General features: G+C 43.6%; 6 protein-coding genes and 1 long non-coding RNA gene across 26 annotated transcripts; 3 read left to right on the top strand and 4 right to left on the bottom strand.

Annotated features, from left to right (window-relative positions):
- The first annotated feature begins 23262 nt into the window (after positions 1-23262).
- Positions 23263-40718, top strand: ETV4 (ETS variant transcription factor 4). Of its 5 annotated transcripts, none has more exons than XM_068919327.1 (13): positions 23263-23430; positions 23733-23831; positions 23913-24009; positions 24146-24193; positions 28762-28815; positions 31900-32023; positions 32612-32770; positions 33176-33420; positions 35620-35694; positions 35800-35868; positions 36848-37017; positions 38082-38183; positions 38824-40718. In XM_068919327.1, the coding sequence occupies exons 2-13, from the start codon at positions 23787-23789 to the stop codon at positions 39043-39045; spliced, it is 1410 nt and encodes a 469-aa protein (XP_068775428.1). In that variant the 5' UTR covers positions 23263-23430; positions 23733-23786; the 3' UTR covers positions 39046-40718. The 5 variants fall into 5 exon arrangements, with proteins under 5 accessions (XP_068775428.1, XP_068775431.1, XP_068775432.1 ...); XM_068919330.1 differs by having other exon boundaries at positions 23270-23430; positions 32696-32770; positions 38824-40717; XM_068919331.1 differs by having other exon boundaries at positions 23278-23430; positions 23916-24009; positions 32696-32770; positions 38824-40717.
- A 6213-nt stretch (positions 40719-46931) lies between these two features.
- On the bottom strand, positions 46932-62304 carry DHX8 (DEAH-box helicase 8). 3 transcript variants are annotated; one of them, XM_009670458.2, is made up of 23 exons: positions 62160-62304; positions 61747-61832; positions 61049-61121; positions 60544-60629; positions 59800-59909; positions 59380-59691; positions 58946-59090; positions 58164-58367; positions 57548-57635; positions 57104-57201; positions 56412-56559; positions 55815-55996; positions 55209-55403; positions 54893-55078; positions 54134-54344; positions 53623-53804; positions 52564-52704; positions 52134-52289; positions 51170-51307; positions 50597-50725; positions 49344-49540; positions 49017-49196; positions 46932-48485 (listed from the first exon to the last, which is right to left on the bottom strand). In XM_009670458.2, exons 1-23 carry the CDS (start codon positions 62269-62271, stop codon positions 48266-48268), a joined length of 3579 nt encoding a protein of 1192 aa, XP_009668753.2. In that variant the 5' UTR covers positions 62272-62304; the 3' UTR covers positions 46932-48265. The 3 variants fall into 3 exon arrangements, with proteins under 3 accessions (XP_009668753.2, XP_009668752.1, XP_068775230.1); XM_009670457.2 differs by lacking the exons at positions 61747-61832; positions 62160-62304 and adding an exon at positions 61446-61536; XM_068919129.1 differs by lacking the exons at positions 61049-61121; positions 61747-61832; positions 62160-62304 and having other exon boundaries at positions 59800-59970; positions 60544-60617.
- Positions 62305-62891: 587 nt separating this feature from the next.
- Positions 62892-70960, top strand: LOC104141233 (uncharacterized). Its single transcript, XR_693489.2, has 3 exons — positions 62892-63028; positions 63160-63267; positions 70402-70960. It is a non-coding gene; the product is annotated as an uncharacterized lncRNA (long non-coding RNA).
- Positions 70961-71986: 1026 nt separating this feature from the next.
- Positions 71987-73889, bottom strand: ARL4D (ARF like GTPase 4D). Its single transcript, XM_068918836.1, has one exon. It carries the CDS (start codon positions 73789-73791, stop codon positions 73189-73191), a length of 603 nt encoding a protein of 200 aa, XP_068774937.1. The 5' UTR covers positions 73792-73889; the 3' UTR covers positions 71987-73188.
- A 1973-nt stretch (positions 73890-75862) lies between these two features.
- On the bottom strand, positions 75863-84023 carry TMEM106A (transmembrane protein 106A). Of its 2 annotated transcripts, none has more exons than XM_068918835.1 (8): positions 83912-84023; positions 81947-82182; positions 81445-81508; positions 80835-80994; positions 80285-80425; positions 79650-79693; positions 78950-79003; positions 75863-77529 (listed from the first exon to the last, which is right to left on the bottom strand). In XM_068918835.1, exons 2-8 carry the CDS (start codon positions 82164-82166, stop codon positions 77409-77411), a joined length of 804 nt encoding a protein of 267 aa, XP_068774936.1. In that variant the 5' UTR covers positions 82167-82182; positions 83912-84023; the 3' UTR covers positions 75863-77408. The 2 variants fall into 2 exon arrangements, 1 of the variants encoding a protein (XP_068774936.1); XR_011136261.1 differs by having other exon boundaries at positions 75865-77529; positions 78817-79003; positions 83912-83997.
- Positions 84024-84210: 187 nt separating this feature from the next.
- NBR1 (NBR1 autophagy cargo receptor) lies at positions 84211-105619 on the bottom strand. Of its 9 annotated transcripts, none has more exons than XM_068918828.1 (22): positions 105277-105526; positions 105049-105159; positions 102864-102926; positions 101506-101524; positions 101082-101104; positions 100039-100257; positions 99429-99503; positions 97964-98181; positions 96707-96871; positions 95971-96177; positions 94253-94412; positions 93493-93780; positions 92894-93046; positions 92300-92375; positions 91745-91855; positions 91070-91255; positions 90827-90961; positions 89855-90212; positions 89469-89563; positions 88801-88879; positions 87962-88067; positions 84211-86543 (listed from the first exon to the last, which is right to left on the bottom strand). In XM_068918828.1, the coding sequence occupies exons 2-22, from the start codon at positions 105148-105150 to the stop codon at positions 86367-86369; spliced, it is 3015 nt and encodes a 1004-aa protein (XP_068774929.1). In that variant the 5' UTR covers positions 105151-105159; positions 105277-105526; the 3' UTR covers positions 84211-86366. The 9 variants fall into 9 exon arrangements, with proteins under 9 accessions (XP_068774929.1, XP_068774930.1, XP_068774931.1 ...); XM_068918829.1 differs by having other exon boundaries at positions 105281-105373; XM_068918830.1 differs by lacking the exon at positions 101506-101524 and having other exon boundaries at positions 105277-105619.
- Positions 105620-105690: 71 nt separating this feature from the next.
- BRCA1 (BRCA1 DNA repair associated) lies at positions 105691-135014 on the top strand. Of its 5 annotated transcripts, none has more exons than XM_068918994.1 (23): positions 105691-105748; positions 106025-106124; positions 108267-108320; positions 108646-108726; positions 109240-109328; positions 110327-110472; positions 111923-112028; positions 112995-113040; positions 113544-113686; positions 114204-117587; positions 118250-118335; positions 119564-119672; positions 123132-123261; positions 123433-123587; positions 124062-124387; positions 126714-126801; positions 128340-128417; positions 128893-128933; positions 129994-130077; positions 130482-130536; positions 131919-131992; positions 132516-132576; positions 133803-135014. In XM_068918994.1, the coding sequence occupies exons 2-23, from the start codon at positions 106045-106047 to the stop codon at positions 133904-133906; spliced, it is 5520 nt and encodes a 1839-aa protein (XP_068775095.1). In that variant the 5' UTR covers positions 105691-105748; positions 106025-106044; the 3' UTR covers positions 133907-135014. The 5 variants fall into 5 exon arrangements, with proteins under 5 accessions (XP_068775095.1, XP_068775093.1, XP_068775094.1 ...); XM_068918992.1 differs by having other exon boundaries at positions 119564-119738; XM_068918993.1 differs by having other exon boundaries at positions 113541-113686.
- The last annotated feature ends 5738 nt before the right edge of the window (positions 135015-140752 follow it).

Below are 140752 nucleotides of genomic sequence, written 5' to 3'. Positions count from 1 at the left end.
CTCCTCCATGTTGTTACGCTCTGTGCTGGCAGCTGCTCTCTGCACCCCTCACTGCTGCGCTGAGGTGGGCTCCTCTAAAGATGAGCTTGGGGCAGGAGACGCTCCAGATGAGGTCTGACAAGGAAATCTGATTTTAGTGACTGGTGGGACAGAGGAGTCCACACAGGATATAGCTGTCATCTGTCAAACTTTCAGTGTACATGTCAGCCAAGATACAATCTAAATCTTTAGCTGCTGATAGTTATTGCCTCAGCTGTTGCATATTTGGCTTCTGCATATCCTTTCTCATTAGACTGGGTGCTGTGGCTGACTGGGTATCTCTTCTAGATACCTAGCAACCCAGGTTAGAAAAGCAGGGGTCTTACACTAATCAACCAGTGATGCAAATGAAACAATTCTGACAGTAAATTCTCTAGCTCTACTGAGAGCAACCCTGCCATTTCATTCTGAATTACCCCATCCCACCTCCTGAGGCCAAGCATGATCAGATCTTGAGCTCAGTTTTTCTCTTTGTGGATTTGGTAGTCGTGACTTCAATTACAAATATTTAAGTCCATTACTTCCTGGGTCCAGGGAAGTCGCATCAAAACATTAATCTATGATGAGGCACTGCTCTGCTGCAGAAATAACAATCTCTATTGATGTAATTAAAAAAAAGCCTGCCATTATTCTCTTTTCACTGGATACACCTTATCATATGACTAGCAAAGCCTAATGTTTGGTTAAGGAGTGCAAAGGTTAACACACACCAGATGGCAGAGAACCACATTTTTGCAGGGGTTGAAGAACTGTTTGGCTGAAAATACCTCAGGCTAGAAGTCTGGGGCAGAAGCATCAGAGGTTTCTCAGCACTTTACACAGAAAGGCTATCAACTTGCCTACAATCTAGAGCCACCCTGCCTCATGCAGCATCACACACATTATTTCACACAACGCTGGTCTGCGGATCAGATGACTTGAGTCATCTGCACCTAGGGGACGCACTGCGGAGAGCAGTACCGCGCAAAGGTCCCCTGGGGGATCACTGGCATTGCGCTAGCTGCTGCGGTCAAGGGCAGTCATCGCAGCCCCACAAACGGCAGGGTGGCAGCAATGCTCACCCATCAGCAGTTACTGGGTTTACAGAGAGCACTACTCTTACCAACACGAAAGCAACAGGCTTGGGGGAGGCACACAGGTGGTGTGTGGGGTGCCTGGTTGCAGCTGGAAGCACGCATTCCTCCTCCAGCTCTCCACCAGCCTCCCAGCCTGCTATGAGCCCCCTGGGGAGTCCCCACACAGGCACAGCATGGCTAACGCCCGCTCTAGCCCTTCAGCTCATGCTGCCCATAAAGCAGAACCACCTTTTTAGGATTCGCTTTATAGCTAGACATAATGATTAGGTCACGCTCTACAGGAGTAAAGGCTAGAAGTCCCGCTTCCAACAGAGCATCCTGCTCAGAGCCAGGCACACGCAGCAGATCCAGGCAGCTCCAACCCAGCTCCTCTACTGCATGCAGCAGGCACAGAGCTTCCGGCTACCCTGCTTTCTTCCCCCCTCTAGCATGTTCATCTCAAGTTCCACCAGCCACTATCCCATATTTTGGATAATTCTCATTCCCTGGGGAAAGCATACAGCTCCTCCAAGACACACGATATGTCTGCGTTAAGTGACTGCACTCTGAATACTGGATCGTGGCAGCACTGCTAACCGGATAGGCAGGAAATCCATTTTCTCCTAGCAATTTCAGGAAAAGGGCTTCTGTCTGACTGCAGCTTGCCTGTGCTGGCTGTAAAACAATCTCAGCATCAGGCTATCGCCTTTCAGGCTGTATTTGTGACTTATGATGGGGCAGTATCCACCACCATCCTGGGTACAGGCAGGTGTTACACAGCTTCCTTTCCCCACCCTCCCCTCACATAGGCCCACATTGTTTTAATTTGCACATGAAGAAAAGGTTTCATCCCAGATCAAGTTTTTCAACCACCTTTCCCTCTCTCTACACTCTTTTAAAAAAAAATTTTTTTCTCCTTTTACATAGGGAATAAGCAGCTGGTTGTCTGGAAGGCCCTTCGGGAGGAGATTGCAAAGACATAATGGAAGTGAGCAACAAAGAAAAATGACTTCATGCCATGAAGACTGGATTCATGTTTCTCTTTGGTTTTTAAAGGGGAAAAGATTTTTCAAGCTTTCCTTGATCCTGCTGTGGGTTCCTGGCTATGAAGCAAGAAATAGATGACACCTACATCGACACTTAGGCTTTTGCAATGACTCCGGTGCTCCTCGCTGATACCTGCTACTCACCTATGACGAGAATCCCACATGCAGAGAATTTCCTACACTCAGGCATTTATTGCCTGGTGAGCGTTGGCCCAGCAACACTAGCTAAACAAGATGATAGGAGAAAAAGAAAGAAAAAGTATCTTTTCCTGCTTTCAATACTCACCACACAAACATCCCTGCAAATATATTCTTTGGTCTAGTTTCCCTTCATTCGATATTTTTCTCTTTAAAGACAATCCAAAGAGTGATGTAATCAATAAGAATCTGCATACAGATTCTAGTTCTCAGCAGAGGAAAATCCATTGGATCTTCCTTGCTCCATCCATGTTCCCTGGCTGCAGGAAGGAGAAGAACAGGTCTCTGGTCCAAGTGTCAGACTCCAGACTGTTTCTGCCTGAAAAGGACATTTAGTTCAAGAAGCTGAATTTAATTAGAATGCTTTGGGATTTTCTGCTCAGGCTAGGCTCTGCTTGCTCCCAAGGTCAGCATTACTCCCCTTCAGAGCCACTGTATTAGTTTCAGTATAAGTTTAGATATCACTAGCTAACTTCTGCTTAAGAAACTTAATGTCATGTTCTCAGATTTGCAATCTCCAACCTTACTCAACCCTAAAAGAGGGAATAATAGGGCATTTTCATGAAATTTATGGCCAAGAAACTCCTGATCTTCACACAAACCTGGAAGTAGGCCTCCATAAAGCTGAAATATTTTATCTTCCAGAGCAAGTACGAACATTACAAATTCTAGTGAAGACAAAAGCAGCTAAAAATAAAGATCACTACACATCCTGTAAGAAAATCTCAGACTTATGGTCCTTGGTTACCCTTGTGTGGAGCCCAAAAGAGAACCCAAACAAAAATCAGAATCATCTAATACTACTCCTGCTCTCAGCCAAGAAAGTTTACATGCTACCCTCTACAAGGGGACCTGAAGCTAGAAGGTCTCACATCTTCTCTAATAGGCAAGCGACAGCTGCAGGTGTGTTGCAGAAGGGCCGGCAGGGCCGACCACAGAGTGTCCCGACACTCTGGTCCCCACAGTGCTCCACACCACAGGGGAAGGCTTGGGGCGGCAGTATAGGTGTCCCTGTCACTGATGGACACGCTCAGGCATAACAGCCCAAAACAAATAACTAGGTTTAAGATGTACTACCACTCGTAGTAACAATTAAGAGCTACTGACAACAACAACGTATAATTAATCAGTAACTGCACATTCAACTCCATACACACAATGTAGAACAAAACCAATTATAAGGTTTCTAAGTAAATATATACACACACACATATAAGCTCAAACCGGTAAGGTAAAGGTGCCTGGGGGTTATGCCGGAAGGCGCGGGGGGGGGGGGGGGAAGGAGGAGGAAGAGGGAAGGGACAAGCAGGCCACGCCCGGGGGAGGCGGAGGTTGCCGCTTCAGGCCCAGGGGCTCCTCAGCAGGCCACAGCGGGCGCAGCGTGCCGCCGCCAGACGCGCTCCGAAGGCGAGCGGGCCACCACCGAGCCAGCGCGCCACTCCGGTTACCGCTCCCGCGCGGGCGGGACTCACCTGTCCGCCGCTGTTAGTAGCGGTTGGGGGCTGCCTGACCCAGCACCCCAGATCGGGGGGCGCGGCGGCGCTGCCTGTCCCGCAGCCTGCCGGGGCAGAGATCGTCTCTCGGTTGGGGGGGGAGAAAGGAGAGAGCCTTCAAAAAAGCTACCTGGCGTCTTCGAGCCTTGGGCAAGGCCACGGCTTCCCCAGCCGCTTCAGTGACTTCATTCCCTCCTGCCTCTTCCGCCATCGCCGGAAAAGCCATACGTCCCCCCATGTGAGGTTTTATAGCTATCCCGCTTTGGTCCGCAGGCAGGTGATTGGTCGAATTTGTCTAGCCCCCGCTCCTATTGGTCCGCTTCGATCCCTAATTATCATAAGGACCTGCCTACAGACCACTGTGTAGGCCCGCCTTCTTTCTGGAACATTCCGTGTGATTGACAGGTAACAGGCTTTAGGGCACGTGTTAGCCCTCCACCAATGATTTTAAATTGTGGCCGCGGGAGCTTTCTGCGGGCTAATCGGGGTCACAGAGGGGACAGGGTGATTGACACCTTATACCCGTTGTTCAATAAAACCCATTTTCTTAGCTTTTTCCCCTAAACCAAACCTTCTGTGACAAGGTGTCACTGCAAGCGCTCGAAGCCCTGCGCTGTGGCCGGCTGCTGGCCGGACCTGCTCGGCCGCGCGGGTCCTTGCGCACCGGGTCGCGGCCGGTGGGTGCCGAGAGGTTTGCTGATAGCTGCGGCCATCAGGACCGTGCACAGCGTGGACTAGACGCATCTGAGAAGGAAAATAGCAAGACAAACAGAGGAGCCTGATTAGGCCTAGCAGGGCCCTCGGTCACGTTGGTTGGGAGAAAGAGGGAAAGTTTTACCTGGTGATAAGAAAAGCTTTCAAAAGGCCACCTGAACCCTTATAGAACGTATAGGGCAGCACAAACATAGCTCCACTCCTGTTCTTCTGCAACAAGCTGCTCCTTTCTGTTTTTTTTTTTTATTTTGGTTTTTTGTTTTGTTCTTTTTACACTGCATGTTAGATTTTAAATGTGGTAGAGTCTCTCATATACAAGCAGCAGACAGGGATGGGGTGTGTGTGTGTCTCTCTCGCTCACGTGGTGCAGGCTTGGCTGCTCTAGGAAACTGCCTGGGGATGTAAAAGGGAGCAAAGTGATGTAAGACTACACAGAGTCTTTCCCCCAGCTCTTCTGCGTTAAGGGTTTTGCAAATAGAAAGTAGAGAAAGAATTCCAAGGTAAAATATACTCTCAGTCATTGGCCTGTTTTAGTCTAAGCATATGCCAACATGTACATATATGTACTCAGCGCTCTTTTCTATGGGTTCCACCAAGAAAATGCCACAAATTAAAATATGAAATTTCTTGTTTTAAAGGATGTACAGCAGTATGTACTTGTATTCAGGCTACTCCCTGCCTGCAAGCAGCCTTGCTTTGCTGCATTGAGTTACAACCAAGTGTTCTTAAAAGTATCACCTTAAAAAAAAAAAAAATATATATATATATATATATATATATAAAGGGAATGAATGAATGAGATGAGAAATTGTCTGTCTCACAGGGAAACATTTTAGACGTATCTCTCCCTTGTTTATTTGCAGAAGGGAACACAGACACAACTGGGGTATGTTTTACATTACGCGAAGTAAGGGTTTGTGGCATTCCTGTCTGCACTGAAGACATGTTTACACTGTTGGGTTCCATTACGAATCTGTTTAATATCCTGTGAATGCTCAGAGTCCTTTGCATGCTCCAGGCAGGAAGTCTTTAATGCACATACTGAGAAGACATTTCCAACCATTCAAACGTTAGATAAATAAGCATGAAAAAAGACATTCTACTGCAAGAATTAAATTCTTCCTCCTCTTGTGTTGTTGCAAGATTTCTTAGAGAAAAAAAACCTCTTAATTCTATAGCAGAGTTGTTCGTCGTATCAGAGAAAGCTATAATGGAAATAAACTCGGTGGAAAACATCCCAAGTCATTTACCCTTTGTATTTTGTAGCAACATGAGATGTTAGCAAAGATCAGAGCCGTCCTTGTCTCAAAGGCATTTTGCCATTTAAAATAGATATGTACCAAGAAGAAAGCAAAAATAATCTCCATGTGCCCTGCTTCTCTAACTGTGAAGCGGGGGTAGATAGACTTGTCCAGTGCTAGAAGAGCACTAGTGAGAGAAGTAAGACCTCTCGGTAGCCCCTGCCTGGTAGCTCAATGACAACACTGTTCTTACCCTGACGTTACTGTAAGGAGCGACTCCACTCGTCACTCAGGGATCAGCGCCTAACCCGCAGCATCTCACCACTGCTTGCACATAACCATTGCTTTTGGATTTTGAGGAGTCCTCCGCCAGCAACAAGCTGAGGGAGCAGCTGGAGAGGAAGCTGTGCCTGAAACTTTCTAGAGCAGAGAATGAAGCCACAATTTTGGGTCAAATATTCTGTGGCCAGTCAAAAAACTTGCCCTTTGAAGACCAGCACCTGGGTGATGAGAAGAAGTTGCTGCTGCTTCGCCATCTTTTACAAATGTTAAGAATATAACTCAGCAGTTGGAAAACAATGTAAGGGTAGTACTAGTGGATTTGGAATCTGCATATAAATTCAAATATGAAACTTGGATTGAATTTTCATTTTCCTCTGCAATTTCTAGGGCCAACTTGAGAAGCATTATTTTTAGGAGAAAAATGAGCTTTCTTTTATTACCGTCTTCTTTCTGCTGAAATTTCACTGTATTTCTGCCAGAATCAAGACGAGATGATGCCAAGAAAAGGATGAGCTCATGGCATTTAAGGGTATGAGATTTCACAAATAAAAACTACATTACTCTGTTCAGAAGTAGACAATGGTATACAACAGGGTCAAATGACAGGGAATTTTTGTCTACTAAATAGCCTACCCCACTATAGGCCAGACTGGTACAGCACTCACTAATGGCATATTTATCCTTCCTACAGCTATTTAAGGGGGAGTGATGTTCAAACATGCTGAATATTGACAGCTCTGCCTTGCTTTCATGACCTTTGTTCCTATTTTGTGTATTTTTAAATCAGGCCCTTACTGGTAGCCATAATTAGCCTCATAGTAACAGCGAAGATACCATTATAAGGGCATGTGGGAAGACAATGCACACGTTCAAAATGCACTTTTATGCAAAGATTAAGCCTTGGAATGTAAAGTCTGGTCTTGGGTATGGAGGCAGCCTGGGTGCCTGTCCTGAGCATTTGCCAGGTGCTTGTGTCAGTGTGTGCAAGTGTGTGCTGCTGCTCTGTTCTCTGAAAATATCCCAGCTGTGGTCACTTATGTCTTATGTTACACATGTTAAACGCTCTTTTTAGTTTTCTTCTGTGTAGGAGTGCAAGCAAATGCAAGTGTGTTTGCAGTCAGAATAAGCTGTATGTTCAAACTGCTATCTTTCCACTCCCTGTGCAGTAGGTGAGGACATCGTTGCATACAGCACTCCTGCTGTCTGCCAGGAATTATGTCAGAAAACACAGTTATCTATTCACATTCAGCCTAAGATTTTTATAATTTTAGGACCTACAATCTATATGTAAAAAAAAAGTATTAATTCAAAATACAAACTCTATATTTTTGCCCTGGTTACAGTTTGTAAAAGATCATTCTGCAGAAGCTTCCTTTTTTGCCATGCTTTATAATGTCTAGGCCATAACCAGGGGGTCAAGCAATATGTTAATAAATTAATTTGGTGATCTGCTCAAGTCTCAGATATAAGCTGCCTGTGAGCTAGGGACGTGTTGAACCTCAGAGAGTCCTAGGCTGTCTTGAGTGACATTTCCTTAGCTAGATCTTTTCTCAAAAGGACTCGTGCAGTTGTGGTTTGATTCTGCATCTCTTTTCATCTGATCACCTGGGCCTTTCAAAGGAGAGGGGCTCAAGGGCACCTGAGGAATTCCTCTTGCCAGTAGTGCTTAGAGAACGGGTCTGATTCCCCTTCCACAGGGATTAAGTTTGAGATCGTTCACCAACATTGCATTATTATTGCACTTTTATGACTTAATATTTAATCAACTAGATAAAGGTCATTGATGAAACAACATAGTAAAAACAATAGATTACAAGAGTCATTTGGATTTTCCTGTTCAAACTGAGATATAAATCTCAGCCTCTGGAGCAAGGAATTCAGCGCTCGTTTCCATGGCTTGTTTTCTAGGTTGTAACGATCTCACAAGAGTCTGTTGTTCCACAGAGCCATGCATCTTTCTCATTGGTGTTGTACTAGTTAGAAGGACTTTCTAGAGCCTGTGAGATCTACCAACCTTCATCTATCCAGCAGTGCATCTTCTCATACTGCTAGATGCACGATCTTTTACACAAGCCCCATGCAATCCTTGCAGCATGCTGCATATAAATGTAGGAGTCTGATACAGAAAGACAGTTCAGATGTCTCCAGTGCGCATCCAAGCTCCGGATTTGTCTGACTAGCTGGCTGGAGTTTTGCACCAGGGTTTGGACAGCTACAGCCAGGACATTTCATGCAAACCAGGTAGCCTTAGGAGTCAAACATTGCCTCGTTCTCCATGTGGCCAAAATGTAGATAAAAACCTAATAAGGTGTAGTGTTCTTGCATTCTTTGCTAAATCCTTTAAATATGCTGGTGAGCATCCCATGGCTCCCGTTTATGCAGCAACAGAAGGCTACAACCCATTCCATCTCCTCTACCTTCCTGCAACATAACGGAATCACTGAGCCGCCCATGCCTGTCCCAGTGCTGTCTGCTCCAATGTCTCATTGACACAGAATGACCTAATTTGTTATGGCTGCTAAGAACTGAGAAATGAAATCCAGGATCTGTAGTTAATTGGGGTCAGGTTGAGATGATTTATGATCTGAGGAATGTATTCATTCTTGACACTATCATATGAACAACAGTATCAATTGGGCTGAGCAACTTTTGGAATCAAATGACTATCTGGATTTCCAGAAAATGAGATATAGTGCAGGCCAGACCTGAGGGAGAAGGCAAAAGGGTGGGCAGATGAGGCTGGATTTGATCTACAGAGTTGGGCACCTTATTTTCCCAGACTGTCAATCAGTTAAACCTCAAGTCCTGATTTATCATGATTCAGGAGAGAGAGATGTTGCCAGGAATGGGCCAATGCCAAGAAAGTTTCATCTGTCTGGAATCTAACAGGAAAAAAGAGGTTTGGAAATTTCAGAGGAAGCTGGGATTTGTGCTAGTTACAGTGCCTCTGTTTGTGTTCTCTCAGCTGGCTCGTGTTAGCGAGTTAGACTCTCTGAGAAAAAGCGTCAAACGTTTTTTCCATCACTCAGAATCCTTGAGCTTGATCCCAAGGCAGCAGGCTGCGCAATGTGACCCATGACCCCAAGCAGCAGGAGCCTTCAGCAGGTTTCCCTGTGCCTTTTGCTGTATATCTTAAATCAACATCTTTTGTTTTCTCTATGGGCTTTAAAAAAAAGATTACAGAAAAATTACTCTATTTTCTAATCCAAGGCACTTTAACACACTTCAGAAGTTAAGTACAACATGAAAATAAGTTAATTCAATTTCATTCTAATTTCCCTTTAAAATATTTTCACTGGTGTTTGTCCTTCTAGTTATGCTGCCCCTTCTCCATTCCTGCTAACGCTGTGTCCTGTGCTTCGCTACACAAGATGCAGCTGCCTACAAGCCCAGCACGACCAGTGGCTGCACACACACTCTGGAGGCTGGCGTTCCCCGTTGCCCTGCAATGCCAAGAGGCTTGGCCCAGTAGTAGTAGTTATAAGAACTCTCCATGGGATCCTAACTCTTTATCTGCCTGCGCCCAAGTAGGCTCTTTGCACACTATTCCACAGGGATATGAACTCAAAATGCAGAAAGCTTTTTGGGAGAACAAGTTATTTCTACAGAGGGGTACAAAATGCTGTGTAAGGGCAGAATTTGCTTATTGGTGATAGGAGTCTATGATTGATGATTATAGACTTCATCTAAAAGCACATGCTGAAGGCGCAGAAGAACATGAGACTGTGGGTCATCCCCTGGTCCCCAAAGGGAGCCCCAAGCAATTCCAGCTCCAGCACAAGGAAAGCTGGGAATGTAACCTTGTCCTTATAAATCTTCCTTCCTTGCTCTCATCTGTGAGATTGTTGGTGGATGCAGCGTGTGGCAATAAATACATTTGGCAGTGCTCTTTGCTACCTGTAGTTTAACTCCCAACCAGGCAGACCAAAATAGTGTGGGGTATTTATTCAGCTGTGCCTCTCTTTGGATCCTGGGGAAGAGAGATATGTTCCAGCCTCGATTAATCACTTCATTCATCACTGGAGTAAATAGTAGGAGCCACAGGGGGTTGTCTTTGCTCAGGAGGTTCTGCAAAGCATGGGATTTGCTGAAAAGAACACTCCCAGTAAAAGAGCATGAAGATCCTTCACTGGAAGGAGGGGACGATGAGCTGGGATGACTAGTGTCTATACAGATGGTCAAGGAAACGCAAAAAAGGATTAAGCAATGGTCCAAACACCTCCTCTCTGTCCCTGCTAACATACTGGGTAGCACCCTGACTACTACACCGTGTGCTGCACCCAAGATGTGTGCTGGGAAGTGTTTCCTACCACATAGACATTGGAAAGACTGTGGCTCAGCTACCCCCTGCTCCTGGGCTGCAGAAGCATCTCAGTTGCAGGAGCCTGGGCAGGGAGTTTTGTATTCCCTACTCTAAAATTTATACACTTCCCCATGGAGCACAAAGCATCATCTCTTTTCACAAGGGCCTCTGACACCCTGAGACAAAGACTGTGTGGAACCTTCTTTTTCAGGGCCCAGGCACGCAGCAAGTTCACATTTCAGACCATCGCAGATGCTGCTAGGTGGGGAAGAAGCCTGATGTCTTTATCCCTTGGCAGCCGCGTTGAATGGCTGAACTGTGGCAGTGCTGCCGTGGCCAGGTTCACTGCAGCCCCCTGAGAGATGACTGGGACAGGCTGGCTCCGTATCTAACCATCCTACCCCATTCTGGGTAGGAGCCTCCTAAAGCCAAGCAAGTGTTTTGATTTTGTCCAAGTCTGCACAAGGATTAAATGCCAGGAGAGAAACAAAGCTTTGGGCCATGGGGAAAGGGGTATGGAGTGAGAGCTCAGATCACCCCCTACCCCACCCCACTCCAGCAGAGCTGCCCCTTCCTCTGGTGCAGGGAGGCCATGTGGTAGCTAGGCTAGTGGTAGCTCCGAGTTTCTTTTACCATTACACACAGTGGGGTTAGGAAGGGGGATTTTCCTGGCTTCCCTGTACAAATACATCTGCAGTCAGAAAATGAGACCGCTATTTATCTCTACCGCTGACATCCCTTCAAGATCAAGAACAGGCTGCTCCATTGGGCAGGTTTAGGCTGACTTAAAACTGCTTTTGAGTAATCAATTCAAAATGTATTTCATGTGGAATATATGCATTATATTGAATATAATAATAATTCAATTTTCAGTAAGCCAGACAGCAGTTTGCTTAGAAAAGAGCATGAACCCCACCCCATCAGGGGCTTCATTCAGAAAACATGTAGCACTGTAAATGCATGACTCACTTCTTCCCTTCACTCAGCACTAAGTTCTCCTCTGGCAAGTAGGAACTTGGCTAAACACCAGGACTAAAGAGTTTATAAAGAAAACAAGGTAAAAGCTGGTAAAGTAGGATCCCCTTTTCAAACTTTCAGAATATGGAGTTTTAATGTAACTTTTACTGCAGGCAGAAAAAAATCTTATCTCCTTCTATAGCTCTGTGACCTGCCAGGCCCAAGGCAGTCTCTTTAGAAAACACATTTTCCTCACATTTTATTTCTATAGATTTTTCTTAAGGCTTTGAAAAAGAATATGTAGAGATTACATGCGTTTTTCACTCAGTATCTTGATGCTTACAAGTTTTGTCTGTTCTGCTTATTTATAATAAAAAAAAAAAAAAAGGGGGGGGAGAGGCAGCAAGTAAAGAGGCATCCAGGTGTCCAGGGCATGGGGAAGGGGGAGGGCAAATTTGCTTCATTACTTCCAATACTAATTTTATCTGAAAGTCTGGAAACAGATTTGACTGCTACTTTTGCTTCCAGGTGGATGTTTTAGCTTCTTTAGTGCTATTCATATGCAAGAATAAACTCTGTAATAACTGATCGGGATCTAGATTTGAATAACTATTTTCCTAGATGCCTAGTTTATTTTGCATCAGCAAATTTCTTTTCATTTATTTTTGTGTAGTGAGTTTGGGGTCGGGGGAGATGATCTAGCACTTTCTCAAAATATTTTTACAAGTTAATTGAGTCAAAGAAACTTACTGCATTTTCCTTTCTGTCCTCAGCCCTTCATGAGGAACACCTTAGCTGAAATTGAATGCATAAAAAGTCTAATCATTCAGATTATGCTAGGAGGTCTTTGTTAATAACATCTTTCAAAATGCTTTTCCCAGTTTTACTTGATTTAATTATGTTCCCATGTCTGCTGGATCCCTGTTTAGTTTCTGACATAACAGAGCAATTTCCTGAGAAGAGGCAGTAGCGAGAGAGGCAGAGCCTCTGCTTTTTGTCTTCTCCCAGTCTTAACAGTCAATCAGGACTGTCTAGAGCTGGCCACGAGAGCTGCTTTGGGACTGAAGGACGACTCCTATGAGAAGTGAAAGGACTTGCAGATTTTTTACTTCATTTGTTGGGTAAGGATCTGAGGGGGGAGTATTTTCAGGTTGTGTGCCAAAAAAACCCTTTCCTTCATAGCGCACTGTGGGTTCACCGGCCTCATCTTCCGTTACTGTCCCAGACTGAACATGTCCTGCTAATCACTAGCCTGCTGGCTGACTTATCCGGTAAAAAGAGTCCAGGCAAGGACTCCAGATCCCCTGTGGGCCTACTGTTTGGTAATGGGAGAAGCAAGTTCAAACACCAGCAAGGTGAGCCCGATGGTGGGCCAGTGATCACTGCTAATGCGTCATACACTCTGTCATGGGCTTTTCAGCTGGGCCCCTGATCTTCCCGATATTTCCAATGCGTTCCTTTTCGTCTGACAGGCATCTCCCTGCAAACGATCAAGCCATCACAGCAGGAGTCCGTATTGCCTGTATTGCCCTCTGCCGGACTGCAGCAGGACAGGTGGCTCTGCCCATGTCAGGATTTGGAGGGTTAAAAGTCCGCTGCAAGTTTTGTGGCTTCTTTCCAAAAGGTTTCAGTTAACACCAAAGGTCTCCCGATAGCTCACTCACTTTAATAGATTTTTCCCATTGACTTCTCACTTTATAGACTATCATTTCCTTTTCTGCAGGGGAGCTATTTTCTGGGTCACTGATCCAACCAACTTAAAAGGGATTTCATTGATTAAGTTTTATTGGTGGTTACTTCAGCCGTAATGGGATAAGTTGCTAGTACCTGCTAAGAGCTACACTTCTTGCTTTAGTAGCCTCGCCTGCTACGTACACCTACAAGTGAGGTCTGGGCTCCTCTCCTGCCTTGACTGGGTGCTTTGTAACTACTGCCTACCTTCTTTACCCCCCCCCATAAGCTCAGTTACTTTTATCATTCCCCCCCCACTTCAGTACAGCAAGTCAGCCGCATGACTGAGTGCTGCTGGCAAACTCTCCCGCTCATCCCACAAAGCACCTTATTCCAGCAGTGTCACTGTGCTTATCTCTGGTCATCCCTGCAGCTACTCGAATATCCCCTAACTGAAGGGCTTGGTCACTGCAGCCCTGCCAGCATCCCCCAACACATGAAGCCAGAAGATCACTGCTTCCAAGACAGAACTGAGAGTTTTTTTCCCTATGGCAGACAGTTTTCAAGAAACAGTGGAAAAACAAGGAGTAGAGCACAGAAAGGGAGAGAGAGCAGAATTTGCAGCCACAGCTCAATAGATATGCTCTCCCCTCATACTCTTATCTCTTAATACTTCATATTACTGTTTTTTAACCCAAGTGAGGCAAAGCTTGGGATCTTAAGGTCAGGACCATTAGAAGCACAAACTGGTAATTAAGGCAGGCATTTCTTCAAATGCCTTACAGAAAGGGTGTAACTCCCCGTTTGGCTTCTGCACAATGCAGGCTCCATGCAGAAGTCTTCCGATGCAACATTTGGGGAGCGGCTGCTATGATTTTTGCAATAAGAGCGATGGAGGAGCTAAACTGTATTATAAAGAAAAAGGATTATGCTTATAACCCTCATTGCAACAGCATTTAACTCAATCACTTCCCTTTTCTGCAGACTTTCAGTACTTTGCAAATGCTAATTAGTGATGCATAGCCAGCCTCCATGAAGTATGCTGTTGTCCCCACTCTACGGCTGGGAAACTGAGCCACAGAAGGAGCATGTGCTCTCCTGGAGCAAATGGCGGTGGGGTTGCAAGCAGGACTCCCCTTTGGCAGTCCCCTGCCTCAACACTCCTCCCAGCCCCAGGGATGGGCCAGCCCAGGAACTGGCAAGTTGCTCCTGCGTGCACATGCTCCTCCTGATCTGCCCTGGCCGATGCTATCTATGATCTCATACTGGTTTAGGTTTTTTTGGTTTCATTTCTGAGATTCATGAAGGTGCAGGGAGGGATCCAAGTGGTCACAGCCAAGGTAAGAGCCATGCTAAATAGGAAGCAGAAGAGTTGGTATTGCCCATGCACAGCGTTAAATCTGTGAATGCTAGCCATCACAGAGCTATCTACAAAGATTTAAGGAAGTAGATGCTTCAAAGCAACAGTACAGGCTACTTCCAAATTGCTAGTTCTAGCTTAACTTCCTTACCTCTAGTACAGCTGCTTTCCTGGGTAGAAATTGTTTTTTTTTTCCTCTCTGTGCTAAGCAGAGTGCTGTGGGCATAGGCAAAAGGCTACAGCCCTCCCCAGAGGTTTTGTGACAGAAGCTGGACTGCCAGCCCACAAGAGTCTACCCGTTCATGAGCCATGCCAGGAGGGGACAGGGGCTCCTGGGGACAGGCTGCTGGCTCCATTGCCAGCACTGGTGGGGCAGCCTCTGGGCTCTTGCCATTTTTGGGCTCCAATTCTGAAACACTTCAACTTCCCACATCAAGATGACAAAATAAAACCTTGCAGTATTGGGCCTTGGAAGCTGAAGAGAAAGACAGGGAAGTCCTCCATACTTCATCTCTCCTCACGGGACACAAGTGGAATTGAGGGTAGCAGACTCCTGCCCTCCCCCCTTTCTGCAGGGGGATATTTCCCTTTCTCTGAACACCATCTCCATTCGTCCTGATCAGTCCTCTCCAGTTGCTGCCACAACTGCCCTGGTACGTTCTAACAAGATGACAATCAATTAACTGCTCACTCTATCGCAATAAAGAAGCCACCCAACCTTATATAACTCTTTTTAATTGTTTTCTTACATTATAACATTTTGTTAAACTTATCCTGCCATAAGTTATATAATTTAATTTCTCAAAGTGCTAGTAATTTAATTGCTTCCTTCCTGCAGACAAAGTGCCTGGACCGTCTTTTCTCATTCAGAACATTATAAGAAGTAGCTGGCATGAATACCTAAAAGGGACATTTTGTTCACAAGATCTTATAGAAAACTGCTTTCACCAGAGTCACTGGGTTAAGTCTAAGACAGTCACAACGGTGCAAAAACCTGCCCAGATGCTTCCTTATGAACTAGGACCGCATTCTCTCTAGAAAGTCACCTCAAGATGAAAGGCACAGTAAGTCTCATAAGCAAAGCTCTACACCCCAGTGGAAATTTCCTGTCATACTACCCCTGTACAACATCTTGAAATTAGAAGGTGAAATTCAAGTGATGAATATTCATGCTACCACAGAGCTTCTTGCAGATTGCAGAGAAATCTCAGACTAAACAAAAATCAGCTTTGTGGTTTACATATTCATACCTGAAAAGAGAGAACTTACTAGCAATAAAATACATCACGCATTTCAGACTTTGATCAATAACCTATGTCTGCGATTCAGATTTTCCAAGTCTTCTGCCAGTTATATCTACCCTATTTCTAAGAACACAGACTGCTGATGCCAGATCTGCCCTGGGCACAGCCTTTCCTTGTTTCACTTTTTGCCTCAGTATGAGTTATGATGGGGACACTGCCAGGCAGCCTTCTAGGAAATTGGATGAGATTTTTTTTTCTTACTCATTCTAGCTAATCTTAATGTTGCAGTTTGCAAAATAAGAGGACCAAAGCAGTGTGTGATTGAGATACCTGACGACGCTTCTGATCTTTGGTGATGATCACATACAGTTATCTGATTGCATTGTTAAAATGAAATTGTGTGGATGGAAGGAGACTGTAACCTTAATAGTCACAGAGCCTTACCACTTTATTATCATAACCTCGAACTGCCGTTTTTGTCAGATTATAAACAGCCATTTATATCACTGAAGGAGATCATCAAGAGCAGCTATGACACCTGACAATGTTAAGTGATATATGCATTAGGACTGGAGGGGATTACAGAGCAGTCAATAAGTTGCAGTGTGGGAACTCGCACATGTTGTCCCATGGAGAGCAACACACTCTGTACAAAGTACTCTGTCCCTTCCTGAATACGTTGATTAGGAAAATCCTCACTGTGATCCCTGCCCGAGTCAGTCTTTACCAGACCGAGCAGACAGCCGCACATCCCTGAGAGCAAACCTCATCGGCTGCTTGGGCTAACAAGCTGCCACAGCCCGAGCAGAGTGCTGCAAAGGGATGGCAGCAGCAGCAAGAGAAGGCAGCAGAGCTGCGACAGGCTGCAAGCACTTGATCTGCAGGTCTTTCTTGGCAAACCAAAAAAAAAAAAACAACCACACATTATCACCTGTGCTGCAGGGAAAACATAAGCTAGCCAGAGACACAGATGAGGTGTTTTCCACTAGTGAAACAACTAGCAAGAGTGTGTGCACCTGTAATGCCTGCAAGCTGCTGGACCGTTCATTGCAACATAAGCAGAGGCTCCAAGACATTCCCTCTAGGAACTTGCTTTAAATGATGCTTCCTCCAGGAAATTAGCTGTCCCTTGCATTTTGCTTCTCTACAGTGGAAGAAGCCATCCTGACAACTCCTGCCACATGCCCCAGAGCAAAGACAGGGCAACAGCAGCTGGCAGAGGAGGATTAACACAAGGGAGGGAATGTGCTCCTTTTCCTAGTCTCATTCTTGAGCGCTGTAATTTGTGCAGTGGAGTTGGAGCAGCCCACAACTATTTGGAAAGTGTTTCCAGTGTGAGAATTTCTGTGTTGTCTCAGGTATCACATCACCTTACGAGGCAAAGATGGCTAATATCAATTGGCAATGAGTAGACTTAACACCTTATTCAGGATATGCCTGTCCAGGGAACAACAGGGTATTAAAGAGCATCTGGACTGATTTCACTCCAGATGTTAAGAAACCTGAGCTCTTCACCCAGCTGTTTATTATTATTTTTATAAAACTACAGGTCTGTTCATGCTCCATCCTATAGTTCAGAGAGTCTTTTCAACTTTTGGTTTGCCCCATTCCAAGACATTTGTCATCTATTTCCATCTGTGCCAGGGTCCACAACTGGGAGCTTGACACTACACTAACCACAGTTGATGCAGACTGCAGGGGATGCACCTGAAACCCAGGGCCAGGTTTCCTCAAACCAGTACAATAGATGGAAATAGTTAAGTCATGGGAGTGGATGCAGGAGGAGATGAGAGATTAGACACAGCACTTCATTGCTACCCAAGGGAAAAAAAAAGAAAGAAAGAAAGAAAGAAAAAAAAAAGCTATGAGCCTGGGGAAGGAGTGTCTCAGGCAGCATGGGCTGGACTGTTGGAATGAACCCAGGGCTAATCCCTAGGGAACAAAAGCCAACACACCTCTAGTTTGTATATCACTTCAGAACCCTTCATACACACTACAAGAAAGTAACTATTCACCCTAAATTTTAATTTCTGGGGCTGTAAATAGGGACTCTAGAGTCATACTCCCACATTTGATTAGTTAGTCTTTGAAAACAAACTTGGCTTACCTGTAAAACAAGTGCAAGAGGAGTGGAGACAGCACTGTCAAGCAAGTCAGCTACATAACTCAGTACCTGTAACTTCTGCTAACCCTTTGCAGATCCTGAGTATTTCTTAATATGAAGTCAGCAGCTTTCCCAGGAACTTCACTGCCTCTTCACTGTTCTCTCATGCCCTATTTAATGCAGAAGCCATGTAGCTTATATTAACCAACAGCTGTTTTTAATATTTCACTTCCATGAAAACTGAAGGAAAGCTACACATGGATCACTGGGGAGGGCATAGGGAGAGAGAGAGACAGGTAGGTGGACAGGTGAGCTCATTTATCGTAGGATTCATCCCCAAAGGCATTGTTGCTATGATCTGCAGCCTCAGTTTCACCCAGAGACACTGAACGCATCAACGTGGCCAGCTGGGCCGTGACAAGGACAGCACCTTTCTATCCCTGTATCTTTTGTGTTGTTGCTTAAAGGGTTTCTTTGCTCTTAAAGTGATGAGCTTTTTTTTTGTTTGGTTGGTTCCAGCCTAGGAGCTCATAATATAAGTTAAATCTGTCAAATTACTAGACTAACCTGGCTAGACCAGTGGAGGAAAAATATCTTTTTCAGTTTTGTAATTTTTATGCTTCTGCTCTCTTTCACACTAATTGCTGCCTGTATCACATACTGGAGCCCAGAAGCAGCCTATTGAATTCTGCCCAATGGAGCCAGAACATTTCCCAAAGACAGAAGGAACACAAGAAACCTGCTCATACGACTGTCAGACTCAGCTGCTCAAAAGTGAAGCAAAGTCCCCAAATTTCCTGAAATTCACTCAAAATCATGAAGTTTTTTTTTGAAGGGTAAATTTAGCAATTTAGTTCCACATGTCCATATATTTTTCCAACCTTGTTAGCACTGGGATCCAGGCTTTCCAGGTTTTTACTGCTAGAAAATTACTTTGACAAACAAAAAAGATGATGAAACCTGAAACTGCTCTAGGAGCAGATTTTAGTGGGAGAAAGAGCTACAATAACATAAGATTTATAATAACATGATTTGATCTAGAAGCACTGAGTTCCCAGTGATTTTCCCTTGAGTTTCCAGTGTGTCAAGCCCTAATTAATGTCATCTTTCTAATTAGGCAGTATGGCATTTTGTACAGGCTCAAAAACAATTAAAGAAACTGCAGGCTTTGGCTAAGATCCTACATTTGTGTAGCCCTTGAAAAAAACTTTCATGCAGTTCTTTTTCTGGAGAGATTTTTATGGGCCTCAGGAAAATTTCATGTTTGTTACCTGGGTATGTGCAGTCCTAAACAAACATGCCTATGTCAACATGCATACCCAGTTACATTGCAGAGGGGTCCCAGTACAAATGGGCGTGTATGGATCCTAAATCAATTCAAATAAATAGTAAAAGTCAGTGGTTGTACTGGCAACACATCGCCATCACAGCAGAAAACAGCATTGCCTGGTGAGTACAACAGATGTCATTATTATTTCGAATGCACGCGGTTCGTCACTGTGGCTCATGTCTGTCCTGGGCCCAACTGCTCTTTCGTGTTCACACATGCGCACTCATGGCCGCACCTGCATTCATTCATGCTGTGTATTCATTCATTCACCGCAGCAGCTGCTTTGACTAGTAAGAAGGATCTGTGTAAATTATAGCTATGTACTGCAAAATTCATCCAGAAAGTGATACACCTAGAGCCAAGACAGCCTCAGCTGATGCAGCCATCCTGAGCAAGGCTTGGGAAGACAAGTGCCCGGCTCTGTGCCGTGGACGGAGTCACCTGGAGCAGAGTGGGGCAGTGACCAGCAGCGGGAGTGCTCAGTGCTGTCACAGAAAGCTCCTCACTACCTGCTGGGTTTCACAGACCACTGCGTACAACAGCATTGAGTGTGTGCTGCCACGCAGAGAAGTGCGGGAGGGGAGATGAGAGTCAACCTGTGTGAAATGCTCCTGCCTGGCTCCCTCTCTGTGCAGTTTGGATTCAAAGCCCGGAGGCGCATTTGGCTCCAGCGGTCCCTCTCCTTCGCGCTTCCTGAAAGAAGTAGGGAAAGCCAGGCCTGCTAGAGCCAACAGCCCCATCATGACAGTCCCTAGGCCTTACTGAACACTGCAGGACAGCCTGAGTGAAGGGCTGAGGCATCCTTGCACACCGGGCCCTGCAGGGTTCAGCACCCACCCCGTGCTGGGGTACTACCTGTGCACCGGGGAGCTGAGTCTTGCTGGTGCCTTTGGCTGACATGTCTCCAAATCAAATACCAGCAAAGCAGGAAAGGATTAGAATATGTGGCAAATTATAGTTGGGGAAAAGCTCTATAAAAAGGCTAAGGCAGCACATAAGCTGCCCATCCATGTAATACTTTCTGCCTTATTGCAGCTGAAGATACACTCCCTGTGGGGAAGGGGTGAAGCCGGGGCTGAGAAGGCAGTTCTGGATTTAGTCCACCTCTCGTTTCACTGCCCATTTGTCTTTCCACTCCTGGGTGCAGAATTCTTTCCCGCAGTCCTCTGAAAATGTTGTACTCTGGAACTGGATGTGATGTTAACAGAAACTGTTGTAAAATGAGCTAAGTTTTGAGTTAGTCTTCACAGGCAAGGAGTATTCTGTGTTTCAAGGGGTTGTGCATTTCTAGCCAGCATGGGTGGGGGAAGGGAGTGGACAGGACTTTGCAGCATGTAAAGTTGCAGTTTTCTGCCCTTCACTGGTGTGAAAAGTACAGACTGTCAACACCTACTTGCTAATGTGCGTGCAGTTGTGGAGCTCGGCTAAAGAAACCACCTGTCTCCACTCAGCAGGCAAAACTGTAACCCCTTTCTCGCTGCTGCCTAGTGACTGTGAAGAGCATTCACACGTGGAGAAATGTGCTGCTGAATGCTTAGGTCTTGGGTATACTCTGATTTGTACTGTTGGAATATCATGAACAATAAGTTTATGTGTAGGTAAGAACTGCAGAACAGATGGCAGCGAGGGCCTATGTCAGAAACAGGCAGGTAATGTCCAGGTATTTGAGGTAGCAAGGCCTGCACTGACAGAGGAATGAGCAAAAATGAAAAGGTGGAAACATGGTAGAAATACATGCCAGCCTCTAGGACTGCTTCTTAATCTAGCAGTTCAGAAAATCATAGAAGTTACATAAAAACTAAATTAAAATTACAAAATTAAACTCTACATTATTTACCTTATAATACTCCATGCATTTCTCCCACTTTCCTGTTCTCCCCAACACAAACATCTTTATCCTCATGGTCCTTGCAAGACAGCAGCCCCAGCTCAGAAGGCACAGTTAGTGCTTGTATCTCACTGTACTACTGCTAGAATACAACATAGATTATTTTTCCTCAGTAAATTACGCATGCTGCTCCCATAGTGCCAGTAGTTTCAGGTGCTTGAAAGTGAGAGGCCTGAGGCTTAAAATAAATGAGGTAGAACAAGGTGAAGCACCTCCACCCCACTGCACTTTCCAGTGTGTTATCTGAGCAGATAGACATTGCAGGGGTAGGAAGGATTAGCATTGCTGTCTCACATTAGTCATTATTTCTAGCTCAGTCACAGCTAGAAGTCTTAACTTCATAGAGGATCATTGTGCTATATGCAACACTGCAGAAATCCAGGCCGCAAACAGCTTACAATGCAGGAGCAGCTGTAGGTGGAAACAACCTGATATTCTGTTTGACTTGGTAGGAGACATGGGGAGTACTCTACTTTTATTTTGAATTAATGCATGTGCTGCAATGAAGAAAATACCTGCAGGGATTAGCACAACGGTGTGCAAGGAAATGCATGCTGAAGAGAACTGGAAGATTTATGTATTTTGAAGTAGAGGGCTTCATCTGCTTGCTATGTCATTGTTAGTTCCTTAGGTTATCTGATGTCAATGGAGTTACATTCCAGTGTGTGTCTGTGTAGCCTCTCATTCTTGATGCCTCTGAGCGTCTATGCACTTGACAGCAGTAAAGAAAGTTGGAAGGGGTATTTGTGTTTTACAGAGATAGGGAAGTGAAAAAACAGCCTTGCTGAGGCTTAAGGCCCATCCTACATCAGCCGTTCTGGTGCTACCAGCTGCATGGGAGATGAGAACATTCTAAAGTAAACAAATATTACTGTAGAAAATCCCATCCGGTTTAGAGTTCAGAGCACATCCATACGTTGAAATCAGATATGAAATAACAAAGGTTCCATTCTCTCTCACCCAGGAAATGTAGCACTAATAACTAAGAGACAAGCTGATATGTTGCTAAGTATGATTATCTATTGACTGTTAAGCTCTGTAAGACATTTAAGATATAAGCTGCACAACAACAACCTAAGAGGGAGAGGTACTCTCTTCTAGCTCTGCTATAAAATGAGATTAAAACTGATGGTCTGAGTTGGTTGTTACAAAATTTACACAACAGACACAAATTCATTAAAACAGCAAATATCCAGAGTATTTACTCATATACTTCAGTGATTTTCATAAGTCAGGCATGAGTTAATATTCCAGTGCTGCATTAAAACATCTATTTGCAATGTCTGGGAAGGTGGGAGCAGTTGCTGCTTGTAAACTGCCTGAGAGTTAGCACTTTGTTCATTCTGTTCCCATAGACAGGGCAGAACTGTATTTCTGCAAAGTTTCCTGATAGTGTGAGGTCCTGGTAACATTGGAGCCACCGCATGCTTTAGCAGAAGGATTACAATATATAATGGACTGGATTCTTAAACATATTATTCTGCATAACAGATACCCCTTTTTTAATAAACATACCAGTGTGTTGCACTGATGGTGTTAGTTACAGAGAAACTATGTCAAACTGTAGAGCTTCCATTTAGCATTAGGGATTACGTTCCCCTTTCCTTCTTTTTCTCTCAAATATCCATTTATCTTCTAGGAGATCAAATTCCAATAATGATTATCTTATAATAACCAGATTCCTACAGTTACTGATACTTCTGTAGGAAAAATAGGACCAGCAAGCATTAAATATGATCATGGAACTTTAAAGGAAGAAAAAAAAAAAGAGCTGACAGGGCACCATATGTGCACATGAAACAGGAGGCAGCAGCTAGTTTGCACACAAACATGCAGAAACAGTTTTATGGTGTGCAAATTCAGATACTAGATGTTTGTGTTCTTGTCCCTTAATATTTATAACAGTAAAACTAGTTTTATACAGTAAAACTGGTTTTGGTAGCCAGGGCTAGCTTTCATTACTTTATCTCCAGACGCATAAGTGAGATTTTTCAAAATCTTGTTGAAACTTGAAAAACTTCCTGAGCGCAGGAGTGAAGATCTTTTAAAGGCTGTTTTAAAATTACTCCAGTGCGTATGAGAGCTGATAGGCCTAGTGGTGTGTCGTTCTGTGTGGAAGTCTGAGAGTGAGCTGCGCATACTTGGGCCATGCACGCTCGGTGGAGTTCAAGCTCCTTACAGGATTTCATGAATGAACTTCGGGAGTTTTTTTATGAATGGGCGCTCCGTTCTTGAATGAATCCCAGAGTGCTGCTATCTGATTGGCCCTGGAGGCTAAAGCAACTCCCACTTTTCTCTGGGTGAGGGCCAAAAAGAGCTGGGATTGGCGGGCGTGTCCCAGCCCAGGGCTCCATTCACAAAGTCAATGAAACAAAGGAGCGAGAGAGCCGAGCCGTGAGCGAGGCGATGCGCCAATGGGAGGCCGCCCCCGGGCGCACAACGGCCTGAGCCGCCCGGGCGAGGCGGGGCGCGCCGGGGCTCCGCATGGGCCGCGGGCCGCCGCCGGTGAGCCGGGGGGCTGCGCCGCGCCGGGCCGGGCCGGGCGTGCGGGGGGCGCCGTCCCCACGGGACTCTCCATCGCGGCCAGCAGCCGGGCACTGCGTCCTGCCTCGTCGCCCAAGTTTCGGAAGCTGCGGCGCGATCGCCGCCCCCCGCTGCGCGGCGCGGGCCGGCCCGGCGGCGGCGAGGGCGCGTTGTCCCGCCGCGGCCGCTGGCTCCGGCAGGTGGTGGCCGCTGCGCGGGGCCGCCCCGTCGGGCGCTGCCCCCGGCCCGCTTCCGCCGCCAGCCGCCCCGTGTGTCCTCCGCAGGTGTCCGCCGAGAGCCGGCAGCTCCGCGCCGCGAGGTAGCGCACGGTCGGGAGCATGAAGGGCTACCTGGACCAGCAGGTGCCGTTCACTTTGCCGCAGGTGAGTGGCGGCCCCACCGCGGGGGGCCGGGGCCGGGCCCCCTCCCGGCAGGGCCTCCCGGGCTGATCTCTTTCCCCGCAGCAGCCGCCGGGCCATGCGGCTCCCGGCTGCCGAGCTCAGACGGGCGCTCGGAGGAGACCCGCGGCCCCAGGGGTGCCGCCGGCGCAGGAATCGGAAGGTGAGGGCGGCGGCGGCGGGGGCGGAGAGGGCTCTGGGCAGGGACCGGGCCCCCCGCCCCGCCCGGCGCCGCCAGCGGCGGAGCATCCCGCCGCCCGTCCCCGGCGCTCCGCTGAGGAAACTCTCTTCTCCCGCAGACCTCTTCCAGGATCTGAGCCAGTTCCAGGAGACTTGGCTGACAGAAGGTAGGCTCCTTCCCCTTGCTCTGCTGGTTTTTTTGTTTCGTTCTGTTTTTGTTTTTTCTTTCAGTCGTTTGTCTCTTGGTGTTTGTTCTATTCTTCCTTTGCTTTGTTTACCTAGCACCAAACAGTAATTTTTTTTTGTTGTTGTTCATCCTTGCCAACCTCTGGCTTGTGTAAATGAAGGATCATGAATCGCACTATTGTGCTGGGTATTTGCTTATGAATGGAACTTGGCTGTTAGCCCATTTTCCTAGTTAAAATTTTTCTTTCAGCCTCCACTTGCAACTGCTGGGATTTTGTGCTAATTTGCAACTTATCTTTGTTAGTTGCCAAAACACGGAGGATTCCTTAAATGATAAAGTACTCTTTTAATTTGAGGAATAAAATGCTGCTCTTAACAATTTTTTTAAAGCTAATTCTCTGATGGGACCTTTCTGGAGTTTCACCGTCTTTCAACACACCATTCAGTTTTGATGCTTAAATCGTTTTGCCTTTTGACCTCAAGGAAGAGAAAATTTCAAATCCCGAAGAGTCCCATTAATTCAAAGGAAAAATAGTTTTAAGCAATCTGCTGAATTTGCTTTAGCTCCAGCACTGCAAGCAGCCCATCTTCTGAAAGATTCAATATATATTGTCCGGTATAGAATCTTGATAAATATAAAATTACTGTGATATTGACACTTAACAAATGTTTAACAACAATAAGAATATAAGAATATGCATGGTAGTTTGAGCAAAGTTATTTCCCCTAATTTTACCACTAGTAAAGGACAATCCATCAAATCATTCTTTAGAGTATAAAGCCTCCAAAAAAGGTATTTGCAAACTGAATAAGATTATTAAAAAAAAACCCAATCAAACGAATGTCTTATATTCATTTCAAGTTGAGAAGAAATGCTTTTGATTGGGCAGTATTCAGGAGTGTGAGGAGTGTAAGCAGGCAAAAGCAATACCTGGAAGCTGTTTCAGGATTAAAATACTAATCTAGCTTGCATCACAGGGCAAAAACAGGTATTAATTGCTGCTCATCTAATAGAAGTGCTGAGTGTGTTCATTTGGTTTAGACTAGCTTCTCTTAAAACATCAAAAACCTTGAGCTGCCAGTAAGACAAGGTTGCTTCAGAATGGGGTTCTGGTAGATTTTGAGTTTTAGGCTTTCTAATGCTTGATTTAATATTTTTAATTTTCTCACTTATCCAAAGACTTTACATAGAATTGCTTGCCACATGTTTGCTTGTAGCAGAGTGTTTGTAGCATTCATTCATAATTATCATGGGGTGAAAGGAAGCCACATTACGGTCTCACAACGCTGAATGGAAAGAGATAACCTGCTATTACATGATTAATAAATGCAAACTCTAGAAAAAAATGTAGGAACAAAAAAATTTTATTTCCTACCCAATACCTTCCAATTCCACAAAGAATTCCTTAGTGACTACAGTGTTGGATAGAGAAAAAAAAAATCTGTTCTCCTAATAGCTGTCATTTTCATCCTGTGGGACAGGACAAACTTCTCATTCCTCTGAGTTCAGACTTCTTTATTTGCTATTTATAAGTATTAATGCTTTATATTTCTATAGCACCTTTCATTCAAAGATTTTTTAGGAACTTTGCCATTTTCTATGAATTGGTCCTCACAACACATCTAGCAAGCATGCATTGCAATCTTCATTTTCTGTTTGGGGCAGCTGAGTCCCAGAGCATCCCTGTGGGGAAGAGGTGCCAGTATGTCTAGGCTTGTTTGGCCTCAGTGGGAGAAAGGATAAGAAAATGTAGGTTGCTAGAGGATAATTAGATCTTTCCACTTTGGTGGAAGGCTGGGACTTTTAGTAGGCTTTTCATGTGGAAATGGAGGCATATTCATCTGAGCAAGGTGCGAAGGTGGGGAACATGGACAGCTGGACAGTGATGCACAGCTGTGTTAAGGAATGTGGCTGGGGAAGCACAGTAATGCCAGGGGATTGCCTTGAGCTGGAGCCACAATGTAAAGCAGGCTCTGTAACGGAGAAATAGCTGTGTATCAAAACACAGGCTAAATTCTGATTAGTAATGTGGTTCTGATAGCAGGGTAGTGTGCCTTTAGGTTTCTTAACCCTTTTTCCTTTGTGATGGGGCAGAATTTAAGGTACTTATAAATAAATGCAGTTGTTGCCGCTGCCAAGGCGAAAGCTGGACTGGATCTCCGCTTTCTGTCTCCCGTTGTCTAAAGATGGGATTATGAGAAATGGGCTTCAGCCACGCTGTGTCCTGTGGCAGGCTGTCCAAGAGCACCGTTTTGACCTGCTTTTGTAGGTATTGCAAAGGGAAGATGGGGGCAAACCATCCTGTGCAATGGGGTACCCTGGCACAGTTAAAGCTACAGCTGGGAAATCTGAATGAGTTGTTCCGGCTATGAACATCTGAGGGCAACGTTGGTGAAAGCTTCTCTTGGCAAGTAAGGAAAGCAGGGACTGGCAAAGAATATCTGTAGCTGACTCCTCTGTGAAACCAAAAAAACTAGTAACCAAACCCTACGTGTCTGAGATATAAACAGAAGAAGATGTGTCACGTATACTAAAATTCCTGTGTCCAAACTGTCTAGCAGCACTATAGGCTGCATAATCCCAGTCTGCATGTTGGAGTAATGTCTCTGTGACATGTCTGTATATCTTTCTGAGTCAACCCCCTGGTGAAGAGGGCGAGTTATATTCTTTTTCCTCTATTGCATGATTTCACTATATTTTATCATATATTTTGCAATTGCATCTGGACAGCCCGGGTATGGGCTATGAATGAATGTACAATCAGAACAGTCTGAGCTGGAGATGAGAAAAGGCAAGCAGTTAGGTACAGACAGACAAGGAATTAGAGAACAATGCCATAAGGGTCGACACCGCTGCCAGTCTTCCCCAGCCTCCAGCCACTGTTATGTCTTTCATAGGCATCCCAGCAAGAAGAATTCTGATATTTTAAATTTTGATTTAAAATGTTTACTCTAAGAAGTGACAAAACATACTGTGACGTATTTAATGAAAGACTGTCTTCCATGCGTGTAGCGAGTTAGAATCTGTGAAAAAGATTTGTATTTAATGCAGTTAAAATTCCTTTGAGAACCAGTGGCCGAGCTGTGTCCTTGGAAGAGGCTGAAGCTACTGCATGAGTGACCTGTAACCCAGGTCATCACCCAATAGACAGGACACTTCTTTAAAATAACTGGTGAGCTCTACTCTCTGCATGCTATGGATGTCATCAGATAAGTCAGCACGCAACAATGTTTGAGTGCTGGATCTTCTCCAGAGGCACAGGCCTTTGCCATGCGCGCCCATCTGCCACGTTGATGGTAGTGGTAATGCCTTCTGCATGCGGTCACAAGGTGGGACTGCAGCTTGCTACATCTCTAACTTGTCTGACAACCACCAACTCGAGGACCACTGTAGAGGAGAGCAAAGAGCTACCCAAAGAGGTCATTGCCACCATTTGATTTTCTGTAGGTTTAGAAAGCAGAGCAGCCCACTGAGGTAGGATTTCTTATCTCGCCTAGTGTCTCTGTTTTAGATGCTATGGGAATCCCTATGCATGAGGGCTTTACAGCTTTGGCAAAGTCTAGTCTTTCAAGTAAATCAGAATTAATGAATAGAACTCCCTGGTTTGTGAGGAGGCATCAATGTATAAACAGTGTGCTGCTGGCTTTCCATGCCAGCAGATAAATGCAAGTGAGCCTCTCCAGCTTGTCTAAAGGAGGCAGTAAGCCTGAAGCTTGTTAACATTATTGAGATGCTAATGTTAACTCTTTCACTGCTTATCACATCCAGCAACATCTCGTTCCAGTGAGGCAGGCTGTTCAAAGAACTAAAGCAAGGTCTGGGGTGTTTCAGATGTCTTTATTAGACAGTCTGTGAAGCATTCAGACACCTCAGACCTTGCTGCCGCTCTTGGAGTGGTGCTGACAGTGCCGGCCACAAGGCAGGTCCCCAAGAAATGGGTTTTACTGCACTGGTTTGCAGGGGAGTAGCAGTTGTTTGCAGTCAGATTTCTATGAGCGCTTCCTCTTGTATTTCCTGTTTGCAAAACCATACCGACATGCAAGGCACTATTAATCAGCCTTTCCCTCTACCAGGTTTCTTTTGCTGATTTACAAATTGTAGCTCATTCCACTAGCTTAGCCACTATTTCTGGAGCTACCGCAAGGATGGCTTCTATATGAAAGCATAAGTGCTTCCCATTCCTCTCATCATCTTGACATAGCCTTGCCAGGTTTACCAGTTGGTAGCTGCTCTTGCTATGCTAAATGCTTAAAAATTCCTGCATTTTATGTTTCTAAGAAAAAAATGTGAACCTTGAGCAAATAAACTTGCTGTTGTCCTTTTTATTTCCAAGGTGAGAGAGAAAAACTGTAGGCTGATAAGGGGCAAATCTGCAGGCAGAGGAACCAGATTCATTAATCCCAAAAGGAAACTAGCCCTAGTCACTAAAGTGCATCCCAGCAGAAAGCTCAGCTCTTCCCTGCGTAGACCTATTTCTGCCTTACTGTTAATTACTCCGTGCAAAGTGCCCAGTCTAATTTTTCTCCTCTCTCTCTGCTCCCCCGGCAGCTCAGGTTCCAGACAGCGATGAGCAATTTGTGCCTGACTTTCCTTCGGAGAACTGTAAGTAGCAGGGGATGAGTGCGCGCCTCCAGGGAGGAGGGCAGGATACCCTGGCCCCAAACGGGTACCTGAGGGAGACACAGGCACACAGCGAGGCCCAGGTGCTCGTTTTGTTCCTATGTTGTTGGGACTGTGACCAAAAAACAGGCTAACTGTCCATGCCCAGACAGTGCAAATGCTTATGCTGAGGGGTTTCAAAGAATGTGTACTCTAGCTGCCGTGTGTGTGAATAATCAGGCATCCCTGAAAATGCCAGAAAAAAGCATTACTATGACAATCAGAGGTAAAATTTGTGGCATTGCCCCCCCCCAGAGCCGTGAGACCGTGGCCCTGTCTGCTGCACCCCACGGTGTGAGGGCATAGTCCCCCTGAAGAGATGTGCTGGCCAGCCTGACCTTTCTGTTCTTAGCAAAACTATTGCACGTGTTTGCACAAAAATGTGCGAATTATACCATAGCCGTTAGCTATGAGTGCTGGTCAAAGCACTCCGCTCTGCAAAGGAGCCCGTTGTTGCACGGGTGCAGGTATCTGCGCAGGAGCCTTCATGCAACTGCCATGCAGCACCATCTGCCCTTGCCGTGCTGGCCTGTCCTCACTGCACGCCACCGTTTCACATGGAAGCTGATGCAGGGCTGACCCTGACTCCAGGTCTGAAATTCATACGGTTTGGAATAGCCGTACGCTGCAAGCCGCTGCAGGAAGCCAAAGCCTGGATCTCGACAGGCATGTCAAGGCCACAGGAAGGCATCTCACCATTCCCTGGGCATGTTCACATCTGGCAGCTCCTTGAGAGCAGAGATGTGCGTTTAAAGCTGTTGCAGTTAGCTTTGGGGCTCTTTCCACAACAATGCCCCTCTCCGCCTGGCAGGGAGCAGTATTCTTCCTCCTTTGTTGTTTTTCTCCATGAAAACTAAAACGAAGTGCTTTTACTGATGGTTCTTGTGTACCTCCCTCCCCGGACTTGGCTCTGCAGCACAGCTGGGCTTGCTCTGAGTCATACGATTTGTTTCTTCCTCTCTTTGACCTGGAGCTGAGGAGAGGGCTGGTCCCATGTTTCACTCTGAATGAATGAGCCAGTTGTAATGCGATAGCCTGTTCCAGCTATTAGGGGCCGGAAAGAGTTGGCCGCTCCTAGCACATTTAGCTTCTTGAGGCTTGAATGGAGTTCAGTGTACTGGACAGAGCAAATTTTTTTTTTTCCTAGGCTCAGTTGACACATCAGCAGTTTTAGTCTGGTTCTATATATCTGTTTACTCTGTACATTGAAAAGAGCTGCTGCAGACAGAAGGGGAAGGGATGCTCCAGGCACAGAAAGACCCTTTCTCTTGCCACTCCTCCCTGAGCCAGGACTGTTTGCACAGATGCAGAAGTGTCAGGCTTAGGATACCAAATCCATCCCAAGAGGGGGCCAGGCCCACTGAGAGGGTGAACTCACGCCCATCTTGTCTGGATGGTGTCAAGAGCTGTTGGTGAACTCTGCTAGGATTGATAGAAGCCTCAGGCCTGGCTATGGGACACCCGATTGTCCCCGAGCAGAAGCCAGAGCCAGAAACAACAGGATATATTCATATTGATTTCTGTCAGGCTGTTTGGATTCCTTTGGGTCCTTGAATGAGGTAGGGATTGAAGATGGGCTTGAAACCCAAGGCAGGCAAAAGGAATGAGGTTTGGGGTTTTTCTCTCCTATGTTGAGAAGTTAATTTGGGGGGGGGGGTGCGGTAGGCAATAGAAAGTGGCCATAACATCCTGAGCTCAGAGAGGCACCTGCAGTCCTTTCCCCAGCCCTGTGGGTGGCTGCCTGCTGCAGTGCTTCTGAAGGGACAACTAGCCCTGTGCATGCAGAGAGAGGTGGCTTGGGGATGGCTGCTGCATATACATTCAGGTGTGCCTGTGATTCAGGTTAGTGCTGAAGTAAACCCAGAAAAAGTCCGAGCTATTCACAGATCAGGCGATAACTTCCCTCCCTTAAAACAGTAGTCACAGCTCTGAACATCCCACTCTGCAAGCAGCATGGTGTCAGCTTGAAGAGGTGGGATGTTCAGCAAGGCAAGCAAGGACCAGAGTTGGCCTTATTAAGAGCTCACAGTTTTGATGCAGAGGGCAGGTCTCCTGCTTGTTTGGAAAACAAGCTGAGATCTATGAACCTTTCTCAGGTTACCTTCCTTTCTAAGTCCAGTGACCTGACAGCAGTAGCAGAGCTCAGAGGCAAAGGCATAAGATGCTTAATGTGTCCTTCAGCCAGTGTAAGCTTTTCTAAGGAACTAGCAGGGAGCAAAACTTCCTTCACTGATTTAATTAAGTGTAAGAAGTAATAATACCCACATCCTACTTCCTAGTGCTGCAAACTGCAAACCACATTTGTTACTCATGAAATTCTAACCAGCCCAGAAATAGTCCTCCTCATCTGCATCAGGCCATGACCAGAGACTAGTGCACTGAAAATGGGGGCAGAGCCATTTCTCTTTTTCCTGTTCCATCACTTGAGTTTTGGATAGGCAGAGGGGTTAAGAGGTTTCCCCAGTCCTACCTCCAGAGATGCTGGATTGTTAGCATAGAAGAGATTCAATGGTGGGAAACCTATATTTGGAAATGATATTGGCAGCTGCTGAGTGCCAGCTGGCAGCCTCCCATCCAGGAATCAGTCTCCTGTAGAAGTGACTGGCCTTTTTCCTGAGTGCTGAAGTATAAACCTGAAACAAGTCATGAAAAGCTTTGCTTTCGTGTGTTGAAAACTATAATACATGCATGCTGCCCCTTGTGACACGACAGAAAATGTCTGCTCCAGCCTTGAACAGCTTAGGAAATTGCCCACTCCAAATCCTTCTCAGAGTGCTCTAGATTATCACAGAGTATATTAGCACTCTTAGATCTGCTCCTTTAAGGCTGATGTACTGTATGAACCCTATTAAATCAAGGGCAGAGCTCAGGAAACTCCAGTGAATGCCTGTTGGTATTTTGTTTCCTCAGAGCCAGTTGAACAAGGTGCAAGGTGGTGGCATCTGAACCGATTTGTTGTTGGCTATTGTAAACATCTCTCCAAAAACAAGAAAGGTTTTAACTTGATCTTTCATTTCTCTCACACAGTAGCTTTTCACAGTCCTCCTGCTAAGGTTAAGAAGGAGCCCCAGAGTCCCTCAGACCCCACGCTGTCCTGCAGCCATAAGCAGCCTTTCCAGTACCGCAATGGCGAGCAGTGCCTTTACACCAGGTAACACAGCTTGCACAGGGGAGGGAAAGGAGCTGCTATGAAACAAGTAGTACTGCATCATCTAATGATAAAGTGCTATCACAACAACCTGATCTGGCTGCTGGGTGTGCTATGATGCAAATTAACCAGGGGACCAGCTGGTGGCATCCTGCTCAGGCTGCCGTTTATTGGATCGGATAGGTCAGCCCCGCATAAGATAGATCTGCTCCTGCCTCTTGTTTCTCCTGCCTCGTGCTGTTCCCTGATGCTGAGAGCAGGCTTGACACTTGTCACGTGCTTCTCTCTCCCCATTTCTTCCTTTTCTTTCCCAAATCTGTCCTACAAGAATCCCTGACACAACCACCCACAGTTCCAGCTATTTGCCTGAGCTGTTGTATTACCTCTTCAGAACTGACTCCTTCTCCAGTTATTGCTGTTGTGCATGGGAGCAACCAGTGGTCAGAAAGGAAGGAGTTTATGCTTTTTGCTTCTGGTCTAGGTGGTTGGATGGGGGGACAACATATCTGCCTGTGATGCGTTCTCCCCGGGTGCTGCCATAAGTCCTTCTCGGAGAATTGTAATGCTCCAATATCTGTTTGACTGTCCCAGTGCCTATGATCAAACCAGACAAGTTGGAATCAAGTCCCCCAACCCAGGAACCCCGATACAGTCACGGCTCCAACATTTCCCTAGGCAGGACAGGAGCTTCCTGACCCCCGCAGGGCCACCCCACTCCACCTCCAGCTGTGGATACCTCATGGAAAACAGGTGAGTGACTGCTGGGAGGAGACAGCTGCTGGCAAAAAGGACTGCCCTCCTTGGTGGCTTGGGGAGAAGGGGCTGCAGTATCTGGATTAAAGCTCTGTTTCCAGCAACCATAAGTTCTCCCCCCCCCCCCCCACCCAAAGTACCTGGGACCCACAGCTGCTGCCCAGGTTTTAAGAGGAAGTCTATACCCTTAAGCCCGTCAGATCTGGTAAACAATGGGCTGTGTAGTTGCCTTTAGAAACATCTTTGGGTGGGGGTGCCTTCCCTGCCCAGCTGCACTTGTAGCTCCTGCATCCCTAATAAGAGTCTCCCCCCACCAGGCCGAGGTCCCCCCAGCAGTCCTGCGCTGGGGTCCAGACCATGCAGTCAAGAAACAGCCGTCCCATAGCCTCTTTCTTCTTCTAGTTCTGCCTACCAGCCACCTGCGGAGATGTGCCGTTCCTTCCCCTCCTCCCAGGGCATGGCCCGAGAAGCCCCTGTTGCCTACCAGCACCAGGTGTCTGAGCCCTGCCTCCAGTACCCCCAGCAGGGCTTCAAGCAGGAGTACCACGACCCACGGTACGAGCAGGCAAGCCAGGGGGGCAGCAGCCGTCAGTACCCAGCAGCCGTGGTGATCAAGCAGGAGCAGACCGACTATGCATATGACTCAGGTAGGCAGAATTAGCTCCTCTGACTGTGCAAACCAGGCATTGATGGGGGTGAGTGAGCTGCTGGCTGAACAACCACTGGTGGTGGGTTTGGGGCTTTGAGACGGTACTGCTTTGTCTTCAGGAGTGTGAGCAGCCTGGTGAACTGGCTGTGTAGCAGGAAATGCAAACAGTCCTGGCCACTTAGGGCATCCCAGAGGGGAGCATGTTCTTGCTCCGTATCGTGCTCTGGGAAGGAATTTCTGGTAGTGGGAAGCTTCAACAAGACACAGGAGCGAGAAGGTGATGTTAAACAAATTCAGACTAGATTAAAGACACGCATTTTCACAAGGGAATAATTGACTGTTGGGGGGGAGGGGAGGCTTGGAGATGCCTTCAGAGGGACATGTGGCCTGGTGGTAGAGAGGGAGTGAAGTGAGGTCAGCTTTGAAGAAATTGTACTGAAAACCTTCTGTAAACGGCAGCAGAAAGGAGGGAATCAAATGTCTTGGAGCCTGTGCAGAAAAGCCTGTCGTGAGTGCCTGCAGTAGGAGGTTTGCTGACAGGGTGACCTTCACGTGCTGGTAGAGGGGGAGAGCGGCTCTGGGGCAGGGACTGCACCGCCGCACCTCACGGTCTCTCCCTGAATGGAGGCGGAGGAATTTCATTCACAAAATGGAGGCGTCAGAAGCTGCTGCTCTCCCAGACGGGTTGTTGGGTGTCAGCTTTCACCGCTGCCTTCTCCTCGCCAGCAGCTGACATCAGCCAGCGCTGGAGATGCCAGCCAGCGCGCCGCTCCGTGCAGCAAGTCGTGGACAGGGAGAGCCCATGCCCTGGTTTGGAGGTTGCACTGCAAGCTAAACCAGCTTTTTCAGCAAACAGACCTTTCCTCTGGACTTGTGCAGCTAGCAATAAACTGGTCGCTTCCAAGGACAGGCACAACTCACCTGCTACTTCCCAGAGAAACAGGGCACAGAGCAGGTATTAGAGACTTCAGAGGACCACAATGGGGAAAAAGAGTTTATCTATAAATTCCAAAGAGAGCTCTCTAGATACCAGACTGACTGGGTAATTCTCTTATTTTCCACAAGGGATAAATGTTACTTTTCAGCAGACCTACTCAAACTCTTGCTACTCTGATACCACTTGCACAGTATCCTGTTATAGCAGGCATGTTGCTTCTGGTTTCCTAGTGTGTTAATGGTCATTTTGATTTTTTTTTTTCCTTTAGAAGAAATAAATACACAAATAAAAAGCTCCCATGAGGGTACAGAATGCATTTCTGTGGCCATGCTGATATCACGCTTTCACTGGGTCCTTCTATCCAGACAGGGGACAGAAGCGCACACCCCATGGAAGAACACTTTTGTGAGCATAGTTTATGATTGTAATAATGCACAATCCATCAGCTCAGTGGACGGATCTGCCCTTAGCAGCAGCAAAATATCTGCCTAAGGCAAACACAAGAGTACAAGGGAAGCATAAGGTAAATCTTTCCAAAGCTCCCAGTTACAGCTTCCATTTCAGCTATGGGTGGAACACAGGTTTGAGTCAGAAAACACAGGATACAGAGGCTATAAATTGCAGTGCCCAGCAACACTATATCCTGTACAGAGAGCTTAAAAAAGATCCTTTGTTTGTTTTCAAACTGAGATTGTTTTAACCTTTATGCTTTCTCCATTGTTCATGAAAATTCCCTATTTTGATGTGAAGAAGCCAGTGGGACTTAAAATACCTGCAATGACATTTCTGAGACGCACTCTGTAATGAGCAGCAGCAGCTGAATGTTTACTAATGTCGTCAGTGCCCCCCAGAGAAACGCAACGCCTTCTTCACCTGCGACAGCTGTAGCAGAGTTTAGTTATCTTAAACTAAGTTTTAGATGAAGGAGAGGTATCGTATAAGTTTACCCTATTCTCTGAGATTTTTGTTAAGAGTGGAGCGTGGGTGTGGACAGCACGTCTCTGCTACTCTGAACGAAGCCGTGTGGTAGTACCACAGAGATACAGCACTGTAATTTGTGATAGGAAGCAAAATGAAGATGAAGTTGTGGTGGGAGGGCCAAGAGATAGGAAGTTATCTGGTGTGTCTTTAGCCCTTTAGGAATGCCCTAAGTCGGATGTTGGTCTGGCAGCTGCACTTACCTATCCACATCTGGAGAGCAAGATGGTTCTGCCTCTGTGTGTGCTTTGCAGTGAAATCACTTTGTTAATTGTTCTGTAGATGTTCCTGGCTGTCCTTCCATGTATGTGAATGTTGAAGGTTATCCATGCCATTCAAATACAGAAGGTACATTAGGTAAGAAGCTCGGTGCCTGCCACCTTTTCCCCTGCAGCTGCATTGTGCTGCCCTTCAGCACCAGCCTTTCGCGTCTCTGACTGCGAGTGCTGTTTTCTCCTCTAGGCTACAGCTATGACAAGCAGATGAGGTCCTTCACTGATGATGTCTGCGTTGTTCCAGAAAAACTTGAAGGTCAGAGAAAGAATGGCTCCCAGTTTGGGAGTAAGATAGGGCTATCCAGCCTCTTGGCTGTCCACTTGACTGCCGTCCCCACTGCTTATTGCACAGTGCTTGTGCAGGTGTGTTAGCAGCGGTTTGTCCCTACCCTTTGGGCATCCCGTTTGCTGAGGTCTTGGAGCAGCAAATGGGCTAGTTGGCATAAGCAGCTTGATTGTGAGCTGTATCTTGGAAGAGCTGCTGGTGAATTTGTCTCCCAAGCTTATGTGAACTGAAATATTCTGGGTAAACATTTGTGAAATACTTTTTTGCAGCATTTGAATCCAAGAACGTCTGGAAACTGTCCCTTTTTTTCTTGTAACTTGAGCTAATATTCAGTTCCTCAAGTGGTAGCATCTTTAATCTTCAGTCCACATTCTCTGCGTTTCAAACTCCTGACAGATTAACTGCCCTTTCCCAGTGCCAGTGGGGTGGCCTCAGTCGGTTGTCCCTGCAAGTCAGCCTGGCTGGTTCCACCCAAGCATGGTTCTTCCGTGCACCTGTACCCTATGCTATACCTATGAGTCCAGGGTTAATTTAAGCCCAAAATGACAAATGCAGTCTCTATTTATTGTGTATTAATTGAATTCAAATTCATGTAATAACAAAGCATAATTTAAATTCTAGTGACTCATTTTCTCCTCATTTATACAGATAGCTTTCACTTCCACTGTTTTTTCTAGCAAGGCAACTCATGTTCTAGTTCTCTCTGAAATAGTTAGCAAGAATTAGAATCAAAAGTTATGAAGCTAATCTGGTCCTCTGGGCTGCGAATTTGCAGCCAGAGTCTCAGACCTAGGTAAATGTGAGCTGAGAGACTCTGAGATACCCTGTGGCTTCTCCTGGGGCAGCTCGCAGCCTTATTCACCTTTGCAGCTGTCTCTTACAAGGCAGAAGCTCTGCAAAGAAGGTGCAGGGCTGTTATCACTAGAGACACCTTTTTTGTTCTCATCAGGAGACATCAAGCAGGAAGTTGGAGGGTACCGGGAAGGACCACCGTACCAGCGACGGGGATCACTCCAGCTCTGGCAATTCCTTGTGGCTTTACTGGATGATCCAACCAATTCCCACTTCATTGCCTGGACTGGCAGAGGAATGGAGTTCAAGCTCATTGAGCCAGAGGAGGTGACACCATTTCACTTCTCTCCATGCTCTGGGGAGCAGCCACCATTTCCAAGGCTGCAGATGCCCAGATGGTTCTTCCTCTACCCCATGCAGGCTCTGGCCTGCCAGTGAGACCTTCAGCAAGTCACTGTTTTCAGAGGAGGCCAAAACACTTGGGAGACACGAATATCAGGTTTAATGAAGGCTGGTTTTAAGTTTAGGCTCTCTGCAATGCAGCCTGTCATATTCCCACGGCCTCCCCTTCCTGGGACGCTTCGCTCCCCGCAGTGCAGCGGTTTGTGCTGTCCGTCGCGCTCCCCACTTGAGGCCAGCATTGCAACGTGGGGCTTCGCACCCAGTAATCACACAGCTTTCCTGAAAATCTGGAATAAACTGTGTCCTAAACTCAAAATATCTTGATATCAAAACTGATTATTAACTATAAGGTGTTATTTATAGTGCTGTTGTGATCCAAAAAGCCCAATAATATCTGACAAGAGCTGAGAGATGCGTCTGGAATATCTGTTCATGTCTCACCCCTGTTAGAGCTGCATTTGGCACTGTTGCTTCGTATCAGCCTTGCTGGGCACCATCAGTGCAGATGAGTTATTTTGCTGAGCTAATGTATATTTACAACAGATTTTTTCAGTCTCACAGATGAAGCTGAGAACCATTTAGTGGCAAGAAGAGGCACGCTGGTCTTCCAGTGGACCTGCTCTCTCGTATGTGGGCTCCTGCTAAACTTGTCTCATCCTTTCAGATAAAGGGTAGCGTAGGATCAAGCAGTCCTTCAGCATCCTCAAGCTTTCAAAGCACTGGAGAACAAGGAGAGGTGGTGACTGCAAATGAGCTCTGCAGTGGCAAGGAAAATACCTGTCTGTGATACAGGACAGTTTATTGGTTCTACTCATCCTCTTTAAAAGCTGCTCAATAATTATGGTTTGATTCTGTTGTAAAACCATTGTAAATGTCTGCATGTGCTTTGGTGTGGTGGTGTTTCCTCAAAAGAGAATCAGCTGGATCGTGTTCTTCTGCCCTTGGCTGCATTCAGAGACACTCACATGCTTTGGTGCTTTATTCTACAGGTAGCCAGGCTGTGGGGTATCCAAAAGAACCGTCCAGCCATGAACTATGACAAGCTGAGCCGGTCCCTCCGCTACTATTATGAGAAGGGCATCATGCAGAAGGTCAGTTTGCAAAGCAGCTGGAGTTTTTATGCCTTTTGTGATACTTCTCTTGTTTGTGACATGAAGGTACAAAACATGCTGGCGCTGGCCAGGCTTCCTGAGCTTTCCTTCTCCTGGACTTATCTTTGCAATAGGCAGAGAAAAATCCTATGAGGAAGGTGTAAAGGCACTGGATGCAGGCAGCCTATAGGAAAGAATACAAAGGGGAGACAATTTCTTTCTTATTTGTGTATGTCCGCAGTTGAGGGACAGTGGGAGTTTACTCAGCTGCAAGGACATATAAGCTGGCCAGATTTACTGTGGGCAAAAGAGACACTGCCTAGGGGTTGGTCCCATGCAGTAGGGATGCTCTCCAGACCCAGGGCACGGGAGGGGACAACTGCGAGTGTAGCTATGTTATGGCACAGACTGGTCAGGGACTGTTGGTGACACTGAGTCAGCTGGCAGCATACCATTTCCCAGGAGCTCTTCCCAGGGGTGCCAGAGCAGCAGGACAGCATAAGGAGGTTTGCAACCCCAACATGTATCGGGGGGAGGGCTGGAGCAGCCAGATGTTTTTGCAAGCCTTCTCCTTGGCTGAGGAGTGTTGCACTGGTACTGCCCATGTGCCTGCAACATTCAGCTTGTCTCTTCCCTGCAGGTGGCTGGAGAGCGTTACGTGTACAAGTTTGTGTGTGAGCCTGAAGCTCTGTTCTCTCTGGCCTTTCCTGACAATCAGCGGCCAACCCTGAAGGCAGAGTTTGACCGGCAGATCAGCGAGGAGGACACAGTGCCTCTTTCTCACCTGGATGAGAGTGCCTCTTACCTGCCAGACCTTGGGAGCCTACCACCACAGCTTTATGGCAAAAGCTACACGTATTAGCGCTGCTAAGAGCCCCCTGTGCTGCCCTTGAGGGTGTAAATAAGGAGACATTTGGTTAGTACTGGATCAGCATAGGCATGTCCCCAAGACCAACTAGGGGCTGCCCTAGACTGTGAATACCTGCCTTGGCCAGGAAAAGGGTTCAGGTCCACTTGTGGATAACCAGCTGGCAGACATCAGGGCTCCGGTGTGCGTTATGATAAGACCCTCGTGTCTGGCAGAACGCAGACCACTTCCAAGCCGCGGAGCTGCAGCTGCAGCAGCATCTCGTGTAGCTGCTGCCTCTGGCCAGAGCAGAGTCTGTTGTAGTCCCTCTCTTCCTCCAGGGAGGAGATGGGGGTCCTACTGGATTTTTTTTCTCTGATCTGAGGATGCCATGACACTGCTGCTGACTCCCTTCTTCCAGGACCTGCCTGGAAGCCTTGCACAACGAGCCCACAGCAAGGGACAGCTCTGACCCACACAGACTTGCCTCCACGAGGGTAGACTTGCCTTCTTCCCAGGAGGGCTGCAGTGCCTTCCCCAACAACCACCCCACAGGAATGGGAAAAACTTGCCATTTTGTGTGTGCTTGCTCCTGCCTTACTGCCTCCCTGCTCACCATGCTGCATGCCAGGGCTCACTGGTGCTCAGGGCTCTGTCTGAGCAGGGTAGCTTGAGGGACTGGCTAGGATTAGAGGTGCTCATGGCACCACGTGCAGTTCAGGGGAATGGCAGAGCTGCAGTGCTCTGGGGCACAGCTCAAAGCCAGCATCACCTTCAGGCAGGGGGATTGCAGGAAGCAGAAAGAGTGGGACCACCCGTTCTTCATGGTGTTTGGCTCCCAGAGGTCTGTCTCTGGCCATTGGCTATTCCAAACTCAGCAACTTCTTCAACAAACTTCCTCAGGATTTGTGAAGACCTGTTAGGCTCTGAGTGTTGCCCGTTCTGGGCCTGCTGAGGTGTATTAAGGACATACTCTACAAAATAACCTAAAACATACAAAGTTCTTAATATCTGAATTTAGACTTAACCTCTGCAGATGTTTGCATGTTTGAGGGAAGTCCTGGAGCGGTGGTATGGTGGCCATCTCTGCAGCCCAGTACAGCATGCACAGCTTAACTAGACTTCAGCTGGTTTTCCACAACAGGGAAAAAATCTCTTAACAGGTACCACATCCCTATTGACAGGTGCTTCACTCTTAATCAGCAGCTCCAGACATGTGCCCAGTTAGATGCTGTTTGGATACCCCATACTGCTACTCAAACACCTGCTCCCTGCTGCTTCAGTTTGACACACCAGGCACCAAGTGCAGAGCACTGCCAACACTGCCGGTGCGGTTGCCTGGAGAGAGAATTAGTTATGTTCAATGAAAACCTGATTTTCCCCAGTGATTCTCCCCTGCACAGCTATTGCCAGCCCTGTTCCCAGGCATGAGGGCCAAGAAAAGTAGCTCTGCCAGCCTGAGGAGAGGTCGGATCCTCAGCGCAGCCGGCTCTGCTGCCCCAGAGGCTTGGGGTCCCAGCCGCTCCTCGTCCTCCTGCCTTGCCCTGCTCCCAGCAGGCAAGCACGCTTTCTCCAGGGTCTCAGGAGTGAGGGCAGAGGGAACATCCCCATTGGCATAATCAGTCTTTATTATTTATGAGTGTAAAAATACTATAATTAATAAATTGGTCTATATCTTTGGCCAGTGCCCCGGGTAGTCTTTCCTTCTGTTCTGAGGTTGCTCTGCTTATCTCCTTGGCACCAGCTCGCAGCTTTGAGTAGCTCGAGTCCAAGGATGTGTGACTACTTCTGCACATAGTCCAAGAACTGAACACTGCGCTCCCTTGACCTGCTCACAACCAGCCACGTGCAAAGCAATCAGCCACCCTGTGATGACAGTCCCCTAAATCCAGAGGGTGGGCCCACCTACAGAGCCCAGGTGGGTCCTGCTCTCCTTCCACAGGCTGGATCCACACCAGTTTCATACTAAAAGCATGCAATGTTTTGCTTTCACTGTTACTATTTTTTGTACCAAGCTAACAGGCTCCCAGCCTTTGGCATTTGCCTTTCGTGATTCGCTGCTGAATCTTAGCCAGGAGCAGTGCCCGTTACACGCTTCCCCGAGCAGCCGTTGCCAAGGTAAGAGGGGTGTTTCTCCAGGGCGTTGACAACCTTGTGGGTCTGAGAATTTTACCACAAAAGCCCTCATAAATGACAGTTTAGGATCAACAACAGCCCTTAGAAATAGTCTCCCTATGCACAACTTGCCTGCAGGCCAGCGTGAGAGGAGAGGCTGTTGAGCGCTGGCAGCAGGTTTGTTCTTTCTGGACAGGGGCAAGCAATGGCTTCTTTACAGCAATGCTGCAAATGCACTTTTCCCTGCTTTAGAAAAGCAAGAGACAGACCAGGTGAAGTAGAGAAATTCAGTCCAAGGCTGGCTGCTGCTAGATGCAGCATGGATGAAATATTTGATTTGTAAATGCAGAATTAGATTTAAAGGATGATGCTATATTTTGCTGCTTTCCAGACTACGAAGGTTAGAAACCCCGTGAGAGTTTAGCATTCCTCCTGGCACCACCGTAAGCCTGCCGCGCGCAGTAAACAGCTCCCGACAGGTCGCTGGGCCCAGCAAAAGCTCCTCGTTGGCCGGGCCGAGGCCACACCAAGGGCGCCAGCTGCAGCGGCTGAAGCCGCCCTCCGCGCCCGTCCCGCGTGCGCCCCTGCGGCGCGTGCGAGGAGGAGGGCTGCCCGAGCCGGGCTCCGCCGCGCCTGCCCGCCAGCGCCCGCCGCCCCGGCGGTCCTCCCGCTCGCCCCGCAGGGCTTCGACACCCCCCGCCGCGCCGCCGGCACCCGCGCCACCGGTGAAGCTCACCCGAAGGTCCGGACCAGTTCACCAGCTTCGCTCCGCTCTCGGCGGGTAAGAAAGCGGCAGCGTTGGCTCCGGGGAAGCCCCGGGAAGAGGGGGTTCTTCTCACCACAAACCTGCAAATACACCCAGTGTTTTCACCCATTCTGACCGTTGTTTACGGATTATCAAGTTTAATCCTGCTGGCTTATGATGACGCTTTGGGGACGGCTGGAAATAAATCCTCAACAATCACTTATTTCTAATGTCGTTTTTCCTAGCGTTCCTGTTTTCCAGAGCAGTTGCTGTTGCTGCCCTGGCCCTGCTGCTGCTCCTGCTGCAGCAGCAGTGCAAAGCCCAGCAGGAAGCACCATAAATCTCTTCCCCAGCTCATGCTGCAAAGTTCCTTTCTGGTCACACTAAATAATTAGCATGTAACATTACAGCATGTCCCAGAGGTGCCCTTAGAGCTGCTGTCTAGGACAAAGGAATTAACCCCAATGTTAAGGGGTTGCCAAGCAGAACTGAAGTACCTCCAGAGCTGGGCTACAGGACTTTCTGATGCAATGTGCTGAGGATAAACAAGAAAATATTTGTATCAACAAATTTAATGCCCTGAAATAACTATCACTAGAGATAACAAAGAACAACAGCAGCTGCAAAGCTTACTTTATGCTCTTCCTATTCTCTACTCAACCCATAAAGAGTTATGAGAACGGGACTGTCCTTCTTGGGCCACACGCACAGAGACTGCTCATGCCATGTGGCCAGGCAAAGCCTCAATTGCAGATCCAGGGCTTGCAGCGGGGGCAGGAGGGGCAGCACACTGCCTTTTTTGAATGTGCCTGGAGCATCGGGGGGAGCAGCCCCCTCCGGTTGGCAGCGTTGGTGCACCTGGGCTTGGGCTGAGCCCCCAGGCGTGAGGGAAGCCTGCTCCGGCCAGGCCTGGGGTCGGCACTTCACACCGCGGGGCAGCGGGCTGGGCACGTTGCTCAGCCACAGGACAGCGTAGGTGCTCCAAGGGCAGCAGTAGCAGGGCCTTTGACTCCTCGCAGGGTTTCACGGAGCCACCACTGCTCCCAGGAAGGACAGCACTGGTTTTGCTGATGTTCTCAGGAGATTCATTCCGATAAATGAATTGGCCCTAATAACACCCACGTACGTCTCCCCTCACCTCCTCTGCATTTCAAGCGCAGTAATGTTGTCGTCTACCACAACACAGAGACCATTTTGTACAGTTAATATTGATCTCCCCATACCTCAACGGCCAATACATCGATGAGAGGGCAGATGCTGGATGCAGCTGCTGAGACAAGCTGCCCACAGCAGGACCGGGCAGCTCCAGCGCTGAACTGCCCGCTTCCTGACATCCGCAGCACCCCACACCATATCAGCACCATTCCTCCCCCAGGCCACCGGCTCCTGCTTGCCAGCAGCCAGAGCCCAGGAGCTGGTGGGACCTGGGGGTGCCCAGGCCCCCAAGGTCTGTGCTGTGGCAGAATGAGCTCTGCACACACCACAAGGACACAGCCACCCTCCAGGAGGGCACACTCCACCCTCACCATCCCTGAGCCATCAGCCTAACTAAATACAGAAAAGACCCTAAAAAGGAAGAGCAGCAACCCCTAGACAAGATAGACAGAGAACTGCTCCCATCCACTCCTCCACTGAACAGGAAGGCAAGGCCCAGGAACTCCACTTTACAGACTGGCAGCAGCCACCTGCATGGTCCTCAGGGTGATGACCAACATCTGTGTGGTCCTCAGACCTCCCCATGGCTGACACCTGTGTGGTCCTCAGGGTGATGACCAACACCTGCATGGTCCTCAGGGTGATGACCAACACCTGTGTAGTCCTCAGGTTTTCCCCCCCCCCTCATGGCTGACACCTGTGTGGTTCTCAGGGTGATGATCGACCCCTGCGTGGTCCTCTGCCACAGCAGAGCTTCTCAGCAACCCTGGCCTCAGCATGGGTCCCTCTGGTGCAAGCTGCCTGCAGCCCCATGGCTGGCAACAGCCCCAAATCCTGGGTGCCAAAGTAGCCAGGGAATCCCTGGTGACCTTACCTCAGAGCGAGGTCGAGGTCCAGGCGTTCGTATCTGTAGAGAAGGGCTTGAACATGAGTACAGGGGTGGGAGAGAAACGCCTTGTTCAAGTTATTTAACATAAAAACCAAAGCCACTTCATCACTGTGAGTCCACCTCAACTTGCAGTCATCCCGGCTTACGGGTAGGGGGTAGGGCAGAGGAGGAAGCTTCTCCCACACGCGTGTTTAAGTCTTAAATGCCTCTCCAGGCACTAAAGGCATTGGTGAATTCTCCAATTAACCAAGGGCAGAAGAGGCACAAAACTTTCTCAGGCTTCTCCCCGTGTTCCTGATACAATCTTGTTTCCTAGACTTGAAGAAAATCTAACACTGGATTGCCATCAATAGTCTTTTCAAACACTGTCACTGTGGCAGACCTAAATGGTAGAAACGAAGCATCCACATTCTGAAATAAGAGTGGTGTTTTCTCATCTCCTTCCTGGTCTTGCAGTAGCCGAGCTGTGGTGCGAAGCCAGGTATTGCAGTGATCTGCTGTTGACTGACCCAGAGCAACTCGTGGCCACCTCCTTGCCCAGGTTTTCCAGCAAAGGGGAACTAAGCTGAGCACAAGCAGGAGACTTCTACGTTCAGCAAGGCAGCAAGGTTTTCAGTGTGGCTGGCACAGCAGAGGCGTGCTGGGACAGACCCAGTGGCCTACCACCTGCGAGATCATTTTGAATCTGAATAAACCAGCTCAGTGCAGCCCAGCGTCTCCACCTCCGGGGCCTGGCCAGGCCAGCCAGAAGATTTATGTAGGTTACAGAACATACACATATAAAACATATTTACTAGAATTAGATACTCACTCACTGTATTCCCAGCTGGCCTAAAAGAACATTACTTTCATAAATGAGAAATTCCATGAAGCTGCTAATGGCTCAGTATCACAGCCTTCTGCAATTGTTGCAGAAATCTCATGAAAACCAAATTACTGAAAAACAAAACCTCCTTTGTGTAAGTAGCACACTGCTGTCATACTGGCTCTGGTAACAAGGCCATTAATGAGGTTAAGGTAGTTACTCTAACAGATGGAACATGTGTGGGGCTGGCTGTAAAAATCATATTTATCTTTCTTGAATTAAGGGCAAAAGGTTGATTTTGGACGAGTGTGTGAGTGTGTGTATGTACACCTAAGTGAGGGGTTTTTTGCTCTGAACCCTTTGTTCGTGACAATCAGCTAACACGCGGAAAGTGGCCTACAGCACACGCTGCCAGAGTTAGGGACGAGGCGCTGTTTGCTCCATCCGTTGGCCAGATTCACAGTCCCGGGGCCGATGCAGGGCCCAGCTGGGCAAGGGGGAACCAGCTGGGGGCAGGAACTGGCAGCGCTTACTTTGTGCTGCTTGCATTAGATGCTCCGCAAGCCACAGCACTGTTCAGGAGCGGAGAGGTTCACAGCCACCTTAGAAGTCCTCAGAGGAACTATTCAGTATGTCAGACTGCTCCTTGGTCTCCTGGGGGGGGGGGGAGGGAATCAAATAAAGCACCAGTAGCTTGGGGCACTTAGTACTGCCCCAGCCCAGGGTAAGAGTCTCCATCTATCCCTCCAGGACAGCCGATTCAGGCTGCCTGCCTCCTGGGGGAGCAGCACTAGTCCTTTTCCTTCCATTTGTTCTTGTTTAGCTGTTCTCACCCTGTCTGCATCCCTGGTTTTCCCTCTGTTTACCTGTAGCTTGCTCCCTGCCAGCAGGGATGAGGTTAACCCCAGCTTTGGCAGTCAACGTCTTTCCTCCTATTTACAACCTGAGCCTGTTTCAACATCTCAGCCAAATGCTCCAGGAAGCAGAGCCCCTGGAGCCCAGGGGGTCAGCGGCTGCCCTTGCTGGCAGCAGTGTGATTAGGTGCTGGAGCCAGGACAACCCCTCGTGGCACGTTTTCAAAAACTTCCACCCCTGATCAGCAGGATCTGCAGCACAACCAAAGCTGCAAATGGCAAGGCCCAGAGACACACGCAGGTAGCATGCACACATATGTGTCTTATATAATTCAGGAAACTTTTGCAGCTATGGTGATGTAACACCTCCAGAAACATTCCAGACTAGACATATGGCCTCTGCTGGCAGAATGTCTACTGGCAGAACGTCTACCTTTAAATAAGAGATTTGTGGGATCAGTCCTATGCTTTTAACTCAAAATGAACCAAAGATCAGCTCTTTAACCATTTTAGATAATCCAGTTAATTCAGACAGGCACGTTTGCACAAAGTGCTCACACAAGCATCTCTCCCAGCAGAGCACAAGGAGCATTTTCAAGGAGCAAAGGGCCACAATAGCTATTCGGTTAATATAAGTATTGCCAGAACAAAGCGCATGTTTGCCATTTTATCCTAGGACCAGGCGGCTTATTTTCAGGTTTTTAGACTTTTTGGCACAACACAAGATAAACAAACTAACCCCCCCCACACACACACACAGAAACAGCAGACGACATTAGAATGTTACTGCTCTGAGGCATTTGAGCCTAAAAAGTAGATAAAAAGTGCTTAAAACAATGTGTGAGTGCTGCCAGTCTGTAAGCCAGCATTCCTGTTTCTCAGTCTAGTTGTGGATGCTGGGTATTCCCACACAATAGCTGAGATCTAAATAGGAAGGTTTCTGTAAATGCATTAAGGGATATTACTGACAAATTACATCACCAAAAGAAGTAAATCACACAGAAAAAACAGCTGCTGGCTTAAAAAAAAAAATCCCCACCAAAAATCAGAAAGAAGCTAAGCTAGGGAAGCAAATACAAAACAAATTTGCAACAGAAATACCTCAAAGTCTCACTATTGCCCAGTTGGGACTTCCACTATGTACATTTTTTATTTTACATTCTTTCATTGCCTTTTCTATTTTACATCTTTCATTTGCCTTTTGAAAGTCAAGTGTAAATTTTCATGAAAAACAGTAACATGTATAGCTGCAGAGTTTTTGGAAGAAAAACATGCTTTGAAGAGTAGTCAATAGGACAAACTTCTTCGCACAGTGCCCTAATGAAAAAGTTTCTGAACTTACAAAACTTCTAATTTTATTTAACTTTATAAAGATGTAATGCTACCAGAGAGCCCCAGGTATTTATACAGCATAATAAAACAGTATATACAACATTCCTGCCCACCTCTGTGGGCAGAGTTCAAATGCATCCACTTTTCAGCATGAAACATTCTTCAAATCAGTGAAATGCAAAACTAAACCAGTCAACTTCATTCTACTCTTTTCAACAATAACTAGCAAATGTCCCAGCTTCGGGAAAAAAATAAAATAAAAATGGTGCGTCTCCAGCTATGGAGTGAAATAACAAGTTTTAGCTCTGTTTGTAACCAAAAAAAAAAAAAAAAAAAGGAGGGGAGGAAAAAAGGGGGAAAAAAAAGAAAAAAGATAGCTTACAGATAGCTTCAACATGACATAGTGCACCCTGAGTAGTCGATCTGTTTTTAATATAGAAGTGTTCCATCGCGTTTCACTGAAGTTTTAGCTGTAAGAGAATATTTTATGTAAAAGAAAAAAAGAAACAGAACCCTTCAACAGTTGTGATGTCACCAAACATTGCCAGGGGAAATAAAACATATGACACATTGGGTAGAAAGTCAAAACATCTGTAACCACTTAGATTCATAGACAGAGCCGTGCTACACAGTGGATGTGGTTAATTAGCATTTGATATACTAGCCTTCAGCATGCAGGAGATGGTGATGAAGGATAAGACTTGCAGTCTGACCTATGCCACTGTCCAAGTGGAACAGACGCTCTAGTTAGTATCTGTGGCTTTCGGATAAGATAAAAAAGATCCCCTGAAACCTAAATATCTCACCGCAGACGGCTTGCGTTAAAAAAACCAAATAGTTACAATGGATAGGAAAATGCCTAAGTAAAAACAGTCACTGTCCAACAGCACGAGTTGAAATAAATCCCTTTTAGCAGAGTGTAGAAACAAACATGTTCCAGCTTCTATTTGTCTGGTCATTCAGAATATGATTAGGTTAGCGAACAACTATTTTTTAAATCACTGTTTTTTTTGTTGCTGTTGTGCTCAGTGTGCAAGATTTTCTCTCTTAAAAGGGGAATGACTAAAAAATGTTATGAGAATATGTTTTGAGAATAATTTCTGAAATGATGCGATACACTGAGGAGACTCAGGACATTTGTCATGCAGCTGCAGATTCTGAAGGGAGCTGACATGAGCAAGCAACGCCCTCTTGTGCTTTTGCTCTGAAAACACTTATTTTCTAGTCATTTTGGAAATAACCATTCAATTGCAAGTGTCCTACAATAAAGGACATTCAACAATGCAAAAATCGCAGTCCCACAAGTATACAACCAACAATAGCCCATGTTGGAACTAGGCTCATCGGCGTCTGAATGCACGCGAGATCCTCCAGGCATTGGGCTCCTCATAGCGATTGTACAGGGGTTCCAGCCGCTGCTGCTTCTTTTGTTTGCTCAGCTTGGTCGGGTCAGAAACCTTAAAGAAAGCTGGTGCAAACTCCACCAGCCACCGAGGATCAATAGTGGTCACTTCACGCATATATTCCTTGGTAGTCAGCACCAGTTCATGATACACCACCCTGTGAAGAAAAGAGACAGCAACTTGGGAAATGACTACTTCCAAACAAAAGAAGGCAGGGCAAAGGCTGGAATATCTAAGCTCGCCCCTTGATCTCCTTCTCTTCCTTTCCTCAGATTCAGGCTCCTTACAAGCTCCACTGGGGGCTCCAAAAGAATCATCCAGAAGAGCTATCTTCTTTTCCCCCTCCTATTTCACAGCTACTCTTCAGCACAGAACTGCTTTGTTACATGTAAAACAATTCCCATTCTCTCAACGCTCAGTGTTTTGAATTCACTTTCACAATACAGGCACACTGAACTGCAGGCTCCAATCCTGGCCTTGATTGCAAAAGTAAGTTTCTCATCTGCCCAGACAAAATTCAGCAGTAGAAGGAGCCAGGGATAGACTTGAAATTATTCTCATTCTGCTTGTTGCTGACAAAGCAGAAGCCTAGAGCTTGATGTGCATACTACAAATAGTACACGCCACAAGCTTCTCAATTATAAAATCTGAACTGAAATGGAAAATTAAGTGACATCTCCTTCCTTACCATTCTGGCTGCCTGTTGAAAAGAGCACTGGATGGGTGGATATAGACTACTTGTTGATCAATGAGTGTCCGATAACCCTCCTGGGGATCCTTCTTTGCTGCATTTCGGAAGAAGCCGCTACAGATGGCCTTCTGGACTCGAACTGTTGCCTTCCCACAGGACACCACATCCAGCTTGTGTCTACCAGACAAGAGTTGAGGAGAAAAAATTTAGAGAGCTCCCCAGAGGTGGGTGCAGCTGCTAACATCAGATCTGCAGATTTTGTTTAGCTACTACAATGTAATGACACTAAGAGAAGTCAGTACTTGTGCTTCTGGATGTGCTCACCTGTCCATAATGCCCAACATCTGCTTGCGGATGTCCTGTGCCCTGCGTAAGGACCGAGCTTGGATAAAATTTTCATAGCACCAGGGATTTGAAAACTTATTATTCTTCCACGAATTGTACACAGCTAGCAGAGTGAGGTGGTCACCTTCTGTTTGATGGAACTTGGCTTTCTTTTGATCAGCAAGCGCTTGTTTATCCTAATACATAAAATATGTATCCATCAGATATCTACGCCTTAGAGACCATCCTTGCATAACATGAAAAAGGACACTTGTTTCTTGTCACTCATACCATGCCTAGAACTGGAGATAACACAAAATTGTGAATGGTAAATGTCTCCAGTCACTAGGACCAATCACTCAGATCTAGGTCTAGGACTGCTCTCATGAAGGCAAACCTATGGCTGTATGATCTGGAAAGCCCAAAACTGTTCCTGCTGAAGACCTCCTGTAGACTCTCTGAAAGACAGTCTCCCAAAGGAGGCAAGGACCTGATCAGGAAAGATAAAGTACTTTGGGGTCTGAAATTGAATAGAATTTGTCAGTAGAAAACATTTTTGAAAGGATATGGCTCCCTTATATTGTAGGCAGTATATGCATACACTGAACTAGCTAGTTTTTTACTGCTCTGGAAGCAACTTCAATGACTAATCAACAAAGGTGCTGAAGCAGTAACTTCGATTCTGCTGATTTACCCACCTCTCCCCACTTCTCCAGTCTGCAGATAAAATATGAGTCAAACACTGTGGTTACACATATCAAAACTGAAGTTAATGGACCAAATTGCAGCAGGGCATCATAATGAAAAAATAATCGATTCTAGGGGCCTCTGCTGTAGAGGAATCCTACCACACCATGGCCTGCTGCTTGCTGATAGGAAAACAATCAGCACAGGATAGGACTGTGATGAAGTACATTCTGTTTATCTGGAGACAGAGAGGTTTCCCTCTAGCAAAGCCATTCTGATCTCAAAAGCAAGGACTGGCTGGGTTTAGGGTTGTATGTGCTTACTGGGAAAGAAAAAGAGAATGTGAGGCTTCTAACTTTTGTCTTCCCATCCACAAAGAGACAACCAACATCCACAGCTACAGAGTGTTCAACCAAAAGGTATGTCAGATATGTAATGTATGAACCAACAGTTCAACCAAGCTACAGGTTTGTTTTGGCAAATATGCCCACTCCCCAACATCCGAGGCAGTCAACACGAAAAACATCCCAACCTTAACACTGCTGCCTCTTGGTTGTATGCCTTACCTTTGGCCTGTAGAACACATTCTGTACAGACAGCATAGAGACTATTGTCAGCATTTCCTCACTGCATCCCAGATGTACAGACATGATCAACATCTTACACAACATAGGCTCCAAGGGGAATTCTGCCATCTGTAAGACATCTGTTTCAGAATCCCATGCAAAGTCTTGGAAAAAATCTTGAGCTGTCTCAGTGCAAGATACCAATGACCTTTCCTCAGTGTTTCCCGATCAAAGCAATGTGCCCAATAACCCAAAATAACTTTACCGAACGTGAAACAAATTACATTGACTATACACGCAATCACAAAAAACATCCCAAAACTTATAGGAGATTTTTAGACATTGATAAAAGTCACCTTATTTATAAGAAGAAAAAATATCTGCTCCTTAAAGAAGCGGAAGACACGTAATTATGGTAAAGGTAGAACTACCAATAAAACACAAGAGAATAATGGAAGGAGAGAGAGAACAAGAGAAAACACAGGGCCAGCCAAGTCTCTAACAATTACGCCCGTATCATTCTCTAAACATATGCAAACCAACCAGTACTAAGAAATATCCCATACAACCTACCCTGCGCCCAAGTCGAGTGAGCAGCCCCTCATCATCCAGAGCTCCCAATGTGTAGAGCTGCTCCATGGCAGTTATGAGAGTTTCCATTGGGGGAGCATCCATAAAGTCAAAGGAAAGCAAGTCATTGATCCCCATAGCCTGAAGAGCAAAAATAGAGAAAACACAAGTTAAAACACTGGGGAGAAGAGGGAAACGAAAATTCACTCAGAGATATATCAGCATCAAACAAAGTGGCACTAAAGAACTTTAAACCCACCCTACCCTCACACCCTTATCTCAGCTGCAACCACAGTCATGAAAATGTGGCTACAATTTAGCACTCAAGATAATTCTGCATTGGCCTATGACTTTCACTCAGCTCTGTCAGTATGGTTCTCTGGTGTTGTTTCATGCCTCTTCCAAGCAAGAAGATCCCATCTAGGAGACACGTGGTCTAAATGCTAGGTGTGACTTCCTGCCTTGTAAGCCAGCGTGGCACGGCAGCTACAAATACATCTCCAGCCTTCCCTCCTCTCCCAGAAAGGGGGAAAAGAGCAACAACTTCCCTAGCAGCTATGTACTGCGCTAGATTCAGTTTGCAGACTCCCAAGCTTCACATTTATACACACTTACACATATAGACACTTAGAAGATGCATCTGTTAACAACATAACCGAATCTTGCACGGGAAACGTGCAATGGCCCTAAGATTCCCGTTCCTCAAACTGCCTGCAACTAACTGTTGTGTGCAGCTGAGACCTGTAATTTAGGTCGATACTAAACGTTATAACTCTCTAGAGAAAAACGCATGAGCAAGTTATAGTGCCCAAGAATTGCATGTGATGCAGTACCCCCTCCAAGACACCTGTGCTTATTAGAAGAGTCTGGAATTACTGAAGTGTTTAAAGAGGCTCATAAGGCTGAGGATAATTTATGGAAAACCTTATGATCAGGTTAGCTTGCTGAAAGTCAGTGAAATACCTACCTTCAGGGAGAGCACTGTACTGGCCAGATTTGTTCTCTGGATTTCAGGCACATTGGTGGTTAGCATTTCATCTCGATAAGCACGCTCTGTATATAGCCTGTAGCATTTTCCTGGTCCTGTTCTCCCAGCTCTTCCTGCTCGCTGCTTTGCTTGGGCCTAGAGGTAACAAGGCATCTCAGTGGTACAAACAGGCACAGGTGAAAACAAGTGAAAGAGAAAGTGTTTGCAATTTTCTTTGTAATATTCAAAAAAGATTTCCAACACAACCCAGGGAAGTATGTATTCCCTAGGCACAGTCTCGAGCGTGATTCAGGGAGATAGGAAAAGCTTGGTTTTATCATCACATCACTTTGCTTCCACATGCTTGGACACCACATCATTAAGTTACACAATAGCAGCAGGAAAAAAATGTCAAACACAAAATGCCTACCTGTGAAATTGGTGTAACAACCAGCTGGTCAATTCCAGTCTTGGAGTTATAAACTTTCTGCTTCACAAAGCCAGGATCAACTACATAATATATTCCATCAATAGTCAGAGAGGTCTCAGCAATGTTAGTGGCAATGACAACCTGCAAACAACAGTTTAATTCATTAATCAGTTCCGTTTCTGGGTGACAAAAGAACCACGCCGCTCAACTTAAACAATCCACTCTACGTGGTACGATCAGTTTGTTATAGATGCAACTACTATTAATTTAACACTGAAAGGAGAAACAGAGTGACAGAAAATAGCGTTAACTGTAGCCAAAAACTGACAGACTTTAAACATTTGGACTCTTGTTTTACACTTGGGCAATATGGGAAAAGAGTATAATAAAATTAGTAATTTAGAACAAGTTCATTATAATTTTGTAAGCAGATTGCAGTGATTTCAGGGAGAATTTCTGCCTATCACTATAATACAGTCTATGCTTAGAGAAGAAACTTCCACAGGCTATATGTCTAGGTATTTATTAGCTAGTTGGTAGGAAATTTGCATTCATCCAAGAGAAATTTTATTTAGATTTCATTTACGTTAATATTCTTTAAAGGCAGACTTAAAAAAGCACCAAGAACATTGCACAGAGATTTTTGCTACACCGGATGTTTTTATATAGGTTTTTACCGGTTTAGAATATGTATAGATATATTTTATACACGCACACAGACATGTACGTGCATATGCATACTCACACTTGTGTGAGATGTTACTGAAAGTACTAAAAAAACAACAACAAAAAATAAGCAAAATAACACCCACACACCACAAGCATGAGAAAAAGAGAAAAATATTTTCAAGCCAGAAAGTAATGGAGAAAACTAGGCAACAAAAACACACTCTAAGCTGCATATAAACCACCTTTTCTCCAAAACTACGTGATTTTGTCCAGAGTTATACCTTACAGAATCAGAAACGCTAAAAAAAAAAAAAGTGGAGTGTATTACAATGCTAATCATACTACTAAAAAGCATCAGCATAAGATGAAGCCACACTTTGCCAAAATTACCTTTCTGCTTCCTGGTGGGGCTGGGTCAAAGATCCTCGTTTGCATTTCACTCGGTAAAGCTGAGTATACTGGCAGGATAATTAACTCTGGAACATCAGGTCCTAGAGATTTCATCCTCTCATAGAGGATCTCACAGGCAGTGTCAATCTCTTCCTGACCAGTTAGAAACACCAAAATGTCACCTGCACAGGGAGTAACACATCCACAAAATCAGTTCTGCTCGGTACAGCTCCTGTATTTCCATTGCTCACCTCTTCCATTCAAAGCAGAGGTCCCCAACCTTTGCTAGTTCCTGGGCAACAACCCCTAGCCAAAAGCAAAATACTTTATTCTTCCATGCAACCTCAGTTTTGAGCATTTTATTTACTGTGGTTGCAAACAACAAAAGGTAGTGCAGAGAAAAACATTTCATTCGTGTTACTGATGCTCGAGCCGTGACTCACAGACAGACCTTGCTCGTAGGTATTAGAGTCCCTGAATCACCAGTTACCCTGCAGCATTCTGCACTCACCTGGTGGCTCTGTTAAGTGGATCTGCATTACTGTAATCAGACTGGCATCCAAATAATCTGTCTCTGGCTCTTTTGTGTACAGAATTTCTACTGGGTATGTTCTGCCAGGAATTGTGAAGATGGGAGCTTCATAGAAATATTGAGAGAATTTCACAGCATCCAGTGTTGCTGATGTCACTATCAACTTCATATCCTGCCGTTTCTGCACCGTCTATAGCAGGAAAGAAAGTTCTCGGGTCATTTATTGCCTTTTGCTTTTCTAACGTACAGGATTTGACTTAAGTCAAAGAAGTATTCTATATCGCAGAAAGAAAAATAACCAGTCACATCAGGGCTTTTAACCGATTCTAGAACTGCTACGAGCAGAAGAGCGGCTCATTCTAGCATCTAGAATTTCAAACAACTACTTATGCAAACTACTAAGGTTGCATTTCAAAGCTTTCTTAGCAATACCAATCACAGAATATCTTTGTCAGAACAGGAGGAGCAAAGCAAGACACTCCACTGTTCATCCATCATTAGGAGCATCCTAGAGTGTCAAGGCTTATTGTTTCTTTTGAATTTTGCTTGCTTTGTCTTCAGAGTCTCGTCTTATGAGCATTCAGACTATAAACCCTTAGGAACATTAGTTTTGCTTCAGAAGAGACTCTTAAGGCACATGAATGAACTTGGCTTGGGTGACTTTGCCTTCCCCTTTGGGCCCCTACCCATACATAACAGAGAGAAACCCAAGGCAATAAGAATCAAAGGCTACGTTACCTTCTTCAGGAGTCCAAAGAGAACATCGGTATGAATGGTCCTCTCGTGAGCTTCATCCAGCATGATAATGGCATACTGGGTCAGATCAGGATCTATCAGGCACTCCCTCAGTAACATACCATCTGTCATGTATTTGATGACGGTTTCAGGGCTAGTGCAGTCTTCAAATCGAATGGTGTAGCCAACCTAGAAAGAAGAGTTGAATACAAAACAATTTTTTACCCTTTTCACATTAAAACTGAGGCTGCAGAATTATCAGCACCATTAATTCCCAGCTTGATTACTCTGTCAGCTCATTTCCAACATGGAAATTCACCTCTTGTCCTAAACAGCAGCCAAATTCCTCTGACACTCGTTTCGCAACAGACATTGCGGCCACCCTGCGAGGCTGAGTGCATCCGATCTTTCCTCTTGATGTATATCCCGCCTCAGCCAGGTACTGGGTAATCTGTGTTGTTTTCCCAGATCCTGTCTCTCCGATAACAATCAGAATCTGGTTGTCATGCACTGCCTAGAAAAGGTCATAGTAGATAAAACTTGTTAACATTTAAAAATAAACAAATAAAAATCTCTACACAGTGCATCTAGGACTAGACTGAGCACCTACTGCTCTTCCTTTAGCTGATCCAGACCAAAAATGATGTTATCGTTATTCTTACTGACCAACAGTCAGCAAACTGCTTAACTGCTCAGCTGACTCATCCCTTGCTCTTTGTGATCCTCTTTTCAATTTTGACTCACTTCAGTACATATCTGGAACTTCATTAAAATATACAGATATATATAAACCTTTTTAAAAAATTATTCTGATCTACAGTTCCATGCTTAATTTTTTTAACTGGCTATTTACCTCTCAACAGGTTAAAACTAAAAACATGCATATTAAGTTGCTCAAAACACAATGCCATTTCAAGGGTCTTACTTGTATCAGCTGCTCCTTCAGTCTGAAGATTGGGAGACTCTCCCTCTGCTCAATGATGGAAAGTTGGGTCTTTTTACCGTAAGAAGCTTTGTTGCCACCAAATGCATGTTTCTTCCACTCTGGGATATCATTGGGCATCATACCAATACCTCGCATGTTTGCAGCTATTTGTCTTCCATCCACTAGAAGGGAAACCATTTCACCATCACATTTAGGTTTACACAGCACAGGTACTATGATCTTGCTCCTACCCCTCCATCATCCATGCCTTCCATACTTTCCCCGTGTATTTAAGTTTCTGTGTTTTGTAAATTCCAGCATGCGTCGCTTCTCTGTTAAAGCGCTTTCTGTATGAGAAATTGCTCTGCTATCCGTCACGCTTTTCAGTAGTCCATCTCTGATGGATAGTGGGATACACCTGTACGTTCCACTGACATTCCCATTCCACTTAAATGGAAAAGGATTTCTTCTCAGTCTCATTTTTAAAGTGGAGTGGACAAACACAATGGTAGCATGAGCTAGATAGAGACGCTTCTCCGGTGTTGCTCAACTGTCACAAAAAAGGCACAGTTCACACCTCGATGTGTTCAGACATACCATCAGGGAGAGGATCCACCCAGTGTGTGTTGAGTCCCATAGGGATAGAATCCATCTCTGCTTCTCTTTGGGCTTGTTTAAGTTCCCGCCTTTCTTTAGCTAACGCACTCTGCATCATTGCAGCCTGGGACAAGGAACCATCTGGATTCTGAGGAGCAAGAAAAGACTAAGGATTTCAAGCACTGCCCAATTCTTTAACTATCTCTCTGTCAGCGTTGTCCTTTTGAAGCCTCTTCTGAATCTGGATTTTTTATTAATTTTTTTTTATACATTTGAACTCCAGAATATTTTCTTTGGCCCAGCCTCAAGAACTTTTGTGGCTATGACTAACACAGACTACCCATTTACCGTCCAGTCAGCAGGATTATGGGCGCTACCAATGAAAAATGTATTACTCCACTGCCTCCTACTTTCAAAAGTGAAGCAGCAGAACAGAAAAATACCAATTAGTTCCGACACACATACGTGAAGCAGTTGCTGCAGGCTAAACGTGCATTTCTGTTCTAATATTCTACTTCACTCTTACCAGTTAAGGAAAAATACAGATTCATAAATAAAAAAAGGATTTTCATTTTAGTGGTAATGTTTTTCAGGGCTCTAAGAAATGTTCAGGTAGAACCTTGGTTGTTAAATTCCCAAGTATTTGTTTAATTAAATCAAGTATATTGTTTTCAACCCTTGAAATCTCTTACCTTTACTATTTTGATGGGACTCATATCCATGCTTTGTTTAGTATGACCTCGAAGGAATGGTGGCTCTTCTTCAACCAACTCAATCTCAAGGTCCTCATCTAAAACCCACCAATGACAGTTTTAATGGAAAGTTAAACATCTTCTTTCAGCTACATAGGAGTACCTCTTAAAATGGCACCTCCTGTGTATTCTTGATTATGATATAATTAGACAATTTTCAAAAGTGAAAACACCACAAATAAAAAGAATGCACAGACAATCAAGCGCACATCCAAGTGTCACTAATAATAAGGTGGCTGGAGCAATCCTAGTTCCAAATGTTTAAGGTGACAGCAAATCGTGACACACCTCACATCCACTCATATCATCATCTGTTTATGAATCCAAACACATCCAGAAACAGAAGAAATTTACCACAACAATCTGATTACTTGGAAATACTACCTTCTTCATCATCAACTTTAGGAAGAATCCCAGTCTCCTCATCAAAGTCAGGAAACTCTTCTTTGGAAAGCACATTAGCTGCAATCATCTGGGGAAGGAATGAAAGAACAGGAATTTGTTCCCATGAATGAACACCACTCATGCCAACAAGGTTTTAGAACTAAAAGATATTGTCCAGACTTGTAAATTAGGAGGAAAGGAATGAACAGTCCCACGTTCTGGCACACATCTCCCCGAGCCACTCACTCTCTGAGCAAATAATCCTTTTGTATCCTAAATATCAAAAGTGTGGAACAGCTGGCGCTGGCTTACGCATGACAGGACTGCACTCATAATCAAAGATCATCTTAAGTGTCACAGCATAAAGACCAGGATCCCACCGAATCACAGAATAATTTAGGCTGGAAGTGACCAGAGGTTATCTAGTTCAACCTCCTCCTCAAAGCAGGGCTAGCTTCAAAGTTAGAACAAAGCTAGAAGCCCCAGATAGCAAGAAAGCAGTGATTCAGAGATAAGGAATAAGTTAAACAAACAAACTAGGAGCTGTAGCTTAGTTCATGAAACTCACTAGCAATTATACTGACTGGCACCCCATTTGACTCAATGCAAAACATACCTGTTTTATTTCCCATTTCTCTGGGTCTGAAATGCGGGTGAGGCGTTTCCTTTCAAGGGTATCGTCCTCCACCTCTGGAGCATTCACCAGGGAAAGGTGACTGGGTCTGTCTGGGTTCCTCATAGAGGTTTCTTCATTGGTTTCTCCAATCAGATTTCTCCTCCGATTTGGGTTCAAGTCTTCCCCAGTGTCTTGATCAACATCCTACATTAGATTGATTAATCAGTCAGCTCTACCTATATTGCACTTCTCCTTATCTATTAACCCTGCCTGGTACTTCCTCTAACACAGGAGTAAAAGCGCAGTTCATTTCTCAGACAGGTTACTGTCAAACACAGCCCATATACAGAAAATGAGAGTTTGCATACCAGTTGTTTTAAAAAAAAAAAAAAAAAAAAAAGTCTCCAGAGGTGAGTGTACATCCCAAGGTCTGGAATATAATCTGCCTTGGCAATGGCACTGTTTCATTTAAAATTAAATGATTCTCTAGTTCAGAAAAAGGAAATCAAGCATAAAAACAGCATAAGGTCTGTCTTATCACCTGGCTAACATGTCAAATCAACCACTTCATTTGGTTCAACAAACAAACAAACCACTAAGGAAAACGAGTGAAAAGTAATAAGCCACTTAAAAACAGAAATATAACTTAAATGTTTTAACTCTCATTTGAAGGGTTATGTATTAGTTTTCAGTATTACACAAGGCAAAAATAGATGTAATCTTTATAAAAGGTTAGGCACCACATGAACTCTCTTTTAAGGACTATGGACTATCTTCCATACCTTCATGCTCAGGCTGGTTTTGGATCCAGTAAAAGATAACACTTTGACTTTTACTCTTTGTCCTTTGCTCACAACATCAGCAACGTTGGCAACCCGTCCTTCTCTTCGAAGCTCAGAGATGTGGACCAAGCCCTCCCAGCGCTTCCTACAGGTGAAATAGGGGCATGAGATGTTGGATATTATTATTCAAACAGCTTCTAACATCCTTCAGAGTCTGGTTTAAAATATTTTGCTGTCAACCAATTTTTGTGTATGTTCATAAACTGCTTTTTTTGAAGAAAGCATTCTCCACTGTCAAATTTATTTTTGTGAAATAGAACTTAATTTTAGCATCAAAACTCAGCTTACTTTATAGTAGCATCCTACACTCTTTAAGATATTAGCAGAGAGCAGAACACAGATGGAATAAGATGAAGGTGAAGATCAGAAGGTACCTTAGTCCTTCCAGCTGCACAAAGCATCCAAACTGCATTATACTTGTCACTTTGCCATTGTAAATGTCGCCAATGGAAGGCTCTTCAGGTGGTGGACGGTCCACATGTTTGTCTCTCCATCTATCATTGCTCTTCTCGACATATTTCTCTCGATCCTTACGGTCCCTGCTGGGACTCTGACTCCTGCTCCTTGAGCGGTATCTGGATTTCCCCCTGTTCTTGTCCCAAGTCCTAGAACGAGACCTAGAACGAGACCTGCGTCTTCGCTTCCTGTCCCTGCTGCGGCTTCGGCTCTTCCTCTTTTTTTTCGCCCTATCAAACAAACATTAGACGTCTACACCGAAATTCTGCATAAGAACACAGTGGGTAGACAATATGAACTGCCTGTACCCATCCCCTAAAGACATACTAAAAACCTACCGGTGGTCACTGTTCCTTTGCTTGCCTTGCCTGTCGGCACTAGGCATTAGAGCTTCAAGTTCTTTAAGTGCATCAGCTGCCACTTTCACATCATCTTCATCCAACATATTCTGCAAGGACAGAGAACCATTCTGTAGGAAGGCTGATAAGAGTCTGTCACAAAGAATTAACCTACACAAAGAATAATCATGTGCATTTCTGTTTAGAATTAATATAGGATAAAGAAAGATCAGACAGAATACATGATATAGAAAGAAGAAATGATATTATTAAAAAAAAAAAAAAAATGCTTCCTCCCATTTTGCCATAATATTGTGCCAATTCCGCTTTTACAAAAAGAAGAGTTTTATCTCAACATCCAAATTATTACCGAAATACAAAATACAAATTCCTGGTATCATTTTAATGTCCAAGATTTTCATCTAGTTCATGATTAGTTGCTCTAAACATTATGTCAGAAAGGCCAGGCTACAAATTTCACATCACAGGAGCCTCATCTTTCAAATATCCTGCAAAATAGCATCAATGTGGCAATTCCTGTAACAGCAGTTCCTGATAACTACATCCAATAATATCAGCCTTCTGCTTCTTCTGGGTTTCATTTCTCATGGTCCATTTTTATTCATGCATTAGCAGGAGATACAAATGCTAACATGAATACAACTTGAAACTAGAGAACAACTGCAGAAAATAAGTGTTATGTTTCCATACACTCATGAGAGAAATCTGAAATTATGACCTTACCCTGATGTTGGGGTTGTCTGGCCTGCAAAGGGCTGGAAACAATTCCTTCAACTTTTCTTTCTCTGATTTGGGTTTGACAGCTGCCTCTGATTTTGAGATTAAAACAGACACACACAAAAACCTTAGAAGTGCTATAAGGATTTGCCCTTGACATTTGTGAAGCTGAATATAAAGTTTAATTTTCATCTGAATGCAAAGATTAACACAGCTGTCACAGATTAAATTCAAAAATTACAATGTTATCTTTCTATAAATGATATTATGATTAATAGCAAACCTGTGAAAAACATAAATGCTCTAAATACTGTACTCAACATGTTTTCAGTGCCACAACAGCTTTGCAAGCCTACCACTAATAACAGAGAGAAATCCATTACAGCAATAGGATATGTATTGTCCTACAGGACTAGAACAATAACTACTTTGATCTGACCAAATATGGCCAAAAGCTACAAAAGGCAAGTTTTTTTTTCTACTGAACTGATGAGAGATAAATTATCTATACCTTTGCTTGTAGATGGTTTTGATGGAGGCCGCATTGTCTGTATGAGACGTAGCAAATTACTCACAAGGGAATCCTGCAAAATTCAGGAAAACACTTTATTCTGATAAGCAACTTCAATGCTTTTGTTCATTAATATAGGGCTCAAGAGAGGGTTTGTTAGGAGGACAAAAAAAGCTCAATGCTGAAAATGCAGGCTTTGTTTTTAAAAAAAAAGCTTCACGTACAGCCTAAAACAAATATAATAACTTGGATTTTAAAGTGATTATGATAATTCCATTTAACTGATTTTCCCACTCATCACTTTTCTAATCACCTACTTAATCCAACTACAGTAATTGCTGAGGAACACAGGAAGATGGCATCTAAATATCATAGAAAGACTTCTGCTAACACTTGCCTTCATGACAAGGTGTTTCTTCTGTATTTCACATGCTCAGCAATCAGACAATAAACACTTCAAGTAAGGCCTCAGAAGGATGCTTCACAAAGACTATGAGTGTTCAGAAAGAGGAGGAGGAGGAGGGGTAGGAGAAGGCTTGATCAGATAGGTATACTCAAAAGCTATATATTTGCATAGTTTTCCAGTTTAAAAAAAAAATCAAAAAAAAAAAAAACCCACACCTCTCTTTTAAAACAAAAAAGGCTCTATAAAATATGCCAGGTCAAAAATGTACAAATAATGTCTAGCTCTCACTTACAGTGAACTCAGCACCATTCTTTAGAAGAACAGCTTTAAATGTGTCAAACGTAGTGTTTTTCTCAGCAAGATTTATCACAAACTCGGCTGTGAAGAAAAAGTATAAAGGAAATCAGAGCAAATAATTCAAAGGCAGCGTAGGCGCACGTTCTGGTAAGAGCTGTTCTGGCGGCAGCCCAGGGCTCTGCTAGACCTATCCACCCACAGCAGCGCTTTCCTTTCCGAGCCCCTTCGTGGGAGCCCAGCTCCAAGCACTTTCTCGCGCTCGCGACAAGCTTTCTGAGGGAAGGTCCCCTTTTTTCCTCAACCCGAGAAGCCGCTCGCAGAACAGGCCCCGGCCGCCGGCCGCGCCGGGACAGGCCCTTCTCCGCGCCCCCGGGGCCGCCCCGCTGCCGGCTGGCACCGGCCGCTCACCCAGGTCCTTGTCGTTGATGCCGAGGTGGTTGTCCAGCTCGGTGCACACCTTGGAGACCAGCGACAAGTACTCGAGCTTGGCGAGCTCCTCCAGGGCCACCGGGTCCGCCATGACTCCCCCGCCCCCTCACGGCGCCACTTCCGCATCCGGGACGCGGCGGAAGCTCTGCGCCGAGCATAGAGAGGTGCGCCGTGCTAGAGCGGCCCTCCTGGGGGAGAGTCTGTAACACCGGCTTGGTGGTTGTGGCGGGCGAGGGAGCCAACGGGGGCGAAGGCGGGAGAAGGCGCCGCGGTGCCTCGCGGGAGGCCGCAGCGGGCGGCGGGGCGCGGGGGCGGCGGGGCCGTCGGCTCAGTCCGGTTGTCTGCTGAGCGTTAACCCTGGAATAGCGCGTGCCTCAACAAGGGGGGGAGGATGGACGTGAGAGTGGAGCAGCAGAGAGGAGGACCAGCCCCCCCCCCTCCGCGTCGGCCCTGAAACAGGTGGCAGCAGAACCGGCTCTGATGTCGCTCGGTTGCGACGGCCTCAGTACAGTGATTAAATTGTCCTGTGGCAGGGACAGACGGGGAGCGCGGGAGGCAGGGTTAGCAACAAAAGTGAGGCAGCTCGTAAAATACTCAGCATCTTGCCAAGCAAACGAAGTAACCCATCCACCACTCCCCACCGTGTGTGGGGGCGCGTCGCAGCCCCCAAGGTGGGCTTTCTTGACGAGACAGACACGTTCTGCCTGGATGAGATCATTATTAGCCAGCTGCTAAGTACCCTCATATGCATATCTATTTCTTGAATTATAAGCATAAATTGAACGAAGCAAAACGCTCTGATGCCAGCAACAGTGTCTTCTCAGCACCGTTGGAGCAATGTCTCAGCAGTGAGTTAAGTCTGGATTCCTGGCTATCACAATATTTTTTTTTACTTATATACTTAGATTCATTGTGTATTAGATTCATTTGGACTCATTTCACCAAATTTTTAACTTTCTGCTCTGCTGGGCTGCTGCAGATGTAATCAGTGGGCTGCCTGTGCTCTGGAGTGAACTTGGTCCTTCTGGCCCGGCTGACACATCAGACCCCTCTGACCCGGATTTCTGGAAGAGTAACCTCCTTCCTGGTATGTACTAATTAAATTACCCCAAAATAAGAGGGTTGTAACATACTAACATGTCATAATATATTCTATATTCAAAACCAAGTTTGTAATTCAGCAGACAAAATTGATTTATGTACTGAAACTTTGAAATCCTGTCAACTAACAGTATCAGCTTCTAAATCTTGCTCCCAGGCTCTCAGTCCCTTGTGAGGATGGAAGTCTGAGCCTTGTCTCCAGGTCTGCAGAACAGTGCACAGACTGCAAGTGAAAAATGCTGCGTGCACAAACATAAATAAGTCTAGCCAAATTGTGTGTACATGCTAGCAACTTAGGCCCATTAACAGTGGAAAATATGTCCAGCCTCTAGAACGCTAGGTGAAACAATAGCATGTTATTCTTTCAAAGGCCAGAATTAGAGTGGAATTTATGTGAGCTGAGTACTACCACCTTAATTAATCTAGCAGTTTATAGACAATAAATCATGTGCTGAGTTTTAAATTACTGTGCTAGACACATTTCACCTCACATATTCACTTAGCGTACCTCCTCAGCACTTGCAGAAGATTATTGGGAAAATCTAAATAGAGAGTGAATTTCCATACTCTAGGAAATGTTCTACATGAGACAACGATAGCAGACTCAAAGCCCTACTGCAAACTGCATTCATCAGCAAATTACAGCAATTAAGTAAGGGACTCCAGATGAATGTGGGTGACAAGCCCACCACGTGGCAGGTATTTATTAGTAATTAAGCTTTGGCAAACAGAAAAGAACCAAAGACTTCATGCTGTCAGCCTATGTGACAAGCTGAAAAGGAAGTGCCTGCTGTTGACTGAGCACAGAGACAATGGGGGCCCAAGAGAGACTGCTAGACAGCAACGGACACGGAGCACTGTGGAGCAGCCAGGCTGAGATCCATCAGTGTTTTCAAAAGCCTGCCACTTAGAACAGAGTGCATGGAGCACTGCAGAGGTGACAGTCCTGGGGCTGTATGAGCTTTGATTGCATCCATCTCTTCAGCTGCCTCTCCAGCTCCTTCCCCATAGTCCCAGCCTTGTGGTTAAGGGGGAAAGGAGCTACTTGAAAGCTCTAATCCCTGGCTTAGTCACTTCCACAATGCTATGCATCTCCTAGCACACAGCACTCTGCAAGCCTCTGTCCATATGAATGGACAGCTGATGGATTTCTACAGTCCTCCACCAGAGAGGGAGGAAAGTTTCCCAGTTCACACATGGGAATAGCAGGGTCACAAGAGTCTTGTTAGGTAATAAGGGTATAAAACAGTGAATTTTAATACAAAAGTTCTCTTAGAAACAGGAGGAGAAATAATAAAATGCTGATTGTTTGTATTGATTTTGAATCGAAACAGCAAAAACGTGTATCCCAGTTTCTAGCAATTTGCCATCAATTAAAAATAGAAGTCAGGCACAAAGGCAGCACTATCAGCTAGTGCATCTCACCAAACCCACACTTCAGATCTCCTTGAACTCCAGTTCCAAAGACAGACCTTTGCAGCAGCTCAACAGAGCTCAGCTTGGCACAGGCAGCTGTGAGAATCCAAGCTATGAGTCAACATAGACAGTGAATTACAGGCAAAGATCAGGCTGCTGAAAAGGAGAAGGTAAAGGAACTCTCTGGATTTGAGCAGCATGGGTCTCAAGGGTGGGGCAGAAAAATTAGTCATGTCTTGTGTGGCAAGTTATTACCATTAGAAAAAAAAAATTACATTTCCTAATAAACAGTTTGAATCTCAAACGTTAACAGTACCTAGCACAGCTCCTCTGCAGTGCTTCTTAGTTGTACATGTTGAGCAAGCACCAATCTGAGATTTTTTTGCTCACTAGCACTGGTTTAGCTGGGCGCTGAACCGTCAGGTGCAAAGCAGAACCTGCTAGTCTAGGGCAAGGGATAGAGGCAATCTCATGCAGTTCCAGAATCAGCATTAAAGGCATAGTAAAGTCTTGTTTTGGAAAGCAGGAAATCCCTGCAGCAGCAACGCAAAACTCATTTGTTTCCCAGTTAAAAACTTCTCCAATAATCCCCAATTCCTCATGCAAACCAAGGGCTTGCACCACTCTGGGTCTGATGAGCGGCTTATGAGAACAGAGTGAAGATGTGATTCTGGGAACTTGCCTTAATCAGACAAGCTGGGACCCTTCCAAACACAAGCATCTCATTGCAAAGCCTATCACAAGAGATTAGCTACAAGCAGCTGCTACTGCCAAGACTCTTTATAATCAGCCAAACCCATCCCAATCTATATGATGCACAGATGGAGCCCGGGCCCCCTCTCCTCTGTCCCCTACAGATTAGCTATTGTATAAGGGGTTTCTGGACTGCAGACAGACAAGCAGACGGCTGGAGATGGATGGGAGAGGGGAAGGGATAGCACTTTTCTCAAATCTGGTTGATTTGAAATGGCTTCAGATCATGACTGAACTGACAAATGTGAGGGTCTCCAGCACATACCCCTAGGTCAATATTGCTTCTGTCATTATGGATTAACATGGAAGTTAACAAAAAGCAACAAAAGACAGAAGCAGACAGGAGTTCAGCATGCTTTGCATTTTAGCTGTGCAATTCACAATTCCCCAAAATCTCACAGCAATTAGGTAGTCAGCATGCAGAGTGAAATGAGAGGTTATTTCCCAAGCAATGTAGGAAAACAAAAAGGAAGCGGCGGAGAGAAGAAAGGCAGAGAACAGTGAGAGGACAGTAGTAGCACATTTACAGAACAACTCAACTGCTACCACATACCACATTTCAGTGTTTTCATGCTTCCTGAGCATCAAGCTCCAGGTTACACATTTCTGCAAGGGATATGGTGGAAGTTCCCCTGTCTGGACTCCAAATTATATCTGTGGATACCTGGATGGAATTTCTACTTCACGCATTGTTACGTACGACTCCAGTTCCCAGCCATGGTCTTCTGAAGGATTTAGTGGAAACCCCCATCCCAAAGTCCCTGCATTATCATTCAGGAGAGAATATTCTGTCTTCGCATAAAGCCGGCACAAGGAGTCCTGGTCCATGACTGGGGTCCTACAATCTATGATTACTGCACTGTTCATCATTTTATCTTCACCAAACACACCACTTATAAGATCGAATTCAGCAGTGATGCTGGACATAGCTCAAAATCCATCTGTTGAGCTGAACCTGCATTTCCTGAGGCTTCTTTCCCTTCTCTACATATTATGTGTATGTAGCAGGAAGACTAGGAAGCACTATCAGACAGCTGACTTAATACAGTCAGACTCCAGTGCTGAGGTATTAAGCATTTTGTATTGAGTTTATTGCTTTTTCAAAGACTTCACTGAGAAGGTCATGGAATTCTCTGGCTCCTGCTTCTTGTGTCTTAGCCCTGTGCGTGTGTTACTGGAATAGAGAGAGCTGTCTGTGTCAGGGAGTGGTTTTCTTACCCAATATGAACCCTGTGCAGGTGTCAAGCTGGGGATGTTCTCATTAGAGGTGGGTGGGAATAGGGAGAGATAAGACAGGATCACAGAACTAAGGAAACCCTCAAGGGTTTCCTAAAAGTTCATCTTTCATATCAGTTTTGTTCACATTTTTTTTTGAAGATAAAGAGGATTTACTGATATTCCAAGTGCAGCAGCCTGAATCATTCTTTTTGTTAGATAAACTGAATTGCATGCATGCTTAATTGTGTAGGAGCAGAGGCAGCCTTGTGCCTGTTTTGTCCACAATTGCCAGGTGACAGACCTCCTAGCTCAGCCTTTTAGTGTCATAGAATACTAAACAACTACACCAAGACTAAATGCTGTTTTATTCTTGCAAACCGAGTGGTTTGAGGAGTAGGTAAAAGCAATTGTATGCTTTTCAAACCTGTAGAATTGCAAAACCACAGCAAGCCAGGAAAGGGACAGCACTGGCACAGAATTCTTCCTTACCCTTCATCAGTGTCTGAGAGATGTTCCTGAAGAGCATGTTTCTGCTGCTGTCAGGAGCTGGAGCCTGGGCAATTTCCTCATCTGCTCTAATTCCACTTCACGCATTTATTCCTTCTCGTCTCCAGAGCTGCTTGCAAGAAACACCTTGCACAGTTCCAAACCAGAGTTCATTGCATCAATAACGGTCCTAATGCAGTTGGATGCTTGTGTACCAAAAGCACAAAGCAGCTGGACTCTCATCTCTAGCCAGCAGGACCTCAGTGGCTGTTGGTAGTTTCAGGGTGGAGTCTTATTTCAGCAGCATTAAACTTACCCAGCTTCTTGTATCCAACATGCATGACTTAGGGCACAACTGCTAGTTTTGCGATCATTTAAAGTCTGTTGCCAGGGTGTGGCAAAGACATCGCATGCTTCCTCTTTCCACATGGATGTCACTGAAAGAAAAGGGAATAGACTACTGGGTAAGCTGGAACTTCTCACCGAGTTATGATCACGTTGCACCAGCCAAGTGGGCTACAGTAGGAGGGTGACCAGTATCTCCTACATAAAGAGGTTGTTCATTCAGCTGTTGTCCCTGGGGCCCCCATAGCCACCTTGCTGGCACCTTGTGCTCATGCACAACTAGCAGAACACGTGGCTACTGCCTGCAGAGCTCAGAAAGAGCTCAGGAAGTGCTGTTGCTGTGCTGGGTGGTTATCACCATTTCAGCAAAACGCCAACTGGACAGCTTCACAATACAGTTACTGAGCCAATGGCAGACTCAGCCCTGAGGTAAACTATAACCGTACCTTCAAACGAGTGCAGGCATGAATCCAGGATTCTGGCAAACATCCTAATTTCTGCTGTGAGAGACAATGCTGCAGCCTATTATACGCAGGTGGGCCACATTAGCAGCTGGATGAATGGCAGCACAGAGCCCTGTGCTGCACACCTGGCTCCTAATCTCTGAACAGTACAGCACCACATAATAGCAGCTTAGTATAATCAGCAATATTCAGATAAACCTCAAACGCTTCCTGCGGCAAATTCGGAAATAAAAATGATTAAGATCTCTCCGTTGTTCTACATAAAGCAAACTTTAGCAAACCTTTCCTAATAATAATTACAATTAATTTAAACCTTCCCTTCCGTATAAGATCTCTGCACATGGAACATTCAAGGTTTAATTTCCGCACTCTGCTTTGGGTTGATTAGGATTATGACTCCTCTTTCACAAAGGAGCGAGCACACAGTTGGTCTTCAGCAGATGTGGTTATAGAGCCCAGGACTTCCTACTCCCAAATCTGAGCAGTAACTGTCAGCCTTCACTCACCCCTCGCTCTTTCACGGGCACAATGGGATTTGCATTTTATGTGGATTAAAGGGACAAATGGTACTTGCATGCGGAAAACCACATCAGCCTTCCCAAAGCTCCCTATGAGTTGGAGTGTAGCCCCAACGTAGAGAAACCTAACCAACCTGTTAAACGGACAGCAGGACTGTTTTGGAGACGATGGGGTTGTATGAGTGTTCATGTTCCCTGGTTTTAGGGTGCTTCTGAGATGTCTGACAAATACTGGACTAATTATTAGACTAAACCACAGTGCAGAGATCAATAGAAGGAGCTGGATGAAATATTGCCCAAAGTGCTATAAAAATTGCTGGACCATACTCTGAAGCTGGTGACTTCTTGAAAATTCATGCAAGAGCACAGGACTGTGTAAGACTGGGCCTCTGCTACATGTCCTTGGGCCAACGCTCTGTAATTTGCATCTAAACATGCCTGACTGAAGCTGATTTCATGCGTCAGTTGTTTCATGTGCCTCTAGACTGTGAGCAGATTTCAGCTCAATGGAGCTACCTCCACTGCAAATCTCTCAGCTGCTGCCCTGATGCAGGGGACAGAAGGCAGCCCATGGCAGGGTCCGCATGCAAACCACCTGTGTACCCCTGAGCCAGGACAGCCCCTACCCATGAAAGGCACAAGGGACAATTCACAGTGAGCAAAGCAAATATTTTTTCTGACACCTCTGTGGTCAAAAAAAGTTTTGCAGTAACAAGACTGTAAACTGCTACAAATAAAATAGAAAGTAAAGCTGAAGGTGCTTTTGAGAGAAAAGGCTTTGAAATCCAGAAAATGGAGGTATCACCTCTAGCATTCCTTGCTGGCTCCCTGGAGCCAGCTCTGTCTGGCACTGACTTAATCTTCCTGCCCTTAACTGGCTCAGCCCTCTTGAAATGCAGACTTCAGTGGCTTGTGCAGTAATCTCTACAGTTGAACCTTTTAAGTGTTCCTACCTTGACCAATGGATCCAAATGTGCCCAGATGGCTGGGTCAGCACACAGCAAGTACCTTTGGTCTTCACTTGGTTTCCTCCCACTGGATTTCAGACCCTATTTAAAGGGAGAGAGGCTAACACATGGCTTGACAACAAAACCAGAGAACTTGACACAAAAGCAACTCTAACGCAACTCTTTGCCTGAGGACACTTTGAAAATTGCTCCTGGGTCTGCCAAGCAGAGTTGCATCAGAGTTAAGGGAGACACCAACCCTGCCTTCCCCCATGAGGCAAGTGCTGTCCCAACGAATGGCAAGGACTGTGCAGCTTTGCTGCTGTGAAGTTTCCCCTTTTATTAGGGAATACTTGCTGACCTCTAGGAAAAGGCAACTTTTTCACACTACCTAGATGCTAAATATCACATGAAGGAGCCAGCAACATTGCAAGTTTTATGCTTCACTCCTTTCTTTTCCATCTTCTTCTTTTCTATAGAAAGGGAGGAGGTTTGTTGTCCAGGGAGCTTGTAGTACTGTCACACTTCAAAAATTATCTGACAGGAAGCTGACAACGTTTTTCTTCATGCCAATCTACTGCTGAAATACAAGCCCTATCCTCCTGATCACGGCCTGTATTCTGACTCACCCTTGTGCAGAAACTGAGCTGCACTCACAGACCTGTACAGGCATGGCAGAGATGGCAGAAGACACAGCGCTATCTGCTGAGACACCTCTCCTGGATCTGCACCGCAGGGAAACAGGCACTGCTTTTCCAGGCTCTGCTGACTATCTGTGGGATGTTAGGCAAACCACACAGCCCCTGAGGAATGGCTGCACTACTTCTCATAGCCAAAAGCTTTTGTTTTGCATAAGAGAGCAAATACCTAAGATTTGCCCATAGAATTAATCTGCTTTCTAAGCACTTACCTTTATAAATACTCGTGCTATTTGCTCTGAACAAATAAGTAAAGAACTGTTTGCTTCCTGCAGGTAAATGCTGGAGGGATAAATGGCTACAGACTTCAGGGAGAAGGCTGGAAGACTAATTTTTAAGTACAGCACAGACTGAGATGAATAAAACAACACTCATTCACTTGAAGAAACAGTCTCTAAGAGTCTGCAGACTCTAGAGGGGACAAGCATTGATGACCTACTCCCAACTCCCTGCACCAACACCTTCCTCCCATGTCACATCAAGGCCATTTCCACTGAAAAGTGTTCCATGATTTGCATAGAACACAATTAAGACAGAATAACTCACACACATTAGCCGAGATTTATCTTCCTTGGTGTGGATTAGCAGCCCAGGTAAAGCTGTCTTCTCCTCCCTGAAAAAGTCAAGAGATTTGCTAACACTGCTCTGGGGAAACCACTCACTCTTGGGAACTCACTTACTATTCCCCCTTACAAGGGCTCACAAACAGCTGAGCTGTCAAACACCTAAAGGTTTTATCTGAAGCATCTGCTATGCCTCTTAATCACCAAAAGCAGTCAGTTGTAAAAGTTAATCACAAAATTGCAAAGCAATAACAAAGCCTGAATTAACCTCATTAAGATTTTGCAAACTCTTCATTTTCCCCACATACTTCTCCCAGCTGGAAGGCTTTAGATCTGGCTGAAGCTTCACGTGTACCAGCCCCTACCACGCAGCCTTTCTGCGATTTACGTGGTGGTAGCTCATCAGCACCAGGTTCCTGAACTATAACAGGCAACGCCATGGGACACTCTGTGGAAACACGTGGCCTCCTAGTCGTGCCATCAATCAAATCCTTGCTATCCCCTTGCTGAAGCTAGCAATGAATTGCAGGAGCTGCTGATTTCAGGGAGATAAAGCAAGTCAGCAGAACAGCTAAGGGTGGGGTGCCGGTGCAGAGGGAGGATGCCAGGTATGCAGAGCAATGACTATCTTTATATAACATCCCTGAGGGGATTTAAACTGTTTGCAGTAAATTCTCTTACATAAAAGAGAGTGATTAGGCGCTGAGACACACCCTAGTGGAACACCCAGCTCTGCTCTTCAGGATGTGACTGGGTTTCATTAACCATCAAAGCATCTCATCTCACTTGAAGTGCTCCAGGGGCTTCTCCTCTTCCCTCCCATGGCAGCTGGGCCAGGAGCTGAGCAGGGACACAAAGGCCAGGCAGCTCTGGTAGGCTATCTGTACCCTGGATCCAGGGTTGAGCTCCTGGATAGCCTTGTAATCATGTGGAAGATGTTTACACCAGGGGGCCTCCATCCAGGTCAGCCAATACTCCAGACCATAGCATGGCAGCTGTGGCACAAAGACTGAAACAGCCCCTGCCAAGATAACCATTCACTATGCTAGGCCAGAAAGGTGGCCAGTGTTCCTGGCCATGATCCAACACCCACGTTGGTGAACAGGCAAAGCGTTCACCAACTCTCACTAAAGGAGAACAGGGATATGAGTAACTGGGTAGGGAGTGACAGCAGTCCTCATACAGCTCAGCTGCAGCCTGTAGAGACGCTGCCTACCATGTTTTCACAAGACACCTATCTAGAATCTAGAAAAAGGCAAGCCCCCCACACCCCCAAAAGGCAAAACACTTTGGTGCATCACCATTATTTATTGCTGAATACCCTCAGACTAAAGTCAGCGTGCCACGCACCAGTATTACACACTCCCTCCTAGGGACCAGGGACCGACTCTGTGCTCAGCTACAGATCATTAGTTTATACCTTGAGCACAGCTAGAACAATCCACGCTTTGCAGAGTACTTCGCCTCAGCAGCAAGCACACGCAGCAGAAAGCCTAGGATCAAAGTCAATGACCGCGCTGACTCGAGCGGAGAAGGACCCAGCGTGGAGGTACACAAGGCTCAGCACCCAGAGCTGGATCAGACGCTGCAGACTGAGGCAGGACAGCATATGCAATAACTGGAGACCAGTGTTATCCCTGAAGTGTGAAGTTCTTTTTCAAAGCCTTTTAGCATCAATCTGTCCTTGAGGTCTCACCAATTCCCAGAATCCTATGGCAGCAAAAATTCCACTGGTTCCCTTTGAAGGTGTTTGATAGGACCCTCTCCAGGTCTTGTGATATGGAGAACAGCTGCTTCTGATCTGCTTTCTGCAGCTCACAGGTGACTTTATATACTTCCATTATACCTACTTTTCCTTGTTGAAAGGCAGCCCTTCCAGCACGGTCCCTGTGAAGGGCAGCGTGGAAGACTCAAGCCTCTTCCTTGGTACTTTTCCTGGGCTAAGGCACCGTATGCAACGACCTAGGCCATCGTGCTCCTGAAGCAATATTTGAGGGTTCCTTTTTACTGAAAGTGTCAGCTGACGTGACTGGAGATTGCTCTGCCGGGAACCCAGAGGGAAACAGGAGCTCCCAGGCTATTGCCGCTCTCCTCCCCACCAAGTTTGTGTCCTGCCAGCACCTTCTCTTAGGGCAGGGAGAAGGGGAGGTCGGCCGCGATAACGGATGCGCTCGGGGAGGACAGTCGCGTTTGCTCTCTGTAAGGGGGGCGCGGGAGAGAAACGGGGCCACGACGCCCGGCGCGTCGCCGTCCGGGCCGCCGCTGCGCAGGCAGCCCCCGGGGAAGGGGCCCGGCCCGGCGTGGAGCGGGAGGCACGGAGCGGGGCTCACGGGACAGCTAAAGCGGCCCCGGGCGCACAGCAGAGCGGGTTAAGAAGGGGGCAGGCGGCTGCCGTGCCAGGGCCTCCCCCCCGCAGCCCAGAGGCGCTTCCAGCCTCCGGCCGCGGCTGACGCGGCAGCAAGCGGCGCCGCCGGCGGGACCCTGGGGCCGCCGCCGCCCTCAGCGCCTGCTCCGGCCGAGCCGCTGCAGCTTCCTGCGCTTGAGGATCATGTCGTGGAGGCTGCGCAGCCCCTGGTGCAGCCCCAGCCCGTCGCGGGCGCTGCAGCCCTGCACGCAGCGCAGCGTGCCGGCGCCCAGCTCCTGCAGGCCGAGCCGCCGCTCCACCTCGGGCACGGCCAGCGCCGCCGGCGCGTCCTGCTTGTTGGCCAGGACGAGCAGCGGGACGCCCTGCGCCTCGGCGGCGCGGGCGATGCGGTGCAGCTCCAGGCGCGCCTCCTCCAGCCGCTCGCCCTCCGCCGAGTCCACCACGAAGACGAGCCCGTCGGTGCGCCGCGCGTAGGAGCGCCACAGCGGCCGCAGCTTCTCCTGCCCGCCCACGTCCCACACCTGGAAGGTGGCGGCGCGGGCGCGGCCCAGCGGCACCCGGACGCGCTCCGTGTTGAAGCCCTTGGTGGGCGCGCTCTGCACGAACTCCTGCAGCTTCAGCCGGTACAGCAGCGAGGTCTTGCCGGCCGCGTCCAGCCCCAGCACCACCACGTGCAGCGCCTGGAAGGGCGGCAGGAACGGCGCCGCCGGCGCCATGTCGGCCAGCCGGTTCCCCATGGCCGCGGCTCGGGCTGGGGCAGGAGATGGCGCCGGGGCGCAGCCACGGGCAGGGGCACGGCCGGGCCGGCAGACCCCCGCCCCGTGACCCCGCCCCCGCGACTGCCCCGCCCGCCCCGTGACCCCGCCCCCGCCCCGTGACCCCGCCCCCGAGACCGTCCGGCCCCGCCCCCGAGACTGCCCCGCCCGCCCCGTGACCCCGCCCCCGCCCCGTGACCCCGCCCCCGAGACCGTCCGGCCCCGCCCCCGAGACCGCCCCGCCCGCCCCGTGACCCCGCCCCCGCCCCGAGACCCCGCCCCCGAGACCGTCCGGCCCCGCCCCCGAGACCGCCCCGCCCGCCCCGTGACCCCGCCCCCGCCCCGTGACCCCGCCCCCGAGACCGTCCGGCCCCGCCCCCGAGACCGCCCCGCCCGCCCCGTGACCCCGCCCCCGCGACCGTCCGGCCCCGCCCCCGAGACCCCGCCCCGTGACCCCGCCCCCGAGACCGGCCGGCCCCGCCCGCCCCGTGGCCCCGCCGACAGGAGCAGCCGGGCTCGCGTGCGCCCCGCCCCGCCCCTAAAGCCCCGCCCACCCCACAGCGACGCCGCGCGGCCGTGGCCACGCCCCCGTCGCCAGGCGACCGCCGCCGGCAGCCGCCATGTCGGCCCAGCACTGGGAGGCGCGGCGCAGGCAGGCGGCGCTGGCGCGGCGCCGTCGGGCCCCGCTCCCGCCGGTGCGTGCGGTGCGGGGCCGGGCGGGCGGGCGGGGCCGGGCCGGGCCGGCGCTCACCGCCCTCTCTGTGCCTCGTAGGCGGAGGACGTCCCCGAGGGGCGCTCCGAGCGCGGGACCGACGCCAGCGCCGCCCAGGCCCCGCCGCCCGGTGAGTGGCGCGCAGCCCCCGGCCGCCCCGGCCCCGCGCCCGCTCCGCCCGGGCAGGCCCGGCTGACGCGCTGCCTCTTGCAGAGCCTCGACCGCGCTGCTGCCCCTCTCTTTACCCTTCGACAGCCAGCGCGAAGCTGCCGCACCGCTTCACTGTAAGTGGGAAGGGGGCCCGGCGGCGGGGCAGCACCGCTGCTCCCGAGCACGGGCAGCTCTAGCCCAAAGCAGGGCCCAGCTCGCGTTGTGCCCAGCCGCAGCCTGATGCTGCACCGCTCCCGTTATCAGGGGTCCCAGGAACTGGCATCGAATCAGCTTCCGCTCACAGACAGGAACGGGAGCTTTTTTACTTCCGTAAGATGCCTTTCCCCTGTGTGCTGTACCTACTGTGAGATGAGAGGGGCTTGTCAACACCCCTGCTGCTCGTTCCTTGGTCTCTTCGTTGTCACAGCCTGAAGATGTGAGAGGCCAGCTGAGCAGGTTTTAGATACACACATGCTTATAATTGAACCAACTGCAGCATAAAAACAAGGTTGGTAACATAACTGGTAATGATCTCTGCTTAGCTCTTAAGGATCAAGTTGGCTGTTTTGTTCTTGTAAGTGGCACATTTAAGTCACTCCCAGTTGAAGCTTAATCTGAATGATGAGAAAACGGTTCACTTCAAACTCTTGCATGCATTCTGACCAACAGAAGTGGTTTTCATGCAGTGCCATTATACAGCAGAAACAAAGTAACCTCTTTGCCCTTCCAGGCTGTACAATACATGCAACAATGGTGATGGCCAACTAGCCAGCAGGCCAGGAGCAACTCCCAAGAATTCCACCCTGAATGCCAGACAAGCACAGTGAATCCAACACCACAAGTATACAGAATCAGTGGATGATTTCACCAATTTAGGCAGTAACAGCTAATGCCAAATAAACACCGCACTGTTCCAGAGCAACAGTCTCTCTTAAGCAGCAAGTACTATCCCCAGTCCTTGCTTGCTCTGGTTCTGTTATGTCCTGCCTCTCGCTCCCTCATCAACTATGTCCCAAGAAATGGCCATTCCACTAGTCTCAGCTCCGCACCATTCATAAAGCCTTCATTCCACAGAGTGTCCCACCGTCTCCCTTCATGCCCATGTAAAGCAGCTTGTTTGTCAGCTGGTATCCCTGGAGCTGTACAGCAGCAAGGGTGAGGATCTGCTGTACAAAGACAAATCATCCCTTTCTGGTTGTACGATGTCTTTTATTTGTGAACAGAAGGAAGGACATGGTGCAAGTGCATAACAGCAGTGCTGCAGAAGCACAGCTGGAAACTCAACAGCAGCAGTAGGGAACATGTGGTAGAATCCACAGTATGGCAGATACAAAACCTATTGCAAAGATGTGACAAGAGCAGAGAGGATTTCAGAATGGCACATGGAGCTTCCTCATCCCTCCTTGAGGGAGTTAGTTGATTAGTTACCATTTCAGCATGATCTCAACAGATGATATATTGAGAAGCAACACCCTGCTCCAGCTCTGTAAGAGGTGCTGGTTTGGGAAACATATTTTGAAGTGAGGATCAGAGGTTTCTTTCCAACTATTCTAATGTACTGGTTCTCTCCTTCAGTGAGAAGGGTACAGGAAAATGATGACCTGCTTTTGAGAGGGAATTTTCAGTCCAGTAACTCCCAGGCTCCTATCTCACCACCTAGAATGCATCAGGCACTAGCTAAACTAGAAACCCAGGCATGAGTTATAACCCATCCATCCATCATATGGAGGATATAGTTGCCACATGCCCAGCACTGGGAGGAGAGACGGCTGCCAGGGCTATTCCTCCCATAAAGTTTGTTGGGTTGTTTTATAGCTTTAGACAAAAAAACCCCAGCTATTTCCTGACACTTGTGCAGACTGAGCTTTTACTGTCAGAGATGAACTCTCATGCTTGTTCAAACTGAAAGCATTAAATGCCAGAGCACGCAAGGAAACAGCATGTGGTGGCCAAACACCAACAGCCTTCCTCTCCCGACCAGCAGGAAAGCAGCAATCTTTCTGTGCCGTGCTACAAAATGCATTTTCTCCTGGCTGAAAGGGATCCTCTTAAAAAAATAAGAGCCAGTAAATGAGCTTCTTTTAAAAATACATATATAATATCATGACAGTGCATTCTTGCTTCCTACACCGGACAGCTGAACACAGTGGCCACCCAAAAGTCACGCTCACAGGGTGTTTGGGCATGACATGTAGTTGATTATTTAAAAGCCAGAGATACACAGATCCTGTTTCACAGAGCAGGTTGTGCAAATGGCAGTGGACAGTAGTGATGGAGATGCAATCCAGTCAAAAAGTCTCATCACAGTCCTCCTTTTGTGAGTTATGAGATACTTACATTCAGGACAGAAGTACAAAATTATAAAAGGAGGAAACAACTGGAGTTAGTCTGATTAACAGGGCACTGGCTCTCATGTAACAGTAAAACTCTGCAGAGATCACGAGTGCAGCCCACTCTGATGAGCCAGCGCAGACAGCCCATGCACTGGTCACTCTGTTGAAGGGTCAGTCATGATAAGGCACCGAAGAAAGCAAGCAGCAAATCTGAGGGCAGTATACTCCACATTCACAAGGCCGAGCATGTTACCATCTCTGCACAGAAGATGAAGTCTCATCCCAGGAATGAAGTCTCCCTGTCTAAGTCATGAATTGAAAAGAAGCCCCAGAATTTTGTCTCCCTATGACTTGCCTTTGTGATGGAGCACACAGCATCCAAAAGCTCTGCAAGCCTGGCCCTGTCACAGCAAGTGGTGGTTCAATGGGCGAGGTAGTGTGGCATTCCCACGGCAGTCCACGTACTGGTAGTTTTCAAAAGCCAGCTGCTCTGAGTGACACAGGTATGTGCAGGTCAGGGTGCCTCTGCAAGGCAAAAGCAGACCAGAGCTGCACTCATGATTGTTCCAGACAAGAATTTCCAGAATATAAGGGTCCTGTGGTGTGCTTATGCTGCCATTCTGTTTTGTCCCTATTTTACAGCCCAGAACACTATCACATATCCTCAGCTCAATTTCACATGTCAGAGAGGGAGAGCATCTTTCAGACTGCATTAGTTTAAGCAAGCCTTTACAAGCTCCCTACCACCACAAAGGATGCTTTGGCCATTCAGTAAGCCCAGCATTAGAAAGACTCACTGCCCTAGCATAACACTCCTGTGCCATTTCACCGTTTACCTGTTCCCAAGGTGCTAGTGCAAGACATACCAGGTGACTGTTTATGGACTTAGCTAGACAAAAGCATATCATTCAGTCACTGTCTTTCTGTGCCACCTCAAGAGCTTTTGCATCAAGCAGTTTCTCCCAGTACTGTGCAATCCATCCATGGGCATTAGCAGTGGTACAAAAAACTGCAAAGATCACCAGAATCTTCTTCAACCTCTGGCTAATGGAGAGCTTGCTAGTGGAGAGAGCAAGGGGCCTGTCAGCTGAGAGCATCAGCTGAGTCAACACAGTCAACACAGATGGGCAAGGAGGTCCCTCTAGTGAGCACACGCTGCACCAAGAGACAATTTATGCCCACAGGTTTCCAAAGCAGCTTGAATTCAGCTAATGAAGACACTCTTCTTTCCGTGGCTGCCTAGGGGCGTCCTAGTGATGCTACGTCCAGAAGGGCTTCCCTGTCTCATATGCCAATTTAGCTCTAACACAGGCCAGGACAGTAGCAGTGGATCCCAGGAGGAGCAGCGTTATAGAACCTCAGTTGTGTTCCTCCCCCTCGCAGGGAAGGACAGCTAACCTGCATTTGCTTTTCCGGCAGGGTCTGTCTTACTCTCAAACACAATCAAGCTGAGCATGGTGCCCCGGGCCATTCCCTGAACAGGAGCTGCTTCGGGCAACAGGATGTGCCTGCTTTGCTCTGTTGTGCTCTCTGCAGCTGCTGTCAGCCCCTCTGACAGAGGGCAGGCTGAATGAGTCTGCCCCCCCCACACCACGAGGCAGGCAGGATGGAACCAGTCACTGCTTCCAGCTCCAGGCCAAATAACTCCTTCTCAACAGCTGCAACCAGCGTCAGGGAAGGAAGTTTATCAGGCCAGTCTGCCGTGTAACACAAGCAACAGCTTGTGCTATCAGTTACCCTAAATCTAGGGGACTTCTCACAGCACCAACGGCTTTGGAGAATTCTCTCTCCCTTACATCTCAGCAAACCTACCTGGGGAGCACAACATTCACACTGCAGCCAGTTCTGGTCTCCAAGAACAGTGACTGGCTGACCTTGAAGGGAGTTCAGAAAGAATGCAGGTCACATGGATGTTAGTTTTAGTTCTGAACCAGGCACCACTTACTGTATATGCAGCAGAACATTGTGGACTTTGATTTTAGTCCAGGTGCAGATGTTACTACAAGAGAAAAGAGAGAGTTAATTTCACAGGAGTGCCCTGCACCGTGTGTCTCCTGGTCCTCAGTCATTCTATTGTCTCTCTGCTCTGAAAAGGCTTGTCCTTGGAAGATTTGGACAACAGCTATGCAGGCAAAGTTCTTGAAGCAAAGCTCTATCTACCGTGGTAAAGCAAGTTTTTGCTGTTGTAACTCAGTCACTTAGGATCCAGTAAGCATGGGACTCCCAAATACACAATGCATACAACCTAACTGCACAGGAGCTGTGATTGCTATGAACTTTGCATAGCTTGCTGGTTAACTGCAGAGAAGCATAGTTGGTACAAGGTGCATTTAGCTGCTCACAAATGGAGCGTCAAAAGTTTGCAACCTAGACATCAAACCAATACTATCACTTACTCGCCAGAATATAGGAAAGTGACACTGCTGAGCCAAGAGCAAGTAGCGAACACCAGCAGATAAGAAAGGAAATTAGTTTAAAATTGATGTGCCAGATTTGTGTCCAGGTCAGCTGCACACATTAAACTCAAAAACACGCTCAGTTTCACTGTAGAGATAGGACTAGTACAAAAAAATCTAGTTGTAGAAAGCCTTTAAGCATTAATGTTACTTACTAACCAAGGGAAGAAATCTTCAAGAATTACTCACAAGGTATTGCTGTCTAGTATCCTACTGGCCACCATATAATAGATCTGCAAGTGGGAACAGAAGAAAAAGCAGAAAACACAAGAATTAGAGTTATGTTTGGATACAGCCCAGAGAGCTGAAGTAGAGAGCTGGACTCTCATGAGTTGCCTGCAGTTCAGAACCTGAATTTCAAGTGTTAGCCTAACAATTGTTCTTAACAGTAGGTAACAAAATAGAATCAGAAATTAGGTCTGCAAAGGCCTTAAAAAGGTCATCTGGGCCACATGCTTGCCCTTTACAGCAAGAAAGGATCGGCTGTGTTCAAACTGTTCCCACTAGGGTTTTGTCTAACCTGATCTTAAGCTTTCCATCATTTTAAGCAAGCACACCACCCTGTCTACTACCTGGAGACCAGGCAGCTATTCCTTGCCCAGAAACGTACCAGCTTCAAACTCAGCAATGTGTAAATTCCTGCAAGTCCCCTTCTCGGGGGGGGGGGGGGGGGGGGAACAAGTAGAAGCAGACCCTGCATGCGGAGGGACTTTGGGCATTTAGCTGGCAGATGACAGAGTGGGTCAAGCATACAAGAAGCACCCCCCACTAAGCAGGACATCCAGACTAGTTTAGGAGGAACTGCAAGAGACAGCAAAGCTCACCTGGCCACTCTGTAAAGGACTGATATTCAGCAGCGTATTCATGGTGGTCTTCCCTATTACCAGGGACTGGTGTAAAACCTCTATGTCCAGCTGCACAACAGTGACCAGATAGAAGTTGTTATTAGTTATGTTCAGCATGTTCTAGGGAGAGAAACAAGAAAACAAACCACCTTGCAGCAGAACTGTGTGTCACTGTAGCAAAACTACTTTAAGTATATCCCTGCTATAACCTTAAAGCAGCACTAGACCACACGTCCCCTTCCAAGAAATATACCCAGCCAGGTTGCCAGAGTTAATCACCATACTGCTCCTGCACCTTTGACTACTCTGCATGACTTGCTTGCTCATAGCCAGGCTACCCACACCTCTGATACTGTAACACACTCCTGACACTGCTGCTTAAGCAGCCCTAGAGTAGACCGAGTTGGTGGGGACGACCAGACTCTAACTAGAGACAGCGATCAGTTATTCTGCACAGAGGGACATGTAGGATAATAAGGAGAAGCTCTGCCCTTTTTACCCACTGTCTGACTCTGAGTTGAGAACTCACCGTCATGTTGAGATATATACTGGTGGTGGTGGCATCAAAGCCAATGGAGGAGGCATTCAGCCCTGCAGGCTGCACAGTAATGGAGCGAGGAAACAGGAAGAAGATACTGAGAGACGTCATCAGCAGGCAGATTGTCACAGCAAGACATACATACAGTTTCCTGCAAAATAGCACCATGGCCACATCGTTCTCTTGGCTCATCAGCTGCAAGCACCTGCAGCCCAGCTCCAGCTCAGCAGAGGGAGACAACAGGAACTTGGGTGCCAGAAAACTGGGATGGGTTCGCACAGAACTCCCAAACGATGGGAGAAGCAGGAGGGAGCTCCCACACGGTGACGCACTGCCTGTTCCTATGGAAGCGGACAGGAATTGCTAGAAATCTCCAACAACTCCATGTTTCCTCCTGTACCGAGGATCGTGCAGGTATCTGCTGTTGTGGAACAGACGCTGTAAACACCAAACTCACTGCAAGTCATAGCATGAGAGCAAAACACCCTCCAGCGAACAGCTGCAGATAGATTGCTTCTATCGGCAAAGGGCCGAGGCCTCCCTTCACATACAGAAGGGACGTTCAAAGGATGAGAAAGAGGGAGAATTTAACAGGACTTACGTTCGTCTAGGTTTCAGCCTCTGGTCACCATATGGAATCAGAGCCACCAGCTGCTTCTCTTGCTCTGAAAGAGGTGGGAGCAGATCAGAGACTGCACTGAGCACCCAAATGAATAAAGCACATCGCATTGTAGGGCATTGCACAGCAGCTTAGTGTCAATCTGCAGCCACCTTATTGGTCACACTGTCCAATTTAGAAGGTGAGTGTGATGCAACAGAGTTCAGTCTGAGCATTCCCAGCTCTGGGCAGAAACAATCCCCCAGGCGCCCCAGGGCAGGCTTTGAGTAATTCTCTCAGCACCTGCCTACCCACCCCATTCTCCCCCAAGAGGGGCAGCCCACAGACATTGCTGGAGAGCCTAAGGTGCTAAAGCAGACAGGACACCCCTTGTGGACTGGATGCAGTAAAGACCAGCTGGTTCAACCAAGGTCTTTTGGGAAAAGAGGCATACCAACCTCAGGAGACTCAAAAAGCACAGACAGCACACAGAAGAGTCACCTACCCCTGGGGATCCTTCCTGTTCCCTGACACGTTGGACAGTTGACACAGCTTCGACTTGCAATGCCCACAAAGGGCACACAGGACATAGCGGGATCTCCTCCGTTGATACTAGCATAACTGGCTATTTCATCTTCCGCATCCTTTTGCCTGGGTAAGATCAGTTTGCCCTCACTCTCCTTTTGATCAGATGCTTTCCAGAACTGTGAAAGTTTTTCACCCATGGTTGAAGGAAGAATTCTAAGTGTCCAACACAAAAATGCTTTAAGAAAATTGTCTCTATTAACCAACCTCCAAGAGCAGCACTATTAGTGTTTATGATAGATCACAAATATATAATTTGGTAAATTTCTTAATGCACAGCTCTTAAGTTGCTTTTAAAAGTCAAGTTACTCCACGTAACTCATGCTTTTAAACATGGAAGTTTCCAGCCACTCTGGTTGCAGGAAAAAGTCCAAGAACACCACCCGATAAACACGCCAGGACCTTCATCTCATGGCGTTTTGTAAGGGGGGATGCTAACTCAAAGCACTTGAACGTTTTGAGATGACAGTACAGCCCAGAAGTAGAATTCCAAAGTTCTCATACAGTCATTATTCATCTGTGTCCAACAGTGAACTCATCTGAACACGAAGGCCTTAGTATTCCCACTCAGTTATTAATATTAGCCTGACTAAAATCCAACAGTGCCCAATTGACTATTTTTAAACACCAAAATCACAGCTGAACTACTTTTCCCAGGCTCCTAGCAATCAGAAACTTCTACATCAGCCCCTAGCAATCCTCCCAAAAGCATTAGCAACACGAAGCAGAGAGAAATAAGCTATACTTTCATCACAAAAACAGCTCAACTGTTTCTTATCTATGCCAGCCTTTCCTCCAGACAGTCTTGTTTTAATGAGCTAGTGGTAGCATATTTAGCCTAGATAAACAGCAGTTGTACGTTTGCCCAGATGATCCAGAGACCAAAAGTAAAGAACCCTGCAGGGCTCTTTTTAAAAAACATACTGGAAAGGAGAAAGCACCCTCTGGCAGTGGAGTTGAACATCCACTGCAGCTTTGTGGAGCCCAGCATTCATCCTCAGCCCACAAACCTGGGTGCATCAGGGAGCACAAGAGCAGGAGATAAGCTGATTCCAACAGCAGCTACTGCTCCTGTTGCTGACAAAGGAAGAACCATGCTCTCATTTAACTAAGGAAAGGAAGGAAATGGCTGCAGCACTGCCTATTTAGCCAAAAAGGGTCAGAGGAGCCTCTCAGCAGCCCTGTAATCTTGATTTGATTACATTCTGCAAGACACTGCTTGGAGGCCTGAGGAAATCCCAAGCGTTCCCTATCCTCTTGCAGCATGTAAAGGGGAAGAGAAAGATAAAATGCCTGAAGGATTTTAGCCTTTCAACTAACACATTACCATCGTACTACAGGCTGCATCTTTGCAGCCTCCAAGCTCCCCAAGCATTGAAGCTGCAAGCTTTTCCCCGTACCCTAGTTAACTTTTTACTAGATTTTCCAAAACAAGCAGTGAGGAGGAGGCACCCTAGTCCTTTCTCAGAGCTGAGACAAATGGCCATGAGAGCTGCGAAACTCATTGGTGGATATCAGGAGGCCAAGCGCAAAGTGCAGCATATTGAGAAATTTAACCCCTTTGCCTGCTGCCCTCATGCAGTCTTCCGGGTTCCCAGTAACACACACCAGCACCCTGGGGCAGGGGGCCCTGAGGGCTGCAAGGGAAGGAGCCTGCGAAGGTGACAGAGCCCAGGTCCTTTCATGGGCAGTGGCCCTTCCTGCTCCCCTGAGGCGCTGCTGACAGGGAGCTTGGCAGTGCCCGGGGGGGGGGGGGGGGGGGTCCTTGGGCCCAGGCCCGCCTCCATCCCACCATTAACAGAGCGTCCGCAGACCCTGCCCCTTGCTCCCAGCCCACCCCCTGCCTGCCGGCCTCCCCGCAGCCCCTCCGGCTGCCCCTGCTCACCAGCCGCCCTGCAGGCAGCAGCCCGGCCCAGCCCTGCAGCGAAGTGGAACCGAAAGCGCCATGGGGCAGGCCCGGCCCCGCGGGGCGGGCCGCCCTGCAGGCAGCTCCCCCCAGGCTGCCTCCGCCAGCCCTCGTCCCCGGCCACCCCAGCCCCTCGCTTGGAAAGAGCCTGTGAGACACCCAGCCAGGTAGAATTTTTATTATAAGGACCGAGGCGAAATTCATCCTCCCCACTCCACCTTCTCCTCCCCCCCATCACAGTTGTCTTTAAAGTGCTCATCCTAAATAAGATACAGAAGTTAAATCTGCACTCTAGAATATATTATAAATTATACCATGCATCCATTAACAAAATATACAAAGCCAACAGAAATATATCTTAAGCTTGAGCATACATCATCTAAAATCTAGTAAAGAGTAAACTAAGCATTAGGGTGTGTGTGTGTGGGGGGGGAATTAAAGAAAAGAGCATTTCACACCTCATATTTCCATCTGCACTGAAGTGTTTTTCCTCAAACATTTTAGTGTTTTGTTAGTTAACAGAAAACATTAAAATTCCTCAGAGTTATGAAGACACACTCAGAAAGAACACGTGTCCTGCTGGGAAATCCTGATCAAAGCAGACAAGCGCACTAGGCTCAGAAACTGCACCAGCTACTGTATTTCATCCATGCCCTTTCCTCCTTGTTCTGGAGTAAGCATGAGCCAAAAGGTACTCAGAAGAGTATGCATAAGTCATGGCAGAAAAACAGTAGGTTCATGTTACAGAAAGATCTTTATCCGGTCCACAGCAGGTAAGAGCTATACTGGAGTAAAGATAGATGGGAAACACTACAAAATAGTCCCACTGTATTTCAAAATAAACATTTAAGAGTATTTTATCTTCCACAATCTACAAAAATAGGTTTAAAACAAAAATGGTATGAAACATTATTTTTCTTCAATCACTTTTATGGTATCTTATCTAAGGGCATTTCATCTTTAAGAAATTTACTACAAGTGATTACTGGGTCAGTCACAATACTAATACTGCTTCAGGTACATCCTATCACAACAACTATTTTGAAGCCGCAGTAACATAAAATTTCAGATCAATGGTCTTTTATTGCAGCAAGGAAAAAATCCACTTGAAAGAAAGAATGTTGCCAACACTGCTGTTGCTTTCAGAAGACTGGCTTCTAAGCAGTTATCTATTGATACACCACTGCACAGCAGTGGATGTTGCTGGTTTCTTGTGATTCTTCAGAACCAAATCTCTTCTCAGCATGTTTAAAAGGGAATTCTCAGATTTCCAAATTAGAATATGGGCATCTAAAGCAAAATCTTGCAAGAAACTGAATCCAGCAGACGTCTCAATGGAAATACATGGCCAGCTAGAACCATCAAGGGAGACTGTACACTTAATACTCTCAAACTTATTCTCAAAATAAACCAAAAGTCACCCAATCCCTTCCTCAGACACTCTTCGCATTCCCAAACATTACTACAATTTGCACTCCAATTCAGGTCTGGCTTTCTACACATTCTTCAGTTCTTCTGTGTAGGAGCAGCAGAATAAAAGGCTTGCACTACACTGAGTTAGAAAAAAATAAAGTGTTCACGTCTAACCTTTTTACATTGTCTCTAAAGGTTCTTAGAAAGGCCTTTCCTACAGCTACACTTTAACAAAATATTTTATGTATGCTATATTTTCTGTTAGAGATATATTTTGCACTATCATTATTAGAGATAGTTCAATAGCTGCTGGTAAATTAATTCTCATGCTTCATTCTACTACATGAAACAATGACATCCTTGATACTCATCAGTTTAAATTTAAAGTGCTTACACTTTCAGACTTTAAAAGCTGTTTCATGGTTTAAGATGACTAATGTATGAGCCTTTTTCTTCTAAAAATGATTTGTATAGGTTTTTAATCTGTTATATTACCATCACGCACGAGACAGAAGTCAGCTACTAAATTGTATCAGAAGCAATTTGCTAGGTGCAGGCATCTCTTGTACATTAGGCAAGACTATATTTTACAGCAGCATTTGGCATTGGTTCTTCTTCCAAAGCTTGTTAATAGTCAACAAAACAGAGTTTCCAGCTGCCTAAAAATATCTTCACACTCAAGAAAAGGGGAAGTTCTCACTTGATGGGACGTTTCAGTCATTCTACAGGATTCCCAGATAAAAGGGATTCAGTATCTGATTAGAGACTTAAAGGCTCATTTATGAGGTCCAGAGTAAAGTTGAAAATCTGGTCTCCAATTGATAAAATGCTGTGACAAGTACTGTGTTTGACATTTCCATTAAAAAAAAAAAAAAGAGAGAAAGAAAAAATTCAAAAGCTCATTGAAGAACCCCAAATTTTTAGCCACACTCAGAACAGAAAGAAGTTGAGAAGCCTGCTACTGCTGCAGTGTTTAATGAGTCTGCTCAATGAAAGCAATTCCTCCCTCCACCAGGAAAGTTCAGCATCTACTGCCATACCAGTCACTGTTATTGATCTGAAGCAATTCAGTTACCACTTGAACCATATTGTTGTTGTATTTCTTCAGCAGTTGTAGGTTTAACTGCCTGTCACAGAATCCCATCTCAGACAGACTGGATAGAAGAGTGGCAGTGTGCTCTTCTGTAACTGCAGGCTGCTTAAAACAAAAGGAAATTCAGAATTGTTTGCAAGTCTCTTCCCCTGAATGCATACTATGGGTTAGGCTACACTACAAAGATCTTAAGGTGTAACAGGATAATGTCTGCAAACAAACTTTTTTCATTTGTGACTTGTTTATTCTTCCAAGGGCACACTGAATCAGCTTCATCAGTTAGGTGGGAGAAGGGCATGTGACACTATCAGATACAGTTACAGTAGCTAAGCCTTGCAAACTGGCTTTGGCCTACTAATAAGTCTTTTAAAAATGAATATTTATTTAGTTTTAGCTGCAGTGGTCCTTAGTCAACCTGACTAAAATAAATAAAAAAAAACCACCACCACACACTACACTCAATCTTAAGGTCCAAATAGCCATAGAGAATTCAGTGGAGTGCAGTGGCCAGTAAAGACAGTCAACATATTACCACTCTTGGAGACAGATTAAAAATAGCGTTCCAAATAAAGTTTACTGGATCTAATCCTACTCAAGTCTAGAGGAAGCTCAGTCTTTGAACAGTTACATTCCAGTGCATGGACTACATCAGCTATCTTTATAAATGTATTGTACATGTATTGCACACTCCACAGAGATAAGCACGTGTGCGTAGCAGTTTCTAGGTGGACAGACAACCGGGAGCAAGACAGCAGAGCAGTACACCGCAGGTTAGCCTGGAGGTGCTCGAGAGTTGTACATCAGGGCATGTGTAAGATAATGATATCAGAAAACACCAACTGGGAGAGCTGGCTTATATAATTTCATAAAAAAAAAAACAAGAAAACCCATACCCACACAGATTTCTTCTGCTAAAGAACCAAGTTATTGGGGGACAGCTAAAGGTCACCACATGTCACATCTGCTAGCAGAGCCACAGTGATCCTATCTCATAACAAGCAATAGATAAATAATGGTTATTTTAATGAGCAACTGTCCCTTTTGTTACTCATTAAAATAATCCATGCATGCTTATTGGCCAAAGAATGAGCTCCATGGGACCTCTCAGGAGATCCTTTCATCTGCAGCTTTTACGAATCCATGTTGTCAGGAAAAAAATGCTATGAATTTATTTTTACTATTTGAAGTAATAGTTCTGCATTATGCTGGAATATAGTTTTAAGGCACTGAGGCCCTTTATCTGCATTCAGCTGTTTACATTCACCTTGACTGTTCACTTACGAAAGCTTACTACTGCTTTTGCATGATGCTGTAAGAGATGCTTATATCCCCAATGTATGGCTTTGGTGGAGCAGCATACTTGAAAGGCATGCCATCAAGCTTAATGTCTTACTATCGCAACAGTAAGAGCGTGTTTCAAGAAGTAGTATCATACACAACATTAAAACATTTATGAAATATACACCTCTAATTTTAAGGTTGGCATTTATAAATCTCATATAGCATGTAGGAAAGACATTTACCTGTTCTATAATGGGTGGCCCAGCAAACAGTGCTTTGTAGGCAGAGGCAGCAACTGACAAAGCTCCTTTAACTAGCCCTCCTGCAATACTGCTTCCTTGGGGGTGTCTGCAGAGAAGTTAGGTATTACTTTATGGTTAGTAAAGTCAAATGTGTATTTCAGTTACAAGGTATGTCTCTCCCTGTCAAAGGGCCAATTGAGATTTATTTCTCGATAGAGAAGACAACCTATTATCCAAAGGAATCGTTTAGTCTATCTGGGAAGCTCATTCCTTCTTTCTTAATACTTACATTAAACTGTGGGTTTTTTTTAGGCTAAAGAACTTTTTTTTTTTTTTTCTCCATAGCACAACTACTGGCTGTAAAGAATTAAGTATTCTCACCCAAAAGAGAGTTTCTCTATACATGGAAGCTGTGCTCTGTGACATCCATTCCTGGCCAGCGTAGGTTCTTAGCCACTTGACTATTCTGCTCAATGTTTTGACTGTTTCATTCCTCCAGTCTCAGTATTTTATGCTTAATTTTGTAGCCTAGCCTACCACATCCATATGTGGATGTAGCATTCCATATGTGGAATCCTGAGGTGTTTTTTTTTTTTTGGGGGGGGGGGGTGGGGGGGGGGAGAACCACTGCAGAATTTTAGAAGGATTCACCTTCTCACCTTGAGCTTGTCTTCATATGCTTTTGCTCACCAAAAATATTTTCCTCCAAAAATACTGGCTACATGAGATCTCTAAACCAGTGTTTTTTGCTAGGTGCTTGTGTTAATTTAGCAGTTCTTATCTTAAGAGATGAGCCATGGAATAAACAGTATTTGTGAAAACTGCTTCAGTTTCATTACCTTGGGTATTCTGAGCACTTTGGTTTACTAGTTACAAATCCAGAAGATCCTGGCCCATGACTGTCTTCACCTCTGGCTTCTAAAGGAGGGGGGGGGAAAAAAAACCCAGCAATGCATACAGTTAACAACGAGCTGAAAAGGGGTAACATTATATATATACATACACATATATATATATTTTTATTAATATTTTCAAATTTAGTTATCTAGATGTAAACTAGGTGTCCAAGATTCTCACTACAGTCAATACAGTCAGAAGAATCTCAGAAACAGTTTGGCTGATTAGTCAACGGGTGTCTACTTTAACAGCAGATGTATTGCTGCCTGAGCGCCCAATGACTGTAACAGCAATTTAAACACCTAGCTCATGAGATCCCTTTCATTACCTTCCTCTGCAACTCAATTTCCCAAACATCTGCAAAGATCTATGGGTGCTCTCCTACAATTTCTAATGAACACACCATCTTCTCAAAGCTGATCCACAAAGTCAATTATTTCTTTAAGGCTTCTGTATGGTAAAATTTCAATGCTCAGGGAAAAAAAAAAAAAACTGATCACTGTTACTTGGTAAGTTTCTGCTTTCAAGAATAACAGGACACCAAATCCAGTACTAGATGCAAGGAGTAGGAGATAAGGGTACAGACATAGCTGTTAAGCACTTTCAATACCTTCTCTTATTTGGTCAAGAGGAGGGGAAGAATCATCTTCTGAAGCTGGTATGTTTGGTTCTTGGAAAATATGCTTCTGAAGAGAAGCAAGATCCCTGAGAAAATAAGGCAAGCAATTATGTATGTGTAGAACAAGAGCACTGGAAGTACTTAAGTCAAGATCTGTAGGAAGAAAAAACACACTCCCTTCCTTCTTCCTCATAGGCTCAGGGAATCAGCAAGTATAAGCTTATAAGAAGTTCTAGGATTTAGGACATTCACTCATATGTGACCATTTTTGCTGCAACAGTTTCTACTTGAACACTGAACTTAAGCACAACATCTTGCAGAGCCTGTAACAACTCTAACATAACCGTTTTATTCTGGTCAGATAATAAAATGCATACTTGTGTGTCTGCGGTACAGTGTCCAAGATCTCCGGGGTCAAAGGTACTACAGCCAGCGTTTGTGAAGCTGTCAAAATATCACTGATGCTGTGGATCTGTGGCTGGCTTCCTCCTTCTGGATTCCCTGCTTGTGTTTCAGGTTCTCCTGCTTTTTCCAAACTGGGCTGAGAAAGAGCAGAACTATACATGGACTCCCCTAAAGGACGGCTGGTATCAAAACACTCAGGGAGAATAATGATATAATCCTCTGATGAAGCAGAAGAGCCTTGACTTTGAACATCTGTAGCATCATCATCTTCATCATCAGAATTGCCAGTCTCACTACAGGCTGCTTTCCCATCAGACAATGGGAATTCCTCTTAAAAAGAAAAAAGAATAAAGTTAAGCATTAAAAAAACCCCAACACATTCATTTTGTTTGTTTAATAGCAAAGATAGTACTCTCCTGGATAAAAAAGACAAGCATTCAGGAACAACTGTAAAGCCTTGCTGCTGATGTTAATAGTATCATTTTTGATGAGCAGGGTGAGGAAGGAGGAAGGAAGTTTGAAAAAAGGAATAGATATTATTAAATTTATGCAGAATTCACCAGGAGTAACATCTACACTGAAAAGTTAGAAAATAGCAGTTTCCAGCTCTTGAACACCATGCATCAAAAATAGATCACAGCGAGTACTCTGAAGCTAAATGCACAAAATATAGAGACACCAGCCATGCTTAAATGTATGAACACCTATCATCTGAACCCCTCACTGGAATTGTGTCTCAGTTTCACTATGTAACAGAAAATTGCTAAAATTGCTGTATGTTCAGAATACTGATACCAATTTTCTGATCCAGTATTGAGGATCAATTTTCTAGAACAGTGTCAGATTTTTTATTTTTATTTTTTATATCTGAATGCATTGTAGCCCCGTTATAGCCTTATCTTACATTCAAAAAGAGAGACTAAATCTTTACCTAGTTTACTTACCACGTTCATTTTCTCTCATTGTGTCTGAGTGGTGGATGTTTGCTTCCTTTTCGGAAGTGTAGTTAGTTTTTATTCTAGGAGATTCTTCACTTAGTGCATTACAACTGAAGGTGTCTTCCAATGTCTGCAAAGAGTCTAAAAAAACCAATTAAAATAATATCACCACCAGCAGTCCAAGGTAATTTGCAGTGAGTGTTTGGCTGCAAAAAAGTGAAGCCACAGAAACTAGCTGACAGTACCCACTCTGCACAAATTTCCTTTGTGGAGGCTTATGGTCAGGTGCAGCATCCAGGGTTAGAGAGCGAATGACAGTTTCACAGACAAACTGAGTCCCACTCATATCTTCTTCCGCTTCTTCTGGGTTCAATGAATGCTCGGCTCTCATTTTCACCATACAAGCATCAGCAGTAAAGCAGGCTTCAGTCACTCCTTTGAAAGAGAAAGGTGACAACTTAGTATCACTACAAGGCAATGCAAATGCGAGAAGATTTTTTCCTCAAGCTGCCCTTCTTGTAAAAAGGCTAACTTCAATTCTCAGTGTTACTTCCTTCTCAAAGCTGAAAGACTTCCGAGTTCAAGTCGAATGTGAAAAGAATTTTGAGAAGTATGGAAGCCAGAGCTGGAGCATTTGAGTATAATTCAGTGTACAAAGAGCAAGTTTTCAATCAATTATCTCAACAATTCTAGCAAACAGACAAATCAATAGAATTAATATTTCTGAATTTTAGTTATATTAGACTCCAACCTCTACAGTCAAAGAGTTGTCAGAGACTGCATTGTGAGCCAAACATCTGTTTTTCCAGAAGGAAAGAAAAAACAGGAATTAGAATTCTTTAGGTAACTATAAACAAGCTAAGCCTGACGACTGCACAAAAGTTATGACACCCTCCTCCCCCGCTTCCAGCCATTACTGCTTACCAGGCAGTGGTTTAAATCCACTCCCCTCGTTCTCCTCCTCTATCTGACCTAAGCCAGGTTTCTCCAGCAATGGGCTATCATGTGGCAAAGGGGACATGCATGGAGTCATGTCTGAAAAACAAAGGCAGCAAAGACAATTGGTACTAGAAGAGTAGGAACCTTCTTTCCCTCTTCTAGGAGGCAACCTTTTAAGAAGCTAACCCTTTTTAAGGATATTTGTTCCAAGACTGAAGAAATTCAGTTACCTTACAAGACAGCTTGCTTTACGTTACACTGGCTGAGCAAAGAAAATAGCTGCCTTCCTCAATATCTGGGAAACTTATGATCTTGAGGATGCAAAGGGGAAAGAAGTCTAGACTGAACACATGAAGACCCACCAAATCTCTCTTCAAGGGCTGCAGCAAGAATTAAAATGGAAAGAAAACTAGGGAACTGGAAAGACACTTGCTCTAGCCTGAAACATGAATAAGCCTTTTGCACAAGTTCAGCTTTTCTTAAGTAAATAGTAATGCAGAGCTGCAGAGACAGCACCCTAGAATATCAGAAAGCCCTTACCAACTGGAGTATTGTGTGGCACTCGTTCCAATTCCTGTACAATATTAATGTCCAATAGCTCAAAGGACAGCAAATCCTACAGAAAGAAATTCCATAGTTTTTAATTAGTAGACCCTGAACGGGAATCCCATCTGGTACTTCCCAACATCAAATCCCATTATCTTACAAGTAAATCTACTCTATTTTGTTAGGTACTTGGCATGATCTCTGTCAGAGGGCAGTTTTGTCATAGGTCCATCTGCATCATAGAAGACTGTATACAAACTGGGCCAGAAGAGGGAAAGCTAGAATATTCCCTTGTTAAAGGGTACAGAAAGACCCAACCCAGCAATTCATCATGGAAGGTATGTGCAGGACAGAAGACGATTCTCAGCACAGTGCCAGTCAGTTGGTCAGTTGCCAGTACTGATTCAGGGAAATAGTTCTGCTATATAAAATGCAATAATACTATCCTGAAAACAGAGCAGCAATTCTAAAGCTCAAACTATTTATTCTTATGAATGTCTATGCACTTCTATATCAAAACCAAGATGTCACTAGCTTTTTTTTTTTTTTTTTTTTTTTTAAATCTCTACCTGGATTCTATTACTTTACCTGTGCAGTGAGGAGATCAACTGATGGGATATAAAATTCTCTCTCACTTGGCAGATTTCTGATCTTTATAGGAATAGTTGGTAGAGGTATTTCAGCCTGCTCTATGACTTTGCCCATCAGTTGGTCATCTGCCTCTGTCCTCAGGGAAGCATCCTGCAAAAGCAAAGAGTATCCTAGAGCACCTTAGGCAGATAGCAAATAAAACAGTTGCATAAAACATAAAGACTAAGCATTGCATATAACATAAGTAAGTTGAAAAAAATTAATTCAACTCATTTTAGGGCCATAAGGACAAGATTCAATATAGCAAAGAGGATCCCTGCAATGCTTCAGTTTGATCAAAGAACTAGATAAACAGCTGCAATACTCTGATAATCAATCCCACACCTGTCAAAGAAAAAAATTACCATTTCAGAACTTACTACTGCAGTAAGAGTCATGTTTCTGTTTTCTATAGAGGGAAAAAAAAAAAGAAACAAACAACTGAAGGAATCCCAAAAGATCAATGCAGTTAGGCACAGCCGCTACACTGAACAATATAAGCTGCTCCTCCTACTAGGCAATTCACAGCTGCCCCAAGAACAGGTTGAGAAACTTGCCTGCTTGTTATTGGAAGCTTTATCCTTTTGATGGGAGTCAGAATCCTTCCAATTGCTCTCTAGAGAGTCAGTAGCTGAGGAGGGATCCACAATAATACTGCACCAGATCCTGGGCCCAAACTGTTCTCCTCTGTGTGACAGTCTCCAGTGAGATGTGTAGGTTCCTTCTATGTTAGGAGCCACAAACTCAACTGAAACAGTTCCGACTTGTCCTGATGGAAGGGATGGTACCAACACATCCTTTTTTTCAGAAGACGCCAAGGTCAAGTTTCCCCACATTAGTTTCAGCTGAAATAAAAAGAAAAAGCAAAAAGATCAAGTTTACCAGCAGCCTCTCTTCTCCATGGCTCAGCATCTATGAGGGCTCTCAGCAGAGAAACCTGGAATGCTCCTTAATCCCCACAGTTTGTAGAGAAGCTTGCAGTTTCCCATGCTAATCCTAGTCACTGCAGAGTGAGAAGATACCCATCTTTCAGTACTTGATCTACGCTCAAAGAGGAAAGGCTTTTTTGAAGTCAGGAATGCAAGCTACCTATTATAACAAGGTTAAATTGTAACATTAGAACAGCACCAGAAGACCTTTTCAGCTATGTTCCTCTTGATTGCTTCCTTCTCATACTTTGTAGCTAAAACAGCACCTAAGACAATGTATTACCCTAGAATTAACAGGCCAAGTGAAATCATGAACTCAAATTCTCAAAACACGCAAACATATTCCAGAACTATTTAATGTGTAAAAGCAATAGCAAAGGAAATATACCTTTGTATCTGAGCTCCATTCCACATTGCCAGTATTTTTCATTCGCCAGTGTTTGATAAACTTTGTTCCTGGCTGCAAGTGAGTCCCATCTGGCAAATTCTCATCCACAAATACTGCACTCAATGTTGGGACAATTGCTTGGAATGGTTGGCTAGGATTCCTGTGATTTTGGGGGGGGGGGGGGGGGGGGAGGGGGGAGATAAAAAAAAAAAGAGACACACACTTGCAGAAGCCACTAAACTGTTATTTCACTAACTAAATTTCCTCCATTTTAGGCATCTTCTTCAATCTGTGGAATAGCTTCAAAATTCTAACACTTTTGCTACTCTTTCCATCCTAACTCTAAACATTGCATAGTAGCGTGCTTTCCTTTGCTTGAACACATCAAAACAAGGCCATTTGGAAGACTACGTATTATAATTACAGCATCCAAGTTCAATAGAGAAGAGTTTGCTCTTCAGTTGATTTGATTTAGCCTTACAGCACTTTGGTCTACGTTCAGCAGTGCGCTTAAAGATTCTTCTTTTTTTCTTCCATCTGGACTCCAGTATTTGTCTTCACAGAGACACTAATGGGATTAACTAATCTGTAACAGGAAAATTTCATTTAAACCACAAAAACTGGCAGGTGCTTGAAGAGCCACAGGCAAAACTAGATGTTAAATTCCCATTCCCTACTATGTGTTTTCCCTATTTTTGATAGGCAGGTTCAAAACTCAATGCAGCTCAGGAAACACATGAGCAAATTTAGCAGCCTTCACTTCATGCTGTTTTAACAGCTAAAATTAAAATGGCTATTCTGTTAGAAAATAAAGTCACTATCTTTCTGATGTTGAATCAAAGACTGGGTTATAGCCCACTGCTGGCGTCTCGTACCTTGGCATTACGAGCAATATGGTTTTTTAGTAGGATGTCACAGTTTTCGCCTGAAGGGGGCTCAAAAATGGGTGTAATAGCTTCATTGTCAGTTTGGGTGCAGCAAAAAAGGATTGGTGAAGCAGCTGATATTAATGCCAACTTTAAAACATCTAAAAGAAAGAATTCAGACCCAAGAAAGCAGTGGTTTTGTTCCTGTAGTTCTGTTGAGTTGACAGGAAGCAAAAATGGCTCTTTTAAGTTCTCCACAAGTATAAATAACTATAAATGCTACTTGGACTCTCAAAAATGTGCTCATTGGATAGGATGAATTAAAGAAACTGTACAAGTTTTATACCTATACATTCATAAAACCAAGCAGATGGGAAAACGTAAAGCAGTTTGCCTTGCATGGAAGGCTGTTGCCTAATAAGCCACAACCTAAGTTCATATATATAAAAAAAAAAAAGAACATAAGTACATAGAATATACTTGACTTAGAGAGGAGACAATTAGGAAGACAGCAGGAAGATATAGACTCTTTAAAGTTAGCAGCAATCTTGATTTATATTGTATGTGAGCACGTGTGTATATACAAGCCTTAGCATGCCTCCTCCTACATCTGTATAAATCTGTTTTAAGTTCCCAGTAATAAACATCAGTTGCTTTCTTCCGTTTGTCCCACGCTCCTCCCAGGAAAAATCCTCTACCCTGCAAATTTCACTTCAACAACATTCTCATGGAACCCAATCGCAACTGATACTTTAAATGAGTTACTGATTTCATGATTTTCCCCGTTACTTTAACTTGGTCCCATCATTTATTAGCGTAACTAAGAAATGCTCAGCTAACGACATCCCTTACACGAAGGTAGTGGGTTGGAGACTCTCAGACTTCAGAGTAGGTGAACCACTAGTTTCCAAGACATGGACAGAGTTCCACAGATGAATTTTCCTGTGCAATTTGAGCTGCTTTTTGAGCTCTCGGACCTCTGCCTTTCGTTGTTTCTTCTCGGCTCGTAATCTTTGCTTTTCTGCTTTCAGAAATCTTTTGTCCATCTGTTTCTGGAGCCTGCAGAGAGAGTAAGCCACCTTGTTACAATATACTGAGTTGATTATAATTTAGCTATAGCCAACACAGTCTTAGTTTCAAAGAGAACATTTCAGGGAATGTCATTTCAGGGATTTTAAAGAATATCTTCATAGTGGCTGGTGGGTGAAGATACTTAGCATAGCCTCAGTGAAAGAGCAAACTTAAAGGCAGATTAGCATACACTACTCGTAAAGAAACAGCAAGGTCTCAAAGTCTGTGATCCCTCCTATTACACAGGATCTGTGTAAACATCTCTACTACACAGGAGAACTTAACTTTCTTTTCTATTTTCCTATTAAAAGCTCCATTAAGAGTCTTGGTCTTGGCTATTTATAAAGTACATTGCTATTTTCAGCTGCTTACGCTACATTTTCAGAGCGCCATTTCCATGTGTTCCAGCTCTCTCTAAATCTAGACTCATAAAAACCAGAACAGCACCCCAAATGCAGGTGTTTCTACTTTGCTATCAGAATACTCTGGTTAAAGACTGACACATGCCACCATTTACCTAACTTGCTCCAGAGTAGCAGGGAGCTGAGGTGAAAACTGTGCAAGGCTGTAATTCTCAGCAACACATAGTATAGGTCTTCGCAGCTTTAACAAGACATGATTGGGATCATGTGCATAAGTTCCTGCTTCACACCGTTCACAGATATTGTAGGCTGGACAAAGGCTGCAAAGAAGAGAAGGCAGAAGATTACTGAGACACACACAAAGAATTAGTGCAACAGAAAGATTTGGAAGGATAATCAGCCCAAGAAACAGACTCAGTATCAAACTATCACTGTAAGTAGCAACTGAGTGAAACAGAAGTTAGCTCTCAGATGGACATCAGTATCTGGAACCTCTCTTCTTGTCAAAGCTACAAGACAGTACCCGTTTCCTTCTTGAGTACTTGCTGAAAAACATGATGCTTTCTTTAGCGCAAGTGACTGACAATGGATTGTTGCTATAAAGGATATAAAACATCATACTGAAATGCAGTGCCAGAAATAGCATTATATGAAAAAACAAAGGATAAGTCAACTGAAGCTTTCATCCATCTTTCAGGGATGTAAAGCAGGTAGTGCTGCAGGAACAAGACTAGTAAAAACAGATAGCTGCCAATAACAAAAGCATCCAAAGGAAAACCCCTATTGGCATCCCAGTCACCGCTGTTGCCAAGACTTGAAGTAGTTATCTTTATAGCAACTGCCTCGTTCAAATAAAACCTCACTTTAGACATCTCACTTAATAGGAACTGTATTTTGATAAGTAATTAATAACTAATTGACAACAGAGAATGTATTAAGAAAGTCAGCATGACCTGTCTTAATCTCACTGACTGGCAGAACCAAATAAATAATGCACTTTTAAAGATGGGTTGTTATAAGAAAGTCATTCCCCCATCCACTTTTTTTTCCCCTCCTAAAGTTAACTGAACTGACTGAAACATTTTCCTTTACAATTACAGCGTTAGTGTTAAATGCTTAAAAAAGGAATACTTTTTGAGGATATAACAAAAATGTTAAAGTTCTTTTACATTATTTTAATATTCATATTTTATTAAAGCACTATTAATCTTGATCTTATACAGATAAGGACTGATCACAATAGTTGAGAACATAAGCCGTTTATGAGACAAATACCCGGGGTTCCAAAATGCATATCACGCTACACAGACTAGCCACATGGAAATCTATGACATCAAGATAGTTTCTCAAACTCTCATTCACATGTCTTAAGTGTTAGATTTCCCATACACCCACCTCTTATCATGTTTTACCTGCACTGATAGCGGACTCCAACGATTCGGGCCTGACAGTTGCAGCAGGAGATCAGCCAGTCACACTGGCTGCCATTCCCTGACTTTGTCTCTAAAGTTGGAGGTGCTGCTGTAATGGAGCTCTCAGAAAAATCTGGAGGCTGATTGTGGTGAACAAGCTTCTCATACAGCTTCTGTTCAAGCTTCTCAACAGTTTCCTTAACTACTTGTTCCCTGAACTGAAAAAAAATAAGGTAGTTGTGTATGGGACTTACCTATGCAGCTTCAGAAATCACACTGCATTGCCTGAAATCTCCCGCTTCATGATTCATAAAGCGGTTCAGAGTCCAACCCCCCGCAGCACATTCCAGATCAAACTGAACAAGTATCACGTTCCTCAAAGATGTGGATTTTAGAAAATACCAGCCCTCAGGTTTTATCAAGCCAGGTTTAAGTTAATATACTCATGCTTACAATATTACAATAACTCCATAGCCTCACACAGAAGGAAGCACATGAATCTCCTAGACCAACTAACACATCTTCCACATTCCTTTCTAGAGTCTCTGTTCATCTCTAAGTCCTGACTTCATCCACTAATAACATTTTAAATGCAACCATTTTCTTCTCTAAGGCATGAAAGCTCTCTAGTTTGTACACAGAGCTTGCAAAGGAAGGGAAAACTCTAGAAAAAAATTTAAAGATGAACGCACATACTATTGCATCATCATACCTTTAAGTTTCAAGAAGTCACTAGCTTAATTAATTCTTATCATTCCTAGCTAGCTGCTTCCCAGTCTGTGGTATTTATTAGCTACTCAAAACAAGTTAACACCTACGTTTTATCAATCTATAGGTCATACTCACCGGCCTCTCAAAAAGTATTTTCTTAAACTGAACAATCAAGAAAAGTAAGGTCATTAAATACTGTGCTTCAAATCTCAGAAAACCCTAACTATTGGTACTACCCCACTGAAACTGGTCAAACAAGATTCTCCAAAAGCAACACCACCTTATTCCATGCTCTATCTCATGATGACTACCCATAAAGTTCCTACGGCTGTCTGGAATACAACATGGATTCTAGCACAGGAATTTCAAAACACCAAATAGAAGAACAACTAAACAACTACTCAACTACTTTGTCAAAAATACTACTCCTGAAAACTATATCCAAACCTACCAAATGCATAAACCAAACAATCCACGTGTGCCAAGAAATGGCATGTACCCATTTTTATTTTTAAGGTAGCACCTATACTTTAAGGGCATAATGGCATCTATTAGACAGCCCATGTCTGATTTCCATTTACCTCCACAAAAGTTATGGGATTAGATGCCTAAATGCACTCTAAGAACTTGCTCACAAGTACTGAGAGCAAATGTGATTAGCTGTATAAAATTAGACATCATGAACATCTTTTCCACCTATAGTCTTTTATGTAATCCTTCAAGGATGCTAAAATTCAGACGAAAACACACGTACTGTTTCCAAGTAGCTAGTAAACCATTCTGGAGGATTTTCATTTTTTCTTCCTTTTCTATTGCGATTTAACTTTTCCTGGGGGAGGGGAAAAAAAAAAGAAGTCACAAATATTAAGTATGCAAAGCTGCAAACAAATCAATACAGCAAGTAAACCACTTTTAAACAGTTCTCCCCTCAAGTAGCTTTCCCCAAGCAGCATTTCAAGATCTCAGGAAAACAGTGAAAAAGCCAAACAAGCCAGCCACTGTTTTCCTGAAAGATTTCTGCCATATTATAGCGTTTGAGTGAAATACATATCAAAGCCAAAGAAATAAAGTCAACCAGAAGTTATCAGTTGGCAATCAGGGCTTCAGGAGTCTGACTGTTTTGTTCTTCAGAATACTCAAGAACAGTCAGCATTAAATAATCTGTATTTCTAAACACTGCATCAAATCGTCCTCTTCAAGATATTGAATTTTGCTATCTTCAAACGGTACAGATAGCTGCAAACGATGACCAAGTTCTGAACACAGTTTTCATGTATGGGTAAAGAGAATAACCAGTCTGTCAAGTGAGTTACACTTAGGAATTATTTGTTTTAATGAATACATAGTCCAGCTCCGCATCCTACCTGATTTGTCATCTCCTCTTCATTTTTCACATCTTCCTCTAACCCTGGAGCTATCATGGAATAGTGCGAGAGAGGTTTCTTCCCGTCTTTAAGAACGGCCAACTTCTCTGACACCGCTTTTTCACACAGTTGCAGAGGACAAGAATATGAAGTTCCTTCTGCAGAAGAGTTTCCTTCGTACACATTCATCTGGAGTTGATTTCCTTGTTTAACTGCAATCTAAACAAACAGTGCATGATACACACTATTTTTTCCAGTTGGTGAGTAACATACAAAATTCTGTAAAAATGTAACGCTATACTGCACTGAAGAAATTGAGGGTAAACAATCCCAAGAAAATTGATTAACATGTCAAATTAGTCAGCTGGTATTTTATTCTACCTTTAAGTTATTCATTTGCTTTTTAGAAAGTTTATGATAAGTGACGAGTTAGGCAGATATTCTGCATGACTTAAGTCTATAATGAAACTGTTTATATAAGCCAGTAAACAGAGAACCTTTGTTCAAGAACTTGCAGTAAGTTTTTATTTATGAGTGTTTTCAAGTGACTTTCAGATTAGAGATTCAGAGCATGAACGAAAGTTCTGAAAATACTAGTATCATACTAATTGATGTTATAAGAGAAACGCACTTCTTATTTGGCCTAGAAATTAACTGCTTAAGTGACTAAACATTCTACCAATGGCATTTTTATTGCCTGAAAGTACAAAGCTGGCGTCTTTGTACGACAAGATTTTTAAAGAGATCTTGTAAGAGCCTAACATCTTCAAACACAGAGGTTTACTGTTTAAGCATTTGAAAAAGCCAGTCATTTGGCCAATGAATTTTGTGCTCATGACCCTGAATCACAACTACCTATTGAACTGACTCAAACAAATCAAAATTAGTCTGGATGGGAAAAAACATAGTGCAGCATTCAAGTCAACAGCCAAAGCTAGAAGAGTGAGCAATTGATTTCCACAGGTAATACTGGATTTTCTCAGCTACACCAATTTTCATAGGAGAAGGTTTAAAATATTTAAAAGGTCAAAGAGATCAATTACCTTCAGAGCTTCTTCATATTCCGCTAAAGAAAAACAAAGAAGAAACATGTGAATTTTCCCCCCATCTCAAATAATACATGCAATTTTAGTATATGATATTTGGGAAGCCTTATGTTGAGGAATGTCTTTCATACCTTCTTCTTTCACTAGCTTTGTTTTTAAATAATTTACAGAGGTTGTACATATGGCAACAGGCAAACATGCGTTCACAGCCTACAGATTTAACATTACATTCAGGTACTTCTCATTTGCAAAAATTCACTTCCTATAGATCAAAAACTCTTTCCTTTGGGAAGGATTTGATCCCCAGTCATAGATAAAACCCATAATCAACCAGCAAGCATTCTCATCTGCTTCTTCAAGAACCTAAACAGTTGAGGTCTGTTTACAAATCTGGGTTCACTTTAGGAAAGTAGTAGCTCACCTTTGCTATTCACAGAGACCTGCAAAGAGAAAAAGCAGTAAGAGCTGCTGATCCAATTTCTGTGATTCCTTTTGAAGTTTAATGCGCTTTCAAAATAAACCGACTTTTATTCAGAGTTTCTAAAATGCCACTCCTGTCTTCCTTCAGATATTTGTTATCTGATACTGCCATGTTTAACTATTAACCTGTATTGTGACATTTTGGAGCAGAACATGTTCTTTATTAGATTTGCACAATGAGTGAAGTCCCTGGCACTAATGGAATCCAGAACAAGCATGCTTTCATCTACTATACATAAGCCGGAGAAGATTCTGCAACTACTAATGGGCTCCCTATACACTGGACCCAGGTGGTACTAATGCCCAGCATGCAACACTTGCTGTTCTCTTGATTTAGATACAAGCCAACCCCATCAGTTACCAGTGCCCGTTTATCAACCACGTGCACAGAAATTACTAATACAAGAAACTAGTTAATCACTACAGCGTTCCACAATTCAGAATGTTTACTCTATTAGTATTTAAAAGAGGCCCTTAAACAGATGCAGGTATACATTTGTATAGATACAGATTAGAAAATAAGGGGAGAATCTTTCCCTGAAACGTTTCTGAAAAGATCCTGACGTTTCCCCTTAGGTGAAAAAAAAAAAGTTGCCATCTCCACAACTTAGAGCTCTGAATCAAACAGCAGAACATAGATTTTGCAGAAGTAATGTTCAGTTTGAGAGCTACATTCTAATCTAAATAAACAGAAAGCCTATCAGCTGGAGAGGTTATGCCAAGCAGGAAGTTACTCAACAAGGACAACTAAAAGTAACCAATTTCCTTTCTGAGTCAGTAATCTGCTTGGAGATTATAGTGCTGGTATAAAACAAGCAGAGGATTTGAGCACACCAGATCACTGAAGTAAACATATGCAAGTGACAGTGAACCTACATTTTTCAGGGGAAGGAGTATAGATTGAAGAGATAGGGCTTTGCTATGGTTGTGAACATAAGCAGTTACAACTGATTCTGAAAAAACAAACAAACAAAAAATCAAAAAACCCACACCCACCTCAACAGAAGCATCCCTTCCTCAGAGCACATATAACCACTATTTCTACTGGGCTATAGTGGTAGGAAAGAGAAAGGTAGTAACTTCTAAAGAATAATTTTAAAATAAGAATGCTATAATAAGAGTGGAAACAGAAGACTAGTAGCTACTCTCTTCTCAAAGGGACAAAAAAAGTCACCTCTGATCTGCAAAACCTAAGCTCCTGAGGGACCCACTACAAACTATCAAGAAGTAGAAAGGTTCACACCACCAGCCATATTTTGATATGTGCAAGAAAAAAAAAATACACACACACACATATACCTCATCATTATCCTCATCAACATATTTGATCTGAATGTTGCTCAAGTCAAATGAAACCTTCACCTGTGAGATAAGAAAAAAAAAAAAGAAAAAGAAACAATGAGACAGGACTATGGCAGTTCTCAGTTAATCATGATTAGCAGGGAAAATAGCTTAAATCCTCCCACCACCTACATTTTTCTGAAGTCCAACAACATTATCCTCTATGCCTTCCTCCAACCTTTACTAACTTTCTATAATGAAAGAAAGAAATTTCTTTCCTAGTTTTTCTCTAGTTAATGTTTACCCCCCCCCCCCAAAATCAAGTGCATTTAAAAGTCTTTTCATTTTAAGAGGGCTTGCTCAGGGTTAATGAACTCAGTCATGATAAACACTCCAATACACAGAGGCTAAAGCCAATAATCCTTGAACATTAACTTTTACGTAAAAGAGCACCTAGAAGAGAGGATACGCATGTGAGCAGCCTTATTTCACAAGGCTATTTGTGCTTTGAGAAACTAGGCTTAATTCAAGTACCAAAAAGAGCAAAGTAGCTCATTCTATTACTCGTTGGTTGATACATTACACATCTCAGAACGAGAACAAGCTATTCCTGTATTTTGCATTAATAGGACAGGCATTAATAGGACAAGCTCAACAATATCAAATGAACCACAGGCAAAGACAATTGTTTCCCTGTGTTGAATAACAGTCTTTGAGGCGCGTCTGTGCTTTCAAGTCATTTACCAATATAAACCTTATTTTTCCTCAAAAGTAAACTCTTTCAGAAAAAGATTGCTACACATGAGATACTTTCTGCTAGCCTGGACCTAACAGAAGAACACTAGCAGCCTTAGAAGACTAACAAATGGTTGGGACTTACATAGCTATTCCATCGTGCTCACGTGCTGCTACGACCATTACAGAGTGTATGTGCTACAGGCAGGTTCTTCCAAAATGACTTATTAGTAATTGGGAGAGTATGCTAAGAGAACCAAGAAGAAACTACAGCTGTAAGCATTTCTCTGCACTGAGTTTTTTTGAGAACAATTTGTGGTAGCTGACAACCTAGAACTAGACTCCTAGTAATCCTGTACAGATACCAGACGCATTAACAATACAGTAAAACAGATTAGCTCTTACTGTCTTGAGACAACACATTTACACAGCAGTGCAAAAAGATACAATGGTATTTCCTTGGGTAGGGAAGCAACATTATTGCAGCAAACACCACACTAAACAAATGCACCCTAACTCTCTTACTACCTAAGATTAAGGGCAACGCCATGTTCACACAGAGACCTGCTTTCAGGATTCCAACTAGTCCAGACATTCCTGCAGCGTCTACTTGCCATCAAGTATTTCAGCCCAGAACTATATCCTCTTCTAGGAGACTAAAATACAGTGAGGAGCAAATACGATACAGTTCAAACTCTGAAAATGAGTAATACACAACACAGGAACCTGCCATGAGATGCACTGAAAACATTAGCTTAAAAAAAAAAAACAAAAGAAAAATAAAATAATGATAAAACCTCACAAGATGCAACTTTCAGAATAACCTAAATAAAAACCTGAACAATTACTACAGAATGAAAACAAACAATAAAAAATTACTGCAACTTCCTCATAATTAAGAGACTCCTTACTGCACAGTGTCAAGCTCATCCAGTGCAAGAGTTTTCACTAAACAGCACTGGAAATAAATATTGAAACAGAAACTCTTCAGAATAGTTGCCTAGTCTGTAAAATGCAGAGCTTCATAAGAAAGTGTCTGAGTGCACGTGATCTACTAACAAAATAAATAATTATGTCTAAACTAGTACACGTGAGTCACCAGGAAACAAGAAACAAAAAAACGTGCATTAGTAACTCAGCACCGCAGAGGGCAAAGGTAGGTCTTCCCAAAAGTGCGCTATAAGAAACAGAAAAAGTTATTTCACCAGATCTATTGAATGGGAAAAAGAACGGGAGGTCACAGGCGTAAACAAGCAGTTATCTGTAAGCGTGGAAAACAGCAGAGCACACAGCCAGGACCGCCTGCTCAGAGGAATAAACAAGCGACCCCCAAGAAGTTCTACCCAAAAGAAGTTTTCGCTCCACATCAATGCAAACCGGGCCCAGAAGTTTCCGCCTACAGCAAAGCAAGAGCGGCCACCGCGGCAGAGCGAGGCGGCGCCCCCCCCGCGGGGCGGGCAGCGCTCACCATGGCCTCCACGTCGGCCCACGTCGTGCGCGCCGAGTCCGACACCAGGAAGCTCTGCGTCTCGCCGCGGCAGCTCACGCGGAGATTCACCTGCGGCTCCATGCCGCGCTCCTGCCGAGGCAAAGCCGCCGCGTCAGGCCGCCACCCGCGCCGGGCTGGCGGCCCTAACATGGCGGACCGGCCCCGGCCCGCCCCGCGCCGCTACTGGCCGCCGCGCCTGCCACTCACCCACCGGGCCGCTCTGATTGATCAAGGGGGCGGGACCAGGCGCTCTGGAACCAAAACAATAAACAGAGTCGGGCGGCCGGAGCCGGGCGGCCGCGGCGCAAGCGGACGCTCACTCCCGAGGCTGCGCTACGGCTACGGCTGCCAGGCCGCGCCTGCCCTGCGTGCTCCGCACGGCCGCCGGCAGCCCTGCGCGCTGCCCAGCGGCGCCGGCTACGGCGCCCGCCCTTACGCGATGAAGTCAGTAAGCGTAGGGGTCACGTGGGAGCAGCACAGCCAATCAGCCAGCCCCTTCCCTACAGCGCTCCGCCATGGTCGGGGCGGGAGCGTCACGCGGAGTAAAGGAGCTAATAGGGGAGCGGTCTCGGGCCACGTGCTGCAGTCTTGGCGTAGGATTGGCTACCTCTGTGCGCTGGTTTCCTAGGTGATGGAAAGGGCGCGAAATGCCGTGCAGTAGGGCGGGTCGCGCGGGCGGGTGAGCGGCTCCGGGCGGCGGCGGCTCCCCCCGCTCCCCCCCCACGCCCCGCTCTCCCCGGGTCGGCAGCGCCGGGCGCCAGCCCGCTGCCGGGAGGCCTCGGCGCTCGGTGCCGGCAGCCCCGGGGCCCCTCCGCTCCCGAGCTGCCGCCCGCGCGGGCCCCACCGTTTCCTCCTGCTTCCAGCACCGGCGACGCTGCCGTGGGGCCTCCCCTGCTGCGGCGGCTGGGCCGACGCTTTATTATTGTTGTTGCTATTATTATTATTGCTTTTGCAGAGTATTTTGGGGAGCGAGGGATGGACTTGTCTGTGGTTGCCGTTGGAGATGTCCGAAATGTCCTTTCAGCCATGCAGAAGAACTTGGAGTGCCCGATCTGGTACGGCAGCGGGTGGCGGCAGCTTGGGTTTGGGATAGTCAACAAGTCTTCCCCCCCCCCCCCTTTTTTTTTTTTTAAGTCTCTGATTGTTTCTTCCTTTCCGTTCTCATGTGTTGTCAGTTCTATCTGCCATCAGAAAGCGTAACGCATAACGTTTTAAGAGCAAGTATCCTGATGCTTTCTAAGGTTCAAGTGCAAAAGCACAGACACCTTCAAAGAGTTCAGAACCTGCATTTCGTTCTTCCGTTCTAGTAAATACTGCTTTTGTTGTTATAATCTAAAAATATTTGTCTGTCCAGTTGGGGGAAAATAAACCTACAGCTGATTGGATCAGAATACTGTTTGCGAAGCAGCCAGGATCTGTGCCTTTTGCCTCTACAGCATAAATGAGGTCCAAAGTCCCTTAATACAAACAGAATGCTGAAATAGCATAGGTTCTAGGTAAAAGCCTCGATATTTAGAATGTCTGATAAGCTTTTAAAAGGCTCTTCCTTCCCTTGAACCAAACTACTCCAATTTATTTTGTCTATGGTGGCAAATGCTGTTAAATACTTTCTTTTTAAATCTATTTCAAAATACTTTCCCTTACTGCTTTTGTAAACCGAAATAATTTCTGTGTTGGTGATAATATCTATCACAATGCCACGGAGTAGAAAATGTACAATGTTTATAGATTTACTAAGATAAATGTATGTATGTCTATATATATATATCTCCAAATTATATCCTTACTGAAGAGGCATCACAGTGTTTTTGCTGAAGGGTTGCCTTTGGATTATTCCTTTAGTTACTGACTTTATAGACAATGTTACAGGAGCTAGAATAGAAACTGTTTCCTGCATCGGTTGTTCTTTGTTGCATGTGAAAATTGCTGGGACAGCAAAATGTCTTGAAAAGTGATTTTATGAAGTCTGGTACTGCGGACTGATGGGATGAAGCTGAATTCAGCACAGAATGGAGATTTTCAAAGTCTACAGATTTTATTGTTTTAAATGAAAAATGAAGAGCATACTTTAGCTTAAACAGCAAGACAGATGTTGTGAATGGCAGTTCAAAAAACAGGATTTTAAAGCACTTAGCAGTGTTGTTCCAATTCTAAATCAGACAAAAGACTGAATATTGCAGAGGTTGAGCCTGTTTTGCTTTATTTCCATGTGATATTAAGATATAAAGGTATATTCTTCCTTTTCTATTATAGCAAATTTAATTATTAAAACATCCAAAAAGTGCATGAAGGAGATTGGGGAATGAATAATGTAGGCATGAGTAATGTTGGAGCTGCTTTTGGCTCTTGTTGGTGTATATTTTTCTATGAGCAATTATTAGTTAGACTGTTCTGCAATAATAGTGTTATATTTATTTTGGCCATAGTTTTTTTTTCATTTTTCTTTTTCTTAACATACTACTCATTGCTAGCCTTCCTGTGATTGTGAGTTCTGTCTTTCTCATGTACATATGGAGTCTATGAAACTCGTGAGAACTTTCTTGTGCAATTATGGTTTGTAGCAGAGTGTAAGTCTAGATATAGGGCAGTGTTTTAAAAGAAGGATTTCTTTTTTAATATGTGTTCAAGGTAAGTTATATTTTAAGATGAGTTGAGCAAGTGTTTAGAGCTTTTTTTTGGAGCCTTAACATCAGGTTGAATGTTAATGTTCACCAATGTAGACAGGAAGGGCTTTAGAATAGAAAAACAGAATAAGAAAGAATAATCTAAATACACGCTATGTCAACATATCTATGCATATGGTTTATACCTGCATCCCAAAGTGGCCAGTGGGATCCTGAGCTATGCTGCCCTTTGCTGTTGCTAGGAGAGGTGTTCAAAAGGAAGCCTAACCTATGGGGAGTTCCAACAGCCAGTCCCCTGCCTTGCTGAACTGGCATCTCCAGAAAACGCTGTCTTTTTGCCAGAGGAACAAAAGGTTGAAGAGTACTATAATAGGTCATATAATGACAAATTTTGTTACTATGCCTGGTTCTCAAGTTGAAATTGTCAAACGTGTCCTACCTCTCTTGCCCACTGTGTTTTTCTCCCCCCGCCCCATTCAACAAAGTGACTGTATTTCTAATCTAATTTTGTTACTACTTTTTTAAACGTAACTTTGGTGTTCTTGTTTTCCTTCTCCCTTTTTCTTTTGGTAGCTTGGATGTGATAAAAGAGCCAGTTTCCACAAAATGTGATCACATATTCTGCAGGTAGGTTTGCAGACTTCTAACAGCAATGCTTCATTTTATTCTCCATGTATACCTCTTTTTTTGCTGCTGCTGAAGTACAGTGTGTTTTGATCCATCAATTTCTATCCCTTTAAAGGGGAAAGATCTATTCTGAATAAGAAATAACTGCAATTTCCTGGCTGTGTCAGAAGGGAATTGACAAATTCATCTGAACACCAGAACAAGAATACAAGCGTTCAGTTTGATAATGAAGGATTTATACTAAGTGGTATACTCACAGGCACAACTTTAAAGAAAATAAAATCCTTCCAGTTAAATTACCATTGTGATTATTCTTTTTTCTTAGGTTCTGTATGTTTAAACTCCTCAGCAAAAAGAAAAAAGGTGTGATACAGTGTCCTCTGTGCAAGACTGAAGTTACCAAAAGGTAATGCATCTTTGGAAGTGGGCTTGGGGATGAGAAGAATCTGTGTGACGTCTAAGGAAAAGATGATTCATTGTCTTAAAATTATCTTAGCTGGAAAATAAAACAAAGGGGGATTATCAAACAAAATGTTTACATGTTTAAAACTCTTTAGTGTCTTACCTCAACAGAAAATTTTTTGAATTTTCACAGATAGAGTCGCCTTTCTTAGCAAATGTTTGTGCTGTCAAGTGTAGACTGTATTGTTGCTCAACCATTACAATGAGTTCCTCTGTGCTAAAGCTACGTGAGGAAAAATATTAGGAAATTTTCATTTTATGTTGATAATGTTTTAATTCCAGTAGTAATAGCTGTTTGAGGGAATTGTATTGATATTCCTTGACAACAATTTTTAATTGCATTATCTTCTCCTTTGCAGTTATACTCCTTTTTTGTTTAGTCTAAATGTAGGAGAACTATTAGTAGCTTATGCATAGATTTGTCTTAGAAACACCTTATGTGGTGGTGTTATTTCAGAAGTCTTCAGGAAAATTCCAGATTTAAGCAACTAATTGAAGGACTGTTGGAAACTATCTATGCTTTTGAGCTTGACACAGGAGTGAAGTGTAAGTATTATTTGAATGTAGGCTCCTTCTTGAAATAAGATTTTGGCATTTGTATCATAATTATTTGCTGACATCTTACTCATTATGCATAATGCCATTAGGGAGGAAATACCTGAAGTGTTTATTGGATTTGGAAGCATAAGTTCCCTAAGTGTTCCTACAAATAGCATCTTGAGCTTTCTTAAGAGTTTTTTTCTGTGCATTTGATGACTCTAGCCTCTGATCTTATTTTCAGTGCCTGAAATATGGCTGAATGTGTAGCAGATAATCTGTAATTGTGTGGCAAAGATCTACTCTTGATTTGCTACTGCACCCAATCTTGCAGCTTTAATGTTTAAAAAATTACAGATGTAGAGAGCCTCAATTAGGAAGTATTATAATAGCATGTATTAACTTGTCCTCTCTCTATATATTCTTTTGGGATGCATATTTATCCTTTCTAATATTCAGCGCTTTGTATACATTTATTGGCAAGTCAGGCACATGTTTGTTTGTATTTTGGAAAAAAAGTTTGTTGTTTTTCATAGCAAGGAGGATATTGTGCTATAAAAAGTAGCTTTTCTTCAATTTTTGGAAGGCTTTTTGAAAAATTTTTCAAATTTTTTTTCAACTCGTTCAGTCATTCTAAAACCTTAGTATTAGATCCTGTTCCTGCCAGATTGTCCATATAAGCAAAAAGGGTTGGGAAAGTCAGTTAGCAAGATCAGGATTTTACTTAATATTTCAAGGCAACTTATAAACAATTTCTAAAAAAACCTGGAATCTTTACTGTTTCATTAGTGTAATAATAATCTTGGTAATATGATCAATAATATAGATCAATACATAATCATAACTTAGCCAAGCTTATTTCAGGATTTCTGTGATACTATTTTAGCTGCATATGTGCTAGTTACATAGGTTTTATACAAGGCGATTTTATGAATATATAATACCTGTTGTCATGCTAAGAGTAAGAAAATATTTCTGTATTTTTTCTTTTTACTGTCATTTTTCAGTTCTAAACAGTCATCAGTTTCCTAAAACATCCATAGAAGCTAATGCTGCTGAGCTCCTGTGTAAAGAAAGTTCTATTATCCAAAGTAAGGGTTTCAGAAACAGGAAAAAAAAAGCTAAAGAAAATGGACAAGAAAATTGCACCTTGGTAATCATTTACTCAGTTTTTTTTGTGTGTATTGCTTAGTGTTTTATTTGGAATGTATATAAATATATATAAATAAATTAATGAAATAGGAGATTCTCTTTTGGCTTCCTTTCAGATCACTATTTGACTTTAGTTTTATTCCTGGACAGAGACATCTGAATATCTTGTACTCCTTTTGGAAACCTACTTTAAAAAGTTGTTCACATTAAATGACTTAAATTAAAAAAAAAAAAAATAGTGACAAGATAATGTTATCATAATATATTCTCTTACTGAAGTAGGGTTAAAAGGTTTTTCTTTACTATTTGTTTAAAGAGGCAGTCAAATAAGTAATAACAAGGTAACATATATAAATATATATATATATATATTATTCCCCTTTTTAAAAAAACCCTATTAAAAACAAAGTTCATGAAAATTATAATATCCTTTGGAAATATAACATCCTTTTAGAAGCTTGAGAATAAAATGCAGAAATAAACAGAAAAGCTATATTTTTATATGTCTGGCATTTGATATTCCAATGAAATTGTTTGCTTTTTCTACCTGAGTGCCATTGCTCATTCTGTGCAATTTAAGAAGTTTTAGAACTTTCCTTTTTTTATTAGCAAAGTTAAACGCTTTCTAGTCTAAGCAATGGTAGAGCCTTTCTTTTTTCTTTTTTTTTTTTTTAATGGTAAGACCATGAATATAGGTCTTACAATTTCTGAAGACATTTCCCAACGGAGGGTGATTGCTTTGTGTATTAGTGGTTAGTGGTTCACGGTGCATTGTTAAACCTTCTTGTCTCATCTTCTGGCTGTGAATTGAATGTTAAATATGATAAAACCATTAATGAAAATGACTTGAGCTGTTAAACGCATGCATGCAAACTGTTTCAATTAACGTATTCTCTTACTGATATCAGTAGAATAAATTGCATGTATTGGATTTTTGTACAGAGGCTGCCAAGTTAAATGCGGTCCTTTAGCCCAAACATATCATCCTGCTGTAGATTAAATAATAACACCTTATTTTTGGAATTAACCTGCTGTTATCACAGAATCACAGAATAGTTGGGGTTGGAAGGGACTTCTGGATATCATCAGATCCAACACCGCTGCTCAAGCAGTGGCAGCTAGAGCAGGCTGCCTAGGACTTGTCCAGTTGGGTTTTCAATATCCCTGAGGATGGAGATTTCATAACCTCTCTGGGCAGCCTGTTCCAGAGTTCAACCACTCTCACAGTAAAGAATTGTTTTCTTATGTTCAGGTGGAATTTCCTGTGTTTCAATTTGTGCCCATTGCCTCTCATCCTGTCACTGTCCTCTTTGCACCCTCCCATATATATAATATATATTATATTACATTACAGTATATTGTTATGTATTAGTTATAAGGCGTGCGTGTGTGGATATAGATATAGATATATAATGGCTATAAACTATTCTTTTGTATTCTTCTGCTGGCAGGAAGCTAATGCGGATACACAACTTACAGATACCAGAGTCAAAAGGTGTCCCTTGAGAAACAAAAACCAGAAATGTTCCTCTGATACAGGGATATACATAGAGTTTGGTAAGAGCTGATGTGGATATACCTCAACTGAGCTTTTCTGTAGTGCTTGGAAAGTAATGAAAGGTGATGAAGTTCAAAGCTTTTATAAACACTAATTTCTTCTGAACTCCCAAAATTAGAACAAAGGGACAAATACATGGACAATTCAAATTCTGGTGTTACAGAGTTTATTACACTGTGTAACACTTTGCCATAGGGAATGTTTAAGTGTCAATGTACAAGACTCAAAAAAGAGAAGATACTTACAGATATGAAAATAGTTATAGTTGTTATAACTAATGATAACCAGTGTTTTCTAAAGAATATTAAGCTTTGTTCACCAGGGCTTGAGACTCCATTTAATAACCAGAGATAAGAAAGAGATCTAATGGAGAATGAGAAAAGAATATTTCATTTCTGTCTACCTTGGCTTTTCTGTATTTGGTGTGGACTATATGTGGTGCTTGAAACAGGATAGGTGCTATGTTTAGTTTGGTCTCCCCCTTCCTTCAAGGAAGGTATTGCTCCTTTTTACAGATAATATATATGGCATCGTTTTTTCCTTCTTGCTTCTACCAAGATCAATCAAAGGATCTGAGACAGAGCATCCAATCTATTACTCTGATTGTCAGTTCTATATGCTAAATACTAGCAACAGTTTTCTGTATAAATTAGGAAACTAGAGATTAATTCTTAGTTTTCTGTGTTACCAGTCACTGTATTAAAAACGTCTCCACCTGGAAAAGAAAGCATTTTATGCTGGAGCCATATGATGCTTATAAATAGAATTCACTGTAATTAGGTAAAATACTGTGCTGGTGTTCTGCCCAATCACCAGTACCGAACTGGATTTCACGTGATAAAAGTTGAAAGCATCTGCACCTAGAAAAAACTAAGCGTACATGCTCCTGTGATAATAAACTTTGAATCTGACAAGTCATTTATCTCAAATCTTTTCGACCAGACTAACAGCTGATTTGTTTTTAGGCTCAGATTCATCTGAAGATCTTTTCAAACAGGCAAGCAATACTGGGTAAGTAAGGGTGATTAAGCAATTCACTCTTTCTAAAGACAGCAGTTCAGGATTCTGGTTCTTATGCTTTAGTTTCTTAGCATAGGACTGACACAATTCTCCAAGCTCTCAAATGGTTTTTAACTTTGAGTGTATTAGGGTAGAATGGGCAGCTGGCTCCCCTCAGTTTGTCACATGACATGCTTCAAAGCTATTTTCTAAATGTTCTGTCACTTGCATAGATGTTAGAGCATCTAGAGGAAAAAAATACTCGGTATGCTTTAGAAAATAAACACTAAATTCAGGACAGTGTGGGGGGATCCTTTAAAGAAATGATCTGAAACTCTGAGGGAAGCTGGTGTGGCAAGTGCAGTTCTGCATGATTGTCTGTACTCAGCAATCTGGTTTCTCTGCAACCTAGTTCCAAGAGCAAAAAGGGAAAATTAACTATTATCTCCTATTATGTCAGATTGTGGTAGGCCTTTTAATGCAATTAGATCTTTCTTCACAATCCTTCCCAGCAGGTTAGGAGACAAAGACGTGCTTCAGTTTTCATCTCAAGAAAAGCTAGAAGAACTTAAGAGTTCTGAGAAGGGGAATGAATGTTCTTGCAATATACAGCCTGTCAAGCTGGGTGCCAAAGAAATAATTCTACCAAATGTCATAGGTGTGTTCATTATTTCTGTGACAAAATGATCAAGAGGAAAACTGGAAAGAAAGATCATAAGTTAATATCTTGATTTCACGTTATTTTGCAGGCCTATATCTTGTAGTTTTATTGATGCCTACAGCTAGCGACAATATAGTATGAGGCTATGCCTGTACACGAGGTACTTAAAATGTGGACATTTTGTGCACAGAAACTGAATGGAAAAAATTAACTTGATTAAAGTGCAAAACTAATTCTATCCTACTTAGGCCAATACATTGTCCCTCATAATATGTGTTTGTGACCACTGTCTGGTCCTTCATGTAAGGAGTTGGTTGAATGTATGTTGTATGTAATTTGATCTTTCTTCTTTAGAGGGAGAACTGTGCGTGCAGTGTAATATTCTATGTTTTGGGGGTAGGATGACAATAACAAGAACGGTTCTTTAAAACAAAATAGAAGCTGTTAAGCTTGTCATTTTTCTTGTGTACATTAAAATCGGGCTTAATAATTTACAATAATTTTGCATCTTTAGGTGAAAGTGATTCCTTAAAGGAAGGTTTGAGCAAGAAAAGCACTCAGAACATCGCTGAACATGCCAAACCTGGCCAAGTAAACGTGACTGAATGCCGGAGTTCTCCTTTAAATGTTCTTGCTGCAGATTTACTCGCAGAGCAGTGTGACACAGTGGGCAATGCCAGCCCCTTAAGGAAAGAGGATACAACTTTCTTTGAAAACGCAGAAGAAATGGATGCAGAGCAAACTCAGTGCAATAGTAAAAGCAAAGAGTCTAAGTTGGAAGATAGCTCAGAGAGCAAGTTGGACAAAAGCAAGCAAATACATACTGTTATGCAATGTGTGGAAGATGTGGAAATGTGTGAACCTGAGAACGATTCTTTTCCTGAAGAAGAACCTCCTCTGGAGAAGCCAGAGACACTTCACAGTGATGCCCTGAATCAAGTTTCTAGGAAGAGACTGAAGCGAAGCATTCAGAAAGTCAATGAATGGTTTTCAAAAAGCAATGAGATTCTATCTTCCAATTCTTCCCAGGATGATCCCGCTGAAGCAACTGATACTTCAGGTGAAGGAGATGTGCGCTTATCAGATAACGATTCCTGTATTTCAGAGAAGACTAACCTTATGGTAAATTGCATGGAAATTGCAGTTGTTGAAAAAACCAAGAAATCATCAAGACCAACAGCAGATAGCATCAAAGACAAAATATTTGGAAAAACATACAAGAGAGAGAGGAAGTCAAATCCCCCTATTATCTTGAGAGAGATTTTACCTACTGCAAAAAGTGAAGATGTGGCCGCTGATGAAAAGTGCTTGAATAATTCCAGAATGGATAAACTAAAACAAAAAAGGAAGACTGCCTGTGTCCTGCAACCTGAGGACTTCATCAAGAAAAAAGATCTGGAAGAGGCAGATGGGTGCCCTCAGAGTGTTAACTGGTGCCTTGGAGAGGCTGAAAAGAAAAAACATGATGAGAGTTCTGCTGTTAATGAGAGTTCTGTGACTGAGGAAAGGGAGGATAATACCCTAGCAGAACTTGGGGAAGGAGAGTCCATATGGAAAAATGCTCCTGAAGAGGTGCCTGGCAAATCTGATGGAGTGCTAGAACCGAATAACTGTGATCAGAAGAGCACTAAAAAACCAAGTTCTTTAGCAAAAAGATGCAGACATTCAACTAGAACTATGCATGCTCTACAGTTAGTAGTGGGTAGAAACTCAGGCTCCCCTGATCCAGCTGAGCCACAGATTGATAGCTATCCAAGCAGTGAAGAGCCAAGAAAAGTTGATTCTGAGCGCAGACAAGTCAGGCGCAGCAGAAGGCTTCAGTTACTTGCTGAAGAAATGACAAAAGAAACAGGAAAAAGAAGTGTACTAACTGAAGGAGCAAGAAAATATGACAGTGGAAGTGGAGGGTCTTTCTCAGGAGTGCAAAGGAATGTGTTGGTTCATACTTCTGAATGCAAAGACCTGGGTGAGCAGCAGGATATACTGAGTTATAGGCCAGCCACTAATCTGAAGAGTGCTGATATGGAAGCTGATGAAATGCAGGTTAGTCTAAAGAATTCATCTGACACTGCAGACACTGGAAAAAGTCTCTTCAATCCTACATCTTCATGTCAGCATTCAAATTTTGGTTCTGTTGTACCTGATAGTTGTTGTACCTCTCAAGAAAGTGAAATGCTAGGTAGCCCTTTCCTCCTTCAGCCTCCTTCAGTGAATGTTGTGCAAACTGCTTCTCGAGTGACCAAAGAGAAGACAACTGAATCATGTACTACTTTTCCCAAGAACAACGGACATCATACAAAAAATGTTCCAGAGGACTTTAGAAATGAAAAGTCCCCAGTGTCTAAAAATGTTTTGGAACTCACCAAGGAAGCTGAAGATAGTGAATTAGACACACAGTATCTGCGAAATATATTTAGGCATTCAAAACGACTATCATTTACCCTTTATCCTAGTCCCATGAAGGCACGTGTAGTAGAAGATGCTGCTTCTGAAACCTTAAAGATGTCATGTGCTGATCATGTAGAAGATAAGCATAGCAAATGTTTAAAAACTGAAAACTTGCAAGGAGAGAAAACAAATTCTGAATACTTGAGTAGGTTTTGTGAGAAAGAAAAGCTTACGGCCTGTGAATCTGCTTGTGTTAGCCCTGTGTCTTGCTTTATCAGTAACACTGAACGTGTGCACACCGGGGAACATCAAGAAAACGTTTCACAGGTTGCAGATCGAGGGAATCTGACATCACCAAGAGGAATAGGTGCTACTGGGGTTGAGAATAAAAACCAACAGCAAAAAAGAGAGCAGGCAAATGATAAGACAGTATCAGCTGACATAGTGATAGAAAGTGAGCTAAGTCAGAATCCATTCAAAAGTAATAGAAGCCAAAGTGATCAGAGTAGTATAGAAGAGCGTGTTTTCCAAAGAATAAACACAGGTAATGAAATAGGCTCCAGTTCAGAAAGTAATCAAGCGGAAAAGGCTGAAGTTGATGAAGGCAAAGGACCAATATTACATTTTCAGCCCACATCAATGGTTTGTCCTACAGTTTGTCAGCAAAATCCTCCTGAATTTAACTGCAAAGTCAAGCAAAAGAAAAATAGCACAAGAGAAAGACAACGAGCAAAGAGCAACGAAGAACAAACAACCCAAACTGTCAGCACAGGGATGCCTGAGTGTTTAATTTCAGAGGCTCTAGAACAGTCTCTTAAAGGCAGTACTGATTTTCCAGGGCTGTCTGAAACCCCTGATGGCTTACTGTGCTCTGATGATGATATTGAAGAGAACCCCAGCTTTTGTGAAACTGATAGGAAAGAGAGATCTGCTGTGTTCGTTAAAAGAAGTGACAGTGCCCTGGTAAAAGAACTGGATGGTAGAAGTGCTAATTCTACGCCTATATCTCAAGATATTCGGAGATCTCGAAGAAGAGTGCGGAAACTGCAATCTTCAGAGGAAGAATCTAGTGAGGATGAAAATTTACCATGTTTTCAGACGTTAATATTTGGCAAACCAGCAAGCAGCACTCCTTTGCAGTTCAATAAACAGGTGACATCTATGGTAGGGTCTTCAGTAAATCCCTGCACATTGCCTCACAGTGGAAGTCATAATGACCGTAGCATGCAGAAAACGCCTGAAGCTGCTCTAAATACTGGGTGTGTTTCTCCAAGCCAGGAGTCAGAATGTTCTGTTAATTTATTTTCTTCCCAGTCCAACATGTCTGAAGAGTCAGTTGATGGAGCACAGGAACTGAAGAAACCTTTAATACCAATTCTTGCATCCAAACAAATGAGCAATCAGAATGAAAGTAAAGAAACTTTTCAAAGTTGTAATAGAGGGCTGAAGAAAAGAAAAACTAACTTGCAAGATGAATACCACGAAGACCCAAACATAGGAGCAAACCTAGGTACAAAACAAGATTTTTTTATGTCTGCTGCTGTGTTTGTAATGTCATGGCACCAAAGGGCTTGGTGCTTACATGAGAACTTTGTTCTCCTTTTATATGGAGCTTGCTCTTGTAAAGAAATGTATCTGCTCTAAACAAAACCCCTTAGTAATTTTTCCTAAAAGTTAAGTTTTCCTAGTATTTTTTGTTCAGAGCAAAAATGAATAGATGGGGCACCAGACAGCCTGTCTGATAGAAGTTGAGTGAAAGGCTGGCTTTCTTATTGCAGTGTCATCTCTAGGTCTATCAACAAAGTTTTATAGAGCCTACTAACACTGTTTTCCCAGATTATGTGTTTTTGAAATATCTTTGGCTGTAGAATTCATAGTGCTTATTTCAAACTTATGACTCTCATAAATTGTTAGGACTCTGATTTCATCACTATTGAAACACTTGCCTTGAGTTCCATTTACTTGGTCATGTGTGTGACGTATTTTTTAAAACGTTCTCTTGAGGTAGATCTATGCTTCTAACTTAAGTGTTACTGCAACTTTTGAAATTTTGTTTTTATAGCTAACAGTTGGCTAAAAGGGCTGTGTGGTAAGAGAAACTTGGTAATGCTTGTTTGGTTTTTTTTTTCCTTTATTTAACTAACTTTCAGATTTTCTTCTGCCTCCTTCAAGGTGAAGCATCTGGATATGATAGTGAAACAAGTCACGTAGAGGATTCATCTGGGCCATTCTCTCAGGGTGAAATCCTTACTACACAGGTAAGTGAGTTGATGCACAAAATTTTAAAAGTACTTAATGTACCTATATTTATAGGCTTAATTGATGGGAATTTATAACTATTTGTTATAAGGACTGGATTTCCAGCATTGTTATGTTTAAAAGTACGGAGTCATACCTTCTAAGTGACTGAATCAAACCATTCTGTATTAGAAAATTATAGATATAAGACCTAACAAGTGGTGTCCGATGGAAGTTCTGTCTAGCACGATATCTTGTCTATGGTATTAATTTCCTGATGGCTTATTCAGTGGCCTGACTTTATATATTAGCTGATGGATTTTTGGTCTTCCAGAATGTACAGGTAAATCTTATCCTAAATCTCTCTTCACAATTTATATTCTGATGGGGTTTTATGCATTTCAGAGAAGATTGAACTACCTCTTGCTCCTTTATGGGTGGTTATTCTGTACTGCATCAGTGCAAAATGTGGTCAATTTGCAGATCATTGCTGCCTGATGTACCTTAATTGATAGAAATCCTAGGACTTGTCTGGGATGAATGGAATAATGTCATTATGGATTTTTTTTTTTGTTTGGTGGGTTGTTTGTTTTTGCATTGATTCAGTAACAAGGAAGTTCCACATGGTGTCAGTGCTGGAGCTAGAAATGTAGTTCAGTGCTGTAGAAACCGCTTTATTCAGTATGGTGACCATTTTAGGTTTTTAAAAGGAAACTTGGAAGCCCTGAGCTCTTGTTATGAGGAGGTATAGGGCATGTTTTTTAGTAGAGGGTACTATAGTTTTCAGGAATCAGAGACAAATTTAAGGAGAGTAGGATGAAATACTTTGTTTTATTTAAATGGTCTTCAGGGCTTTCAGTAATGGTGGAAAGTGCAGGGGCTCAATACTTGATGCGCACTATTCCTTTTTACATTAACTGGCTAATGCAATTGAACAAAGTGACTTTGAAAGAAATTTCTGAAGAAGTTCATTCCCCTCGCGTCCTTTTGTTTTTTTCCTCTGACAGTAATTGACTGAACTATAGTAAATTCTCTAAACTGAAATAATTTGAACAGCAAGATGACTATGTATTTCTTTTTTGACATATCATGTGTTCGTTACAGTAAAAATGACCTCTTAAACGCTTGTTAAAGAATTAATTCAAAATCTTTTTGCTGTATATAATTCTCAAGTATTTGTTACAGAAAGTAATCCTAAGGTTTAAAAATGAGCTAGCTAATGTTGGCATAATCTTGTATCTTTTGCAGCAGAAGAATGCTATGCAAAAGAACTTAAAAAAACTTCAACAAGAAATGGCTGTACTTGAAGCAGTGCTAAACCAGCATGAAAGTCAGGACTCTGAATTTTTACTGGTAGGTAAGGAACTCCCACATTCCAATAGTGAAGGAACACTTGGAATGGAACAGATAAGACAAGTAAGAGGTAAATAGCAATGAAAACTTTTTCTAGCTTTCTTACTAAAAACTATGTGACTATTCCTAGTTCCTATTTTCCTTTACCACAAATTACAGTGTTGATTTAAAGTAATACATGAGCAGAACTTTACATAAATTCAGCTGTTCAGTGAGGCATACCTTTTTTTATTTATGACTTGCGCACTACACTTAGCCTAAAAAACTTCCCTGTTCCAGATTTGTGTAAGATTATGCAGTTAAATCTTATAAGTGGTTTGAGTAGGCCTTGTGGCTTGGCAGTACTAATCCATGTTGCTATTCCATCAGCTCCAGTTCTGCTCTATCTTCTTTCAAGGGAATGGGTGAGGGGCTGGGAGAGTGGCTGAACTCCCAAAAGGACTTGGCCTTCTATTGCTCTAGTAGAAATTATCCTTTGGCATATCAAAGGCCAGACAGAAATTAGTTCAGGTATGTGTTGGCATTCAAAAGTAATACAATATAGGTTAGGCTGCTGACAGGCAGAAAAGAGAAAAAGTTTTAATGGGGCATAAATCCCCTGAACAGGACATGAACACGAAGTTGCTGATTGGAAGGTGCCTAAGGCAGTATATAGAGGCTGAAGAATACTTTAATCACCAAAGGCTTACTGCACACTGAGGATAGGGTGAGTTGCTCCCTGCTGCGTAAGCAGTGGTGAGAGGGTTTTAGTTAAGGTTTTTGATTGCTAAGGCGAGAAAGAAACATTGAGATTACTAGTCTGACAAGTCATATGTGACAGAGCATAGAGTGTTCTTTGAACAAAGCCTACAGTAAGTCTGGAAGTTCATTGCTGAACTAGGATCAGTGTTCTAGAAAGGTACCCATTGCTGATGTAAAGATGTCCAAACGCGTAATGCTTATTGAACTCTTAAATTGATTGCACCAGTTCTGTACTGTCTACCTTGCTGCTAAAAAATGTGTTTCTAGTTTTAGGATCATGTTTGAGTCAGTTATCTTTATTTGCTGAAGGCAACTAGAATAACTGAACATCATGGAATTCAAAGCCATTTCGTATCTTATCATGCTTTTACTGTGTATGGTTTCCGCTGCAGAGCCTTTTCTATCTAAATTCAAAGGGCTTTCATCACTGCTGTGTGGGTTAGTCAAATATCACAAAACAACCTGTAGTTTCCTGTTGATCTCCTGGATGGTGGCGTTGTGCAGTGTGATGTATGAGACCTTTAGACTTAACCTTAGCCTTAAAAAATAAAAACCGAAATTGTCAGCCAACGTGGTGCAGCTGTCGAAATGGTTCTGCTGTTTGTATGTTAATAAGTTAGTTTTTGTTGTCACCAAGAAGCTTGTGCATTGGGCTCTGTTGCCATGGTAGTGGCATAAAATATGTTTCCATCAGTGTATTTTTTCTATATATCAGGTTAGATCATTTATGAGACAGTGAAGACCAAAGTCCTTTTGCAGTATGCAGTAACATGCAGTTCCTGTTCAGTACAAAGATCTTTAAATTGCTGGTTTGTTTCTACCATGTAGTTCTTTATACATCGAGGCTTGACTTTAGAATTTGTATGGCTTGGTTCTTAATGGTTTTGTGTCGTTAGATAAGGTCAACCCCATCTGTAGACTTTTTTCCCCCCTTTTTTAAACAAGGATTCTGTTCTTGTAGTTAAAAGGGGCTCCTACTAGCTAATAGCATTTCTTTTCTGTTTTTTTCTTACAGCTATAACCAAGTGCTTCTTAACTACTAAACTAAACAAATAGATATGTCAGTTTATTTTGCACACTCAGGTTTACTAATTATGTTAGTAAGCATCTCCACTCTTTCATCTTGTTCTTTAGTACGGTGATTTAAGTCTTGTGTGCTGTTCTAAAAGCTTCGGTATATGTTCTTTTGCATTTGTTTTATGAATTTGTGCCTTCATTGCCACAAGGCTGAAGAAAGGTTGGGTGAGTTCATAAGATAAAAGAGAGATGACAGAATAAGGGCAGAGGTCTAATACTAACAACATATTAGAAAGCACTGATTTGGTGCTGTACGTGATAAGGTGCTAACTGCCTGTCTAGGGAACAGTGAAGTCCACATAGAGAAACTCTGTTTTGGAGAAGGTGGAGCCAAGGTAGAAAAGGTGAAGAGGCTAAGCCCTTGAAAGGTGCATGGTAGTTCCTTCAGTTAATTCAAAAATCTGAGGCAAAGGCATCCTTCTTACCCTGGCTGCTGCATTGATACCTCCTGACAGGAGGCAAGGCCATTTATTGTGGAAGAAATTCTCTGTGATCATCTTCTGATTTTGCGTTACTGACTTAACAGTTGCAGTGTGTTTTCGTCCTTCTATCTTAACTTCTGAAGATATCCAAAAGATAAAACTTTAATGGTATATTTAATACTAGGAAACTGGTTATAATCTGGGTTTAGTTCATTAGGGTTGTTGAATTGCATGCCATTGAACCTTACTGCAGTTTGGGAATATTCTGTTATTTCATAGAGCAAACTGAAATGCCTGTGATATTTCTAAATCCCGAAAGCCAGATTCATAACAATTTCATACTATAAATAGACTGTTTGAGGATTAAGTCATCAAATCAATGATTAGCTTCTTTCAGGCTGGAAAATTGCTTAAAACAATTTAATTAAAACAATGCTTGTTTACATTGTTACGCTAAAATATGGATTTCAGACTTGTAAAAGCTTAAAGGATTACAGTTATTGATGATTTGTTTAAAAATTAGGAGCATCTTCCAGCTATTAAATATTTGCCTTTCTACTGCTTGTGAACATAGATATGGTAATGTGTTGGGTAGATTCATAAATAAGCTGCACTAAATAGTATAATTTCGCCTTGGGCCTATTTGATATTCTACTCTTTTCCAGCTAATACATCAGCTGACATCTTACTTTTGTAAATGATTTAATAAGTGAAATAAACTGTAGTTGTTAGCCATGTTTCAAGTAGCTTAGTATTTCATGTAGATTTTGATAAGGGGACACTTGTTTTTTATGGTTTTGAACACAACTTTTACAGTAGTCAGAAATTAATATAGTTGCATTTTTCATGATCAGGACTAAAATGTAAAGTCATTAGAATACTGATAATTGCTTAAAAACTAATCTCGTTTCACCATTTTTGCTAGTAAATTGTGTCGGTGCTGCAGTGCTTTTTTTCCCCTCTGCCCCAAATGTTATCTCGTTTGTCCATTTCTGCAAGCAGCTGTTGTAGAAGATTATGCCTTTCGAGTCAGTCTGAGAGTGAATGTTGTGTATGCCTTTCCAGTGTATCAAGTAATCTGGCATACTTGCTTTTCCTTGAAAGCCTCTCTGAAGTGTATCTGCATTGAAATTTTAAAGAATGCTTGTATTCTCATCTGAAGAAACAGTTAAGAACAGTTGCTTTTATTTTGCTTGTTTAAGAACTGTTCTTCTTTTTTAAAGCGATAGAGTCAACCTCAGAAGTAAATTTTGCAAATCAGAAATGCAGCAGTTCAAAGGGATTTTCACCTGATGATTTCCGTGTAAAGTCGAGTGATTCTTCCAACAGTAAAATCAAAGAGCTAGAAGAAAGGTAAATGCTTTTTGTTGTTATTTATGGTCATACACTAGAAAAAAAAATTGTTGAAACAAATTTCTCTCAGGTTTTGAGAAATTACATGAACTTAGCTGTTGCTATATTCTTCTGATGCTTAGAAGAGGTTAAAAAAAAAAAAAAGTTGATAACTAATTTCCTTCTCTCAAGGTCTCCAGTACTATTGCTTCCCTCTCCTAAATCTTATTTGTTAAAGAGACCAGATCTAAAGAAAGGCCTTCAGCGTGACAGTGTTCTGAAGAACAAAGCTGCTTCTCAAGAGAAGAAAACCCTGCAAGAGTGTAGTCAGTGTCAGCTTGAACCAGGTAACATTTAAGAGGGATTTAATACAAATTTTGTTTTTTCTTTTTTTCCCATGTTGTTTATGTGTTTAACATACCAGCAAGATACAACTTTTTTCATGCGAAGTTATGTATTCCTAATCAATTTAAAAAGATGCTACTTTGGTTGTTTTTGTTTGATTGCCTTGCTTTTTAAATGTATGGCTGCCCAACAGGACAGGGTTAGACAATAGTTTGACAGTAATGGAAGTTACTGTCTGTCTCGCATATAAATCAGTACTTCTTGCAGGAAATGCTGCTAACAGAGCTTCACAGGCATTCTAGTATCTCAGCTATCGATCAGGAAAAAAGTTATGATAGAGGCAAAAGTGAAGCTGTAAACAAATAAGCAGAGGAAATGACTGCAGCATATAAACTTAAAAGGTGGAGCAACAGCCTTGCAAAATGGCTACGAGTAACATGAAACTGTTTCAAGGAGTGATTCCTCTCTTCCTTCAGAAAATGCAGCTGATGAGAAATCTGGGACCAAACTAAACAGTGCATCTGTCTTATCAAATCTCAGTGGAAATGTGAGCAGGAGTCCAAACAGCTCTTCCTCCTCTGTAAGGCTTCTCCACCCTCAAACTGCAGAAGCAACAAATAGTTCTGCTGTAGCTCAGAAAGCTAATGGAAGCTGTACTCAAGGATGTAAGCATGAGAGAACTGTCTGTTTTCCTACGTCTGTTCTGCACAATACAGCTGGGAAAGAAAATGCTACAAGTCCAGTTGTGACTAACAGGAGAGAAATGTCAATTGTGGCATCAGGTCTGAATCAAAGTGAACACGTAAGTATATTTCAGAATTTTTAGAGATCCCATGTTAGGCATGCCTGACTACTATAATCCTGAAGAAATATTTAGCCTCAGCGTAAAGAGATCTAAGCAGAAACTAATCTTACAGGAATTATCGATCAGTAATACAGCAACTCAAATGAGACTTTTTCTACTCCTGAAATATGAAGAATACTGTCTATAAATGGTGTGATAAAGCTTAATGAAGTTTGAATTTTTTAAATGATTGCATAGTGACTAGGGGAAAAACCACATTATTCCAAAGCAAGGAGACCTTTTTTTCTAGAAAGCCTTGTTTTTTCTACTTTTTGAATGGATTTGCTATTCCTGAGTTATTGAAAATAACAGACATCCATACAGTGCAAATGTTCACTCTTCCATACTTTTCTGGTATAATTCTATCTTGACCTTGCCACATCCTTTGTTCCAGTCCAGGCCCTCTCCGTTCAGAACACTCTAAAGACCTGCTAATATTTGCGTTAATAACTTAAATGTTTTCCCAAGCAAGAACATGCACAAGGAAGTCTCATTGAGTCGGGACTTCAGCACATGATAGCCTTTAAGCTTGCGTTCACATGGCATCTTGAATAAAGATGCATGTTTCGGGCACCAAGTCTACTAAAGTATGATGTTTTTATAATGTGACAGCCTCCTGATAGAAATCAGCATGTCAGCTATGGGGTAATTAATATATATATTTTTTTCTCCTTACCAGGCAACCAGTTAAGCCACTCTGTTACCTAACCAGCTTTGGATAGCCCTGGCTGAAATAATTTAGTAAATGCATTTTAAAAAACAGGCAGCAGTCTAACAGTTGGTGGCTTTTGGTGGTGTATTTTCTGCCATGGCAAATGAATGCTGTAAGGCCTGCAGTTCTCAGTCTAAAGTGAGATGCATATACGGGTCAAAAGAAGTTTAGATATCACCTTCATAATATCATGCTGTTTCAGTTGCTTCATATTTGGTGCTCTATTCAGAACAAATGGTGTAAAGCAGTGCTGCTTAAATTTGTAGTAAGTCATCCAGTTGACTTCTGGAATTAGTTCTCTCTTGGGTAAAATCATGTCACAGCTATTTATACACTCTCTGCAAAAACCTGGTGATACTACTACTTGGTATGCTAGGCATTACAGTCCTTTTCTCTAAAGTTTACTTGGCTTGAGAGTGTAATCACAAGGGATTGAATGATATGCACTCTCCTCAGTTATTTGCATGCAGTGTTCAGTGGTCTGTGGTCTGATGGCCACTACTGTGCACGAGAATGGGGAAAAATGCCTTCCTACATCTTTCGTTTTTGTCACCTTGTCTCTTATCAAGGAATAACATCACTATTAATAACTACTAAAAATTCAGCTATACAGAAATTTTTTTGTTCAGTGTTTCATTGCTTGGCTGTTCAGAAGCATTCTTATAAAAATAAATATTTAGCTGTGCATGCTAGCGTTAAGCTGCACTAATAGCATGCATAGCAGATTTAACTAAGAAGGAAATAACTTTGAACACCTTTTTGTGTATTAAAATGTGTTAAAACATGTTAAATTTATTATGAAAGCTACTGACATATATTATATATAATTAACTCTGAAACTTGCATTAGGCTGATCTCAGTTGTTGCTGCTTCCTCCAAACTCTGCTCCATAGTGAGGATTTCAATAATTAATCAGTTCTGAATTGCTAATGATGCTGGTAGAGGTAGCGTATATCATTAGCCATGGTAGCTTAGTATTTCTGGAATCATCTGGCCTTCTGCATAAAGCAACATGAGAATAAAACGGTTTGGTTATAGTATATTCTATATGGTAGAAACTTTAGTACTAGTTTTATTAGTTGGCCCCAAATGACTTCCACTAAGGAAGTTGTAATCACTTGATACTGGTTGGTAAATGGTGCTGGACCAATGAGATGCATGGTTAATGTCTTTGCTATCTGACTGTTAATTTTATTTGTTGCCAAGAAAAGACCATCCAGTTATCAGCAGTAAGTGTCTTAATTTCAAGCTTCATGTAGACAGTCTGCTGATCTTTCATATTTTCGTGTTCTGTGACCATCAGTAGCTTGAACCTGTTTCTAAGATGCATTTCCAGGAGAGTATGACTTCTTTTGGTTCTTACACTGTTGACTAATGAGAGCTATTCTTTATGTTGGCCTGTTGAAGGCCATCAAAATTAGTGACTTTTACTGTATCTGTAACAGAAATGTACATTCTATGTGCCAGCCACAAATAAGACCATTATTTTAACATAAGTACCTTATTATGTTATACTCTCATAATTGAAATTTTTTTAAATCTGTTTTGCTACCTATTAATTTTGCTTTTCAGTTGATGGTCCAGAAGTTTGCCAGAAAAACTCGGAGCACTTTATCTAATCACATTACTGAAGGAACAACCCATGTCATAATGAAAACAGGTGTGTTGGGAGATATGTGAACAAACCCCATATTTACAGGCCATATAAAATATTAACTCTGCGCTAACCAACAAACAGTCAGTTCAGCAATACAGTTTAAATAGTCTGATGAGGAGAAGGGATTCATTGTTTTTCTTCTTTAAACAAAAAATCCTGATAAACTTGGGAACACAAATCTCATTCCATTTCACAGAATCAGGGTGAATGTGTGTTTTGCTTCCTTGTGTGGCTTGAAGTTAACTTTAAGTAATGATTATTTCTCCAGCTGTTTGATCACAGTTTTCAGGTGTTAACAGCAAGTTAATGTCAAGTCCTTCAGAAAGAACCAGAAGGAAAAGAAGACAGTTCCTAAAGAAATAGGATACAGACATTCTGAAAATAAAATGCTGCCTTAGGTTCCTAACCCATTGCGGGGATTGTAAATGCCATTTTATTCTAAATTTTGAAAAGAAACAATGGTCTGTAATAGAAGATAAAAATGGGGCTTAATTGTATGTGTACTTCTGATGGTAGCTGATAGAGAAGGTATGCTTCCATAGAAACAAAGCAGCACTACAATTTCACTGTAATAATTAGTTGCATGTTTAAGACACTGAAATTGTTTTGTGTTCTTTTTAGGATTCACGAATCCTGTTGTTAAAAGTTTGAAGAAACTTTATAGAAACTAAAGTATAATACTCTTGTTTTGGATTTGACAAACGTATCATATTCCTAAATGAATAGCGCTATACTGACTAGGCTTCAAAAAAGCCTAACGTTTCTCAGTACATTACGGAGTTGATCTGTCTAAGCATAGGTTATATTTAAGCTCATTATTGAATGTATCATTAGCTTTTGAACAAAAGTGTGTGTGTGGTGTTTTTTTTTTTTTAAGTAAAATATTTTGAGCCAAGTCTGGGAGTGGATGTGCTATACTCTGCTTGCATCTTGCTTATAGAAGCACTTCTAGATGGTGCATGTTTGAATATGATCTATCACGCAAGCCTTTTTTGCTTTTGAAAACCAAAGTAGAAAGGGAGCCAGAAAATCTTCTCACTCCGAATCTATGGATTCAATTTTTGTCTTTTTCTTTAAGAAGCCTATCAAAAACACCATGTTCATATGTTTTAGAGAGATAGATCGTGCTATCTTCATACAAATACAGACAGGATCAATTGCCTTCTGAAGTTGTGCCTCTCCTGTTAGAAGAGAAGTTTAGATGACTAGTCATCTAAAAGTTTACGCTAACATTAGGCACGTTTAATCCTCCCCTTAGTGTCCTGTATCTTGATTAGGTTTGATACCTTTCCTTGCTTATCTTTGTTGAATAACTAGAAAAGGGTCCAGAAGTTGTACGTGTCATTAGTTTCTGCTTACTTCTTCCATTTAGCAGACTTGGGAGGGGAATGTTAGGTAACACTAGAATTTCTCAGCCTTTCCATAGATGGCCTGGGTATTTGGTTGCTGCACTTAACTTGGGCTTAGGTATGAATCAGCTGAGCAGTTCTTTATTAATGGCAAAACTGAAAGAGATCTCCATATACTTGTTTGCTCTGCAGATACGGAGCTGGTGTGTGAACGGACATTGAAGTATTTTCTGGGTATTGCAGGAAGAAAATGGGTGGTTAGTTATCAGTGTAAGTATAACTTTTTGGAGCAAAATGGTCTCAGCCTTTCCACCAAAAACGTGCTCTTCGCTTGTTCCAGAAAAAACAACAATGTGTCTTTTCATGTCTTGAATATGCTGCTGTCATGTGATGTTTTGCAGCGTTTCCTCTATAAATACTTAAAAATTTAACAGCAACATCAAGCTTCTTTCTCCTCTGAATACTTTTTCTGCTTTCAAATAATTGTATTTGGTTGTTCCTTTCCCACTCCTAATATACACATTTGAGCTGCATGGCATTGGTTAATGCAAGATTAGTATTATTTATGAAAGATTAAAAAAAAAAATCAAGTACTTTCAGGCATCATAGAATATTCAGTTCAATAAATTGTTTCCCTTAGTACAAAATACCTTGAATTTAATATGGCAGTGAAACTAGACTCTTGGCAGTGGAAGAAAATTTTGCTGGAGAAAATGACTTTTACTGTTCTGATCTTTTTTTTAAGGGGTAATTCAGTCTTTTAAAGAAGGACGGATTCTTGATGAGGTAGGTATTTTATCTTAAGAGTCAAATGTCAAATGTATAAAAGGTGTTGTTACAGTGAGGGACCTATTAATCTCAGGCACTGTCTAAATATTTAATACATGGCAGCTGGGAGGTGTTTGTGCTAGTTAGAAATTCATCTGTGAAAACTGAGATTCTAGTTTTACCAAATGCTAGGACCAAAAGCTGTAGTTCAGTGTTACTGAAGACATAATATTTCCCCTTTATTTTTGGCACAGCTTATGGACATATTTTTCAAAAAGTGTTCCTACTGATGTGGACAGGTTACAACATAGAGGAAAAAGTCCATTGTCTGCCTAAAGGAATTAAGTTGTAACAAAGCTATATTAAGTATTGAAGGCGCTCTCATGCTTGGGGAGAAAGGGGGCAGTTGTGACAGAGTTGACTGCAAATACTAGAATATGGGACAGCTGTTTGTGTTGTCTTGCAGAGTACTCCCATATTACTTTTAAGCATTGAGGAGAGCACTCTAGTATAATGAAAACAAAAACTTTATTTTCAAGCTAAACTGAAAATATGCTGCTGCTTTTTATAATCTTATAGAAGATTAGACTGCATGAAAGTTTTAGGGGAGCTTTCAAGAAAGTAGTGGAGAATAAGGAGTTAACTGAGACAGATGTAGGTATGTAATTATCAAATGTAACAATGTATTTGTTGTTATCTATATGGTGAGTGAATCCCTTGAAGGATAGTAGATGTTGAAAATTAAATAAATGAAGTTCTAGAGGTTATGTATTGATACTTAATTTCTATCAAATGACACTTTATAAATTAATTTTGGTCCTGGAGCATGCCACTTCTTTTAGACAGTCTGCTGCATTGACTATAACTTCTTTCTTCAAAAAATTGACCAATGCTGCAGGAGTGTGGTTACTGTACTCCATGATTTTTCTTGAAAAGCCTTTTGATTATTTTCCCATGCATGTTTAATTGTAATGTTTCCAGTTCTGAAATCTAACAGCTTATTTCTGTTCTGATTCAGGGCTCTGACTAGGACAGTTTTCTCGGCCTCTAGCTTCTGATTGTTTCTATTACGTTCCAGGATAACTTTGAAGTTAGAGGAGACGTGATCAATGGAAGAAACCACCAAGGTCCAAAGAGGGCTAGACAATCTCTTACTGAAAAGGTATGAGCATATCATGGAGGAAAATCCTGTCCTGTCTTAAGTGTTTCAGGTATGAGGCTATGCTAGCTGAATTTCTGGAAATTCTACTGATTCCTCTGCTGCACCATATGTACAGAGCTGACAGAGCTCATCCTTCATGGTTAAAAATGCTTAAGTGACACTCTATGCTTAGAGTAAATTATATCTTTTTATAACATTGGTATAGGACACCACTGGCTGGGGGCGGGGGGTAGGGAGGTTGGCAAAATTCTTTTGTTTTGTAGGTAACAAACAGCTTCAGATATGTTTTGTGAATCAACAATGATAGCTTGATAACCAGTCCTAGAGGTGCAATGCACCAGCATATTAAATGTTGTCCTGGAAAGGTACTATATGTACTCTGTTAACATCTCTTTCTTTTTTAGATCTTTAAAGACTTTGAGATCTGCTGCTATGGACCTTTCACTGATATGACTACAGGTGTGTCATTTTGGTGGAACTGAATAAACTCTCAGCATGACAAATATTCAGATTGGAATTGTGTGCATTCTCCAGACTTTTGCATTTGACCTTTTCTTGGGTAGTCTTGTACCTCTTTTACCCCAAAACTTTCAAAACGCCTACATGAGGTACAGCTTTATCCAGTTCTATCTCCCTTAAGTAGCAGTGATATTCTCTTATTTGGATGTCCTCAGCAGATGTGCCTTTTTTTTTTTTTTTCCCTTTTTGAAGACACTGATGCTTTTACTAAAATTTAGTGGGAAATTTTACCAATTCTGATTTATTTGAGTTAATCAGAGAATTGCTCTGTCAATTTAATGTTTTTTTAAAACAGACCTTTTATCTAATTTAACTCTAATTCTCTAGCAATGAAGAAAAATACATTAGTACCATGATGTCTGGTAATTGTTTTAGATGCTATTGAACACAGCATAGTGTTTGGAGGGTTTTTTCTGTCTTAGTAACCAATTCCTAGAGTATTCTTTCTAGCAATTGACATATCCTGTGGGTAATCTCTCTCTAGCAGCAGGTGTATAAAAGTGAAACACACAACAAAACCAGCAGTTTTTGTACAAGGGGAAAGCTGAGCAGGATAGCTTTTTTTTTTCCTCTCGTTTGTGAATAAAGAGTAGATGTTTTGAAAATTTAAACTAGATTTTTTTTATTTAAATATATTTGTACCTCTCCTTCCTTTTTTTGCTTTATTCTTTTTTGTACAACAGATACTGTCTGATTTGTTCAATGTAATTTCATTTTTAGCTGGGTGAATTATCCCACATCTCTTGACATTTACAATAATTACTACAGAGGATGCAGTGCTTTCACCTGCTGCAGTGATGATCAATTATGGCTCTTCTACTTAAGAGACTGACTTGCTTTCTTCACTATCAGTTCAACAAAATGATGGAAATTAAATAATTTGGCTACTTTTGTTAATGAGAGATAATCATAGTTTTAACTTGTGATTCCAATTTTAATTTCATGCCTTACACCCTTAAGAGGAAATACATTTTTAGTGACTTTCCCTTTTAGTTTGAGGGGGAGGGGTTGTCCTGACTAAAGGGTGAGGGAAGTACTTCACAGAAGTATCTGGGACTTGGAATTCCATTGCATCTTCCTTTACCTGCTGCACATGACAATCCCTTCGTGATACTGTTACCCTTGCTGAAGTTCAACGTAACTGATGTCCTCAACAAGCTATAAAGTGAAAGGACTTATTCTCAACTAAGGCTTACATTTATTTCAGATGATATAGTTTATATTTTGGAACAAAGGCATGGATGACCAGGGCTTAGAGAACAGTTTCAGTTTGAAAGTAATATAAATACTGTAGTAACAGTCTGTTTATCTGATTTGTTCAGAACATCTAGAATGGATGGTGGAGCTTTGTGGTGCCTCTGTAGTGAAGCAACTTCATCTGTTCACACACAAAATAGTAAGTGTTAATGAATGTTACACTTAACTGTAGACCGTTCACTATCCATAATACCCAACATGTTGAAAGATTACTTGGCCTTCATGGGCAAAGACTGGTGCATACAGGTCAGGTATGTTGAGAGAGAGCTGTTTGCACAGCAGTGATGCCACATCGCCTGACAGCAGTTCTTCTGTTCTAGTCTCTGGCTACTGTGTATTAAGAGACAGGCTAGCTTTTAGTGGAGAACTGATCAGAGTACTCTGTGGAAGTCACATAACTAATTTCCTTGAAATCAGCCCTGAGCTCCAGTTTCCAGGGCAAAAAGCCTTTAGGGCCTTAACACAGCGTTCCTGGACAGACTTTGAAGAAAAATCTTAAACTGATGATGTCTTTCTCCCCCTACCACCACTTCTTAAAGTCCTCTTTGAAGTGATGCAGTGAAGCAAAGAGTCAACCCAGTTACAGCTCTGCATATAGGTGGGAGAGTGATTTAATGTGAAGCAGATAACAGCGTTTTTATTTTCTTCTCTTGAAATCTTAGAATTCTACTGCTGTCGTGGTTGTGCAGCCAGATGCTTGGATGGAAAATAGAGGCTATCGAGGTAAAAATACGTACAGTCGTGTACTGTTTTACGGCACACATGTTGAATGATTTATCACTTCTGTATTTGTAGTGCTTAAATATCGGAGAGGTTCTATAGTGGAATCAGAATAAAATCCCACTACATCTGAGGGTGGAGGTATGCCTTGGAAGAAAGTACAAACTGTTTTATCTCAAGAGTCAATGATGAGTCCTGAAAGGTGGTCTTTCAGGCAGTATTGCAACTTGTTATGAGAGATGTAAATGTGATCCTACTGCCCATATGCTCTTGGCTCAGATGTTCTGCATATACTTAGGGTCAGCTTAACAGAAAGTGTTCTGGTTGCAGCTAGTTTTTAGAAGGTGGAGAGACACGCCCGTGGAGGACTAGTAAGATGTAGCGGAAAGCCTCACGTGGTGCATTGGAACAATATTCTCTTGGTCAGGAAAGAAGATCCAACTATGTGGGGTTAATTAATACTTTTTTTTTTCCCCCTCTTCATGGAATCAAATTGATCTAGAGAAACAATGAGACTGAAAGTTCAAGTTTTCCACACTAACTTACTTTTCAATGAGACAGAGGAAATGTGGTTATTAGGCTACAGTGGAGTTGAACAGAAAAAATGGGGCAGGAAGATAATGTTGCAAATAAAAAGCTGTTTCCATGGCACTGGGAAAAAGAGGAAAGAAAAAAACCTGAGTTTCCAATGGGTTTAACTATTGAGTATTAATTTGGCAGAAGGCCAAATTTTTTTTCCCCCTCCTTTTCTTAAAACTATGATAGGCATATTGTCTAGGAGCACTTCAGTAATATTCTATTGCTTCTCTCTCAGTCATTGCTTGTCACATACTCTATATGTATGTGACATTCTCTCTCTCTCTCTCTCTCTCTCTAAATATATATATATATATATATACTCATATGCCTGAGCAGACAGGAACTAAGGCTCTGTCACCAAGATCCTGAATTAAAACATACCAAAGACTGCACTCTTAGCTTTTAGTGCTTATACTATGGCGTTCAGAACTTCCTGCTGACCGCTTGCCAAACAGCCATTTCTCTGTGGAGCAGCTATATTACCTGCACTGTTAAGAAGTATAGGGTTTTTAGAATCTTGCTTTTTATCAGGGTCTTGAAAATGTGAAAGATAAAGCAAATGGCTTAATCTGGAAGACATCAGTATGCTCACCTTAAAGTTGCTTTGACTCACTGATACTAGTTTTATGATCTATGTCTTTGTCTTGCAGTGATCCAGCAAAAGAGCAATGTTGCTGTGGTGACTCGAGAGTGGGTATTAGACAGTGTTGCTTGCTATGAGCGCCAGGAGTTCGATGCTTACCTTTTGTCCTAAGGGTGATCTGCAGTTCTTTTGCCATTGTTCAGAAATTCTCGTCAATGCTGGTACTTTGGTTCTGGTTTTAAGGACTAAGAATTAAGTAACTTATGCAGAGATTGTCTTTGAGTCATGTTCTTGTTTTGGAGTAAAACAACTAACAATAAAATTACTTAAGAAGCATTACTATACAGAGATGGAATTACCTACTCTTCGTAAAAGATAAACATTTCTAATTTCAAAATAGTCCTTAAACTCATCTGATACAAATCAAAAGAAATCAGAAACTAACTAGAAAATTTAGAGTGGGGCCTCCTCAGACAAATGGTGATGCATTATTTACTGTTCCAGCTAGTTCCCATTTATATACTTGATGACATTTTGGAAGCAGTCACTTAGTTACATGGGGTTCAGGACTTGAATCAAAAGGTACTTGCACCCCTGAGTAACATCCATATTTTTGTTTGCATAAATACATACCCTGTAAAAGGATGAGTGTATAGCAACACAATGAAATATAATTTTCTGATCAGTAATGCATCAACCTAGTTAATTTTAGGCCATGGATTACAGCTGTTTTGGAAACTATACCAAGAGCTCTCCTGTCGAAACTATTGTATGCAAAAGTGCCTTCATGTTCTAACTAGAAACATCATCTGTGAGTTCCCTGAAAAGCCAACACTTGATTCTCGGTGTAAACCAATTCTTAAAACCACAAGTCTAAACCAATATTGTGTCAGTTTTAATTCTGGAAAGTGTATATGGCACCTATGAAGGGATACTAAACAGATGCAATTTAGTATCCCGGTGACCTATAATAAGCCCTAAAAAAAATTGTTTCTAATAGTCCCTGCCTGCAAAATAAGGCCACAGAAAAAATATTGCTTTTTATGGAATAAAATATACTGCTTCTTTCTGTTACCAAGTAATTCAACTTCATAAATATTTTTGTACTTTCAGAGCAGAAAAAGAAACTGTTTTCATAAAGTTGCTTTTAAAAAAAATTGTAGCTGAGTTCAGAGAATAGTTTGGGGCTCTAATGCTGCTAGGTTGACTTAGAAAGTTATATAGCGTATGTCTGTAAATACTGGAATACTCAAATAAAATGAAGTTGGCATGTATTTTACTTAATTGTCCAGCTCTTGTGTGAATCAGTCATTCGGTCTCTGCGTTGAGACGTGTATGACCATATTCCTGGAGTCTAACCTCCTGCGGTGGGGGGAGGGGATGGAGACTTGCTGGAGGAGATTTCGTAAATGTAAATTAGAATTTCAGAGCTGGAGGCACAACTGTAACTTCTATCAGCATGATAAGCAGATGTGTTATCAAGTGTCTTGCAGTTGCAAAGGAGGCAAACGTAGCCTAACTGGGGCTTGCTGCTGGTAGCATGAGTGCTGGAAGCATTTCCTCAGTTTGACATACATCACTGTTTTCTTCTATGTGAGCCTGTTTCATAACTGTCAAGGCTGCTCAACGCAGCCTCACCTTCAGGCTGACATTCCTCTTATCTCTGGAGCCCACATTGGCTTTTTTTAATCTACCTTTCAGAAGATTAAAGCTATGAGGGCTAAATGCTGCCTCTTAGATGAGAAGCAAAGGCCAAACAAGTCTGTCTTGCAGCTGCCATTGTGAAATTGTCCCTCTCATCTGGACACAAGAGTTGTCCTTTCTAGCAAGTAAGGTACGAGCTCCTGCTAGATAATTGTTAGCAGGTATAACACCTGGGATGCTGTCGTTCTTCCTTGGGAATGATTATGTCTCTGGCAACTTTCTAATAAAGAGCTGTGTGTGAACTTTTGTCGTGATCTGCATCTGATCTTAAGTTTTGAATGAAAAGCTCAATTATTTTGAGAATCCAGTTGAGGATTACTTATTCAGATTTCAGCTTCCACAGGATTTGATTGAAAACGTAGCTTTGCTGTTTGGCGTGTTTTATCTGGCTTTGGATGCCTTGGAGCTTTGCATTCACTCCATGGCTTGTTCTGACTTCCCTTTAAAAATGAAGCCTTCCAGAAAGGGAAGCTCCTTCCAGCAGGAACGCTGCTTAACTGATGACCAGGTTCAGTGAACTTCATCCACGCTCCTTTAAGTTGCCCTGGGAGTCTGGGAGTTTTGTGAACAGTGCTTCTGAGAAGAACTTCTCCTGGAGACAAGAAAAGCGAGGCTTGTGGACCCAAAAGAGAATTCACAGAGTAAGAGTTGAACTTAGGCTCTGGGAAATGGTAGAGAAAGCAAGGATTTTAATTGAACCTGAAAATTAGATGAACAAAACAATTTTAATAAATTACCATTGACATTCGGCCCCTCATCATAAAGAAATTTTTTTTTACACACGGCAGCGCTACAGGTAACACACATCAAAGTTTTGAGGCTAAGTGTACTAAAGACTAAAGAAACTTGTTCTATCAATTAGAAAGCTTCAATCCCAAACAATTGTAGATACACCAAATGTGAAACAAAGTTCCTTATCAATAAAACTTGCTGTGCCTACCAGTAAGGCAGAGAGGTCTCTAGTAAAAGCATGAGTTGTTAATAATTAGGGCAGCCTGAGATTAATTCTTAGTTATCAGTCTTATTCATTCTGTAACTTTTTTCTCTGTGTACAATAGATGAAAAAAAGTCTCTGAATTATCTTAAAGCACTAACATTCTTTAGTATCTAGGTGCTAAAACAAAATTATGAGAGAGCATGTAACAGTTAGTTTTCCTCCCCTCCCCCACCAGATCTGGATGTGGCCATGCTAACGATTTACTTGCTGAACAGCAGCTCATTTAATGCAAATTGATATAACCTTCAGGTGTTGAGAATAACTGGCTTGCTAAGAGAGTTAGCGGGGTCAGTGGATTAGATGGAGCAGCTGGTAGAAGAGCCTGATGCTTTGGAGCTCCGTCATTCACCTGAGGTGGAATTGAAATACACTGGCACCCCTGTTTCTGAGAAGAGAGGGTAGAACAGAACTGAAATTTGGGATTGCTGCTAGTGAGCTGTTCCGGAGGCTTCCTGGGATGCGATTTACTCAGGTAAGCTGCTAAGGGGGACTTGAGGGCTGTCCTGTGGAAAAGTAGTTGTAAGAAGGTGGCAAAGCCCACACTCCCTTGTTTGGGAGAGAGCATCTAAACTAATTGGAAATTGATAGTAAAATCTGCCAAGGTTTGGGGTTTGTCTTCTTTCTATCCTTTCTCTTCCTTGCTACCCCCCTATGGTAAAGAGACTTTCCTTTAGAAATGAATACCTTCATTCAAGATTTCTGGGGACTTTTTTTTTTTTTAAATAAAAGTTACTGTTTCCAAACCCAGGACACTTGGCAATTGTTTTCTGCTTCACATGTTCTTTGAGAAACTGTTTTTGTCCAGTTGTACAATTGGATTTTTATATTTACTTGCATATCAGTTGCTAATTTATAGTTCAGTGCAATGTTTGACTACATTTGTGAAGAGGTGAAGCAGACAAGGGGGCAGGACTAAGTGCTAGTTTGTTCTATTTGCTCACCAGATGGGAAATTGCCCCTCTGTTGAGGCAAATGCTGTGCTCCGATCTAATGACACAGAGGTAAGAGAGGGATGGGCTGTAGTGGCATGAGCTCAGATGTTTATGTAAGTTAGTGCAACTAGTTGTTTTACTGTAAAATGAAACTTGAAATTATTTTTTGCATAAAGTAGGTTTTCAAATCTCAGGTTATTAAATAGGTTGTAAACTAGACCTGTGCAACTGGGTTGATGTTTATTCTGCAATAAATGGGATGTATCAATTGCTTTTTCATGGCACTGATACCAGTTTGCATTCTTTTCTGGGAACCTGGGGAAAATGGGTCTCTTTCCTCAGTGGTACTCAGTATTTACAGAACTACCTTATTACTGCTGCTGTGCCTTGAAGGATGCCGACTAGGAAGGGAAAGTGCCAGGAAGACAAGGCAAGTCCCGAGTTTGGTGCAGGAGTGTCTAAATGGCCACAGGGGCTTCTCTGCTCCCAGAATCTGCCAGGCTGTAGTCTTTGGGAGAGTTTGCTTGTGTTCTCCCCATTCTCTGGACTATTAAATGCTAACTAATCCCTAACGCAAGGGAGAAGAGTCCCCTGCTTCTTTAGGGGAGCCAAGTGCATCCTCTGCTAGTGAGAGCTAACCTGGCACTCGAGCAGGAACAGGCTTGCTTTGTCTCACAGCCACGCGCCAGCACTGCTGCAGCCTGTCCCTTTTTCCCTTAAGGTGGTTGTTGCGAGTCCTTACCCTCTGATTCTGCCTAATGTGTTTTGCCTAGTGCCTGGTCCCTGCTGTGTGCAATTTCTGTTCTTTGCTTCGCCAAGCCTTCAGCTACTTAGAGTAGGAATCACAGGTGTGAGACCAGGCAGGTTGGTCAAAAATATTTACCTTGGAGCTTGTCATCTAAAGCACCTGAGATCAAGCACAGCCTAAAGCCTCAGGCCCTGCAGAGATGTCCTGGCACTCTGTTCCTGTTTTTTCACCCGAACAAATGAGTTGAAGTGTTGGTGTATTGCCTTATCTTACCAAAGAAACTGCCAGCAAGCCATGGGGGGCACAAGCTGTCCAGAGCTTATTTTCTGATATATGGGAATGGATTCCTGGTTAAAATTCATGTATGTTAATTAGGTGTAGCTTTGTCTTGCATTCTTATCAACCGTGCTGATGTGGAGAGCAGCAGAGAGCAAGGAGCCTATTACCAGTTCAGACTGTCCTTTATATTTTGCTGCTAGGCAGCATGCAGTAGTGCACAGACGGAGCCCACTCAGGTTGCATTAATATTGTTGGAATACATGTATAATTGCTGTTTGCTTCATAGCTATTGTGGAGGCTGCAGGCTGAAGCAATGGGGAGAGATTTGTGGACTATAGGGGGTAATTAAGCATCAGAGCAGAAATAAAGTTACTTGATAGTTAAGAGCAATTTGTATTTGGCAATATTGAATTTTGGTGTAGGATTCTGCTACACAAAGGGAGTTTCTGGCCCTTAAGAGAACAAAACAGCAGACTTCCCCCTGCAGCATGGTGCAGCACATCCATGTTTCAGAGAGGTTCCTGCAGCGCCCGTGGTCCCTGCCTCCCTGCCCTAGCAGACATCGCTCGTGTAAGGGCGTGAGGCTGAGCCATGTTGTTACTGGTTTTTTTCCTCCTCTCTCTCCTTCTCAGTCTAGTTGCTCACTTGGAGTCCTTTAACATGCAGGGTCTGAGGCCACCACAGCTGCTGTGGCTGGAAACACCTGCACGGCGCAGAGGCTGCAGGTTGATGAGCTGGGAGATCTGTATGGGAGAAATTGCAGCTGGGTTTGTTTAGGCTGGGGAAGGCCAAAGGGGTGTGGGGGGGGTCTAAATGCGAATCCTCTTTGATAGAACTGCCAAATTATGTCAGTCTTCACTACAGCCTGAACATGCAAGGCAGTGGCAGAGCACTGCTGTTCCCACCTGTGGTTGCACGACGTGACATAGAGATTTGTCACTGCACCAGCAGGGTGACTGGTGGGGGCAGCTTGCAGGGGATCACCCTTCTGTACCTTCCTGCCAGACTATGGGCAGCACCTTGTCCCTTTGGCTCCAAAGGGATGTGGAGGAGGGGCTTACTCTTGCCCTGTTATAACATAGGGACTTTAAATGCATCATCTAGCAGAGATTTGTAGTCATTATGCATTGTAAATGAGCTTGGGGGCTTACTCTAAATGAATATTTAAGTGGCAAATCTATTTACCATATGCAGGAGGCAAAGGTGAGAGAAACTAGCAGCTGGGATTCCCAACAGCAGCCCATGCCCTGACTGAGCTTTGCGAGGATCTCTTTCTTTCCTGCTTGGTGTTTTAAAGAAGGGGGGCTTCCTTGCAGCTTCATCTTGTCGTTTTTACTTGGAAAGAGACCTTGCTGTGGAAGGGCATCGTTCATGCGGTAGCTCCCTGCTTATGGGCTTGAGGGCAGGCCTGGGAGGACGTTAACCTGGCAGGGCTCTTCCAGAGCAGAGGGGTGGGTGGATTGCAGCAGGCTGCAGCGCTCTCTGGCCAGGGTCTTTCCCTGCGCAGCCCTGCAGAGCAGCAGCCGTCCGTCAGCCCTCGCTGTTCACCGAGAGCATCTGAGCTTTTTCTACACTGGGACTTGTGCAAGCTGACAGAAGGAATAAAGTCAAATCGGCTTCCTTTAACCATGTGACCTAACTTTCCAGAGGTGGAAGTGTTTTGCAGCTCTCTGCCCTGGCAAGCATGATGTGCTGGCGCTGTTCAAGTTAACAAGGCTCAGTCGTGTGGCAGTCATATGAAATGGTGGATCTCGAAACTCTTCATGGACGTGTTTGATCCTTTCCTGTTCGCCGCCTCCCTGAGGACAGATATCGCTGCCCCTGCTTTGTGACTTGTTTCTGCTCAGAGCTAGACCAGGAGCATCACAGCATATAGTCAGTGTCTGCCAGACACTGCTGCTTCCCCAGGGGAGGAGACTGGCAAGGGCTTGGTGGTGGTTTGGGATGGCAGGGATTTGTTCAACTATGGTATCTTCCACAGCAGCTTCCACAACAGTGTTTCTGTAGGTGCCTCATATTTGAAGCTGTTTCTTCTGAACTCTGTACTGCTGCACATGTGTTGGCACCTAACCTGCTGATACTGCTGGGGAGCAGTGATGATTACGTGTACAGCTTTTTGCTGAACTGGTTTGCTCTGAAAACAGTCTTTCCTCTGCTTTAGGATCCATACACAAAGGCTTATTTCCCTGCAGATCTGAAGCTGTTCATAAGATAGCAGCTTATTCATGGATGCAATTAGAACACTTGTCTAACTCATTACTAGAGTTAATGGTAAATCAAAGAAATATTCAGTGTGCTCCTATAATTATTATTGGTGATTTGTGGATTGTTTTCATCTTGGGTCTGATGTCAGTTTT

Source organism: Struthio camelus, chromosome 25 (assembly GCF_040807025.1).
Source record: "Struthio camelus isolate bStrCam1 chromosome 25, bStrCam1.hap1, whole genome shotgun sequence".
Lineage (NCBI taxonomy): Eukaryota > Metazoa > Chordata > Aves > Struthioniformes > Struthionidae > Struthio > Struthio camelus.
Note: the sequence above shows the minus strand (reverse complement) of the source record. Positions and strands in the feature narration are given on the sequence as shown.

Excerpts from the sequence above, each read along its gene's own strand:
- ETV4 (XM_068919327.1), top strand. The coding sequence starts at position 23,787 with ATGAAGGGCTACCTGGACCAGCAGGTGCCGTTCACTTTGCCGCAG. Across the intron at positions 24,010-24,145 it reads GCCGGCGCAGGAATCGGAAG|ACCTCTTCCAGGATCTGAGC; the intron begins GTGAGGGCGGCG and ends CTTCTCCCGCAG. Across the intron at positions 35,869-36,847 it reads TGTTCCAGAAAAACTTGAAG|GAGACATCAAGCAGGAAGTT; the intron begins GTCAGAGAAAGA and ends TGTTCTCATCAG.
- DHX8 (XM_009670458.2), bottom strand. The coding sequence starts at position 62,271 with ATGGCGGACCCGGTGGCCCTGGAGGAGCTCGCCAAGCTCGAGTACTTG. Across the intron at positions 57,202-57,547 it reads TAAAGTTGATGATGAAGAAG|ATGAGGACCTTGAGATTGAG; the intron begins GTAGTATTTCCA and ends GGTGGGTTTTAG. Across the intron at positions 55,079-55,208 it reads GCTGCTGTTTAGGACAAGAG|GTTGGCTACACCATTCGATT; the intron begins GTGAATTTCCAT and ends TCTTCTTTCTAG.
- ARL4D (XM_068918836.1), bottom strand. The coding sequence starts at position 73,791 with ATGGGGAACCGGCTGGCCGACATGGCGCCGGCGGCGCCGTTCCTGCCG.
- TMEM106A (XM_068918835.1), bottom strand. The coding sequence starts at position 82,166 with ATGGGTGAAAAACTTTCACAGTTCTGGAAAGCATCTGATCAAAAGGAG. Across the intron at positions 79,694-80,284 it reads GTCCTTTACAGAGTGGCCAG|ATCTATTATATGGTGGCCAG; the intron begins GTGAGCTTTGCT and ends TCCCACTTGCAG. Across the intron at positions 79,004-79,649 it reads ATACTAGACAGCAATACCTT|TAACATCTGCACCTGGACTA; the intron begins GTGAGTAATTCT and ends TTTCTCTTGTAG.
- NBR1 (XM_068918827.1), bottom strand. The coding sequence starts at position 105,219 with ATGTTAGGGCCGCCAGCCCGGCGCGGGTGGCGGCCTGACGCGGCGGCT. Across the intron at positions 100,258-101,081 it reads AATATGAAGAAGCTCTGAAG|ATTGCAGTTAAACAAGGAAA; the intron begins GTAATTGATCTC and ends CTGTTTGTTTAG. Across the intron at positions 93,781-94,252 it reads AATGGAGCTCAGATACAAAG|CTGAAACTAATGTGGGGAAA; the intron begins GTATATTTCCTT and ends TTTTTATTTCAG.
- BRCA1 (XM_068918996.1), top strand. The coding sequence starts at position 106,045 with ATGGACTTGTCTGTGGTTGCCGTTGGAGATGTCCGAAATGTCCTTTCA. Across the intron at positions 109,329-110,326 it reads GCTTGACACAGGAGTGAAGT|TTCTAAACAGTCATCAGTTT; the intron begins GTAAGTATTATT and ends GTCATTTTTCAG. Across the intron at positions 128,418-128,892 it reads ATGGGTGGTTAGTTATCAGT|GGGTAATTCAGTCTTTTAAA; the intron begins GTAAGTATAACT and ends CTTTTTTTTAAG.